The sequence below is a fragment of the Euprymna scolopes genome, chromosome 35 (genome assembly GCF_053919585.1).
Source record: "Euprymna scolopes isolate OS-2025 chromosome 35, ASM5391958v1, whole genome shotgun sequence".
Classification (NCBI taxonomy): domain Eukaryota; kingdom Metazoa; phylum Mollusca; class Cephalopoda; order Sepiida; family Sepiolidae; genus Euprymna; species Euprymna scolopes.
This window is the reverse complement of record NC_136516.1, coordinates 67634411-67778589: the sequence shown is the minus strand read 5'-3', so window position 1 is coordinate 67778589 and position 144179 is coordinate 67634411. Positions and strand designations below refer to the sequence as shown.

The following is a 144179-nucleotide window of genomic DNA, read 5'->3' as shown; positions in this document are numbered from 1 at the left end:
CGGTGTGCTATCCCCCATCGTTTCCTGTTCTAATAATTGTGAGATTCGCCTGTGTGCTGAAACTGACACAGCAGTTGTCACTCTTTCTCGTAGGGTGTCATATGGTTTCTCCGTGGGAGGAGATATAATTAGGTCTCTCACCTCAACGATAACATCCTGAGGTAATATAGTCGCCACATGGCAAAACTTTTCAGTCTGTCCTGATATCGTTTTCTGCCGAAAATATAAATCTAGCTGTGCGAAAAACAAAGCAGGGTCATTCCGTACATCCGTTGGAATCAGACTGAATGTGGGTGACGCCATTTCACATTTATTTATGATTTTTATTATTATTATTATTATTTATTTTTATCTTATTTATTTATTTATAGCGACAGTTAGCTAGATGACACCATATAGTAGTAATAGTAGGGACAGAGCAAGAGGAAGACGAAGTGTGATGTAGTGTTCACATCAGCCAATCATGAGACTGGCGCCGCGTGCAAATTGAAGAAGACGCGGTCGGCCATATTTGTTGTGCGAGAAAAATGTGAATATCCCGATGAAAGGGTAACGATACTTGTATAAAATATATCTCGGCACAAAAACGTAACTAGTCATTATTTTTTATTTTTTTATTTTAAACTTACGTACGTAAATGTTTTGTTTATTTATTTTTAACTACTCTGACGCCGGGATTCATGTTATGGATTATTTTTATTTAAAAATAAACTTTAATTTTACGCATTTTTCTTTTGTTATTAAAACATAAAAAAAAACGTTGCTTTGCGTATTCTATGTTGCTAGTTGGGGTCACCACTGTTGGTACGGGTTTAGGTTCTTCCAAGTCCCAAAACTACCGACCAGCTTTAATAATTACTAAACGTACAACAAGTATAAACGACAAGAATTTATTAACAAACATGAAAACATGACAACACTGCAATTCAGAACATTAAGGTAAAAAGATTACTCACTTCAATAGTGGGGTTTACGGGAGGAGTGAGGACTGTATTCTAGAGTTGTACTCTGCCTGTCCAACATTGTCTTTTAGGAGAAGAACTTTTTGCGTCCGTGCCTCATGTGTATGGACTCTCCTCTTCTTTTCTCAAGGGACCTCACTCCTTACCCTACACCGGTAATCCGGTGCTCTTATTTATTCCCCTACACCAAGTATTATGTTCTAGCGGGGACACCTTTGTAGCAGCGAACAAAATAATGATTTATTTTCTTCTGTGAATCAACACTCCACCCTCTGTTGAGTGATCTAGCCACACAATGACCAATCAGCTGGTGGGGCGCATTGATTCCTCTGTCCTCGAAGGAACTTCTTTAGCCCTTTTTAGGAACTATAGTAAGCGAGCAGAGAGACCTCAACCGGCGAACAATATAGATCTCTCTCTCTCTCTCTCTCTCTGTCTCTCTCTCTCTCTCTCTCTCTGTCTCTCTCTCTCTCTCTCTCTCTCTCTCTCTCTTAGGTCAACGTATCAGACACAACAATTCATCTCCACATTAAAAAACGACCCTGGTGTCTAACTGTCTCGTGGGGAGGCATTGCAAATAGGAACAACTCATCCACTCTCGCCACAGAAGCTGACGATCCGTTGGATGTTTTGGCGTCTTCGTCGAAGAAACGGCTTATTTCTTCCTGGCCAATCAACTTCTTATATTGAATAAAACTTTTTGTTATTTTGTTTTAAATAGTTGTTTGTTATTTGTTTTTTTCTTTTGTGTTCATAAATTTATAATTAGGAAAATAAATTTATAATTAGGAAAAAATAAATTTATAAGTCAGAAGAAATAAATTTATAATTAGGAAAACATAAATTCCTTTTTGTAAACCCTGCTTAAATGAAGACACCTAAAACTTAATCAACATGGTAAAAAACAAGTTTTGGTTAAGACATGTCTGCTCTCCATGCTCTCTTTATTTGTGTAACAGGTTTAAGGGACCGGAATTGATCCGATTAGAATTTGTAGGGTAAAGAAAATAATTCTGCTCCAATATATTGCATCTCTTCAATCTTACGTGAAATCACAGACATAATTTTTCAATTTTGTGAGTGGTTGACGAATATGTCCTGACCAGTGAGTGACCAGTGAGTGGGAGGTGTTGCAGGTTTCTCCATCACTACTACTGAAGTTTCTGTAGTTTTGTCCATATGCCTGCCCTCGGGTATTGAACTTTCCTCAGGAATTTCAGGTAAAACAGAATTCTCAAGATTATCTTCAGTGTTATCTACTTGTATCTCTGTAGCATTACAAGTTGATTTTTTTCTTTTTAGGTAATTGTTATTTGATCAACTTGCATGAAAAGAGCTATGTAAAAGATGCTTAAAACCGTTTGAATTATGCAAATACCATCAGTAGTTCAAAAGTTATGAGAACTGTAAGTGCCAAAATTTAGGTTTTTCCTTGGACATTTTTCTTTAGAAAAAGTGGGCTAAATTACGGACCTCAACATTTCAAGAAATTCGGTAATTTCGCCACCATTTATTTATTTTTCCAGCTATTCTCATGAAACTTGGCAGTCTTATGTAAAATTGTGTGCCCTTTCTGATTATGCAGCCAAATCTGATGTATCTATTTACCATAAGCAATGAATTATAAATTAAGATTGTGCAGTCACACACACACACACACTCGTGCGCAAATAAACGAACCTTCATTCATTTCAATTTTCCCCGCGCATTTTGCAAAAAAATATGTTTTGTCAACAACGGCACAATTTCAAATACGCCAACACACTTTTCTCAAACAACAAAAGTAAAATGAACATATTTTTGGCGTAGTAGTTGAAAGCACCATCATGTGACACAAGTAACTAATGAGAAAATTAAGAAAATAATCTTTTTAACGCTTTTCCAAAACCCAAAATATCAGCAGTAGCAATCATGCTCTGGAGCCGCCCAAAATGTATAAAACAGTCTTCTACTGAGAGATTTCAGCTTTTTCCCTCTCAGCTCATTTCGACGACACAATGAGAATATGCTTCTCGTGTTCACAACATCGTCACTGCCAATACCTCCAACACCACCATACACACGCCATGTGGACACTAAAAAATCACTTATGCACACACACATTCATTCCGCACATCTTCTAAATTAATAACACCAAATCACTCTCTTCTCGAATTATTTTCCTCATGGGACTCTTTAAGTAAGACGAACTTCGCCAGATAAACACAAGCTTTAAAATAATCTTATTATTTTCACATGGGACTTTAACCTTCAAAACTCATTAGTTCCATGAAGGACTTTCACCTAACATTTTAATCATAATGACTTCGAAAGAACTCTCACCAATTGGACCTTTGTGTAATCACCTTATTGTTTTTGTTAAAAAATAAATGCGGTGTATTTAATTCAGAAAGGAGGTGTCGTTTTGTTTTATTCTTTTTTTTTTATTATTTTGTTTGAGGCGACGAAATTTAATTTTACTTAAATTTCGGAACCCCTACAAATTGATGACACCTGACCGTGAAATGAGACACGCACGTCCTTCTGTACCCTACAAATTGGTTACACCCGAGCGTGAGATGAAACACGCACTTCCTTCTACATCACGCTATTTTCCCATTTAAATCGGGACTGCAGACGTCTGTCTACACCGACTCCTTGCTTACGTGAAGACCAGAGACTGGCAATTTAAAGGCGTCAAAATCATTTTCGGGACTAAATCAAGCAAAACGAGAGCATGGATTCGTCGCATTCAGAAACATCTCCAGCCATCCTATCATTAAACATCCCGGTATTCAACCCAGCCAACAAGTCCTGGTTCATCCAAATCCAAGCGTTATTCGACACGAAGCGGATAACGTCGCAAAGGACATGATACACTTACCTGGTCGAGAAATTACCTATCGACATCATCGAGAAGATATTGATTTACTCGAAACTATACCAGAAAAAAACCCTTACGACCAGCTGAAGGAAGCAATTCTTAAGCGTAAGGATTTATCGAGCGAGTCGATGCTACGCAAATTGTTCACTCAAGTCGAACTTGAAGACCGCACTCTATCGCAGTTGTTACATCACATGCGCACTCTTTTGGGAGATTACAAGATGTCAGAGAACATCATGAGGAGTTTGTGGCTGGATAAACTACCAGCATCAAAAGTGCAGATCCTCGCACCAACAGCGGAAGAAACAGAGCCTGACAAACTGGCAGAAATAACGGACGAAATTCACAAGAACCTCCGGACGTGCAGAGTAAACTTGTTACAGCAACAGCATGCGCAACAAAGAGACGAAGCCGAGCTAAGATCCATGGTCGACCAGCTTTCCAAACAAGTACAGGGTTTACTAAAGGCAGATCGCCAACGCTCACAGCACAACAGGTCGCCCTATAGACGAAGAAGTACCAGCCGAAGTCGGAGCATGAAACGCAACAGAGCGGATAGACACTGTTTTTACCACAGAAAATTCGGCAGTAATGCGCGATGCTGTTCCCACCCTTGTTCTGTCAGTAACAGAATGAAGCAGGGAAATGAGGATTCCAGCCAGTAAGGACGACGACTGTCACTGGACCCACTGGTATTTACTACTCTCCTCAAAGAAAAGAAAAAAATTGGGTAGATATGAATTAATTTCAGAAATAAATCGAAGAAAATTTTTCATATAGATTTTGGAATTGTGTAAAAAATGGAAATTCCCATAGTCGCCCAGAACTTATGCATTTTGGAACTAGTCCAATTTTCAATTTTGTAAATCCTCTCTATCTGGCCCAAAATATACCCCTATTTTCTGAGATGCAACTATAAATCATACTCTACATGAATCCTTGATGTAGCTTTCACAGTACCAGGACCCCCCAAGAATCCTGATAAGCAACAACTATATATTTACCAGTTGATGGTAATTTTTGTCATTTCTATTCTGTTGTTTTACTGAAAATTCAATTATGTAAACAAAGAAATATATATATTTTTTTTGTATTTTTTACATTGTTTCCACCTTAACATTTAAAATGATTACTTTTATAGGTTTTCTGGTATGCTGAAAACGAATATCGCATTTAAATTTTCTGCTAATAAGTAGCTTTCCGGATATTAAGCAATGTCATTTTTTATGTTATCGCTGGTCTTGGTATGCGTGAGCGCGCAAATGTAACCCCGGGAAACTATGTGCAAACGCATGTACCAAAATGACCACCAGCAATAACATAAGAAATGACATTGCTTAATATCCGGAAAGCTACTTATTTGCAGAAAATTTAAATGCGATATTCGTTTTCAGAATACCCGAATAACTAAAATAGTATTGTTTGGAAAAAATTTCTATGAAAGATAACATTTTAAAGAAGTTTCCGCACAATTAATTATTATAAAATATTTACATATTATACATGAAAATAATTCTGAATCTATTATCTATATGAAAATGGATGATATATACCGATTTATCTTATCAATTTTTAAATATTCTTCGTCAACTTTTCTGAGTCGTAATTTTGCTTCCTGTGGCCGTAAAAATATAAATCAAAGTCCAGTAGCGATGGACTTCTTTGTTTATATAGCCTGTAAAATTTGAACCATATCCAATCAAATTTGACCCTGCTAATGTGTATCCAAACGTAACATATGAAATGCAAACATTCAAAAAAAACAGTTTCCCTTTTTGCTGTCGTCATTTTTTTTTTTTACCGTTTTTTCATTTTTAACTTGGAGCATAAAAACATTGAAAGCATAAAAGAAAAATAAATTAACATCATTGGAATGTTTATTCTATTCTCTTTCCATCAATGTAATTCTTTTAAAAATTGACCAACAAATAAAAAAGATATGACTTGCTGAAGCACATTAGGTATGTAATATTGCCGATGTCCATGAAAATACAGCATATGCTTGTAATGCTAATCTCAGGTGTCACTTCCTCTGTTGCCATTGATGGGAGTTTCTCAAGATGGTCTGCATATCTCTTCAATAACCCTTCACCAGCCTCCACTTCAAAATTCACTGCTCCCAACTGTCTGGTAATGGTACCTTCAATTCATTATTGACTAGATCCATAATTACGTAAGAGTACATAATCAACCATGTTGAAATCACAAAGTGGTACCATTAATCCCCTCCCCTTTTCATTTTATTTTCATGTCCAGAGCCTTATAAGTGTCTGGGTTTACCAAATGAAAAGCAGTTCTTAACTGCCATTTTAACATCAGCTTGGCTGGGGAAATCCCAGTTGATAAGTTGGAAGTTATCCTATAAGTGAATAAAAATCTTCTCACCTTGGTTTTAACTGTTGCATTGTGGTCTTTTTCCATCTTTTTAAGTGCTTCCTTGAATGTGCACACACTGCATTCTGCCTGTCCATTTGAGGATGGTTAGTAGGAAGAAGCTGTTTTGAATTCTTCACTTGTAAAGAGGGGACCATCATCACTTACCACCAATACCAGCAGCCATATGTTGTAAAGATTCCTCTGATTTTTTCCATTGTGGCCACAGCAGATGATTCCATCATGCATATCTCTGTCCATTTTAAGTGAGCATCCACCAATATCAAAAACATGTGTCCTAAAAATGGACGGGTGAAATCTATGTGGATTCTTTCCCATGGAGAACTTGGATATTCCCCGCAATGAATGAGAGCCTTGCTGGGGTTACTTTGATTAAGCATGCAGTTTCTGCAATACATTTACTCTAAGTTTAGGCGAAATCAAAACCCTGCTTTGCCATAATATAATGATATCTTCATATGTCAACTGCTGAAATAGGGATTCATTATTACACCAACCATTCATGATGTAATCGTGCACCTGACTCAAATAGGGTCCCTTCTTTTTTCTGTTCTTAGTGCTGCCACAGTTACTGGAGCGTCAATCAAGTTCATCATATGCATTCTGTTAGTGTTTGGTGTAGTATCTTGTTCCTGCGTATTGAGCGGAAGACAACTGAGGCAATCTACATTTACTGCTTAATAATCCAATTTATAGGCAGCTAGAAAGACGGCCCAACATTGAACCTGGTTGCAGCAAGTGAAGGAATTGTTTTGCGTTTAGAAAATAACCTTAATCATGGCTTGTGGTTTGTGAACAAAGTAAAGCTGCTTCCATATAAATATTAGTGTAACTTTTTTACCACAAAAACCAGTAAAGGAAGAAAATGAAAAATAAACATATGGGGATGCATATAAAAATGGAAAGAAATGAAGCAGCGATAAAATATAAGAGCACTAGCGAGCAAATGCTAAATAAAAACATAAACAGAGATTTGTAAATGAAAAATAAAGAAATCCAAATTTTATAACAGACCATTTTTATATCTACAATTTTGTAAGCAATTAAAAGTTAGACACTTGTGCATTTGAAGTTTGGAGAAGAATTATTTTGTCTTCATTTTTTAAAAATTCCAAGGGGAGACAATTCAAGCAGTTCTTAAGTTTATAACATAATGGCTATTTTGATTTATTACGAAAATTTATTTTTGTAAACTTTCGTTTTGTTTTTTTCCTAATAACCATTTTCATTCATTTCAGAATTTTCCATTTATTGAAAAAAGTTATACAGTTTTCAAAAAGGTTTTTTTTTTAGTTATACATTTTCATATAAATACAAAAAATTTGGCTGCTGTAATTTATTTTGAAATTGTAGTTATTTTAACTAAAAGCTTTTTATTTTTATTCATTAAATGTTTAGATAATGTTTTGTGTTAATTAAGGGTCTTTGTTTTGCTTTTACCAATAAGTTAAGCTAAACTTTAACAACTCTTTGAATTGCCTCCCCTTGGAATTCTTCTCCAAACCTAAACTGCCAAAAGTTATTTTCAGTCATGAAACTGTTCATTTATGCAAACTTGTGTTTGGGTAACGAAAGCTGAGTAAGTTGTCACAAGTCAAAATGTTCATAGTATCAATAATATACATATGTGAGTATTCGGCATTGTGTATGTAAGTTGGTTTATCTTATTCTAGTTAGTGTTTATGTAGCTGGGAGTAGCAATTAGTTTCTCTTAGCCTGACTGTTACTAGCATGTAGGAATGTGTGTGCAAGATGCAGAAGGCTTGTATGTGAGTCATTGAAGATCCCTTCGCGACTAAGCTCCCTCTGCCAAAGATACTTTGGGATGGGGGATGTCAAGCATATATTCTTGAGCTTTGGGTATGGCCGGTTGGTGAAGCCTTTCTTTAGCTTTTGGTTATTTTTTTCTTCGTTTTATAGTCTTTTTGTTTTTTGTTTTACTTGAGAGGTCACCCCTTATTAAAGCCCAGAGACCATTCAAGGATAAGTGTTAAGTAGATGATGAGACAACACATCTCTAATGTTGATCTCAACCTCCTGCAAGATACTGACATGTTCCTCTGCACTGTTGTCACAGAAGCATAAGTGTAAATTCCATTAAATATCACCAGTGCAGACTATGGCTCCACAAGAAGTGTAGTAGTTTTGCTAAGAGGCTGGTAGTTAGATCTGGATTATGTTTATCACAGATGTTTGAATGTTGCCCACCCAATCGATAATTGAATTGTGGAAATTGTTGATAGTAAGTATTTATCACTTGATGTTGAAATTACATTACCTGAGCGACATGCTGATTGCTGGTGATGGTTGCAGATGTGCTATCACTGCTTGCTATTGTGTTGCATGGGGAGATTCAGAAAGCTGCTGCCAATCTTTACATCTAGGCACTTTTCTTTCAGGTTTTAAGCAAAGTCTTTTCAGCCAGTCTCCACTTATCAGTTACATGGAATGGAAGTGAGACATGAGCCTCAAACGCTTCTGATTTGCAATGGCTTTCGGCATAAACTGTGTCATGACCAGGTGGATATGCAGCATTAAACTAAAAGAAACAATGCATTAAACTGTGTTTCATTAGAAGTTTGGTATTCGTGGGATTTGAATGCCTGATGGGCTCAGCATCTCAGGCAGTTTGGCTATCTATAGCATGCCATCTCCTACATCAACTTAATAACGTGTGGTTACCACAAGCACTAGGATGTGTAATAGACCAACGAATACTTGGCTTGAATATGTAAGAAGTAATTTGACTGTATACAGCACAACTGCTATCAACTCCTTGGAGAGCAAGAATGAGACATTGTCTAGTGTTGCTCACTCTGAAATCATGGACATTTGCAAGACCAAAATGATGATGATGATGAACCTAGAGTTTTGTAAAATGCATTTATCTCATTTATGTAAAATGTATTTATGTAAAATAAATGCAAAATGGGTTTAATTAGCAACATTAAGTAAATAGCAAATATTGATTGAATATTGTATTTAAATGCCAGCCTGTGTGGAAAATATAATTTTTGATTAAAAAGTCTTAAAAAAGCAAGTAATTTGATGTCTTCTGAACATGAGGAATTTTTATAATAATGTACCCTTAAGGCTGACTGATGCATTAAGAAACATGTCCAGAATTGCTCCCCATGAAAACACAAAAATAAAGAAAAATGTGTTGGATGCACATACTCATGGACGAAACAAAGTATCGTACACTAAAAATCACATTAAATTAATCAAGTAGTTTTATTTTTAAATAAGAAACTTAAAATTTGTGTGATCTTGCAATGCTGTTTTGGATATAGTCTAAAGTAACAAGGGAAATAACACTAAGTAATTCAAACTCGCAAGATTTTAGAAAGCCATTCTTAACATGGGGATGTTGGAAAATTTCAAATTTGCTTAAAAATGATTTTCTTTATAAAAATAAAACTACTTGATCAATTTATTTGATTTTTGGTGTATAATATTTTCTTTCCATCATAAGTATGTACACAATACAGATTTTTATTTTTGTTTTTCATGGGGGGGGGGGGCATTTTGGTTGGTTGGTTGGTTGGTTGGTGTTTTATGGTATATCAACCACTGTCGGTGATTTGATGCCAAATCATTTATTGAATAAGAACAGTTTTGTTGTTTTTTTTTAAATTATTTTTTAAAGCAAGTTAGGTTCTTCAAATCATTTGTTGCATCAAATCAAGCTTGTGTGACCATTTATTGAATCAAGTCAGGTTAGGTAAGGACTATATTTTCTTGTACAGGTTTACTTTTTTCAGGAAAGCTAAAATTATATTAAGGTTTATTTTTTCAAGTAGTTCTTGCATGTTGTTGACGTAAAATATGTGACAAATATGTATAAGATTACCACAGTTTAGAAGGAAGTGCTTTACAGTAAAGTGTTCTTGGCATGCCAAGCATTCTGGAGGATCTTCATTTTCTAGAGGGAAGAAATGAATTATATGTGTGTGTATCTTATGCGAATACAGGACAAAACCATTTCCTCCTTGCGTGACTTTCTAAACTCTGGTATTCATTCTTTAAGTATAGGTTTAATTTTAAAGAATTTGTTGTTTTGATAAATGTTCCAATCCTCTTGCCATTTCTTCATAATGAATTAATTAGCGGTTTGTAGTTTATGTATGGAATTTTCATATTAATTATCTTAAGTTTTAGTGAGTTTTAGCAACCATCTCAGCCATTTCATTTCATTGAAATCTGAAATGCCTGGAGATCCATCTGAATTTGATGTCTTTGTTTTGAGAGAGAGTATTTATTCTTTGCTGATGAGTAAATGGTTATTTAAGTTTTGGTTCTTTTAAGATTCAAGTACTGGTAGGGAGTCTGAAAATATAAATTTATCATGGGTTCAGAAATAAGATCTAGAGCTAAGTTTGTGTCTGTAGCTTCAGCACTAAAAATTGAAGTGTAGTTGCTTTGGCACTAAAAATGGAAGCGTAGTCTGGTAGTCGTTCTTGTAAAGTGATATTATTAGATAAATATGTCTTTGGAGCCATCTGTGTAGATGTGCAAATGATTTGGGTATTTTTCCTGGATATTGAAGAGTTTTTCTTGCTAGGTTAATGGATGAGTTTTTTTTTTGGGGGGGGGGGAATTTGTTTAGTTCAAGAATAACTTACTTCAATAGCCAGGTGAAGAGCTTAGTAAAATGGATGTTGGAAATTGGGATACCTGCATCTTCCACTAGTGGTTTTATGACTTTATGTTTGGTGGAAGAGTTTTTGATATTTGAGATTGAAGATGCAGTTATGGACTGGATTTGCAGTTATGGTTGCAATTTAATTTCATTGTAATATTGTAGACTTAATTTTGGGATCTGAGTCTTAGTGGTGATTCATGAGATTCAGCATAGAGACTCTCTACTGGGGACACCAAAAAATTCTAAAATAAGTCTTAGGACTTCATGCGTGATTGCATTTAGTACTTTCATGTAGGATATTTTGGCTGTGCCATATATGTAGCAGCCATAGTCAAGTTTAGATCAAGTTAGAGTTCTATACAATTTTAATAGTGTTTGCTGATCAGCACTCCAATCTTCGTGGCCTACCATACAAAGCAGTTTTAGGGTTTTGTTGGATTTATTTGCTTCCCCACTGAGCAAATTAGGCACAAGGCCGTTTTTTAATGTAGAGAGTGAAGGGGGAATGGGAACCAACTCTCCGGGGAGTAGGGGAGCTGGATAGTGATAATTGGTATGAAGGGTTTCTCCTACATTGACCAATAATTGATTGCCACAAGGGTAATGGTCCTATATGTGGAGTTGCCCCCACATATCGTCTTTGAAATTCATGCCCAGCCCCCAGGGGTCCGGGCGAGACTTGCAGTTTTAGGATTTTGTAACACTACTCTTTCATGTATTGTATATAACCCGTTCACATTGTGACCTCACAGATAGGCTGTGTCAGAGGTTGGACACAATACTTATAGAGTTCGTATGACCGATGCAATTGCTGAGTCCCTAGGACTCAAATACTTCACAAAAAAAATTTGAAAAATCTCCCTTTCAAGTTTGTAAGTTTGGAATAGGTCACAAATAGAAAAAAGACTATTCAATTCAGAATTCACCTCCAGTTGAGTTCAAAGGTTGATCATGCCTCAGTCAAATGTTAGAAGACATCTTCTCAAATCCTCACACATTTTACTCTGATGGAAGATGGATTTCGCTGTAATAAATGTCAATCACATTCCAATCTGGCAAAAGGGGGGAAAAAACAACGATGAGGTTTGAGTTCAATCTATAAGCATATATTCAACAAACAAAATGATAAATGAAACTTTGTACAAGAAAAATAAAACACAAAAACAAAAAACTCGGGCAGAGAAATCTATCCAGCAACACATTTGTTTAACCGCATTTTTTTTTTTTTTTTTTTTTTTTTTTACAAAGGCATCACCACATTATCAAGGCCCAGAGGCCACTCAAGGATAAGGGTTAAAGAGTGTACAGTAGAAATTGGACAATATAGTAATCATTGGTAATGAAAATTTGGTAAATTTGATAACTTATATGGAACGGCTCATCAAGAACTTATTTACTTTAGACTTGAACACAACCATATTGTAGTCAGCCGGAAAGCAGGAAAACGGAAGACAATTCCACAGGCGTGCAGTTCTAAGAAAGAAGCTTTGTTCATGGAATCTACGTTTAGGTTTAGGCACAGATAAAGAGTGGGGGGAATTATTGATAGTGTTTACAGCTAGACGAGTGTTTCTTGTGAAAGTTTGGCGAGGGGGGACCATAGATTTAAGCTCAGTCGAACACTTTCCATGAAAATAACGATACATCAGAGACAAACTCGCAACATCTCTTTTGTGAGATAGAGGTTGCAAGGAGGAGAAAAGGACATCTCCTACGAGGCTACGAAGTCTATTTTGAACTCTATCAAGGCAGGACAAGTCCTTTCTAGCAGCTCCTGCCCAAATGTGGCAACAGTATTCCATCCTTGGACGTACCTGGCTCTTATATAGATAGAGAATAGCATCAGCAGTGAGATATTTACCGGATCGATAGAAAGATCCCACCATTTTCCCAGCGGCCTTGGCAACAGATTTGATGTACGTGTTCCATTTAAGATCAGGAGTAATGGTCAAGCCCAGAAGCTTGTCAAAACTTGAGGCCTCCAGAAGACGAGAGCCATTCATTTCAATTGATGCCAAATGTGGATTAGAATGTTGATGATGTAAGGAGAGAAGCTTGGTTTTAGATGCATTAAAAGTAACCAGCCACTCCTTTCCCCATTGTACTACATGCTCAAGATCAGAGGAGAGAGAATTGGAGAGAACTTGGTCGTTTACTGTCTTAGATGTGCTACCATAAATGGTAGTGTCGTCAGCATAAATGTCTACAAATGATGTAAGGATGTGATTTGGAAGATCATTAATGTAGATCAGGAAAAGAGTTGGGCCTAGGATGGACCCCTGAGGGACACCGGCATTAATACTGTGAGCTTCTGATTTTTGTCCCTCAACTACTACTCTTATGAACCTATCAAAAAGAAATGATTTAATAATTGAGAAGACTTTTCCAGCTATACCATAGCTCGCGATCTTATGAAGTAAACCTTTATGCCATACCCTATCAAAGGCTTTAGATATGTCAAGAGCAATTGCCCTAGAAAGATTGCCACCGTCGAGAGATTTGCTATTTTCCTAGTTCCTTGTTCATGTGTTACTTTGAGTGCTAGTAGTCATCAGCTTAGTTCTATTGAATGAGAGGAATGTGGGACTCCAGCATTAATACTCTGGGCCTCTGATTTCTGCCCATCAACCACTACTCTTATGAGCCTATGAGAGAGAAATGATTTAATAATTGAGAAAACATTTCCAGTTATATCGTAGCTGGAAATCTTGTGAAGTAGGCCTTTATGCCATACCTTATCGAAAGTCTTCCAATTATAGACTCTTATTTCTAAAAAGACAATGGTTTTTATTAAATTGGCTTCTACTCCCTCTGTCATTTGAAGATTACTTCTTTCTCTTTGTCTCTGAACCTCTTCTTTCTCTTTCTCAGTATTTTATATGTTTTCTCAATCATTAAATCATTTCTCTCTCATAGGCTCATAAGAGTAGTGGTTGATGGGCAGAAATCAGAGGCCCAGAGTATTAATGCTGGAGTCCCTCAAGGGTCCATCCTGGGTCCAACTCTCTTCTTCATCTACATCAAAAGAATATAAAATACTGAGAAAGAGAAAGAAGAGGTTCAGAGACAAAGAGAAAGAAGTAATCTTCAAATGACAGAGGGAGTAGAAGCCAATTTAATAAAAACCATTGTCTTTTTAGAAATAAGAGTCTTTTGCTGGTTAGCATCGAGGAATGCACATTGCCGTGGCCTCCCGCCTGGTGGGGCGGGGACCAGAAACCCCCGTAAGAGCTAAGTTGAAAAACTCTTGCTCTTAGCTGGGAAATTAACTAAATAAATTTAAGTTATACAACCTGCATCACGAAGCCGTCAGGAACTCGAAGAACTCAAATTTAAACAAGTGTACCCTGAATATCTTAAAATGATTTATAAATAATTATTTTGTTTGGTTTATAAGAAAATGACCCCAAATTTTTCTTTGTTTCTTGATTGCCGGCCTAAATGAAGATGCAGTTTATTTCAGATATGTCGTGACACCAGACGATGGAAGAGACAGACCAGATCCCGCACGAAATCAAAGCGACGGCTGAAGTGAACCAATGTTGCCACATAGATTTAGGGTCATGCACGTTTCGCATGCCCTGAGTAGCAGAGCGATATTTTCCAGTGACCAGTGAGAGTCTGGTCACCCTGAGGGGTCCACCACTAGACGATTAAAAATGTAGTCCTGCTGGGTTGCATCTATGGTCCTGTGAGCTGGGAGCGACGAACACGACCAAGGGTACATCACAAGTATGCTCCCATGAACCAGGATCTGACAGATGCAGTCCGGAGGAGTAAAGGGTTATAACTGCACTGCATATCGATAATTTTCCAGGCGGTTCGTTCTCACCGTAACATTGACTTGGAGAGAGGGGGGGGGGCACCAAGGTTATTTCAAGGTGCCAGTTGACCTCCCACACAACATCCACCAGAAATGTCATTCTTTTTACAGACAAAACAGTGACACCGCTCTCTCATTTGTGAATGGAATTTTAACTGACCGCACTCTTTTTAAAGAAATAAACAAGATTAAGAGAAAAAAGTTCTAGCATGTTGTCTCTCTTACAACACCAGGTCTTACTTGCCATAAGCCAACCTGTAATGATATATGTGGGATAAAATTTTGTCATAAAGGATTCCCAGAAATTTATATTGGTCAACTCGCGGAATTTCAGTTTCATCTAGTTTCAGTGTTAGATTGTTATGCATTTTCTTTAGTTGGCAAAAATACACATAGTGTTTTGTTTTTAGAAATCTTGAAGCCATTTACAGTAACCCCCATAATTATTTTGTTAATTCCTTGTAGCAGTTGGGGCTCTGATGTATGTATCTGGATGTAGAAGTAATACAGACGTCATCAGCAAATAGTTACTGAATCAGACTGTTGTTAATACTATCGATTTTTATGTTGAAGAGTGTTAGTATGACAGATGTTATGATATTAGTAGAGATAGTATTCTCCTCTGAATGATACCCTTGTTTTTGGATTTCTGACAGAGTTGAACCAATTTGGATTCTGAATTTTCTGTGAGGTAGAATTTGATGAAGCTCAGCAGTCTGCTTTTAACTTCCATGTTGCATAGGTATTTCATGATGTTCTCATAAGCAAAAATCAAAAAAGATGGCTAGAAAATGTTGTTTTTCAATGTTTGCCTTCCTAATGGAGGTTTCCAATTTGACTCTCTGATACATTGTGGATCTTTTATTTCTGAAGCCATATTGGGAGATGGTGAGTTGTTTGATTCTATATAACAGATTAATCTTTTATTTACCATACATTCCATAGTTTTGCATAGGCAACTGGTTAATGCTATTCAACGATAATTGATTATATAGTTTGTTTTTTCCTGTTTTATATATGGAAATGATGGTGGCTAGTTTCCATGATTCTGGGACATTATAATTTTTCCAGATATGATTGAAAATGTTTAATAAGTTGTTTAATGTTTTTTTTGGGAAAATTGTTTAAAAAATTCAGTGAATTTCATCCGGGCCAATTGCAGAGTTGAGTGATTTTTTCATGGCTTCTTTTAATTCTGGAAGTGTAAAGTAGCCATTATAGTTTTCAATGTTGTCCGAGTTAAAGTTTCATTTCTGCTTTTCAGTTTTTGTTTTGAAGTTGTGAAATTCTGTGTTAAGGTCTCAGCCAGTATATCAGCATTTTTATTTTTAGATTTGTGATCTCATTATTGTTTTTTATAAGGTGGTTATTTATAGTAAGTTGTTTTTCTCCAGCAATTTTCCTGAGTTTTGGTGGAGGAGGTGATTTTGTTTACATAGTTTTGCCAATTAGTTTTGTTTTTTTGCCAATTAGATTATTTTCTGGGTCTTTATATGAGTTTAAGTTGCTGGTAGTGGTGTTTTTATCAAATTATCGGAGGAGCAGCATTTTGTAACTTGATTGCTATTTGCATACGTTATTAAACCAGGGTAAGTCATGTTTGAGGGGGAGGTCGTTGGTATCACTTCATTTGCTATTATGATTAAACTTTCTGTAAAGTGCTTTACTATGTTTAAGCTTTTTTTTTTTTTTGACCAGCTTTATATTGCACAATGATTCAAATTGTTGCCAGTTGGCCTTGCTCATTCTCCAGTAGGGTGGTTTGTTATTGTCACTGATGGGTTAAGTGATTTCTGTTATAATGGGGAGGTGATTACTGCCACAAGGATTATCATGGACCTTCTATGTATATTCCATATAGCTTGTGGGGTCAGTTATAGCGATGTCAATAGAAGAATATAAGCTAGAATATGAATTAAAATGTGTTGGGAATTTAAGATACAGAGGTTTTTGTTATTGATATTTTTTCTAGGTCCTTACCTTTTCATTTCAAACATCCCCAAATAATGTTATGGCTGTTAAAGTCACCAAGTAATAGGTAAGGCTTACGGATTTGTTTTTTATTTTATTAATTTTAATATCATTAATGAGTTTATGTGGTGGGAAATATGTTAGCAAATGTTTATTGTTTTATGGAATGTTGCTTTGATAACAATTGTTTGGAGGTCTATGGTTATTTGTTGTTGAGGTATGTCTTTCCTAAGATTGATATACCACCAAAAGATTTATATCCATTGTTATGCGATTGTATGATGCATAATTTTTTATGTTTAATTGGCTGATGTCTTTTAGTAATGTTTCTTGCGGGCATATAAATTTGGGTTTATATTTGTCAATTAGTAATAGTAGTTCTTTGTAATTGACTCTAATTCTTCTGCAGATCCATTGCAGGATTGTCTTATTTGGCGTTTTTTTTGAAGTAGTTTACATTTGTTTTCTCTTGTGTTGTTTACATTGGCCATTCTCTTATACTGAATCTATTTTTGGTGTTAATGATTTTGTAGATTGGTTTTTATTTTCAACAACTTTAAAAATTCCTGAGATGGTAAAATTGGGGAGCTTTAGATTTTGCATTGTGAATGATGTTCTATTTTGTTATTTGGTTTGGGTTATCATTTTTAGGGATACGCTGTTGACTTTATGATCTCTGATTTTTATTTCTTGAGAACCGAAGTTTATTTTTAGGCTGTGGTGTTTGAAATTCTTTTTGGGAAAGAATTTATCTTGGTTCATAAAATGATACTGATCTTGTGAAAATCCGTCGCTGTGAAAATCCGTCGCCTCTGTCGAAAGTTTTAGGCAGACATGCAAACATACATACATATATTTATATATTGGTAGCTCAAATTTTCGACCCAAACTGATTAAAAAACTTGCCCTATCTCTGAATACCCTTTATATAAAATTTCAAATGTTTAGGCCAGAAATTGTCTTAGTAATTTGGTAGAGACCACAGACGTCAATTTATTTTTTAACTTTGACCCCTATTATGACCCCTTAACATTTATTGTTTTGGGCTCAAATCAAGTTATTAAGTTAGATCCATGTCCAAAGAACCTATATCTAAAATTTCAAGTGTTTAGACCCAAAATTGGCAGACGAGTTTGGTAGAGTTCTCAAAGGTCAAATCGTTGAACTTTGACCTCTTAACAGCCAAATTTCTGACTGAAAACAGATTACAAAGATTTCCCCAAATCTCAGTACCCTGTATATCAAATTTCGAGTCTGTAGACTTAAAATTGACAGAGTTATTGCATAAGGAAATGTACACAGACAGACACGTTCACTTTTTATAGATATACTAGCATGGGTGCCCGGCGTTGCCCGGGTGTTTGGAGGTGTATGCTGAGCAAAAAAATAAATAAATAAAGGTCAATTTTTTTAAACTTTGACCCCTATTATGACCCCTTAACATTTATTGTTTGGGGCTCAAATCAAGTTATTAAGTTAGATACATGTCCAAAGAACCTATATCTAAAATGTCAAATGTTTAGACCCAAAATTGGCGGACGAGTTTGGTAGAGTTCTCAAAGGTCAAATCATTGAACTTTGACCCCCTTAACAGCCAAATTTCTAGCGGAAAACCGATCACATAGATTTTCCCAAATCTCAGTACCCTGTACATCAAATTTCGAGTCTGTAGATTGAAAATTAACAGAGTTATTGCGAAGGAAAATGTACACAGGAACACAGACAGACAGACACGTTCACTTTTATAGATAGATAGATAGATAGATTTTTGAAGTGTTAAAAGTTTTTATAGTGTGACCAATTTTTTTGAATTGAGATGTTTGACTTCAATGACATTTTGTTTGTTTTTCAGTTTGTTCTTTATTTCTTCAATTGTACACAGAGATATAATTCTTTGTTCCTCACAACCCCTTGTATTAGAGTAGATTTGGGTTAGGTTTTGACCGAGAGATTGTGGAATATAGTCATTTTCAGAAAGAAATTTGTATATTTTTTCTTCTCCACTTTGACAAGGAGTGTTCCACTTTTTAACTTTTTGACAGAGAACAGTTATATTGTTATCAATTCCATTTCTGTTATGAAAGGAGATAGATTTGTTATTGGCGAGCTGGTTACCTCTACAGTAATGAATCTAGGAAAGGATGAATCCATTTCATTCTTTGAAGTTCAGAGGCTTTAAAATTACATTTGACTTTTTTGTTAGATAAAACCATAAGTATTTTCATCTTATTTCATTTGCCTGTGTTCTCCACCCACCAGGAATCCTATACTTATGGTCCGTCAAGGGGGAAGCTCATTCACCTTGATAAACCAGAAACCACAGAGGTAACTGCTTGGTGAGAGATCCAGAGCACTTGTCATCTCACCTAGAGCATCTCATCACAAAGCATCACAAGTCATCCAACAGGTGACCCGATTGAGAGACTTACTCTCTGCAGGGGAGGCAGTTTGCTTATTCTAGTATCCTACCAACTGGGGGAAAACAAAAAGGTTGGGCAATGAAGAGAGAGAGAGAGAGAGAGAGAGAGAGACATAGATAGGTAAACTTTTGTTTTGCTTTGCAGAACATGATTGAGTTTTGCAAAGAGGAAAGTAAAACAAAAATCAAACAATAATATTAATGTTTGGTGCATTTTTAGTCAGTATATTCAGATCTGGTAGCACTTGAGGAGTTCTGGAATAGCGCCGAGAATCTTTTTAACAAAATACCTTGTTCATCCCAAAATATGGAATATATATAATCTTCTATCTATATATATAAAGGGCAAAATGTGTGTTTATGTTTGTATGTCTCCCAAAAACTTTCGACCGAGGCGACTGATTCTGATGAGATCAATATCATTTTGAAGCTGGCTGTCTTGGATGACAAATATCGAAAAATTGGCCAAAAAAATTAATTCCTTCACCCTAAACTGGGCAGTTTTGTACAAGGAAGGGTAGCTTTTTTCACTGACATTTTAGCAAGTCATCGCCACTGTTGGATTAACTTCACTTAATTTCAACGTTCTTGACTTCCAGTCATGCGATGGAAACATTGATTTTCTCCTTTGCATTACGGGTTCGAGCCTGCCTGCCTACTACCACTTTTTTTTTTTTAAAAACACCTCTGCCTACTGTTGTTTTGATTTCCCCCGCTCTGCGCTACTATCACTCCCCCCCCCCTCCCCGGATTCCCTACTACACCACCTACACACACCCGGGCAATGCCAGGCACCCCGCTATTGTTGTTTTTACTTTGTTTAAAGCAAAATCTTCTGCTACTGAATAAAATGATAAGTATTAATCAATTTTAAATTAGTAGTGAAACTAAAATCTACAAGTAAATATTTAGAGATTCATAAAGAATCGGAATCAGAAATTGTATCAGAATTGTCCCATCATTACTAGCTATATATCAAGCCCAGCACTTATTGAGTAATGTGTTAAGTATTAGGCATCAATTAATAAAGATTCTTCAAATTTAACTTTCTTTGGGGTATTTCAAGGAGTTTTTAGAGGCATAAAATTGGCACAAGCATCTGTTTGAAAATCAAAATACATTTCATTTTCATTGAATTTGAACAAAGTCATTAGACACCAATTAAAGAAGATTCCCTGAATTTTAATTTTTTTCTTAAGATCCCATAAGACTTAAATTTAAAATATTTTCTGAAATTAAAATGATGTAATCGATTTTGATACAATTTGGAATAAGGAAACCACAGAAAAGGTTTTGTATCATTATATCTTCATTTTAATCTACATAAAAGAAGATGAATCATGAAAACTGTTCTGTTCAAGGAATGAATTTTACTCATCCTTTTCTTTTAATTATTTTATGTGTGTGTAAGTTGGGGAAGTTAAGATTAATTTTAAAGAAATCTTAAAAATGTTGCTATAGACAGTATTTCAAAACAACTTATAATGGTATAAAATCATTATATTAAATTTTATTTTTTAAATAGTGAGTTATAACAAGTTGAATTGTAAACACTAAACATTAAAAAGAAATGTTAGAGAATAATCGGGCAGAAGCAGTAAATTATCTGTTTGTTTGTCTGTTTATCAAATTATCTGTTTATTTGTCTGTTTATCAAATTATCTGTTTGTCTGTTTATCAAATTATCTGTGAGTGGACAACAGAGATTTGAATTGTCATGTTTTGACAGGTTGTCAAACGTGTCAACCTGTGACCGGTCAAATTAGGACTGGAAGTAATATGTTACATGTTCTGGTTTGTGCAAGCAATGTTGAGAGTTGGATTGGAGACATGGAGGAAAACAAGTGGGCTTAAACTGGTCTCCTCATGAGTGTTAAAATGTTTTTGATAAGTGTGAAGAGTATGAAAATTTGGATGATCTTATTTATAAACTACGTGTTAGGACAATCAACCAATGAGAAGCCCCCAACCTCATTATAAAAACATTGAATTTTGGATTCAAGTCAGTTCACTATCAGTCTCTGTCTTGACATGGCTGAACCACTGCTGATCTGGACTACATTGATTCTTCGCCAACTGGATCTAACGCTGTCATATTTGTTCAACATAATTGTTCAACACTTAACAAGGAGATACATACATATGGTCCATTATGATAAGAAGGCAACAGACGTTTATTAATGCCATGTACACATTCAATACATGTACGATTCACACTATATACAACACAAGTCAATTTGGTACCGTATATACTCAGTCATATAGACATCCACCCCACGTATATATAACATACATTTAATTTGGTGCTGTTCCGCCACACAAATACATTGCAAACAACGGAAAGCTTTGGACATATTGAATCTTTAACAAGATCAAATTAAACAAATTACAAAATGAAAAAAATTTAAAAAACACTATTTGCATTTTATGTTAACTATGCGGTTATCTCCCTTGTTTTGTAATGCAAACAGGTTTCAGTGCAAATCCGGAGTTTAATCTAATAAAAATTAATGAAAATTTTTTATGATGTATGTACCTGTCATATCAAAATGTCATATTTCCAAAATCGTGTAAATTGATTATGTAACTTTTTTTTTAAAATAAGAAAATCAAATTTTATTAGGAGGCAAGTATGTTCTATCTTGATTGGTCATATTAATAAACAAAAGGGATACAACTCAATTTGAACTACCGAAATTCAAATCAGCCTCATAATGGCTACCATTTACTATTAAAATCAGAAACAATCGTAAAAAAATTATTTTCTTTATATTAAAACTATGTTTCTGAATTTTTGAACTGAGAATTATTTGTATTATTTAGATTCTTCAGTTTTCATCTTGAGTGTTGTTTTCACAATGTTTTGGTTGATGTAACCTCTGACCTTCTTCAGGCATATCATGTCGAACTTGGGAATCTACAAAGAATTTTGAACAGAACCCTTTATTTAATTCATGCAGGTTGTATGCTCTCGTTCTGTCAGTCATGACTGGATAGAAGTCCTAAGTAATTTGCATTTATATTTTTGGTACCAAAAATACAAATGCTCAAGTTTGAAATAGTATTTTGTCGTTTTGTTAGGCAAACGTAAGTTTGAAATAACATTTTTGCCATATATATCATATGTTTAAATAAAATAGTATTTTTGTTAATCTGTCATATATTTGAAAAAGCATTGAAATTCCTTCTTTAAATCATATGGAAATAATGATGTTTACAAATCTGAGAATAGATAAATTTTTATTCCATGTATAAAAACAGACATTGAATTCATGAAATCATGACAAACACAATATATATATATATATATATATATATATATATATATAAACAAAAACAAAACAAAACAAAAACAAGTTTCATGATTAACTTTAACTGAACAATGAGGTCACTGAGCGGAATCCAGATTTTACATTCTTATAAGCTCATAGACAATATATATGTATATTAGCAGTTTCTGTGCAGATTTTCTGTGTATTTTTTTGTAAAAAACAATTGGAGGTACCACCAAATAGAAGACCTCACAGATAGAGGTTTCTTAAATCAGTTTATGTGTGTGTGATAATATATATTATATAACATTGTCAGATTGGTGTTTACTATTATTCAATCCAATGAGGCTCAATAAAATTTTACAGAGCTACATAATAATACTATTAATAAAATAAGGTTTATATATAAAAGAAAAGAAACTGACTCTGCAAATGCACTTTGATTTCATAATCTGAACATACAAATGGTCTGACGAGATCTGGGATTGAAACAGGATGCATTTGTGGAGCCAATCAAATTATTTTTTAACCATATTTTATGAATTATGTGTGTGTGTGTGTGTGTGATGGTATCTAAGTGATGAATGATATGGACTGAAAACCTTGCATTCCACAGAAACACTTTAATTAAACCAACTCTTGACCTGGTGTTTATCCTTCTGAAGAGGAAATAAATAATATATGTGTGTGTGTGTATAATATATATATATATATATATATATATATATATATATATATATATATTATACATACACAGACACACATTTAGGTAGCAAACCTTCTTTTAAACACGTTTCATTGCATAAAACCGACAAAGAACTCTTTAGTCTTTTTTACATTCAAATCATGTGCTCTCATGAGTACTGATATTCTCTTACAGATGGAATAAATGAAATTTCCGATTGATGTTTGGATATTTCCATTTCCTAGTATTTTTGTATATTTTACTAGCATAGCATTCAAATACACCCATAGAATCTTGCAGCTAATTTCATAACAAGATTACAATGACTTAACTGTCATTGTAATCTTGTTATGAAAGTAACATTGCTTCATGTAAATAACCTATCATTCCTTGAAAATGGAAAATGAAATCATGAAAAGTAGAAATAAAAACACTGAATCATCATTTAGAAATTTTCTTTATTCCATCAAAAAAAAAAAAAAAATCAATATTCGCATGAAAAATAGACAAAAGAATTTCTTGTCAGTTTTATACAACAACATAATATACAATTAGAGAGAAGGGAAATATCAGTTTACAAAAAAAAAAAAAAAAAATTGCTCTGGGTGTGGGAAATAAAAAAAAAAAAATGTCTTGTTTGAGTCTTTAAATACTGTCAGAAAATCCACACGTCATCCATGCTGATATCTTGGGTTTTTTGTAATATCTCAGAAATACTTGGATCTTCAACTGAAATAAGAAAAAAAAAAGTTATTCATTTTTACAAAATTTAAATTCCTGTTCTTTTATTTTTTACCTCAAAATATTATTTTTAAATCTCATTGAAATGTTTAGATTTTAGATGTTTAATGCTGAAGCAAGCAAAAAAATATTAAGACAGTGGCAGTCCTAGCACAGAAGCGGCAAAGTTGCAGACCCCCACCCCCAAACAAAAATGCTAAATAACATGACTCTTCTAAATGAATAAATGCAAAAGATTTTTTTTTCATTTATCCAAACTATATTTATATCAAAACATGTTAGGTTTAATTAATTCAATCACACAGGAAAATATTTCCAAATACATAGAAAAACTCAGTTGTGACTATACTTCTTTTGCATATTTATTTATTAAAAAATGTTTATGATTTTCCATAATTTGGTTCTACTATTTTATTACATATACAAAAAAAGGTTTCTTAATATTGTTATCAGTAGTAATATTAATTAAAGTAACTCAATGAAAATTTTTTTTAATAAAAAATGATAACTTCTGTTTCATTATTTTGTTATGTTTGCACACAAAAACTGCATAAAATGCAATGAGTAACAAAGGTTTTCTGTTGATAATTAAATACATTTATTATTTTTTAAAACTAGATTTTTTTGTTGTTGCTGGTAGTGATGATGATGACAACTATTACATTTGTCATGAAAAAGACCCCCCCCCCACTCCTCATCTTCTTAAATTACAAAATGATTTTTATTTTTTTAAAAATTATTTTTCCCTCTTTAATAATGGAGATGAAAAGCACAAAGTACTCATTTCATCATTTATTTCGATATTCTGTTTTTTCATCCATTTTATTATACAACTGGTTTTTAATGAGGAAATTATTTTCATACTTATACAAAAGCAAATTCCTATAACCTTTTTATTGCTATTTTCTCAATTAAAAATTTTGACTATGTTCGTACACAGTAAATTTCCTCAACGTTGGAATATATCAAACTAGCAGGACCCATTAATCGGCATTGCATGGTAGTAGCCCCCGCCCCTCCCCCAGACAAATAGTTTTAAACTTCAAATGGTATTTTGCATTATGACGTATTTGTGTGTAAAAATAAAAAAAGGACGTGTGAATGAAATGAGGTCAAAGTTCTCTTTCTCTCTGTATTAGCAGGATTGCCATTTAGTTATATGAATACTCTCTAACCCTATATCGAACAAAAGGGAATAAAATGGGTGACACCACTATATCACTGTACATAGAAAAAAAACATTTTCACGAGTAAACAAATGAATAATATAAATTAAGAGTTTGAAATAAGAATATTTTTTTTCATTTCAAAATTAAAACTTTTGCACAAATAAACAAAAAAGTAAACAAATGAATAATATAAATTAAGAGTTTGAAATAAGAATATTTTTTTCATTTCAAAATTAAAACTTTTGCACAAATAAACAAAAAAGTAAACAAATGAATAATATAAATTAAGAGTTTGAAATAAGAATATTTTTTTCATTTCAAAATTAAAACTTTTGCACAAATAAACAAAAAAGTAAACAAATGAATAATATAAATTAAGAGTTTGAAATAAGAATATTTTTTTCATTTCAAAATTAAAACTTTTGCACAAATAAACAAAAAAGTAAACAAATGAATAATATAAATTAAGAGTTTGAAATAAGAATATTTTTTTTCATTTCAAAATTAAAACTTTTGCACAAATAAACAAAAAAGTAAACAAATGAATAATATAAATTAAGAGTTTGAAATAAGAATATTTTTTTTCATTTCAAAATTAAAACTTTTGCACAAATAAACAAAAAAGTAAACAAATGAATAATATAAATTAAGAGTTTGAAATAAGAATATTTTTTTTCATTTCAAAATTAAAACTTTTGCACAAATAAACAAAAAAGTAAAGAGCTTTAAAGAAAAAAGTTCTTTTATTTTAAAAATAAAACTTTTACACAAACAGAAAACAGAATGTTGCATTTTTATTTCAGATTTGAATAAAACATGGTAACATCCGGTTCAAAATCCAAGTATCAAATAAATAAATCAGTGCCTTTTCGTTTTCGTTTCCTTAAGAATCATTGTTTCATTTTGTGTGGTCGCCTTTTGGGTGTTGTAACTCGTTACCGGATTTTAGCAAAGCAATATCGAATTTAAGTACAAATACGATTTAACATGTACATTTAACTAAAACTTGTGATGATAGCAAATCCAAGTAAATAAAAAGAAAAAGAAAAAGAAAAAAAAAGAAAAAGAAAAAAAAAGAAAAGGAAAATGAAGAATCCCAAACTTTTATTCAATGTTTTGTTAAAAAAAAATTCAAAAAAAAATAAAACTGGACAGTCCTGTCTCTATCTCTGTATCTGTTTCTATCAATCTCTATGTCTCTATTTTTCTCTCTCTCTTTCTATCTCTCTCTCTGTATGTGTGTTTGATTCCTGAGTTATGTTCGGGCCTTCAAAATAACTGTCTGTGTAGATATTTCTGTGCATGCATTTGTTATATGTTTAACTAAGTGTGCTGGTGTGCTGAAGAAAGGAAAAAAAACAATTTCATGTTGAAGAGAGAAGTTGTTTTTCTAATAGAAAAAGGGAAGGTAATGGTATGTGTATGAGTTCGTAAGGCAGTTACGAAGGCAGACTGGGCGGTATATGTGTAGTGTGAATAATATTTCCCAGTGTTGAGTGGGATCAGTGGGAGTACTTTTTTAATAGAGGGAAAAATACAAACTACTTCCTCTGTAAGTCTTGACGATAGTGTTGATGGCGCTCCTAGGATAGATTATGAGATTTTGTTATAACAAATAAATATGAAACGGCATTCTACAGTTACATAAGATGGTGGATAATAGTTTAGACATATTCAATTTGTATGTGACATCTGTTATTGCAAACCTATGCTAATTTGGTACAGAGGGGAATTTTTGCAATCCAATTATTATATATAGGATAACATCATGGCAATCATCTTTTTGTTTTTCTCCAAATTAACAAAAATGAGAATTATTTGTTTTTCTGTAAAGAAAGCTACAACTTTATCAATTGTTGCCCAGAGAGCAAGTAGTTCTTGTAGATCCATCAATATCTTGCCTTAAGCCAGGGGTTCCCAAAGTACAGCCCACGGGTCAAATTCAGCCTACCAAAGTCCACAGAACTCTTATGGAAAACGTAAAAATATTCAGGAAAAATTTCAAAAATGTGAATGTGTGAAAATAGTGGTTTTTCTTTCTGTTTAATGATTAAAATGATTAAAAGAATGACGTTTTGAAGAACGAGTTTCATTAAAAAGCAAATGAGCAAAACAGTATAGAATACTTCCAAGTCATTTTTTTTTTTTGGGGGGGGGGGGTCACATAGCTCTAAAAAGTCAGCAATATGGCCTCTATGTTAAAAAACTTTGGCGATCCCTGTCTGGGATTCTAAAATAATTTTAAAATATTCATAATAGGCCCATTGGCATCTGTCTGGAGCCAAACCTATACTATGAATTCTATTGTGCACTATTGTACTATCTTTTAACATTCAATTCAGTTTACTATCTCAAACTATTCTCATATCATTTCACTTTCATGCATCATCACATGTGCTTGATAGACTCATCACTTGATCGAAAATGATAACATTCTGCTGTTTAGCAGATGTTCCCTGAACTTATTTCGTTCACACAGGAAATATTTCCAACACTGATCATACAAGGGATCAAGTCATGAGAATGAAAACTGACGAGGCCAAGGGAGATGACGTCACATGTTCTGGGGCTGACACGATTCATGAGAGAAGATAGATCAATCTTGGTGTAACCTTGAATCAGGCATGATATTAGCAATATTAGAAAATGTACTGTTCAGTGCTGGATAAGAATATTATTTAGAAACCCATTCTTAACTTGGGGAGGAAAGGGTGTTTTGTAACTATTCTATACTTTCACCTAACAATTTAATAAGCAAAAGATACTGCAAAACTTGAATATAACTTGAACATACTATAAAAAAATTTGCATGTTATTTTAAGAGCAAAATTAAATCTTGCTAAAATTGAGAAACTAAAAAATTAAATTAACAAACATAATTGACTATCCATTTTTCCCCTCTTCTTTTGACTGGTCAGCTATGAAACAATCACCAGTTGAATAAAATCTATTATTCTAAAACCGTGTTTCTTTAATTAATTGCAAGATAATTAATGTAAGAACTATATAGCCAACCTTTTATTCCAATGAACAAAATGAACCAGAGTCCTCAGAGGAATACAACACATATGCATGGCAATACGAATCAAATAAAAATATATGATTTTTAGGAATTATGCTGCATTAAGAAGGTTAAATGCGAAACCTTAAAATATAAGTTGGATCATTCAGGATATGAATAAAACAATAATCGCAAAGAAGACATTCTCTAAGACTGGGTGGATTTTTATGAACGATTGCAAATAATGAAAATAAGAGGAGGAAATGATTGCAGGGTAGACAACTCTGCATATCAGTATTAACAAGTGAAATAACAAATGCAATACGAAACATTAAAATGGAATTATATTTATTCCAAACATTTGAGACTGGGCACTAAGCTTCTACATTTTTTTCAATGCAATTCTACAAACTAATCAGATTCTTCATAAGTTTAAAGAGGCAATACAGCATATTAACTAATGGTAATATTTTTAAGGTCTGTGTGCATTTAATATTCTTGTCTAAAAGGAATGGTGGAAGAGTGCAGAAAAAGTCAATCACTAAAAAGATGACGCGATACCATACATTCTGAACTTCCAGACCAATCAGTCAGTTAGACAAAGTAATGAAAGAAACAAAAGATCTTGGAGTCAGTTAAGAAAATATTCTGCAGGATACAGAGAAAATGTTTGATGATGAGGCTTAACAAGATTATTTTTTTAAATGCTTGAGAGATGAAAAGAGAGATAAATACCTTTGGATAATTTACTAATATCTGTGAGCGGGCTAACAGGCTGTAGAAGGGATGGTAGTACATCAGTAGTATTACGACGCAGACCCTTAAGAAATGCATGGCTCAGTAAATTTGTGGTGGTTGTTCTGCAATTGATAACATTAAAAATGATTAGATACATTGCAGGTGTATGTGCACAAACATACGTTGTTCAAAAATATTCTGAAAAAAAAAAAAAAAAATGGGAAACATTGTCATATAGTATTACAACATTAAAAGTCTTTAAAGAACTTCAAAGAAAAAAGTACTTTTGTATGCATAAAAATCATTGAATTATATAGACAGCTTCCAAAATTTTGACACCCTTGGCTATGATGTGAAGTGCATTAATGAGGTTCTAAGTCAGTAGTTTCATGAAGTATGGAGTCAGCAATACAACTTGAAAAAGTTTCAAAACTTGGAAAATGAGTGTCATACAGATTCCAACTCGTGATTTAAGTTTGGCTTAAAATTAATGAGGTACACATTTCCCAAAATTTACAAACCTTTCAAATTGTACGGTTTGAGGAAAGCTTAATTTGCAATTCTTCAACATATACTGCAGACTTTTCTTTAAGTTATATCAAACTAAATGGAACGTCCGAATTGGTTTTCCTTTTTAAGGGCAAAATTCCTGTTTCTGAATTTTGTAAATAAATTTTGGCATGTTCTTTCACTTTAGAAATTCTTCTCCATAAGCTGAATGAATATTGCAAGCTGCATAAAGATAGATTTAAAAATCTGTAGATCTTAGGTATGACCTAAACTTCATTATATCACAAATGGATGATATCATCTACAAGACATTCGAAAGAGATCCTTCATGACACGGTATTATTAGAAGTATACTGAAACTCTGATTTCTAGCAGAGTTACTCATAATAGGCAGGTCTGACATCCAGCATTATTATGGCTGCTACTTGGCTAACACAGCACTGGTGAAAATCCAGGAAGAAAGAGTCAACATTAGGATTTGTCATCACCAGGTCGTCTCTGTTTATGTGTGTGGCAAGTAAAGATATTTCAGGCCCCAAACCACAAACCTATGGTCTAAGAATATCGTTTTTGCATATATGCAACTGCCTTTGTTACTATAAACAGCATTTCTTCGCACATCAACTTTAAATTGTTCTTATCTTCCTTTTTTCACTGGTCATTATGTTTATAACTACTAGCTGTATGTTGTCTGAGATGCAGTGAAGTCATTTTAGCTTTTAATTTTTATTTGTTTTTATAGGTTTTTTTCTTACTTTATAGAAACAGAAATAAAATTTTAGGTCTAAGAGAGACAACTCTTTTTATATTTTTCAATTATAAATATTACTGATTTTTTTTAGTCATAACTGAAAAATATTTACATATTTCCATTGATTCAACGTCTCTATCCATTGCCCCTCTGAGGCCCGTGGTGCAGTGGCTAGGGCTCCAGGTGAGCATTATCTGAAGATAGAGGTTTCAATTCTACCCAAAGCTAGCCAGAGGCTTAGTTGGCCAAAATGTGGTGAGACGACAACTATGGAAGGCAGTAATTACTGAGAATGCAGTTGGGAGATTCAGAGTTTCTATCCCGTCGTGGTAACCATCTGACGAAGCCCAGAGAAATAGTTGGCCGAAATATTGTAAAACAACAACTAAAAGATAAGGATAATAGTCCGCAATAAATAAATGAATAAATAATACTCGTCTCAATAAGCGTCATAATTAAATAAATAATACTCATCTCAATAAGCGTCATAATTAATTAAATTATAGTGGAAGTTTATATTTAAAAATGGTGCTAATGTTTAATGGCATTTAAATATTATATTTACAAATAATAATTCAGATTAATGTACTTATTGAAGACATTAATTCTTACAAGTTTTTTTTTCTGCAAATATACTTAACTGATAAAATATTTTCTATTATTTTTAATCAGTAAATTATTTTAAACTAATTTACCATAGCTGGAGTCTTTTTATTAGGTTGGTGCAAAAATAATGTTTTATATTGACGTATATATCTGATACAAAAACGTTATTTTTGCACCAACCTAATACTTTCAAATGTTTTTGTTGTTTGTTTTACTGTTAAAAAACACAGATCAACAAACAAAACAATAAAGAGAGAGAGAGGGAAGGAGGTGCTGATTATGTGATGAATACAAAAATATGGGAGGGGACTGGCCACATACTTATTGTTTAGCATATGAGAAGGGGAGAAGTTTTGTTTTGTTTTACAGCATATTAACTCTTTTTGGGTTATTTAACATTGAACTGAGGGACCAAGTATAGAATAAGGATCCTGAAAGCTGAGAGATTCAAAGGGGACACTTCTCAATCAACACCGGTTGACTGCTAACACATGTATCATTTGTAAACAAACATACACAACCTGAATTGCGTGAAAGTTTTACTTGATTAAATAATTTGAAATAACAAAAACAAGAACCATATATATGTTACTGCACTAATTTTTCATAGTATTTTCAAGTCAAATTCAATTTTTATGATATTTTCGTTTATTAAATTGCGAGGTGAAATTATAGAATAATTACAAAACACTCATGTTAAGAATGACTTCCTAAATAATAACGTTATTATTTCAGTGTGGTAACATCACTTTTTTATTTGAAATTATTTAATCAAGTAAAAATTCCATGCAAAGGTTTATGAGAACCTTCAAATTTGTAAGAATAACTTTTTAAAATTTAGTAATCAAGAAAAAAAATAGAATTTTTACGTGATTAAATAATTCGAAAATAAGAAAAGTGATTTTCGTTTTAATTTAATTATTTTTACTGCGCAATAATTTATATCAGTTGGAAATAGGTTAAACTTTAACAAAAAACAAAAAACATTGTTAATGACCGTTTTGGTAAAAAAAAGTCCATTGATGGCAGCTTACTGCTACGAATTCAGAGTAAGGGCACATGAGCAAGAAAAAAAAAAAAAAAAAAAAACAAGAGTAAAAACAGGGATACAAAAAGTACATAAGAATCAATAAAGAGATAAAAACTACATAAAAAAAATTGTTTTTCTTAAAGAAAAAAGAACAAAATTGAATAATCATAGAGAATGAACTCATTTTAAAACAAGAAATTACTTGATAAATATCATCTCTGCATTCATTATTGAAAAGTTTTGTTGAAGAAGAAAAAAAAAAAAAAAGGAAAACCCCCACCCAGAAAAAACACACCCTAGATAAAATTACATCCCCCTCAACCCCCACTTTTCTTAAAATCTTTCCTAAATATTCAAAATCAACAAATAAAACAAACAATTCAGGTTATGTTACAAATGACACATGTCAACTGGTGTCGATTGAGAAGTGTCCTCTTTGAATCTCCGTTTCCAGAGTCCTTATTCTAGACTTGGTTTGAATCGAGTAATTTTGGAAAAAACTTTGTTTCAAGTTCTTTTTATCAAGCAAACCGAACATCATAAATATTTATTTATGATGTTCGGTTTGCTTGTTTTTTTTTTTGAGAAAGCTTTACAGAACAGGATTGAGTTTTACAAAGGGAAAGGAAAAAAACCAAAAAAACCCCAATGTTTGGTACATTTTAGGTTAGGCAGCCAGTACCTTTAGACAGCCTGATCTGGCAGCATCAGGAAGAAGAGTGTAAATGCTAATTAGGCCTTCATTCCCTTTTTTATTAGTTTTCCTCGTTTCACTATTTTAGAACAAGATTTTTAACAAGATTTTTAAAAAGTTTATTTTATGCTGCTATTGCATTTTTGTACTCAGTAAATCAAAAATTAATAGTAAACTAGCGGGACCTGTAGAAATTCCACAGGGCACTCATTCATATGTAATATATTGATGTTGACATTCTGTAGATGTTCAGTGTAAATGGAGACACTCTGATATTATTGTAGAAACCGCAAAAGTATTTTTTTTTTTTTTTTTTACACAGTGGTCACCACTTATCAAGGCCCAGAAGCCACTCAGGGATAAGGGTTATTGCAAGTACATTACGTTAGTGTGGAGATTTGATGAAGTGTTTACTTAAGGGGGCGGTTCATTAGGAATTTGTTAACGTTGGACTTGACCACATCCAAGTTGTAGTCAGGTGGGAAGCAGGCAGACGGAACAGAGTTCCACAGGCACGCAGTTCTAAGAAAGAAGCTTTGTTCATGGAATCCATGTTTTGATTTAGGCACAGATAAAGAGTGGGGGAAATTTTTCACAGTGGATTTGGCTAGTCGGGTATTTTTCGTGAAAGATTGGCGAGGGGGGGAACCAGAGATTGGAGTTCAGACGAGCACCTGCCATGGAAATAACGATAAAACAAGGATAGGCTCGCAACATCTCTTCTGTGGGAGAGAGGTTGCAAGGTAGAGAAAAGGGCATCCCCCACTGAGCCACGAAGTCTATTTTGTACTCTGTCAAGGCAGGATAGGCTGTTTTTAGCAGCTCCTGCCCAGATATGGCAACAGTATTCCATCCTTGGACGTACTTGGCTTTTATATAGATAGAGAATTGCATCAGTAGTGAGATATCTTCTGGAGCGGTAGAAGGATCCCACCATCTTTCCAGCGACCTTGGCAACAGACTTGATGTACGTGTTCCATTTCAGATCAGGAGTAAAGGTCAAACCCAGAAGCTTGTCAAAACATGGGGCCTCTCCCAGACGAGAGCCATCCATCCCAATTGATGCCAGATGGGGATCAGAGCGTTGATGATGTAAGGAGAGGAGTTTGGTTTTAGATGCATTAAAGGTACCCAGCCACGTCTTCCCCCACTGAACCACGCGCTCGAGATCAGAGGAGAGAGAATCAGAGAGAGCTTTGTCATTTACAGCCTTTGATGTGTTGCCGTAGATGTCAACGAATGATTTAAGTATGTGTTTAGGAAGGTCATTGATGTAGATCAGGAAGAGAGTTGGGCCCAGGATTGACCCTTGAGAGACTCCAGCATTAATACTGCAGGCCTCTGATTTTTGTCCATCGACCACTACTCTTATGAGCCTATCGGAGAGAAATGATTTAATGATTGAGAAAACATTTCCAGTTATACCGTAGCTGGAAATCTTGTGAAGTAGACCCTTATGCCATACCTTGTCAAAGGCTTTTGATATGTCAAGAGCAATTGCCCTAGAAAGGAAGCCTTTGTCAAGAGATTCACTAATCCTGTGAGATATAACCGTCAGCACATCTGCGGTAGATCTTGCAGAGCGGAAACTATACTGTGTGTCACTAAGAAGGTTGTTTCTGCTGAGGTGGTTGACTATTTCTCTATTTAATATGGATTCCAGCAACTTACTCATAACACACAGGAGACTTATTGGTCTGTACTGAGAGGGAGATGACTTATCACCTGAATTCTTAAATACAGGGCAAACTGATGAGGTCTTCCAGGGAGTCGGAAAGCACTTCTCCTTAAGGCAGCGCTTAAACAGTTTTGTAAGTATGGGAGCAAGTTCTGGTTGAAGCTTTTTTTAACACTATAATTGGGATGCCATCAGGGTCAGTTGCTTTACTGGAATCAAGGTTCTTGATTAGCTTGGCGACCTCATGCACGGATATTTGTATGTTCCCTAGCGTGTTCTGTGTTATAGGAGGAAATATGGGGAGTTGATGGCCTTTATCTAAGCTAGTACAAACACCCTGCAAAACCAGGTCGTAAAGTACATTTAAATATGGTATTTTGATTCTTGCAGATTTTTTATATATTATTATAGAGTTAATGTTCTATCAATTTTTATATATTATAAAGTTGCGATTTAAAAAAAAACAAAAAAACTATCCACTTGACTTGGATGCATTAGTTTGAATTGAAACCAAAATAAAAACTTATGAAAAAAATATATGTATATATATATATATATGGGTAACTCTCCAGAGTTGGGAGCCACTGATGCTGTTTCTGATTTTTGACATTTTTTGCATGTTTTATAGCTTTTAACATGGTACATTGATTGGCTATTCAGTTCAAAGTGGTGTTTAAATAAACTGTATAAATATTGGAGTGATGTGTGTTTTAGTGACTTTGATGCGCTTTTGTGCGACTTTTTGGAGAAAATGGCAAGCGAAAAAGTTGACATGAGTGCACATGGATTTTTACCAGTCTACTGAAGTTCAAATAAAGGCAGCCAGTCTAAATATTTCCACACTGCTGCTTCCTAACTAGTTCAAATTATTAATAGCATAATTTTCACACACAAATAAAGTTTCTTTTATTATTAGCCTCAAAAAGATTTACTGTCCGACGTAATGCACAGTGTCCAAAAGTACCTACAAACTTTCTCTACCGGTTTGGGTTGAAGTCGGGCAGGAATACAAAATGACCGTTACTGGGTAAAAGTGTAAGCATATGTGTACACATTGAGTGCCTTTCTTTTACCAAAAACGATCAACTAAAAGCAAATGATGAAATCGCCTTCATGTTTATCTTTCGTATCCACTTTTCAGCGTTACGTAGGACAAAACAATCGTAAATAAATCTTGATCAAAAAGAAAATTTTCAGAACTATTTTCTTATCGGGCACTGACACAAAGCACCAGAAAGGGGTTTCCCCTGCAGTTTTCTCAGTGTCTACACATTTAAGGCTAAAAATTCGTCGAGAAGTTGTGTACTCAAAGTGTCATTGTGTTACGTTGGACTGTGTTTCGTCACCTACGCCATCCAGGGTGAGCTTTTGCTATCAAAACGTTCTTAATATGCATTTGAAAGTATATGTGTATAAAATTAGATAAAAATACTGTGATTTGAAATTGTTTTTGAGCATGGAATGTATGTTTTGTATACAGATAGACGTAAACCTGTTCGACTACCTATGTGAAAGCGTGAAGAAACGTGGGTGGAAAAAAGCTAATTCGTAAAAATTTGCTTTGTTTTAGTCAAATTTTTGTTCAAAGTAAAGTTGTAGAATATTAAAGTAATCTTCAAACTGAGTTTTGCTGTGAAATTTATAGGGGTTGCCGAAAAAAATGGGATTGTTTAAATATTCCTGTCCTATGTAACAGGACACACAGCAAATCAATCCGGTTCCTGACTGTTGGTGTCTTGTTACACAGGACATAAACTGAAACTGTCTTGTTACGTTGGACAAGTAAAAAAAAATTCTTTAATAAGCTTTTCCACTCCTTAATAACTTAGATGTTGCAAATGCCCCTATTAACATTATTCTGTTTTGTGTTAAAATGTTAACTTAACAATCGACCATTTTAGTTTGTTTTATCAACTTTTTGTGTAAAAAATTGCGGTTCTTCTGCACTTTACGATCTGGTCCGCGAAAAAAGACGGACATAAGACCGCCGCGTGCTATTGTTTTGTTTTTTTTTGCTCTTTTCTTTTTCGTGTTTTTTTCTGTTATCTTACCGCACTAAGTGTGTGAGACTTTAAATAATTTTTTAAATTAAATTATTTGAAGGTACAATTAGTTACTTTATAAATGAAATAGGTGGAGTATTTAAATGAAAAAGACGTTATCTCTATTGTTTTTAAATATCATAAAGTTTTCCGACATTAAAAATAAAAATATGAAGAAATGGTTACTATAATTTCTTTACATGTCTTCAGTTTAAAAAAAACAACAAAAGACTAACACAATTCTACTTTAAGCACAATTTATAACAGAAACGTGTTATACAACATGTTTACTATGTTGATTTCGAGCTTCTCTTGGGTTCTGCTGATTGTCATGGCTTCGGTATTACGCTCATTTTCATGTCATAGATCTCACAGCATGTGTTGAGCTGGTCTGTGTGCTCTTGCAGTTTGACTTGGTTGTCAGTCATCATGGCTTGATCGTCAGCAAACAGAAGCTCGCTGAGTGCCTTCAAGTCTCAATTGGCCTCCTTTGTGATCTGATTCGTGTATATGATGAAGAGCAGGGAGAGAGGACACAGCCCTGTCTCACTCCATATGTCACAGGGAACGAGTTTTATTCACGGTGTCTTTTTACTGTGTTTGCCTTTCAGCACATTACCTGCAGAAAATGTCTACTCCGGTGTCTGCCATGTCAGATCTATCTACACCACTACCGCCATCACCACCGCCATCCAGCCACAGCACCAGATTAGCGACAAAGTATGTGAATGTGTGCCAACCAAATCCAGCATCGGGGAAGCCACAACATGATAAAAAGAAAAGGACAAATGCAGAGTCATGTAGAGAATACAAACTCAGAATAAAGGAAGATCTTATGAAAAATAAGAAATATAAAGAGAAGGCAAAGCTCTACAGCCAAGAATATAGGCGAAACCAGTCAGACGAGAAAAGACTGCATTCAAATGAACGTGTAAAAATGCGCATGAGGGAAATGTGGGCAAGAAAGAAAGCAGAACAAGGCCTGGAAAAATCGACAAGGAAATCCAAAGAGGAGCAGCGCAAGAAATGGAGAGAGGACAAACAGCAGCAAAGGGAGAAGCTGAAAGAAAACAAGAAACTTGCATGAGTAAACAGGAAAAGAAGACGAGTCTATCAAGACAAGAAACAAAGCAAGGAAGTCAGCATGCAAGAACTCTCTCAGGTCCCAACCAATATGATGGAAACAATAGCTGATATCCAATCACAGGACAGCAAAGATGAACACTACTTCAGATCGTTCTTTTTTGTCAGATCTGAAGATGCAAGCAAAAACAATTAAAGCCACACGAAAAGTGCATAGTATTAGATGTGAAGGAAATAAGGTGATGACTAGAGAACTGTCTTGTTTTTGTGAGCCTTGTGTCAGTGGCACTGGGTTGTGTTTGAATATTTCCATTGCAGGTCATTGGACAGAGGGAGATCTGCACCCAAACCGCATTCGGCGAAGGTTCAAAACTGAAAAGTAACCTGTAATGAGCAATATAAGTTCATAATAATGCTAAAATAAAAGAAATAACCTCGTTAAGATAACTGTCCTTTGTCTATTTTGCTAATAATTTGGTGGCCATGTTACATGGGTCAGTTGTGTCCTTGGTAAACTTTGACATCATATATAACAAGCACACTCTTATCTTATAAAATTTCCAATACCATACCATGCAATAGATGTCTGTCTATCAGAAAACACCACTAAAAACATTTTATCCACATTTTAATTTTTTGGTATGCATGTCAACCAATGGTCCCTAATTTTGGAGAGTTACCCATATATAACTTGAGTTCCTTCAGCTAAAACCGAAACCAAAACTTATGAAGAATTCTTGGTAAAATTATTGATGACAAGAAATGGAAGTACATAACAATTAAACGACCTGGATGTAAGCGTGACACAGAAAATAACACACACTATCGTATTAATATATAGATAAAAAATGAAAGTGTGTCAATGTAGAAACACACATTGACACACACAATTTTATCAATATAGAGATTATATATAAGCAATTATTGAATAAAAATTACACACTTTGGATTGTAAAGATTAGAAAATAATTATTTGACAAAATTTAAGATTTGTAATTTTATGAAATATTTTTTTACCTGTTTGAATTGTGTAAGAATTGAAATATTTCCAATTTACATGAAATTTATATCCATACTTACAATAAAGCTATTAAGTAAGATTCTGCAAATTTGAATTTCTTTCTTTTTTTAAACCTTTTATGCTTATGCCCCTAAATTTTGGACATTGTTTAATGGATTTAGATCAAAATTGGAATAAGGTTTAGCAACATATGTGAATATACTGATCTTCATGATGAGATATAAAAATGAGCAGTGTAAAACTCTTCAATTCAGTGAATAAATTTTCTTCATCAGTAGCAGAAGGATTGATATTCTACTAGTTTATTATTATAAAGTACAATTTCCCAAAATTAATTCTTTACCTGAGGTGAGTTTCTTTCTCCAGGCACATGTCAACAAAACCATGAAAAGCAAAGGAAAACGTCCGTAAGTAAGCTGGGGAATCTTTAGCTACATTTGTGTTCAGCCGAAAACCTGAAAGAAAAAAAGTTACAAAATTAATCTAATTACAAAAGTATAATAAATGCATGTATTTCAGGGTTTCAGAAGGAGCTCAAGAGGATACTTCAACTTGATAAGGAAAATGCTTTATTTGCAACTAGAACCACTAAGATAGAAAAATCATTAATCTAGACACTAAAAAGAAGAATTTAATTATAAAATTACTTCTGACTTGTTCGCCCAAGTATACAATTCAATGAAACCCAACAAAACAATATAGATGTTGATTTAGGGTTTCCCAGAAATGAAAAGCGTCCATTAGACCAATGTTGACCTTTTTACTACCATCTTGTTTTGCCCTTTCTTTTAGACTTTTTTTTGTCAAATTATTTTTTTATTTAATTAATATATCATTTGGACATAAAATTGTTAATTGAACTAAATTGCTATAAAACTATATATTTTTTAGGAATGGTGTTTTTGTCTCTATAGTTGTATGAAAGAACCAGAAAAACCTTTGCATAAAAAAATTGAGTTTGATATGAAAATATTTTATTGAAAAAATGTTTTTTTCTTAATTGCCATAAGTCTTGGTCTTCTAGTCACCTGGCTATTTTAGACGGCACTAAGTCTTTTCTTCTTCATATTTATGAAACTTCAGATATAAAATTTTTCAAGAAGTTATAATAAAATTAAAACAAAAAACAAACTTTTATGCACCTCAAACAATGCTTATTAACATCAAGTTATAAGCATTATCACTGTGATTAGGCAGAAGATTAAAAAAGAGCATCCTGAGTTGGGAATTTTGCAACAAGATTCACATTAAATTTTAATTTTTTGTAAAATAGGGGAAACGGTGCAGGGAGGAAATTTCAAAGATCCAAGAAAAAGAAGTTATTCTAATAGAAAGTTTTCCAGCATCTGGTGACCTCTACAAGCATTAGATTTTGCTCTTAGTCAGGTTGGTCGGGCTATTTACATTCAAGCACCACAGAGTGCACCAAGTTCTATTGGAGCACATTTTGGGTAAGTACTTGTTAAACAAGCATAGAGATGCAACATTGTGAGATGGCCGCATGATAGACACTGCAGCATCTTAATTTTTAACAAATTGTAAAATTGTCTCCAGTCATCCATGTGAGATATATATATATATACTAAACGACCCGTTGGGTCAGTATGTTATATTAGCTATGGAATTAATGTATGAGCGTGACACTTGTGACATAAAGAAAATAGTTTGTTTTTTTTACATAACAGAAACATTTCTATGAAAGTATATTGAAATGAAAAAAAGAATACAGATAGATTTCTATGAGTCGTTATGTTTATAATTGTTTATTTTTGAAAAAAAACTTACAGCCATTGAATTATAAGTGGTTTGCCATACTTATAAGTAAATGTGCACTGAACAGATAACATAATACTTCAAATTTTGATATATCTTTTAATTTAAACGCAAAAAAACAATTGGGACGCTGAAAACGTACACAGTAAAACAATGTTTTGTTGTCACGTTGATTATTTATTTGTAACATAAATTAAAAAAAAAAACATTTTCGGGGTTATTTATTCATGTTGGTAGTGTAGAAGAAAATGTATGTTTTTAAGAAAGGTGTATTAAAAAATGGAGAATAAATTTAAAAAAAAAAAAAGGGAAGGCGGTGGTTAAATCTCCGTTGTAAAATGCTCTTATGGTTGTCAACGGGTTAAAGTAGATTTATTTGTAAGAAAATTGTGTTAAAATAACTTAAACGTAATATGGAAATGAATGATGTAAAAAAAATGCAGAAAGTATTAACAATTGTTTATTTGAATAATTTAAACACGAAAAAAAAAAACAATTGGGACGCTGAAAACATACACAATAGAACAATACATTTTATTGTCACGTTGATTATTTGTTTATGTATGTATGTATGTATGCGCAACCGGAAGTCGTAAACTGGATGTTGGGTTACAACACTCGTAACAAGGTCATTTAAGTTTTATAATTATATATATATATATATATATATATATATATATATATATATATATACACACACACACTTCTTTGAAAATAATAATAATAAAAAAAATAAACATCTTTCTTACCAGTATTACTGTTAACTCCACTGAGCTCTGATACAGTCCGACTGTCCAACAAAACCGGTTTAGTACCATTTAATTTAGCGAGTAACATCTATAAATACAAATAAATAAGAATTGGAATAAAGAAAAAAAAAAGTGATTATTTCAAAAATAAAAAAATATTCTACATGAATTTAAAGAAAAAAGCAGAAAAAGTTTCTTATAAATTTATATGATTTTAAAAACTCAATACACTTGGATGATAAACTGCATTTTATTAATCTACATAATAATATGTTAAAGTAATTTTATGCTTGGACATACGTTATCACCCATTACCCAGCTTTTAAAAGATGGGATCATCCATGTCTGAAGATGTAATGCAAAAAAAGGACCCTTTTAAAAAGTTTATCTGATGTCACTCTACTGTTACAAAAGTGACTAATTAAAATGCACGTTCTTGACCTTTGGAATAGGATTATAGTATAGTATCTTTTTTGTCCAAAGATAGTATAATTAGGGGGTGGATATTCGTGTCAGAATGAAAATATTTTTAAGCATAGCAGTAACATACAACAGATGAAGGATACAAGTGTGGAGTTATCATAATAGACTTTCTCATTTATGAGGTGCCTTCAATAAGTTTCCAAACTTTTCATACAGGCACTTTTATTGATAGCACATACATAAAACTTTATTCCCTATGAAGTAATCTCCTCCAGCTGCAATGCACTTGCTGTATCATTCCAACAACTTCTGGAAGGCCTCATGGAAGTCCTCTTGTGTGAGCGTGTCAATGACCCTCATCACAGCCTCTTTCATCACCTCAATTGTCTCATAACAACAGCCTCTAAGATTTTCCTTGAGCTTAGGGAATAACAAAAGTCACAGGGAGAAAGGTCAGAAACTGTGAGATCTGAATTGATCAGTTCGATCATCTCCCTGCTGTCATGACAACATCTTCCTTTCTAATCTTGTCTGAGAACCTTTGGGACAAACTTTGCGTAAATCTTCTGCATCTTCAGTTTCTCGCAAATAATTGTGTGTACAGTTCCCACACTGACATTAAACTACACACTCATTGTCCCTATAGACACATAACGATCTTTACCCATGAAATTCTTTATTTGGCCAATTAATTTTGGTGTTCTGACTTCCTTACTCCTCCCACACTTCTCATTATCCCTCACACTCTGCTTTCCTTTAATCTCTTATGCCACTCAAAAACTGATGCTTGACTCATGCAAGATGGTCCAAAAGCAGTTAGGAGCATTCTATATGTTTCTATGGCATTTTTTTCAAGTTTAAAACAGAATTTTATTGCATATCAGTCTTCTAAAGTATTCTCACGTCCAGATTGCATTTTTGAAACTCACCAGGTGTAACAACCAGGCTTTAATAGGGTGTATTCCAATTCCTGCTGTAACTGTTTATTTGAACCTTCAATCATAAAAATTAGTCATCTCATAAGATGTATAACAATAACATACTGAATTTTCTAGAGTCTACTACAATTTTAAATGCTTGTACAAAAGTCTGGAAACTTATTTAAGGCACCTCATATCTCCTTTCTACTCTACCTCTTAATTATCTACATCATTTGTCTCCTCCTACTACTTCTCTTATCACTTAATTTTTTATTTACATTAGTCACTCTTCCTCCCACCATCAAAAATATACACAAATAAAAAATGTCTACAGTGATAAGATAGTATCAGCAAAGTTTTAGTTTTGTACAAAGATAAAGAATCTTGGCCGGAACTTGTTGGCGCTGAGAAGAAACTTATCCAGTTTCCTTTAATGAATGATTACAACAACTTGTTCTTTCATTTTATCTGAGCCATTGTCACAGGGAGGGAGGGAGAGAGAGAGAGAGAGAGAACCCGAATTTGTTTTAACTACTTATTTTAAGATCACATTTTATACATTCTGCTCAACCATTTTCATGTTGATTCAAAAATTTTCCTTAAATTTAATGTCATGACATACAGGATTCCTTCTTCCACTTTCTCAGTTCACACACTTGTCAAACTTATCCCTTCTGACTTTGACAGGCAATTACTTGCTATAGTTGTCCTAGAATGGCTCAAAGTCCCCTCTCCCCAATAAACAAAAATCAATACATAACTAGTAAAGAATTAAATTTTTTTCTTTTCAAAAATAGATGAAAAAAAAAATGTTTTACTTGAGTAACAGGCATATCTGCAAATGGAGCGTAGCCATTGGCCAATTCACAAGCTAAAATTCCAATACTGTATATGTCAGAACGAGTGTCATAACCGGCCATGTTCTGAAAGGTAGAAAACAAAAGACAATATAGAACAAAAATAATTATCTCATATATTGATATCAATTTTTTTTTAGTATTGTGTAAAATCAAAAATATGAAAGAATAACATTTTTTTAATGAATGTAAAATGCAATTTATTTTTCTTAAGAAAATTTTGTTTACCCTAAACAAGGCTGAAATGCAAGGAGCCACTGTTATAAAGACCAGATTTATGGGGGAGCTTAACAAGATGTTTGTTCACATTACATTTAAATCTCTGCTTGTTGTTACGTTCAGGAAGCAGGGCGTTTCAAAAGCAACAGGTCTGAGGAAAGAACCTATTAGAGTAGAAAATCTTCTAGGAATGTCTACAGTGAACAGGTGGGACTTTGCTGCTAGTTGGGTGGATTGAGAGTATTTAAATTGAGCAAGTACAAATGCAGTAACAAACATTTTTGCAAGTGTATCTGATATTTTTGTGAATTTCAAATTATATATGAGATTGATCTCAAACATAACAGAACTGTGTAAGCAGTGGGCAGAAAAAGTGAGAATTGCCTTGAGAAGCAGTTTTTTTTTAGCTTTTAGCATTTGCTATTTTTACATGCTTTTGTTTTAATCTAATTTTAATGGTTTGATCCACATTAATGATCTTCCAAATCACATCCTTACATCATTTGTAGACATTTATGCTGATGACTACCATCTATGGTAGCACATCTAAGTCAGTAAACAAACAAGTTCTCTCCGATTCTCTCTCTGATCTTGAGCACGTGGTACAATAGGGAAAAGAGTGGCTGGTTACTTTTAATGCATCTAAAACCAAGCTTCTCTCTTTACATCATCAACGTTCTGATCCACATCTGGCATCAATTGAAATGAATGGCTCTCGTCTTCAGGAGGCCTCAAGTTTTGACAAGCTTCTGGGCTTGACCATTACTCCTGATCTTAAATGGGACAAGTACATCGAATCTGTTGCCAAGGCTGCTGGAAAAATGGTGGGATCCTTCTATCGATCCAGTAGATATCTCACTGTTGATGCAATTCTCTATCTATATAAGAGCCAGGTATGTCCAAGGATGGAATACTGTTGCCACATCTGGGCAGGAGCTGCTAGAAAGGACTTGTCCTGCCTTGATAGAGTTCAAAATAGACTTCGTAGCCTCGTAGGAAATATCCTTTTCTCTTCCTTGCAACCTCTATCTCACAGAAGAGATGTAGCAAGTTTGTCTCTGATGTATCGTTATTTTCATGGAAAGTGTTCGACTGAGCTTCAGTCTATGGTCCCCCCTCACCAAACTTTCACAAGAAACACTCATCTAGCTGAAAACACTATCAATAATTCCCCCCACTCGTTATCTGTGCCTAAACCTAAACGTAAATTCCATGAACAAAGCTTCTTTCTTAGAACTGCACACCTGTGGAATTGTCTTCCGTTTTCCTGCTTTCCAGCTGACTACAATATGGTTGTCTTCAAATTTAACGTAAACAAGTTCTTGATGAGCTGTCCCACTTGTTAACAAATTTACCGAATTTCCATTACTAATGATTACTATGTTGTTCAATTTGTACTGTACACTCTTTAACCCTTATCCTCGAGTGGCCTCTTGACCTTGCTAAGTGGAGATGCCTATGTAAAAAAAAACAACTTTTTTTTTTAATTGTTTAGCAGTGAGCATTAAGCGGATGAATAAACAAAGCATTACCATATATGTGATAGCTACCCTATTCATGTAACCTTGTTCCATGTGACTTTTTCTAATTACTAGCTCAAGAGGATCATTAAGAGGATCTAATTTGGCCATGTGTGGGTCATTAAGTGGACCATAATGATGGAGCCAAGGGGCATCCTAGAAGAATTCTTAGATGTGTGAAAACATCTTAGAAAGATGGGAACATACATAAGACTCGAGATGAGAAAACCTTGAAGTTTGTGGTTTGAAATTGAATTATTAAGACAAAACTATAGAAAGTAAGAGTATTAACAGTCTCCATTCTTTTCTCCTTCTCTTGAGATGATTAATATATAAATTTATGTCAACCAAATTATTTACTTCAGAGCTAAATAGCTTCCATATTAAAATATTGATATTTCATACTAAATAGCTATTTCCTTTTCTCTAGCATTCGTTCAGGTTGTTAAAAAAGAAAAAAATGTATAATTTGCTTTAATTTCATTGCAAATATAAATTATTCCTGCTTTCTTACGGGGAAGATCTTTTTTCTGCAGTAAATCTCAATCATAGATAAACACCATTTATTTTTATTCCAGCAGAAAATTTTGCTATTATTACAAAATAGTAATACTGACACATACTTTTGTTTAATAATACTAAATAGTTTTTCATTTAGACAGAAGCTGCCATGAAAAGAAATATATCATATCTAAACAATTTTAAATTTTGATATTGAAGTAGGTTGTAAGCATATTCGTAAATGTCGTTTTCATCCATAAGTATAACTCTAATAATAGGGAATAACTGCTAAAAATTGAATTAAAATTTTTTCCAAAATTTTACTCTTTAGTTTTCCCCCACTCCATACTAAAGAAATGATTGTATATAAACGACTTCATTTATTTTTAATAACATATATTTAATGATATGGGAAATTTAAGCAAGATGGCCTCTGAATTAAATTGGTATTATGGTGGTTGATGATTCTAGCTAAGAGTAGGACAGACACCTTTTAGGTAGAATGTCAAAGGATGACGAAAGGCACTCATTTTCCCACACTTTCGAATAGCCCTGTGTTTAATTTGTTTAAATTTTTTATATTCTTTGCAAATAAATAATTCAAAGTATAAGCTGTTCTTCACAGCATCAACACTATTTGGCGCTGGAAATTTTCATGTAAGTATCTTACTTAAAAATAAAATGCTAATATATATTTTTTTAAAATTAAAACTTCTTTAATTGTATTAATAATTATAATAAAAGTTCTATAGATGAAATTATTGCGTATATACAATAGGATTTGTTAACACTAATAATAAATGTGTATTACATAATATTAATTTATTAGAAACTGTTAAAAAAGTACATATGCAGATGAGTCATATTGCGTTTTGTCTGAGTTTCACAATATGTATACATAATGGTATAAAAATATCGAAAAACTTATGTATATATAATGGTATAAGGCAATATTTTTCAAACGGAAAAGATAAAAATATCATGAGAAATATATATTTGTTGAATGATAACATGAAATCTTATAAGTTTAGAATTACCTGTTCCAAAATTTCTGGGCTTAACCAAAGCAAAGTGTTTACAGCTGAGGCAGGATAATCATGGAGTCTCCGTAGTCGCTTGCCCCCTTGTACCATCGATAGGGCATTGTGAAGACCAGAGAGCTTTACTTGTCCAGTTGCTGATATTAACACATGGCTGGCTTTTATTGCCCTGAAACATTAAGTTGTAAAATTATATTTCATTTTTTTATAATCTATTGCAATCTTGTCTAATATATAAAGTTATTTTGCAAGATCTCCAAAGTCAGCCCTAAATAGCATTTCCTTCTCATTAGCCAATCTTCATTTGTTATTCTTTTTTACCATGTTATTGGCAATATAATAATGTATTTAACTGCCATTTATTTTTAAAATTACTTAATTCAGGACAGCTAATATGGAACATTTTTAACTAATCATCTAAAAACAAGGGGAATAACTCATTTTAAATTTGATAATATAATAGGAGACCTTTAATCTTTTTTTGTTATTAAATAAGATATGCACGGACCAAAGAACAAGCAAAATTATATCTTTTGTTTCTTTACCTATGAATAATTCCTCGTGAGTGCAAATATTCAAGTGCTTTGATGACCTCCTTGAGAATATAAGCAATGGCTTGTTCTGGGAGGCCGGCTGTGAAGTAGGCATGAAACAGATCTTTGCATGAACCTGGAAAGAAAAAGATCAACAAGTATGAAAGTAAATTAAGATTTTTTTTTCAATATTAATAAAATTATGGGATTTTATGTGTGGTTGTGTGCATGTGTGTATTTCTTGCATTAACAGTCATCATCACCATCATCATCATCATCAATTTTCTCATCTATTTCCCTTGTTCAAGAATCTGACATTTTTTGAAGATTTCCAATATCAGTCTCCAAGCTTGGCAGTCTTGAGAGATCTTGATTCCGTCTAAAGTCATCCTAGTTTCTTGGGCCATTCAACTTTCTCTCAGCTTTCTACCTCAAGGCCTCTGCGTTTTCTTATCCAAGAGTTGCTTCTCACAATATAGCCAAACCAACATAGCTAACTGACTGCCAGGTGTTCACTAACCTTTGGTATATTTAGCCTTGCTAATAGTCTATCAGAGCTTATATACAGCATCTGGCTCAACTCAATGTGACCATATGATCATTACTACCATTATGACTAAAAGCAACACTCACCTTCATATAGCATCATGTACTTAACATAGCTGTTGTATATGCCCCCCCCCCTCTCTGGTAGTGACAGAGATAGCTTGTGATGTCAAAACTGGCAACAGTTCACAGAACTTATCCCATGCCAATCTTACCCTAGTAGTAGAGCTAAACAACAAAATCACCAGATAACTTGGATAATTATAAATTAAATTATTATTCTTTTTTATTTACTATTAATCAAATACAGGGTGACCCACTTAAAAGTAGCCTGATCAATCTAATCTTTCTCTTAACAACCAACTGACACCACAAGACAAAATGCAATTCTTTTTCCAACAAGATGGCGCTACATGCCACATGTCTCACAGATCATTGACACGAGTTTACGGAAGAGAGAACGATCAGCAAAGGGTTATGGCACCACGTTCCCTGGACTTGTCATGTGATTTTTATCGTTGGGGGACTTTAAAACAAAAAATTTATGCAAATAATCCTCACCATCTAGACCAACTAAATGGAGAACATTACCAACGCTATCAAGAGAATCACCAGAGATCTACAGACAGTATCTACAAATCTTGTTAAACGTGCCCAGAAATGCACAGATGTCAACGGGGAGCATATTTAGCATCTTTTATAACACTACAGGTAATTTAAACAATGAAAGAATGTTCCCCCTCTATATTACATTTTTCTGGGCTACTTTTAAGTGGGCCACCCTGTATTTATAAAAATCAAGAATGCAATCATGTAAAATAAAACAAAATTTAAAAACAATTCTATTTAAAAAATATCTTAATTGTGAAATCGAATCCACCAGACAATATATTGTTATGTGTTAAAAAATTAAAATCAAAAAAGTTACTGCAATACTTTGAAATTTACAAAAGTGGACAAATGTAAAATATAGATTAACATTAAAAGTATGATTTTTGGAAGGTGAATTTTGACAGATCATGAGGTAAGAGTTGATTTGAAACAAACATTTGTCATTTGGAATAAGGAATGCATGAACACGCAGACAATTTGGAACAGTACTATCGGAAAGCAATACCATCAGAGCAAAAGTTATCACCAATTCACAAGAACATCCTGTATACTCATTCTTCAGCTCGGCAAAGCACTAATTATACATGCAGAAGAAGATGCTTTGGGAAATGCTACAAGAATTCCTCAATGGAAGGAAGACAAGTCTTTCTTTTCCAGCTTATGTAATGTGGCACCATCAATGAAGAGAAGCAATGTCATACCTAAATACCTGGAGAAATTCTTTATACACACATTTTCTTTTGCACTTCTAAATCATTTTTTTTTTGCGATTTCTAAATCATCAAAACTGAAACATGTAACACACATTTTTTTAATTTTTTATACACGTGAACATCTTCTCTTGCACATCACACACAAAATAAATCTCATTATATAACCAAATCTCATTATTTCAGAGAGTTTTTGGATCCTCAGAAGAAAGACAACTATCACGCTTTCAAAGATGATTAAATAAATAAATAACAAGGCTTTTTTTGGCAGGGTTATAGTGTGTAACTATGCACTCCCCTTCACTTGACAACAATCATTGACTTCAATGTTGTGTGCCACGGATTTTTTTCTCTTTCATCTTCTCTTCTGGCCATGTTGTTATCTCTCACATTGGCGACTACTGAGGAGATGAGCACAGGCTGACAAGTATAAAAAAATAAAACAATTCAAAACACAAACTCAAGAAAAACAAAAGACTCCAACACATTCTGTATATATCGGTTGGGTTGTGTGTGTAGCATCATTCCTTGAAACAACTCTCTAAGCATTAAGATCAACATCTATGTTTTCTGTTGAGATTGTGTATGTCAGATGACATCAGCTCATTTTTATCTGCTCTGAACTGCAACCTGCATTCGACAGTCTCCAGCTGTAACTGTTGTCAACTATCGTAAACTTAAGACTGTAAACTTTCTCTGCCATAAATTGCCATAAAATTCATTGTCACTCTTAAACTCTAAATATATCTCTATTGTCCAGTCCTTTGTGTCCATCACTGTCACACCTTGACTAACAATCCTATTTCAGCTTCCTTTGTGTATCTTCCTCTCCATTGTCTTTTCTACTCATCTCACTTCCTATAACATTGCTTTTGCTGATCGACTGATTTTTTTGTGTTATAGTTTATCCTAACACCCAGGGGTAGAGGGAACATCACAATAGTAAGCTAACACAAACAATTTTTGTTTTAATAGTAAAGTTCATTTGATGATATGCCTCATCTTGTGTTGGCCCAGCCTCCCCCCCCAAAACGATGTCTATAGTTTGAAAAAAGAGACAACTTACCATAAGCCATGAATGGCATAATGATCCATAATTCCCGATTATACACAAACGTTGTGTAAAACTTTAAGATTCTCTCATGCTGTAATTGATGCACTAAAGCAATTTCTTTCTGGAATCAAAAAAGGAAATCTATGTAAAACAAAGACAAAAATTGTGTGTCTGTCCTTTCCCATTTAATGCAGGCTTAAAGCACATACACTCGTCAAAAAACATTGTACCTTGAGGATTTTTCATAGCAAAAGTGATCATTGGGAATAAAATATTTATAGAGCTTCAATCAAAACACTAGACATTGACTTTAGGACCAATGAAAATGGAGATAATACTGGGTTATAGTCAACTAACATACTTTCTAACTTCTGGCATAGTGCTACTGGAAGTGGTAACAAGGCAAATCAGTTCCTTTGCTTCTCTCACGCCTATATCTTCCCTGTGTATGTACTCTTTTTTTTTTTTTTTAACATTTTTCTGATTGTTCTTTTTTTAATTAATAATCATTGAAAGGTTTTTTGGGTCTTATTTTAATTAAGAATTATTGAAATTATTTTTTTTTTTCAAGAATTATTGAAAAATCTTTTAAAACTATTTTGGGAATATTATGCATTGAATATGTTTTTTTGTTTGAAATTTTGTTATTTTGATTTCAATAATTTTATTTTTATACTTTCATGAACATATATTTATCATAAATTCAAATAAAAAACTTATTTTTAATAAAAAATTTTTTTTATAATTTCATAAATATATTTCATAAAATTTCAACTTAAATACAAACTTTATTTTATAAATTTTGTTATTAAAAGTGCAAATAAAATGTTATTTTTATCTGCATAATTTTGTTAATTTTTATTTTATAATTTTCAATAATGTCCTTTTCTCGTATTTCATTTCAATAAATCGCTTCACAATAGAAATACTGAAGAACAATAAAAGTGAAGGAAATGATTTGCCTTGTCACCGCTTCCAATAGCGCTACACTATAAGTTAGAAGTATGTTAGCTAACTATAACCTAATACTGTCTTTTTAACTACACAAAAAAACAGATAGATTTTTTACTGAGCAAATATTTGATTGCTCTTCTTAAAATTTTAAAATTTACTTCATGGTTCACACTCATAGTGAAAAAAGTTAAAAAAAAAAAATAAAAAATAAAAAAATAACTGCGCATTAAACACTAACCTCCTGGAAATGATGAGTTAACTTGTTATCATCCAATTTGTTTCTTTCAGAGTGTGATGAATTTGTCCCAAATGTAATTTTAAAAACTGCCACTGATGAGTTGTTACATTAACTTGTAACAATCGTGAACTCCTCTCAGCTAGAAATAAGTACACTTGATGATTCATGCATTCTGGTAACACTGACTTTTCTGCCTTAGACATTGCAATAAACATTGTTTCAATGCTTGTTTATTTTTTAAGTAAATAAAAACGTAAGAACCTATCTGAAAATGTTAAAATGTTTTTGACTCATAATGGGGGGGGGTATGACTCCAATGATTTTAACGATCGCGTTTATAACCACAGTTATAATAATCAAACAATCAGAAACTTTAAAAGTTACTATAAAAAATGTCGAATTTTGGATTCACTCAGTTCGCTGTTGCCTCTGTCACGAAACAACTCAAGATTGAGAGTGCATTGATTCATCGCCACCATCTTTGTTACTAGGAATTACATTACACTCAAGATCAGGACTACATTGATTCTTCGCCGATTTGATTTACTGCTGCCATCTTTGTTCAATATAATATCTCAACACTTAACATGGCTTCTCAAAACAAAAATGGTGTTGAGAAGATATTAATGTTAAATTATTAAGTCTGTCTTGAACCATAGTTTTTCTTCAAATTTGAAAAAGATCTTTCTCCACTTAAAGTCCATTACCATAAATGACTGATAGATATATGGAGTGATTCTTACATTTGGAAATATTAAGTTAAACTATAATCATTGTTTTTAACAAAGCATAGAATTATTGTAGGGTAGTGCAGTACATAGACTTCTGTATAAAATAATTCTCTCCCATAATTAGTATAAAATCTTTTGATATGTAACTAAATTCTAAATTCAATCTGCCATTGCCATCCTATGCCTAGTTGGCACATATCACAACAAATTGTTTGTTATGTTCATTGTATTTTCAGATTAATAGTCCTTGGTTTGCAAGGCCACTAAGACCATGTTTGAGACAAAATACCTGGTGTTTCTAAATAGTCACGTACATGATATGAATATAGAAAAAGCCAAAAAAGATAGTAATTAGTGTCCTTTCTTTTGTTCTCAAATAGAAAACAGATCTGGTCTACTTTTATGTTGACTTTCAGATGCAGGTAAATAAATATAGTCTGCTAATGGCATTTCTTTTATCATGATGGCACCATTCAATTATAATACAAAAAATTCCAAGGCATATTTTATAGGGTTTATGAGAGCTGCAATATTTGTTCTGAGTAATGCTTGGAAAGGAACAAATTTTGATTGAGATTGTCGGACTGACTTCCTCATCTTGGTTGTTATTGTCACAACGTTTCGGCCGTTTTGCCCTCCGGCCTTCGTCAGGTGTTTTGTATCGAACTGGGGAACCGTTTGTTAGGAGTCTCGAACCCAACCCTTTATTATTATTACGGGGGTACTGTGTTCGGACTCCAGCTAGGCTTTGGGACATAGTTGCTGATTCTCTGTTTTGAATGTTACTTTTTCACTGCCATCGTTCAGGATTGAACTCGGCACCTTTGGGTAACTGTAAACTTTGATACAACGTCTAGGACCACTCGGCCATATAGGTCACTAGGACAATTCTTAGTTGGTTTTTGTTAATCTTAAACCTATGTTGTCATTCAAGGTTTTCTCTCTCTATCAGAGGTGTCCAAATTGCATTCAGCTCTATGCTTGGTTTGCTCAGTAGGTTGTTATGTCCGAGCATGTGAGCTGTTTCTTTAAGTTTTCTCACTTTCCAGTGGGTCTCTCTGTTTATTATTTTTACTTCATCCCATAGGGGGCGATGATCCCCCCTCTCCATCCAGACATGGTTGGCTATACCCGATTTTTCCGTCTCCCCTTTAGTTACCACTTTTCGGTGTTCTTCCACCCTTACTTTAAGGGGGCGGCATGTTTCACCCTTGTAAACCTTTCTGCAACTACATGGGATGGAATATATGCAGTTTTTGGTCATGTTCTCCTCCATGCTGGGCTTCACTCGTACCAGGTGTCGTCTGAGTGTTGACTCGCTCTTGAATACCGTCCTGATGTTGTAGGGGGCACATATTCTCTGAATCTTTTCGGAGATGCCTCGTATGTATGGTAGGTAGACCGTTGGAGGTTTTTGAGTTTCATTCTCCTCTCTTATACTATTAACACGTCTGGTGGATAGTATGCTATCGGGGTAGTTGTTATGATGGAGGGTATTCTTCAACCTGACCATTTCTTGGTGGTATGTAATGGTGTCGCTACTTATTGTCTCTGCTCGATGTTGTAAGCAGCGTGCGATTCCATGTTTGATACTGTATGGGTGATGGGAGTTGAAGTTTAGGTATTGTCCGGTGAAGGTAGACTTGCGATATACGGATGTCTTAAACCCATGCTCTGTGCGTGATATGAGTATATCAAGGAAGGCCAGTTGGTTATCTTTTTCTTTCTCCATTGTGAACTGTATCGATGGTCTTATTGAGTACACATGGTCTAGGAGAGCCTGGATGTCTTCCTGATGGGGCCAGAGTATGAAGGTGTCATCAACGTATCTTAGCCACATGGTGGGCTTTAAGGGAGCTGAACCTAAGGCCATGTCTTCGAAGTATTCCATGTATATGTTCGCCATCACTGGTGATAATGGCGAGCCCATAGCTAGTCCCTCCTCTTGTCGATATAGGTCAGTACCCATTCTGAAGTAGGTTGTTTCTATGCAGAATGTCAGCATTTCCATTAAGTTTGGCAATGGTACACATGTGCGCTTTTCTATGGAGAGGTCCGCAGCTAGTTTGTCTTGAATTACTGCTAGTGCCTCACTAGTTGGGACTTTAGTGAACAGGCTAACCACATCTAGGCTTACTATTTGGTTTGTACTGATGGGTGCTCCATTGATCAGTTCCGTGAAGTGGGCAGAATTCTTTACATGTGTTGCTGACTTGTCTGCTAATGGGTTTATTATATCCACAAGGTACCTGCTCAGTGGGTGGCATGCTGAGCCTCGGCAGCTCATTATGGGTATGAGTGGAATACCGTCCTTGTGTATCTTAGGGAGACTGTACATATGTGGTAGCTTACTGTAATGCTGGACCAGCTGTCTATATCTCATCGGAGCGATGTGTTCCTTGTTTTTGGTAAGGATTTGTAACAGCTTTCTTTCAGTTTTCAAAGTTGGATCCTTCTTTATTTTACCGTAGTACCATCTGCGATTAGGCCTGCCATTTTTTCAGAGTACTCTGACATGTCCATCACCACAGTAGCATTGCCTTTGTCTGCTGGCAGAATTATTATACTGTTGTCACTCTGTAGGGTTCTTATAGTCAGCCTATCTTCCCGAGAGATGTTTGACTTAGGAAGCTTGGCTTTCTCGAGTACTTGTCTCACTTTCCATCTTATTTCATCACCTTGGGTTGATGGGATTCTCAAGGCTATATCTTCCATGTGTGTTATGATATCTAAGAATGGAACGCGTTTGGTTGTTGTTGCGAAGTTGAGACCTTTATTTAGTACTGCTCCTTCTGAGTGACCCAGTTGGCGGCTGCTGAGGTTGATGACCGCTTTCACAGGTGAGCGGTGTTTTGATGTTACATTCCTCTGGTCTTTGAGCTTTGTGAGCTTCTTAATTTGGCGTCCTTTGACCTTCTCATATTCTTGTCTGTACGATTTACCCAGATCTGATTGGATTCTCACCCTGTCTTCCTATTGAGTCACTTTGACAAGGAACGATGTTAAGGTGTCGGAGATTTCATTCCTTAGTTTTTGTTTATTCCAGCGGGTGTATTGGATCCTTTCTCGAACGAGGGCATGCCCTGCCCTTTCCACGACTCTACGTGCCTTCCTGGAATCCACTATTGTTTGTAATGTCAATCCTGCTGGTATGAGTTTTAAGTCTCTACATCTGTACAAGAAGGTTAGATGGTTAGAGAGTCTTGCCAGTTTCATATGACGCTTTTCTAGATGTCGCCATTTAATCCTAATGTCGGGTCCGTACCGATTGGATAGTAATTGTCTGTATTTTTGAGATGAGGTGTTTTCATTGATTGAGATTGTCGAACTGACTTCCTTATCTTGGTTGTTATTGTCACAACGTTTCTAAGAATTGCCCTAGTGACCTATATGGCCGAGTGGTCCTAGACGTTGTATCAAAGTTTACAGTTACCCAAAGGTGCCGAGTTCAATCCTGAACGAAGGCAGTGAAAAAGTAACATTCAAACAGAGAATCAGCAACTATGTCCCAAAGCCTAGCTGGAGTCCGAACACGGTACCCCTGTAATAATAATAAAGGGTTGGGTTCGAGACTCCTAACAAACGGTTCCCCAGTTCGATACAAAACACCTGACGAAGGCCGGAGGGCAAAACGGCCGAAACGTTGTGACAATAACAACCAAGATGAGGAAGTCAGTCCCACAATCTCAATCAATGAAAACACCTCATCTCAAAAATACAGACAATTACTGGAACAAATTTTGATGAAGAAACTTTTCTAAATGATGAAAACATAATGAAACCAGATTTTTTTTTTTCCTTGAGCATAATGTATAAGGTGTTTATAAACCACAATATTGACTACTATATTAATTCAGCACTGCCACTTCTGCACAAATACAATTAAATATTGAACGTATACAACTGGTATATTAGTCAAGAATAAAAAAAATAGGACAGCAGAGGGATCAGTTTAAGTCAGCTTAATGGCCCAACAACTTATATCAGGAGTTTCCAAAGTTTTTGAACGAGGAGGGTAACATATAACTACGTTTTTAGAGTTAGTTTTTTTTAATGGGGGGGGGGGGGGGGGCTACGCAGGCCAAAATAAAAAAAATGACCTGGACGTGTTTTATACGGTTTTGATTATTAGCTTTTGCTTTTTAGTGAAACTGGTTCTTTAAAACCTATTTTTTTAACCATTTTCTGAACTGAACAAAAAGAAAAACCAACACACTATTTTCACAAATGTCCATTTTTAAAAATCTTTCCTGAATATTTTTACGTTTTTAATAAGAACTCTGTAGGCTAGATTAAAAATTTTATTGGGTTAGATTTGGCCCGTGGCTGTAGTTTGGAGACCCTTGACTTATGCTATAAAAATGTATTAAAACCAGACCTAACATCACATGATTCAAAGAGAAAGAGTGATAGCATGGGGAGTCTGTTTGGAAGTATGCAAGGTGTGGGATATGCAATGACATGGTATGACAAGATATAACAAATTAGTGATTTTGATCTCTTTTTCTATGTTTCTCTCCTCCCCAATGGTCACTAATTTGAAATGAAGACTATGTTGAATAAATGACTTTGTCTTTCATCTGTTTTATGTCAAATTAGTCTTTTTGAAAGTATAAATGATAAGCTTTAATTACAAGATGGCATTCTCTCATTTTGGAAAAATCAAATGAGAAGTGTGTAAAAGAAAAATGACCAGTATCCAAGATATGAATGACGATTGTGAACCTTAATGTTTCTGTAATGATTACGGCAACTAGGTTCTTGTATGTGTATGCCATAAAGTTGAATCATACATGATCTCTATTCAGTCTTGAGAGACAATACAGGCACTCCTGTAAGGGCAGCTGTGCATGCAATTATGAAGCAAGGGTGGCACAATCCCAACCACATCTCTCCTGAACTGACATTGCTTGATTCCAGTGGCAAGGAGAAATGGAAGATGACTGGAAACAATGCGAAATGGTGAGCACGTACAGCACCTTGTATTCCCAAATGGTCAGCCATTTTAGTACTGACCAGGCTCAACATTGCTTAACTTTGATGATTCAATGGGAACTGGTGTGCCAATATGATTATGTTGTATATAAAGAGAGACACGTAACATTATTCACCTGAGATATTTCACTAACCTGTAAGTCTGCAATTTCTGTACTACTGGTCTCTAAATCAATCCTTTTGATGGCAATATTTGCTCCTGATGGCGAATGCCTTCCCAAGTGGACTGAAATGGCATCAGTGAAACCTTTTCCTGAAATAGAGCAGAAATAATTACAAAACCAGAAAAACAAACATAAATTGAAGTAAATGTGATAAACTTAGGAATAATATTATATTTAGATGCATCCTTGATACATTGGGTACCTCCAGTCTTGATCAGGTTTATCGTTCATTTGTAAATCATGATCATTGTTGATTATTTGTATTAAATGCTTTTTACTTATTTAAATCTGATCAACTGTTTAGTGTTTATTTTTAAACTAGTAGGGCTACCCGGTATTGCCAGGGGCTATAAAAAAAAACAAAAAAACAAGAGGTTAAAAAGAGTAACACTTTTAGTTCTTTACCATGTCTCATTTCAAACTATCAGGTCTTAATTACTTTTAGAAATAGAAAATATTAAATAAATTCCTAATTTCTAATGGTATAGCTTAAAATTTAAACCAAAACCGTAAAATCTTCAGTCCAGGGTTCTACCAATTGAGCTATTTAAACTTTCTTATAAATAGAGTTTAAAACATTACCTTAATAAAATAATTATAGTTTTAGCATGACGTCATCGATTTGTGATTTATGCCATGTTTCAAAACATGAATTTAAACAATTAAAAGCAATAAAAAAATAAATGAATACATAAATATTCTCAATAATATTGGAAATTATTTTAATAGTACAGAACAATTTATTTTGCTTTACGTTAAAAAAATAAAATACTAGAATTTGGGTCTGTAGAGCCCATAATTTTAAATCATTAAAGAAATAAACATATAGACGATCAGTTTTGAGTGACGTGTCAGCAGTTTTTTGTCTATTGAAACATGATTGTTGATCTTTTGTGATATATTTTTTTTGTTTTACATATTACAAACTTATGATTCAGATTTAAGATAAATCATATGCATAGCATCATAATCATCGGTTTAATCTCCATTTTAGAAATTGACTCGTAAACGAACCAATCTCTGACAAGGTTTTTATTTATCCCTCCTTCTCTCAAATCCACCTTTATCACTTTCACCTATATTCTCTTGGAGTTTCCTCTGCTATTTCACTGTTCTATATCTACCAATTCAAGTACTCTCATTCATTTTGTAATGTGGCCAAACCAACAAAGTTGCCTGTTCTGCAAACATCTCCCTTTACTGTCTAGAGTTAATCTTACTCTAAGATCATTTTTTAAATAAACATTCAAATAGTCACCACTGCAATTATGCGATGGGATAGGTGGGGTGATGATGACTCAAACTAGGTGTGTTCTCAAACAGTCCTCACAGACATTGTCATGGTCATGACAGATGGGTATACGTAAATGATGCATCAATTTACAAGTCAGCTTTGGTGCCCCATGTTGAAGACAAAGGAGAGTGGCCTTGCAGATCGTGGGAATGAAAACCTAATAACAGCAGGTACAGTGGTTGTAATCATGAGATGGGAAGACTATGAAAGGGATTTGCCCTTTCTTTCACTGCCAACGCTTCTCCTGTCCTCCCACCTGCACATCACTTGCACAGTATACTTGCAATAACACAAACTTGCAGCAATAAATTGGTAAAGTGAAATAAATGTGTCATATAAATTGACTAAAAACTTAGAATATACTCAAATAATGTGATTCTGTAATAAAATGACCCTTTCTAACAAAAGGTTGATATGCCATAAAACAAAACAACCAAATGATCAGTTCATCAAATTTAAGAATGTACATCAACATATACAAAGCATTAATGTATATCACTAACACCTGAAGAAGGCAGGAGGATTCAACAACCGAAACATAAATATAAAATTAAAATTTGAGGAGAACAAAACAATGCACATAATCATAACTAGATAAAAAATTGGAAGAATATATAAAAAATACATTAAAATCAAAATGTGTACAAAGAAAAATGGTCGAATTAATAAAAGGAATAACAAATTTCAATTATGAAGATAGGTTAGAATCGTTAGGTTTAACTACTTTTTTTTTCTACTTTTGCAACAAATTATTTAAGCAAATTAAAAATAAACTAATGTACTAAATTTGTGGAATAAATTGAATAAATTCATAAATAGTGATAAAGAAATAAATTTACAGGCAAATTTTGGGGTAAGAGTCTTTTTACTTAAAGAATAATAGGGAATGATTGAATCAACAGAGTAAGAGAGATTAGAGAAATACATAGTAACTACATAAAATATCCGTGATTCATTCAGTTAATTACAAATTACGAATAATTAAAAATTTCAGAGGGAGTTTTTTTCAGACATAACTCAATCCCAGAATTTTGTATAGCATTTGTGCTATTTATTCATGTGTTATTTATAGAAAATAAAAGCCTTCAGCAAACAGACATTGATTCATTCAGCTTTAGTATATTAACTAGCTGACTCTTTTATACTGTTGATTTCAATAAATAATTGATTAATAGTAAATAAAAAAATAATTCATTATGCAACACACATGAGAATTGGTCACGCAATTTTAATAATATAGAGAGCTTTTCATTGAAAGATGAAGTGCGATTATTGTTTAAAAATAAGAGTTGCGGAAGGGATTAAAATAAATGTGAGTGATCAAAAATACTTACCAATTAAAGAATAAAGTTGATAATGTGAACTAATTGCTTCATATTTCACCATGTCTACATTATTGTCAGGGGACACTTCTGCCCGACAATCATCCGACTAGAATTCAACCAAAAAATACAACTTGAGTTGAGAAAAAAATTAGCATTCAGAAAAAAATATCTAAAAAAGGGAAAAATAGTTAAATAAAAAAAAATAAAAAAAATAAAATTCATAAAAACGGTATAAAAAATAAAAAAATAAATTCAAACCTTTCTGTTTTAGAAAATGTCCTTTTGGATCAATTAATTCTGAAAAGAAATGCTTTAGTTGAACATAATTTACAATTTAATCAATGACTCACAGGAATACTGGGTTCACACCTTTCATATATTCAAACATAATTGAACAAAACAGATACAATAGGGTGAATTAAAAAGGAACACAAACTCAAATGAAGTAAACATCAATTTTGCATTACACATAATACATAAATATATAAACAATATTTATATTAAAAAAATTTCATTAGTTATAGAAAAAAAATGTCTTTTTCATAATAATTTGTGGAACCCTGTTCCAGTAGTAGTAGTAGCAATAGCAGCAAAACAATTTCAATGAATAGGTAATTCTGATTGGTTAATTTTGACAAATATGCAAATTCGATTGGTTACTGAAATCAAACTACATCAGTTAGAAAGAGTTGTCCTGGGAGACGAGCACCAACCGAAAGTTAGTCAGGAGTGAGAAACTCAACTTGTCACATAAAATCATGATTGTGTGTAAGTTGTCGCTAGATTTAATGAGACAATGTCTGCATCTTATGTCATTTGTTAAGATGGCTGAGGCCTAGCGACCAACAATAGATTTAGTTTGCCTACAAGGAATCTGTAATCATGTTGACTGACAAGCGTTTATTGGAAAGCTGATTTTCTAATTGCTGATTGTGCTTGGGTTCTCACTTTTGTAGGCAATCTTTGAAAACAAACCTTTATAATTAGTTGAAATCTGGTTCTGGTAACAAATCGAGATCGAGTATTTTAATAGAATTGACCAATCAGTGTGAAGTATTTTGATCATTAAGCATTGACAGAGTTGCTGCTGATGTGGCTATTACTTCTGATGATGTTGCTATTGCTGCTGATGAAGTTGCTATTATTTCTGTTGGAAGTTGCTATTGTTTCTAATAAAGTTGCTATTGCTGCTGCTGATGTTGCTATTACTTCTAATGATGTTGCTATTGCTGTTGATGTTGTTACTGGTGCTGATGCTGTTGCTATTGCTGCTGCTGATGTTACTATTGCTTCTAATGTTGCTATTGCTGCTGATGATGTTGCTATTGCTGTTGAAATAGGTTTATACACTTTTTCCATTTATGTTAATACATTTCTCAAATAGCATAATGGTAATAATCTTTAACATGTGATCAGCTTTTAAAATTATTTCTTATTTTTTAGATTGTTATGTTCTGCTATTCATTGACATATACTTATTCATATGACAGATACTTTTTAATGAAGGTCTATAATATTATTTATTTATTAACTAGCAGAAGCCGTGTATAAGCATTGCCCAGTGGAAGTATGGCACAAAGCCAAAACAGATTTGGTAAAGACCCCCCCCCCTTCCAAGAAAAATGAACTATGGTAGTTAGTGGAGATCACTGTCAGGCCTGGAAAATAGCAGACACTGCTGGCATCCATGATCAAAATGAAATCTGGCTTCCACCGGCTGTCATTGTTAGCACTGGTGGTTACTGGTGATTAGTGCTGGTTTGGAGCGATTACTTGTGGGTATTGGCGTTTACTGGTGAACACTAGCTACCTTTGCAACTGGCAGTTACTGACGGCCATGATCAGTGTCAACCTCAATTAAACTGCTCAGAACTAAAATTGTCTTCAATCATCAAGCATTGTTTGGCCCTGGTAGCCACTGACTATTATTGAAATGCCTGTGGTGGGTACTGATGGTCACTGGCGGTTAGTGCTTTCTGGAGGTGGTTACTTGCATTTGTTGATGAACACTGGCTGCTTTTACAACAGTCACTGTCGGTTCTTGGCGTTTACTGTCAGCCATGACCAGTATTGACCTCTATTGGACTTCAGCCATGACCAGTATTGACCTCTATTGGACTTCTCCAAAATGAAATTGTTTGTCTTCAATGATGAGCATTGGTGGTCACTGGCATTTTGAGGCAGTTACTTATGTTTACTAATGAGCACTTACTTCCTCTTGTTGTTGGTCATTATCTATCATGACCAGTATTGGACTCCATTGGAATATTCTGAAATGAAATCAATGGTCTTCAATTGTCGTGTACTATCATCCATTGGCAAGCACTGTTGGTCACAGATAATTATGACGGTGATTAGCAATAACTGGTGATCAGCGCTTTTTCAAGTGGTTCCTGTTACTTCTTGACAAGGGCAGACAAATCGCCTGTCTTCAATTGTCAGACACTGTCATCCAGTGGTGGCCATTGCTTTTTTAAGGTGGTTACTGTCACTTCATGGCACTAGTGGGCACCGCTGTTTTGAGGCAGTTTTATGCAGAATACAGACTGTTCTATTTTTTAGCCATGATGTTCAAGTTAAATTTAACTTTATATAGTACTCTTTGTGTATTAAAATGTCAGTTGAATGTACGTAAAAGTTACAAAAAGCTCTCACCTCTCATGTTAAAAATGGGTTTCTAAATAATAACATTATTTTAGCACAGTGTGTATTAAGCATAAGTAGCCATTTGTTAACTGAGAAGCACATGAATACAGGACATATAATGAGAAAAATATGTAATGTGTACCATATATGAAATAATTTTGGTAACCAAAATAGCATATTTATTTTTACAATGTTTGAAAGTTGGAAATGTTGTAAGAATAAAAGTCTTTGACTCCCGTCCCTTCCATAACATAATAACATTAATTGTTGTCACATTTATGTTTTTATATTTTAATAAGATTGCGTAAAATTACGGACCACTGACCATAATGGCGACTATGATGACTTACAATGACAATAAAAAAAAAAAAAAATGAAAAAGAATTTTTTCTTTTTTTTTTGAGAAATGTTAGTTCTGATATCTGACACCATTAGCAAGGCAGAAGATAGATATTAGTGTGCAGTATTTGTTAGAGTCCAAGTTATTGTTAACGTCATGTTTAGTTCTCAACAGGCTTTTTTAACTGTTCGATATTCCCTTAATCCGATAAAAGTATATGAACAGCCAATCAAATTGACCAGAATTTAATAATGAATTGTGAAGGAAGGAGTCCATAGGTATGTAGGGTAGCTGAAAGAACGACTGTTAAATATATGGAATAAGAAAGTAAACACGGACAATGCAGTTGTGAAAAAATGTGGTAAATGTATAAAACTTCCCAGTTTTGTCAAGGCGAGAGAGAGAGAGAGAGAGAAAATAATGAGTAAGTATTCTGCTACCACCTGTAAATATGACTTGTTTAGGAAAGTGACTCCTCGGAACTATTATAAGAGTTTATGATAATGAATAAAATTGACTGATAATATCTGCAAAACCTACATCAGGTATTGGCAGATAGTGTAAGTGTAAAATGTTTTTAACTCCTAATGGGGGTACGGCACCAATGATTTCGACAATCGTTTTTATAACCACTGGTTGTGGTAATCAACCAATGAAAATCTTCCAAAGTTACTATAAAAATTGGATTGAATCAGTTCGCCGTTGGCTATGTCACAAACCGCATTTGATTCTTATCTGCTGTCTTTGTTACTGGAAATTACTTCACACTCAGTATCGAGTCTGCATTCTGTTCAACATAATGTCTCAACACTTAACAGTGAGCATATTAAATTTATGTGTGGTGTCTGTGTTTGTATTGTTATAATGTTTTATTCTAGATGAAAACTCATCTCTATTTTATTAATGATGGAGATTACTTTGAAATAGCTAGAATAGTGTTCCTATGGTCCTCAGAGGTTAAGTAATGAACTGAAAGACTAGCCTTGTGTGTCTACAATGAACGAGTTTGTAAACGAGCATCCTGGCACACAAACTTTGTGAATGTTTCACCATCAATTGATGAATGACTTAAAACATGATTGGCACTATAATTGAATATTGGAAAAAGGATGGAAAAACAAATAAAAAAAAAGAAAAAGAAAGGAAAAAAGAAAAAGAAATAAAATAAAATGTCTAATAAAGGTATGGGAAAGTGGGATGACGGCAACTACAGCAGCACTGTGTATATGACTTACCAGGTTTTGTAAATCTCTATCAAATGGGGCCGAAACGGGTGAGTCACCTACACGTGCTTTGGTGCAAGCACAATGCTGCAAAAAGAAAAAGAAAAAAACAAAAATCCCAAAATTTCATCAGTAAAAAATCCTCCTTCATATCTTTTTTTGCTGAGGATTTTTAAAAAGAAAATATTTTTATAAAAATATTTAACAACTTAATGTGATGTAAAAAAATAGTTATTAACTAGTTGAAAAATATTTAAGTTTTTATTTAAACAAAGTGTGATATTGCAGACAATTGATATCATAAAAATATAGAAAAGTGATGAGCAAAAAGGTATCTTTTTTATTTATTGAAATTCATTTTTCTTCCTTCTCCATCTAAGCTTGTCTCATTTCTCTATCTAGATCCCCTTTTCATCAACACTTCTCTTCATGCAACCTTTCCCATACGACACATACCCTCATGTTACCCGTTCCATTTACAACTACTTGTGCTTCCTTCCTAATTCTACACTATCCTTACCCATCCTCATATTTACAGAGGTTTTTGTTTATTGTTATACTTTATTTTTAACTACTTTTAATTGATCGAGATTTTATTTTTTAAGATGCACCGAAATATTGAAGCCATTTCTCAGGTTTGTTCCAACAAATAGCTATCATCTGTTCAATGTCTTATAAAAATCATGAAGTATTGGAACCAAAACGTCTGATGTTGCAACTGAGATAGGCTGGAAAATGAAAGCACGAGTTAGTGAGCTGTATTTGTTGATTTTTTTTGCTTTTGGCAAATTGAATTGCAATGTTGGATTGACAGCAGATTCTGCAATTCTTGATGGCGTGAAAAAGTCAAAGCAACTTGAAAAGCAAGTATTATGCTATCAGTTCAGCGACCTTTGCCTCTGTTTAATCATCCTGGCTGAAGAACCGGGCCTTGATAAGTGGTGATCATTGTGTAAAAAAAAAAAAAAAAAAAAAAGAACTGATGCAAACTTGGCCACAATTCCAAACTTGTTTGACTACACCTTTAAATGCAGAGTGACAAATCAGAGAACTGAAACTGCAGAAGACGGTGCGCAGGGGAAAATTGGCATCAGTGTAAATGATATCAGAAATTTTTTTTTTTTAATTTTTTTTACAAAGGAGCCACCACTTATCAAGGCCCAGAGGCCACTCGGAGATAAGGGTTAATAAGCGTACAGTGGTCAATGGGACAATGTTGTAATAATTGTTAGTAGTGGAAATTTGGTAAATTGGATTACTTAAGGGGAACGGCTCATCTAGAACTTGTTTATGTTGGACTTGAAGACGACCATATTATAGTCAGCTGGAAAGCAGGCAAAAGGGAGAGAGTTCCACAGGTGTGCAGTTCTAAGAAAGAAACTTTGTTTATGGAATCTACGATTAGGTTTAGGCACAGATAAAGAGTGGGGGAAATTATTGATAGTGTTTTCAGCTAAACAAGTGTTTCTTGTGAAAGTTTGGCGAGAAGGAACTATAGATTGGAGCTCAGATGAGCACTTGCCATGAAAATAACGATAAAGCAGAGACAGGCTCGCAATGTCTCTTTTATGAGATAAAGGTTGTAGAAGAGAAAAGGGATTCCCCCACTAGGCTTTGTTAGAGCATTTTGCAGTATAGACAACACAATAAAAGAGTAGTCAAAAAACAAAATAATTAACAAATAAATGTTGGATATTTTTTGTTTTAACTCATATTAAAACGTTTAGTTACTTTGAAACATAAGTAGTGTTGAATGTTAAGTTAGTATAAGAAACTAATATAAATAAGAAACTGTATAAAGTGTTGAATGTTAGGTTAGTATAAGAAACTAATATAAATAAGAAACTGTATAAAGTGTTGAATGTTAAGTTAGTATAAGAAACTAATATAAATAAGAAACTGTATAAAGTGTTGAATGTTAAGTTAGTATAAGAAACTAATATAAATAAGAAACTGTATAAAGTGTTGAATGTTAAGTTAGTATAAGAAACTAATATAAATAAGAAACTGTATAAAGTGTTGAATGTTAAGTTAGTATAAGAAACTAATATAAATAAGAAACTAAATGTTAAGTTAGTATAAGAAACTAAATGTTGAGTTAGTATAAGAAACTAAATGACTAACATTAGACAGTCATCTGGAGAATCTCGATCGCTAAAAAAAAAAAAATTAAAATACTGATAGAACATTACATTTTCACATAATCGGTGACATTCATTGTGTGGGTTTCTACCAGTATTTTGTTTAATTTTTGAATTTGGAGCAATTATCATGACTCAGATGAGTATCTTATGTCAGTCATATTTTTGTTCTAGCTTAAGACTCAACAAATATTACTGTTGTTTTTACAATATCAATATTTGCCGAAAACAGAGATAAAAAAGGGGTTATGGGTATGATAATATTCAAAGATAATAATATAGATAAAATAAAGTCTACAATTTTTATTTGTTTTTCTCTTCAGGTATTTTCTGTCTGTTGATTTTGATCAATCTGCTTAAGGTTAACAGTACAATTTCACCAATACAAATTTAGTTCTCATTTGTTTTTTTTATTTTCGTTATTAATTTAATTATTTTTTCCCTGTAAACATACGTGGCCTTTCTCTCCAAGGATTTTCTGGCAGTTGACATGTATTCCTCAGACTTCCCTTCGTTTTCCAGAAAATGTCAAGTTTTTTTGTTATCCTTACATTATTAATGTAAGAGAAACTTACAGCTGGAATTCAAGTTTATAGAATTTACAAGACAAAATACTCATTATCTGGCGACTATTAATCTAGTTCTAAAAATTCTTTTTAACTGTATAACTTATATTACATATTTTTAATTTAACTCTATTGTAATTTTACAAGCTAATATTTAAATTATCTCCCTTGGAAACTAATGAACATATTTTAAAAAAGATTTTGGTAATTTGTTTTATTTACTATTAAAATAAAATTATTGATATATCAGAAAAATAGAACAATAAATTTATAAATAATACCAAGCATTAATTTATTATAAACCTTTTAAAAATACTTATGTAAATTCAGCATACAAATAGCTGTGTTTGGGTCTTGCTCTTTACAATATATATATATATATATATATATATATATATATATATATATATATAAATAATTTCAAAAGACTATGTTGTATTAATAATTTAAATAACATTTTTATGGCACTGTAAATGTTATAATTGAAAGAAACATTTGCATTTACTGACATAGATAATTATCAATAAATTTGTGATCCTAAAATCAATGAATGAACTAACAGAAGCAAAATGACTCCTGGGCAACACCAGCCATACAGTTTATTATCATAAAAATGATTAGTGCCAAAGAAGATGCAATACCTAATTTACATGATAAAAAACAGACTTTAATCAATAATTGCCTGATATTATTTCATTTCTAATTCCAGAAACAGAAGCCACAGATTTGTGTTTACATTAATGAAAAAAAAAAAGGCTCCTGAGAGAGAAACAGGTTAGGTGCAACCCCACATCATATGAAATAAGCAAAAATTCAAAAAGATATACATAACCATAATATAGGTATGCCCAATTATTGTCTTTGCCAAAATGTGGGAGATCACAAGAACTTTTTTTAAAATCCAGCTAAAATAAACTACTGGTGAAATTTTAATAACATTTTCACTATGAATGAAAGAATTGCTTTTATTTAAATATTTACTGTAAATTTAAAAGGTAACATGAGTTTTTATTTTGTGCATTGATCCTTGTCTATATTTAAGAAATACATAGTATTGCTGATGTACAAAAATCAATTTTATATCATTGGAAAAAGAATTAAATGAAGGAATATATATAAAAGAAATAAAATAATAAAATCAATAAGAATTTCTTTTTACATTAATCTTCAAACAAAATATTTCCTGTTATGGTTTACATTTTGTTGTGAGCATTTTTTTTTTTTTTGAGGGTGTGGTACAAAAATGATATCAAAATGTTTACGTGATTATATTTCTTATCTTTTAGAGTTGTTTTAAAATTAAAAATTGTAAATTAATACAAAATCAATGTAATGGAAAAGCATAATTGTTCAATTAATGAAAATGTTATATTAAGAAAAGTTAACTAAACATATCAAAATTTACTTTTGATAATTTTATATGAAAAAAAAAAATAGTAAAAATTCAAACTTTCTTTTAATGGAAGCTATGTGCAGATATAATCTGCTAGTTTTGTTTATCTTTTGTCGACATTTTCACTCACTGCTGCTGCTGATTTTTTTCTTTTACACTTTTGGCCCATCATACTTGATGTACCTAATTACAATGCCTCCCCACGGGACAGAGTTAGACACCAGGGTCCTTTTTTAACGTAAAGTAAGCTCAAAATCTAATGATAAAGTAAACACAGCTTAAAAAATATTAAAACAAAATAAAAGTTACTTTGTGTGACAAAAATGTATTTTTTAAATTTTAGTCATTTATTTTGTTTATTTTTTGCACACATGAATTTAATAAAAGTCTAAAAAAAAAAAAAAAAAAAAAATGAAAAAGATATTTTAGGACTTTTAATTTATGTTTTATAAACACATGACAATTGTCCACTTATTTATTTTTGTCCATTTATTGGGCATACCTACACATGAAAGTAAAAAAATAAAAATATGCATCGCCTTTCAACAAAAACAAAAGTGAATCAACCATTTTTTGAAAACAAGTGAAACATCTTAATGAAAGATGGAATACTAAATAAATTTATATTAGACAAAACAAAATTTTGTTACCCAAAAAATTTTTAGAATAAAGATTAAAAAGAAAACCTTGAAAAACATGCTCCAAGGTAATGAAGATTAAAAAGGAAGAAAAAATATGGTTGAATTTATAAAAAATTTCAATGTTGAGTTTTCCATTTAATTTAAACCAGAAAAAACAAAAACCTTTCCAGTTTTTGTTAAATATTTTGAGATGAGTACCATATTTCATATAGGATATCAAAATTGTTACATAATCACCGCGTTTGATTATGTTTTAAAGAGAAAATTTTAAATTTCAATTTTTTAGCTGACAGAAAGTATATCTTTTTTTTTTGTTTTAATTATCGACGAAGCAAAAGAACAGAAAGAGCGGGGTCGAACTTGTAACGAGAGAAAGAGAGCATAGGGAGAAGGAGAGAGTTGAAGAAAAGGCTCAACAGATATCAACACCCCCTCCACCCCTTAAGGAGGAGTTAGCGATTTTACAGTCAGTGTACCGCAAGACTCCTTTTTGGTTCTGGGTGCTTAGTGCCAAAAATGACAAAGACCGAAAATGGGAGGCAGGCAAAATATGGATGAGAAGAGAGGAGAGGAGGGAGAAAGAAAAAAGAAAAGACATCTTTCTTATAGACTTTTCGGCAAACCGCCATGTCTAACAGATGGCAAATAAATCTCATCCGAATAGTGAAAAAAAAAAAAAAAGAGACCGCCTTAATTTCAATAAAAAAAACTAAACAAAACATTGGAGAGAAGAAAAGAGATTAACGAAGTAATCAAAGGAAATACACGACTTGCAAAAATGTCAGTGTTCAAACTGGTCTCTGAAAGCGATTGTATTGTTGAGGAAACCGCTGTAGTCAAACAAGATTTGACTGATGAATTTGAAGAGGGAAATCTGTCAAAGGAGATAATGGCAACAATTTACCCAGATAGTAATTGTCTGTATTTTTGAGATGAGGTGTTTTCATTTATTGAGATTGTCGGACTGACCTAGTGACATATGGCCGAGTGGTCCTAGACGTTGTATCAAAGTTTACAGTTACCCAAAGGTGCTGATTTCAATCCTGAACGAAGGCAGTGAAAAGTAACATTCAAAACAGAGAATCAGCAACTATGTCCCAGAGCCTAGCTGGAGTCCGAACACAGTACCCCCGTAATAATAATAAAGGGTTGGGTTCGAGACTCCTAACAAACGGTTCCCCAGTTCGATACAAAACCCCTAATGAAGGGCGGAGGGCAAAACGGCCGAAACGTTGTGACTATAACAACCAAGATGAGGAAGTCAGTCCGACAATCTCAATAAATGTGCCCAGAGCTGTGAACATGATGGAACCAGATGAACAAATATGCACAGAGCATAACAAAACTGCAGATAAATTGAACACGAAAATACCACGGAATATGAACACTTGAAATCCTAAAAGAAAAGACCAAAATTAACAGAAATGTTGTGTATACAAACGGGTAAAAACCTCCACACAAAGGACAAGGAATTATCTGTAAATTTGACTGCCCCTTAATTTCTCTCTTTCTCTCTCGGCAAATTGATATTTTGTTATTTGTTTGGTTTTGAAGTTTTCATTTATTGATATATTTTCTGTCTGCATTTTCAGACATTATCGTAAGACCCCCCCCTCTCATCTTTATGATTGTTTTTTCTTCATTGTTTAATCTCACTTTCTACCCCTCCTCCCTCTCATAGTCTATTTTTGTAATAAACTTGATTTAAAATTTAAAACCGTGTTTGCCTTCCATTCTCTCTCCCTGTGTTTTGTACCCATTTATTTTCTTTTACTGGCCTGAGAGGAGTTTTCCCATCTCCTCTTGTTCAATGTATCATATGTGTTCAAAACGGAGGACCAAAACTATTTTCCTTTTTGTTACATAATCCTCCTTTGTCATTCCCAATGGAGGGATATTTGGAACAAGATCAATACGTTTTTCTCAGAATTCTGCTGTCTTTGCAAACATACGTTATTTAAGTCGTAATACATTTTTTAGAGAATACAAAAACATTATGTGATGAGAAATAGACTAACTATTATTAACATTTTATAGTTTAATTTCGGTTTGATTTTTAAATTTGGGCGGTCTTTTTTTTTAAAAAAATCAATCCCTTTTAGGAGTTAAGACTAAAACATAATACTTATTGGAAACGATTAATTGTATACAAGTTGCTGTTATATAAAGCTAGAAAGAGATTGAAAATTTCATTAACAAACATTAATGCATGACCAATCACAATAAATCCAATCGGATTTGAAGTCAGTTGACTGCATATGATGAACATTAGATGAGTAATGAACATCCAGATTTAACTTTTTAATGCAAAAACAATTCTAGAAACCATATTCTTGGATTATGTAAGGTATTCTTTCGTATGGGTGACAATAAGAAACTTGCTATTGTTATATTTAATTATATTTTGATATTCATGATATTTTGAAAAACATGTAAACCTCCAAATTAAAAAGAAAACATGTAAACCTCCAAATTAAAAAGAAAACATGTAAACCTCCAAATTAAAAAGAAAACATGTAAACCTCCAAATTAAAAAGAAAACATGTAAACCTCCAAATTAAAAAGAAAACATGTAAACCTCCAAATTAAAAAGAAAACATGTTAACCTCAAAATTAAAAAGAAAACATGTTAACCTCAAAATTAAAAAGAAAACATGTTAACCTCAAAATTAAAAAGAAAACATGTAAACCTCAAAATTAAAAAGAAAACATGTAAACCTCAAAATTAAAAAGAAAACATGAAAACCTCCAAATTAAAAAGAAAACATGAAAACCTCAAAATTAAAAAGAAAACATGTAAACCTCAAAATTAAAAAGAAAACATGTAAACCTCCAAATTAAAAAGAAAACATGTTAACCTCAAAATTAAAAAGAAAACATGTAAACCTCAAAATTAAAAAGAAAACATGTTAACCTCAAAATTAAAAAGAAAACATGTTAACCTCAAAATTAAAAAGAAAACATGTAAACCTCAAAATTAAAAAGAAAACATGTTAACCTCAAAATTAAAAAGAAAACATGTTAACCTCAAAATTAAAAAGAAAACATGTAAACCTCAAAATTAAAAAGAAAACATGTAAACCTCAAAATTAAAAAGAAAACATGTAAACCTCAAAATTAAAAAGAAAACATGAAAACCTCAAAATTAAAAAGAAAACATGTTAACCTCAAAATTAAAAAGAAAACATGTAAACCTCCAAATTAAAAAGAAAACATGAAAACCTCCAAATTAAAAAGAAAACATGTTAACCTCAAAATTAAAAAGAAAACATGTAAACCTCCAAATTAAAAAGAAAACATGTAAACCTCAAAATTAAAAAGAAAACATGTAAACCTCAAAATTAAAAAGAAAACATGTAAACCTCAAAATTAAAAAGAAAACATGAAAACCTCAAAATTAAAAAGAAAACATGAAAACCTCAAAATTAAAAAGAAAACATGTAAACCTCCAAATTAAAAAGAAAACATGTTAACCTCAAAATTAAAAAGAAAACATGTTAACCTCAAAATTAAAAAGAAAACATGTAAACCTCAAAATTAAAAAGAAAACATGAAAACCTCAAAATTAAAAAGAAAACATGTAAACCTCAAAATTAAAAAGAAAACATGTAAACCTCAAAATTAAAAAGAAAACATGTAAACCTCAAAATTAAAAAGAAAACATGTAAACCTCCAAATTAAAAAGAAAACATGTAAACCTCCAAATTAAAAAGAAAACATGTAAACCTCAAAATTAAAAAGAAAACATGAAAACCTCAAAATTAAAAAGAAAACATGTAAACCTCCAAATTAAAAAGAAAACATGTAAACCTCCAAATTAAAAAGAAAACATGTAAACCTCCAAATTAAAAAGAAAACATGTAAACCTCCAAATTAAAAAGAAAACATGTAAACCTCCAAATTAAAAAGAAAACATGTAAACCTCCAAATTAAAAAGAAAACATGTAAACCTCCAAATTAAAAAGAAAACATGTAAACCTCAAAATTAAAAAGAAAACATGTAAACCTCAAAATTAAAAAGAAAACATGTAAACCTCCAAATTAAAAAGAAAACATGTTAACCTCCAAATTAAAAAGAAAACATGTTAACCTCAAAATTAAAAAGAAAACATGTAAACCTCAAAATTAAAAAGAAAACATGTAAACCTCAAAATTAAAAAGAAAACATGTAAACCTCAAAATTAAAAAGAAAACATGTAAACCTCAAAATTAAAAAGAAAACATGTAAACCTCAAAATTAAAAAGAAAACATGTAAACCTCAAAATTAAAAAGAAAACATGTAAACCTTCAAATTAAAAAGAAAAAACGTATACCTCCAAATTAAAAAGAAAAAACGTATACCTCCAAATTAAAAAGAAAAAACGTATACCTCCAAATTAAAAAGAAAAAACGTATACCTCCAAATTAAAAAGAAAAACGTATACCTCCAAATTAAAAAGAAAAAACGTATACCTCCAAATTAAAAAGAAAAAACGTATACCTCCAAATTAAAAAGAAAAAACGTATACCTCCAAATTAAAAAGAAAAAACGTATACCTCCAAATTAAAAAGAAAAAACGTATACCTCTAAATTAAAAAGAAAAAACGTATACCTCCAAATTAAAAAGAAAAAACGTATACCTCCAAATTGAAAAGAAAAAATGTAAACCTTCAAATTAAAAAGGAAAAATGTAAACCTCCAAATTAAAAAGAAAAAATGTATACCTCCAAATTAAAAAGAAAAAACGTATACCTCCAAATTAAAAAGAAAAAACGTATACCTCCAAATTAAAAAGAAAAAACGTATACCTCCAAATTAAAAAGAAAAAACGTATACCTCCAAATTAAAAAGAAAAAACGTATACCTCCAAATTAAAAAGAAAAAAACGCATACCTCCAAATTAAAAAGAAAAAATGTATACATCCAAATTAAAAAGAAAAAATGCATACCTCCAAATTAAAAAGAAAAAACGTATACCTCCAAATTAAAAAGAAAAAACGTAAACCTCCAAATTAAAAAGAAAAAACGTATACCTCCAAATTAAAAAGAAAACATGTAAACCTTCAAATTAAAAAGAAAAAACGTATACCTCCAAATTAAAAAGAAAAAACGTATACCTCCAAATTAAAAAGAAAAAACGTATACCTCCAAATTAAAAAGAAAAAACGTATACCTCCAAATTAAAAAGAAAAAACGTATACCTCCAAATTAAAAAGAAAAAACGTATACCTCCAAATTAAAAAGAAAAATGTAAACCTCAAAATTGAAAAGAAAAAATGGAAACCTCAAAATTGAAAAGAAAAAATGGAAACCTCAAAATTGAAAAGAAAAAATGTAAACCTCAAAATTGAAAAGAAAAAATGTAAACCTCAAAATTGAAAAGAAAAAATGTAAACCTCAAAATTGAAAAGAAAACATGTAAACCTCAAAATTGAAAAGAAAAAATGTAAACCTCAAAATTGAAAAGAAAAAATGTAAACCTCAAAATTAAAAAGAAAAAATGTAAACCTCAAAATTAAAAAGAAAAAATGTAAACCTCAAAATTGAAAAGAAAAAATGTAAACCTCAAAATTGAAAAGAAAAAATGTAAACCTCAAAATTGAAAAGAAAAAACGTATACCTCCAAATTAAAAAGAAAAAATGTAAACCTTCAAATTAAAAAGAAAAAACGTATACCTCCAAATTAAAAAGAAAACATGTAAACTGCCAAATTAAAAAGAAAAAATGTAAACTGCCAAACTAAAAAAAAATGTAAACCTCAAAATTGAAAAGAAAAAATGTAAACCTCAAAATTGAAAAGAAAAAATGTAAACCTCAAAATTGAAAAGAAAAAATGTAAACCTCAAAATTGAAAAGAAAAAATGTAAACCTCAAAATTGAAAAGAAAAAATGTAAACCTCAAAATTGAAAAGAAAAAACGTATACCTCCAAATTAAAAAGAAAAAATGTAAACCTTCAAATTAAAAAGAAAAAACGTATACCTCCAAATTAAAAAGAAAACATGTAAACTGCCAAATTAAAAAGAAAAAATGTAAACTGCCAAATTAAAAAAAAAAAATGTAAACCTCAAAATTGAAAAGAAAAAATGTAAACCTCAAAATTGAAAAGAAAAAATGTAAACCTCAAAATTTAAAAGAAAAAATGTAAACCTCAAAATTGAAAAGAAAAAATGTAAACCTCAAAATTGAAAAGAAAAAATGTAAACCTCAAAATTGAAAAGAAAAAATGTAAACCTCAAAATTGAAAAGAAAAAATGTAAACCTCAAAATTGAAAAGAAAAAATGTAAACCTCAAAATTGAAAAGAAAAAATGTAAACCTCAAAATTGAAAAGAAAAAATGTAAACCTCAAAATTGAAAAGAAAAAATGTAAACCTCAAAATTAAAAAGAAAAAATGTAAACCTCAAAATTGAAAAGAAAAAATGTAAACCTCAAAATTGAAAAGAAAAAATGTAAACCTCAAAATTGAAAAGAAAAAACGTATACCTCCAAATTAAAAAGAAAAAATGTAAACCTTCAAATTAAAAAGAGAAAACGTATACCTCCAAATTAAAAAGAAAACATGTAAACTGCCAAATTAAAAAGAAAAAATGTAAACTGCCAAATTAAAAGAAAAAATGTAAACCTCAAAATTGAAAAGAAAAAATGTAAACCTCAAAATTGAAAAGAAAAAATGTAAACCTCAAAATTGAAAAGAAAAAATGGAAACCTCAAAATTGAAAAGAAAAAATGTAAACCTCAAAATTGAAAAGAAAAAATGTAAACCTCAAAATTGAAAAGAAAAAATGTAAACCTCAAAATTGAAAAGAAAAAATGTAAACCTCAAAATTGAAAAGAAAAAATGTAAACCTCAAAATTGAAAAGAAAAAATGTAAACCTCAAAATTGAAAAGAAAAAATGTAAACCTCAAAATTGAAAAGAAAAAAATGTAAACCTCAAAATTGAAAAGAAAAAATGTAAACCTCAAAATTGAAAAGAAAAAATGTAAACCTCAAAATTGAAAAGAAAAAATGTAAACCTCAAAATTAAAAAAAGAAAAAATTTAAATGGTAAACTTAAAAAGCAACAATTGGAAATCCCAAGTTTTCAAAGAAAACTTATACTCCCAAATTTAAAAGTAATTTAAAACTTCTGAATTAAAAATATAGAAATAATTTAAACCCTAAATGCAAATGTCAAAGAAATACTTTATTAATAGAGACATCCGATGTGCTAAGAGTTCCTCTTTTCAAATTCAATGTAATTCTGACCAATAGTTTCAGAGCTCATAACTTTATTTTAGAAGTTTGAGAAGCTTGAAAATTAACTTCATGTGAAAATAGTATTTATATTTCCGCAGTCTATAACATAGACCAATCTATAATGTTATTATGTTAAATTTAAATTTCAAAAAATTTTTTTTTATAGAAATCAACCAAGATTCTAAGGGTTTATAACTATTGGAGTAGATATACTAAATTTAACAAATAATATGCAAAGTTGTTTCATATAAAATGAACAAAAGTCAAACCATAACCGATACAAATTACTGCCAAATTTGGTAAATCAGTTGAGTACGGTTTTATCATCCTACATTTATGAGAAATTTATTTTGACTACTTCCGGTTTATTGTTTCAATTGTTTTTTATAAAAATCAAAATGAAAGTAAAAAATATGAGAGAAATATGAGGTTTCTTCATTATTGTATCAACATTCGATAATTGAAATATTTGGATATCAAGTGAAACCAACAGTATCTGCTGAATTGTCATGTCACAGTAATGAAAATATCTAAAACTTATGAAAAACGAGAAGATAAAATATTAATTATTAAAGAAAGTAGTTTTCAAAGAACTTCGCATTTTTATCTTACTGTAGAGCGCCTATATTAGCAGGGGAGGTAATTCATTTTTGAACACTGTCAAAAACTTAACCAATTCAAATTATGAGTTATTTCGCATGTGACAAAACTAACATGGTGAAATGATTTTTATAGAAATACGTATTTTAAGTAATATTCCGGAAATATTTAACTAATTGTGACATGACAATTAGGTAATATTGCTTATTGTTGAAATTGACAAAAAACAGTAAATAGTTATTTTTTAAAAATGAAAACTGTCAGATTTCGCTACAATAAGAAAGAAGAACCGAAATATGGCAAATTTCACAGTTTACATTGTTCTTTTGCAGATGTCGCTTTGAAAATCAATAAAACGCACAGAAGTTCTTCAAAGTGTCCATTGTTATTTGTCTAAATCTAAATGTTTCACAAGACATATTTTACATCCAGAATGTCATCCACAATTGTTGAACAACTCTTCGGTCAACCAGTGATAATAATTTTTAAAAACTTTTTTCTTTATTTACTATTGCAGTTGAAAGAAAAATTAAATTTTACTAGTGCAATGAAAAAGGAAAAAAACTAAAATAAATGACCTATAAAATTATGTCTTTTGAAATGAGCAATCAAATATCGGAAGTGATTGGAATAAACTGCTCATTAATTTTGGAAACTAAAACTGTGCACAACTCGCATACATAAATTCTCAACATATGTTGGCAAATGATAAAATCTGCTATCTTGAATTTGGCTTTATTGAGTATACCCCCTCCCAAATAGGCTCAGTGAAAAGTTCATTACAAAATTGTATATATCCTGCAAATTATTTGTAAAATTTTAAAAGGAATTGAAGATAACCTTTTTATAAAATGAAAGGTTAAGATCAAACTTTTATTTGACTTCTAAACTAAAGTAATTTTTGTTTGACCTCTAAACAAAAGCATAGATAATATTTTTTTTTAGATCTATCCAAGTACTTTTAAATGATATACAGATGAAGTGTGTGAGTCCAGACAAAATTAAGATATGGATTTTTAAACTTTTATATTTATCTTTGAAAATTCACATTTTTAATAAAGGCCAGAGTAATATTTGTCTGAAACACTTTAATTTAGAGTATAAAATAGGTGTCATTTCATTTTTCTCATAAAAAAATCTATAAATGTAGAAATTTGAAAAAAAAAAAGAAAATCTATGTCAATCATGGTTTGAACCGGATTCATTTGAGATAGAACAGTATCATCATCCTATTCTATTTAATAGCCATTTTACATATGTTTAATCGCTTTTAAAAATTGACTTCCAAACTAATCTAACTCTGGATATACCTTCATTTATCCTTCTTTCTTTCAGGATACTTTTACTCATGGGGGAATGGTTGTGAAGAAGCATCAAAATATTTCAATACAATTTCTAATGGTTTTCTGTTTAAAAGGAACTAATTGTTTTAAGACCTCAAATGGAATGTACAGTTTGCAACCAATTAAATCTGGAGAATACTCACATTGAAATATAAATATAAATGCAACAATTCTGACTTATAGTTTAATATAGTATAAACATGTACTTAACTGTTTATTACTTTTGTATGTTACCAACAGGTCAGCATTAGTTTTCCATCTCTCAAAAATGTTAATATTACTTCTGCAATACAAATGATGATTATTCAAATTATACATCATGTGCATGGCACAACACAATTTCGAAAAGCATTTCAATACAAGGATTTTTATTTAATTGCTATTTGCCTTCACTAAAAATTACATCCATAAAAAATGTATATAAACCAAATTTCACACATATATGATGGTCAATACCAGATGGGTGGCCATTGCAAGAACATCAAGTGCTGTATGCAGAAGGACAGAGAAAACCTCGCTGTAAAGAATACAGCCCTGAAGATGTCTTCAGCAAGTATCTTGGTATAACCTAATGATCCACACATGTTGAACAATAAAACATTTAAGAATCATTGTGGAAGATCTCACACAATGAAGTCCTGAAGAGAGTTGGTTTTGACAGTTTGCATACATATCTAATTCAGCGAAATTTGTAGTGGGCTAGACATGTGGTGATATGGATGAAAAATGACAGAATCTGTAAACAATTTCTATTTTCTCATTTGGCAAGTGAATACCGGAAACCCAATAAACCTAAACTCAGATAAAGGATACAAAAGAAATTTCAGATTCCAGTGGATGGCACCATCTGGCTGGAAAAAAAAAGACAAACAGAAATGTCTTTGACGATTGATGATTCATCAGTCAGATGTATTAGCAACAAACCTATGGCATAGTGGATAAAATACTTGGTAATATTCAGTTGTTACGTCACACTCTTCTGGAGATTGCATACAGTCTGAGCAATAGTAAAAATACAATTACGAATTACTTAGGATTTCTAGCCAGTCATGGCTGACAGAACGAGAGCATTCTACCCCTGTGAATAAAATAAAGGGTTCCATTAGAAATTCTGTGCAGATTTCCAAATTCGATAGAAAGATTTCTGAGTTTGACAAGACAAACCTGAAGAAGGTTGGAGATGACATCAACCAAACGTGAAAATTACACTAAAGATGAAAACAGTAGTCCAAAAAATCCAAATTATATGAATAACCAATCCTCATCTCAAAAATTCAGAAACGTATGTATGCATTTGTTTCCCCTGTTTTTATCATGGGGATGGTGATTGGAAATAAGCTGTTGTCAGCTGTTTAATTATCTCAATGATAAGTGCATCAAGGATTCTGACAACTAAATCCTGCCTTGTGATAAAAATGTTTCTCATAGACAAAATAAAGAAAAGTTGGTTATCTGCCCCTTAAAATCAGTTTACTTTGAATTGATGGACAAGATCATTTTTATTTTAAACGGGTAGATGAACTCCTCAACCAGGTTTATGGCAATCCATCTAGAAGGAATGTAAAATCTGCAATCAAAATTGTTGGTTATCTTTCTTAGGCATATGATCAGCTTATAATCATGGAGACTCAGAGAGTGGTATTTGTGTTGTACATTTGTTGCTATAATCCAATGATGTACAGATCTCTCCCTGTAATCTGCCATTAAAGCATACTAAAAGTTTTACAGAAATGGAGGAGTGATATAACTTGTTGGAAGCACAGTCACAATTTTGCACATAGGTAGCAGGAATCTATTGTTACATATTCGTTTTAACAGAAAGTATCTTCAGTAGTAAAGCATTGCAGTTATTTTTGGATGGTGCTAGAAACGGTGCAAAAAATATTGTCTGTCACAAACTTGCACTGTATAAATAAGGTGACAACACTCCAACCATGAAAAAAATAATTTATTTTTATACAGTGAAACCTTGAAACTTTTGAATCCTGAAATGTGTTTTACACTTAAATCGCCTAATTCATTTAACACCTTAAATTTTATAAGGGTATAACACAGAATGTACTCATTTTATCTGGAAAGTTGATTTTAAATATCGCATAAAAAGATCCGACAATTCTGTTCTCCGCTCCCCCTCAGCACCCTGTATCTCTTAAAACAACACACTAGTCCAACTGCCGAACAATGCCACATTACTTTTTTTTAAATCTTGTTGAACACAGAGTTGTATCAATCCTTAATAGTTATGCTAGCAATACACATGAAAAAATTGAAATACGTTAAAATATTCCAATATTGGTATCTATGGAAAGAGCTTAATGAGCTAAGAAAGAATCTTTTTAAATTTTTAAAATCGAATTAAAATTAAGGAAGTTATGTTTATGCCTCACATGCTTGGATATTTTTCTCTCTATCGGACCATATACGTTTTGTCACATTTTTTTTTACACTACTTTTTCAGTAAAAATGTTATATCATTGTTAAAACACAAGATTAAGCAATGAAATATGCTACTGCAAATCTCCAGAAATTAATAGTTTCCAAATAATCTGCAGTAAATGCACATAAATATACTACAATTTCTAAAAAATACTATGTATCCATTAAAAGAAAAGTTAGAGAACTCAAAGCTGAATTGTAATACATTTTATGTACAAGAAACTTAAATCGAAATTTAGGACCGTTTAAAAATATATTGCAGTATTTCTTTGGTATTATTGTAGATTAATACCTTCTGTTTATTTTTGTTTGCTTTTGTTTCTTTTAGACGATTATATGTAGCTTACGGAGGAATTTTGTTTGATGGGGAGCTTGTGACTTGGACAGCATTATTGTTAGGGTTAAAGAAGGTTTTAGGAGGAGGAAGCTTGCCACTTGTACCTAGGGTAAGATTAAGGGAGGTGTTTTTTAAGAGTTTGACACCCATATTTACGGTTAGTGGTTTATAATTATTGGCTTTTGAAAATGTTATGCCTCAGATTTTGAACATTAAATTACTTTTAAATATGTAAACTTATATAAATGAGTGTGAAACTTTACAAGAATTACGACAAACAGACAAAAATAAATTTTATTTAAAACAAGTGACGTCACTAACAGAAAACGTGATGTTTGGAAAAGTATTAAGGTATTTTTTGCCCACCTATTTATAAACATTTATAAATAATCAAAAAACACTTTTTGCTAAAGCTGACAAATCGTTCAAAAATTTTGGATGAATTTGATTTTTATTTTCAATTACATTTCTTGTCAGAGTGACACATTATTTCTTTAAACTTTCCAGTTTAAGACGTTTTTTTTTATTTCTCTACGTGGACTTCGGTAGTATTCTGATGCTGCACTTCGCCTGTCCTATGTCAGTAGAGGAGAAATCCTTCATAACTGAGACAATTTTTATTTGTGTTTCTCTCCAGATTACCCCTTTTTGGGAAGCTGGATTTTCCCCACATGAAAAACCGAGATTGTGTCCGCCCTTGTTGGGAGGCAAGTAAGTAGGAACTTCACTAGAAACCAAACACCCCTACAAATATTTAAATATTGATTTTGCACTTTTTTTTTTTATAATTGGATAGAAGATTAGTGTCCATTCGATTATAATCCGCTAAAATTTTTTGAAAAAAAAAAAAAAAAAAAAGAAGAATACTGTAGGTAGGGGTGGTACCACTTGCACATGTGAAGCAAAAAAATAATTTCACATTTTTAGTTGTTCAAAATAAAACGCTGTTTAATTCACCATTAAAAACAAATACAATGGATAAAAGTGCACACAAGTTACATATTTACAAAGCTTATTTTCTTGTCTTTTCAACCATATAAATATTTTTAAAATTTGACCAGAAATAATGCCAGACTGGTTGGGATTGCTTTAATTATATATTCTGATAACCGAATAGCTCTAATTAAGCTAATTATGTTCTGATAACAAAATAGCTCCAACTAAATATGTAAGAACATTTATTTTTATATTCATATTTTTAAAATTTTTAATTCATTCTGGAATAAAAAGATAACAAAAACACCATGTTTCTATTGCTGATAGTATTGCTGCTACTACAGATAATTTTTAGATACTTTTTTAAAATAGAAGGATTTTTTCCAGGTATTATGATTTTAAATTGATCGCTACCACAAGAGAAAATAAGTTACAACTACACTTTTAATGAATAAAAAGAGTAAAAAGATCGGTTTATTTGACAGTGGGTGACCAAAGAAAATCTTTTAAAAAATTTTCAATACTCGTTATGTTAAAGTCTATTTTTTAACATAACAAAAAAAATAAGTAGTCAAAAGAATTTCAGACATCCCAAACTATTAAAAGTGACATTTCTTCTAGTTATTTTCCAAATTTCATGCCAAAATTCTTAAAAGACGAAATCTTACCAAAAATGCTGTTTTATGATGTTAACATTTTTATCACTTTATTTGCTTAAAACTCTTAAAATATATAATGTACATTATTATTTATTAATTCATTTGAAAGTATATTCATTTTCGAACAAAATGGTGGTATTTGGAGGACTTAGAGTGCTTTGGTCTTTAAAATATGATGTATTGGCAGAACCCCCTTCAAATCTGTGATTATCCAAAGTGTTTTATTGTCCATGTGTATTGCTTAAGTTATTTATTGAAGATGGATGCTTTTAGCAGATAAGTTGTGAATTTGTGATATTTATTTTCTTTATTAGATGCAAATGTTGATATTAATTATATTGATTTCAGTTTTTAATTTATATCTTTTTATTTGATTGTGTTTTATTAAATGTATGATACAAGTACCTTATATTTGTTTTTTTTTTGTTTTTTTTTTACCATTAAAAAACACAATTCTACCTAAAGTACAAGTAAGAAGTTATAAATACAATAACAGAAACGCATGTAGTTAGTAGATTTTGTTGTTTTTTAACGCTTTTGGTACATGTGTACTAAAAGCATAAAAAAACCACAAAATGTACTTAGTACCACAAACGCAGAAAAACAGTTTTCTAATTTTAAGAGAATACTTTAGTCAGCTCAGCGCTGGTCAGTGCATTGGCGCATAGTGAGCCGTTTTTCCCGTTAAATGGATTTAAATTTCGGTAAAAGATAACATTTTAAAGAAATTTCCGCACAACCAATAATTATCAAATATTTACATATTATACATGAAAATAATTCTGAAACTATTATCTATATGAAAATGGATGATATATGCTGATTTATCTATCAATTTTGAAATATTCTTTGTCAACTTTGCTCAGTCATAACTTTGCTTCCTGTGGTCGTAAAAATATAAATCAAAGTCCAGTAGAGATGGACTTCTACGTTTATATAGCCTGTAAAATTTCAGCTATACCCAATCAAATTTGACCCTGCTAATGTGTATCCAAACGTAACGTATGAAATGCAAACATCGAAAAAACAGTTTCCCTTTTTGCTGTCGTCATTTTTTTACCATTTTTTCATTTTTAACTTGGAGCATAAAAATATTGAACGTATAAAAGAAAAATAAATTATCATTGGAATGCTTATTTTATTCTCTTTCCATCAATGTAATTTAAAAATTGACCAACAAATAAAAAAGATATGACTTGCTGAAGCATATTAGGTATGTAATATTGCCGATGTCCATGAAAATACAGCATATGCTTGTAATGCTAGTTATATTAATTCCAATACTTCTCATCTTTTTTTAATGAAGAGTAGACAATACATTTTGGATGCGTTATCAGTAGCTCCCGTAACTCTCGCTTCTCCTAATTTGTCCCTCAGTCCTCATTTGGAATGAGTGATTTTTCTGACAAAGGGAGAAGAAAAGCTGTATTCTAAGTTGGCAGTATTTTTGCGTGAGCAGTCGCTGAGATGTCAGGAATTTTCTGTTCCTATGTCTATCCTTGTAGCTATGTCACTAATAAGGTTGCTGAAGGTAAACTATCATGGACTACAAAAAAAAAAAATTATTTTTCTCCCTTACTTTCCCTCTCTGCCTTGCTCTAACCAAGTCTGTCAACCTGTTCCACAAATCCCAAAACTATCATAAAAGGTCGCCAGAAAATATCCACGATTAAATCCAGAATTTCAACTTCCAACGTAGACTCCCACTACCATATCTCGTTCTCCAACATCAGGGGTCTACGCTCCAACCTTCCAGAGGGTGAAACTCAATTACAGGAGACCAAACCAGACCTATTATTCCTAAGCGAAACTGGCATTGGACAGACTAATTCGCTAGAGGAGTTCATAACTAAAAGATATGGAATATGTGCCTACATTAGAGATGGCTTTCCATGTGGTAGGGACATCTCCAGAGAAGATCCTAAATTACTTTATATGCACTTGCTCACACCACTGCATTTATATTTCCCCTCTATCATCCCCACAACAGCGGAGTTAATATCTTTAAAAGCATATCTGAGAAAATTGATAACATCCTGTCTGCTCATCCTTTGGCTAACATTCACATCTGTGGAGACTTCAATGTCCACAATGTGGAATGGCTAGCCTATTCAAAAAAGACAGATGATGAGGGGAGGTTCTGTCACAATTTCTCCATTGTTTATGACCTAACTCTTTTTTTCTTACAACTAAGTTCATCCTCTGTTCTGTCTCAACTGGGATCTTCCAATCACTCAATTGTATCAATTAAGATAAAAACAAAATGTAATTAAGTCCTCAGATGTACCTCTCCATTGTACAGTATATCAATACTTTATGGCTGACTGGGATAGCTTCTGTATATTTATATCAGATCTACCTCTTCGTTCCATGTTTAAAAAGAATGTGTCCTCTATAGTATCAAACCTGATAGAATGGTTAATTGTAGTTATAGACCGCTTCATACCCTTAAAAAATTCTAGCAAAAACCTAACAGCCAGCCATGGTTCTCTCCAGAATGTGCTGCTGCCATTGAGCACAGAAATCACTTTTTCCATTGCTGCCAATGTAATAGATGTACTGATACTAAAGCCGATTTCAGGACTGCCAGCAACCACTGTAAAAGAGTAATAAAGGACGCAAGAGAGTTGTATGCTCAATCCGTTAAGTCCAAAGTAGCTGCACAGTGGCTTGGTTGCCACCAGTTTTGGCAAATAATAAACAGGGCTCTGAACAGAAGCATGTGCTCTATCCCAACCATCATCAATGGAACTGAGGTAACTTCATCAGCATCAGAAAAAGCCAAACTCTTTGCCAAGAACTTTGTAGCTAATTCTACCCTATGTGACCCTGGAAAATCTTATCAGTATACCCTGTATTTAAGAATTCAGGTAATCAGTCATCTCCCTCTAAGTACAGGCCAATAAGTCTCCTGTGCGTCATGAGTAAGTTGCTGGAATCTGTTAAATACAGAAGTAGTCAACTACCTCAACAAAAATAACCTTTTTAGTGACATGTAATATGGTTTCCGTTCTGCTAGATCTACAGCAGATGTACTAACGGTTATATCTCATAGGATTAGCAAATCTCTTGATGGAAGCTTCCTTTCTAGGGCAATTGTTCTTGACATATCAAAGGCTTTTGATAGGGTATGGCATAAAGGTCGAATCCACAAGATCTACGGTATAGCTGGAAATGTCTTCTCAATTATTAAATCATTTTTCTCTGATAGGTGCATAAGAGTAGTAATTGATGGGCAAAAATCAGAAACTCACAGTATTAATGCTGGAGGCCCTCAGGGGTCCATCCTGGGCCCAACTCTCTTCCTGATCTACATCAATGATCTCCGAAATCACATCCTAAGATCATTCGGAGACATTTATGCTGATGACATTACCATCTATGGCAATATTTCAAAGGCCGTAAATGATCACGTTCTCTGATTCTCTCTTTTCTGATCTTGATCACATGATACAATGGGGAAAGGAGTTAACTTTAACGCATCTAAAACCAAGCTTCTATCTTCAAATCATCAACGCTATGATCCCCCGTCTGGCATCAATTGAAATGAATGGCTCTTGTCTTGGGGAGGCTCCATGTTTTGACAACCTTCTAAGTCTGACCTTTACTCCCAATCTGAGATGGAACATGTTCATCAAATCCGTGGCCAAGGCTGCTGGAAAAATGGTGAGATCATTCTACTGTAGATATCTCACTACTAATGCAATTCTCTACCTGTATAAAAGCCAAGTATGTCCAAGGATAGAGTACTGTTGCCACATCAGGGCAGGATAAGCTGCTTCTAGCAGCTTATCCTGCCATGACAGTTCAAAATAGACCTCGTAGTGGGGGATGCCTTTTTCTCTTCCCTGCAACTTTTTTTTCACAGAAGAGACATTGCATGCCTGTCTCTGCTTTATTGTTATTTTCTTAGCTTTATCTGAGCACATCTGAGCTTTAATCGATAGTACCCCCACTCGTCACTTTCATGAAAAACATTTGTCTAACTGAAACCACTATCAACAATTTCTCCCACTCTTTGTCTGTGTTTAAACCTAAATGTAGACCCCATGAACGAAGATTCTTTCTTAGAACTGCATGCCTGTGAAACTCCTCCGTTTTCCTGCTTTCCGGCTGACTACAATATGGTTGTCTTCAAGTCCAACATAAACAAGTTCCAAATTTCCACTAACAACAATTACTACGATATTATTCCATAGACTACTGTACACTCAACCTTTATCCAGGAGTGGCCGCCTGGCCTTGATAAGTGGTGACTCCTTTGTAAAAAAAATATAAATATCTATATCATTTGTTTTTATATTAATGGAAATGTTTGTATCATATATTTTATACATATATATGTGTAAATATTAATATATGTTTATAGCTATATGAATATAAATATTTAAATAAATACATATTTTAACAATGTTCCTACTATTGTTGGATGAAAATAACTTCATATCGCAAAAACTAGGAGTGATTTTTTACGGCAAAAATGTATGCCAAAATATAATGCATATATTGTGACGTAATCCCCAATTGAGGAGCTTTAGAACTACGCTGAGATAGCTTATCATTCCCGGGTGACGCCAGATAACCCAAGGACTTAAGATAGAGAAAATAAATATATATATTTTATTTCATGTCAAAATTGATATTGTTTGAAACCAGAAATATATTTTTGCAGCTAAAAGTTGATGAAAGGAACTTGAAACATAACATTGTCTGACCTTGGTGAACTCAAGGTCGGATGTCAGAACTGACATCTGGCCTTGGCAGTCGTGAGAATCAGAATTCAAATTTCAGGTATGGGAATTGTACCCACGCAAAAACCTAAAGCTTTCGTGGCGAAATCTTATTGGCTGGGAGAGCTTCCACCCCATCCACATACCTTACTATATATACGACTGTCATGCTAAAATTAGTCAGTTAGAGATGAGAGATTGCTTGTTGATTTCGAGAAGAACAGACCGTATAGAGACGTGACCCCTCCACCCTCCTCATCTGTCTGTCGCTGTCTGTGAAGAGATTTGAAACTCTGAAAGTGCTTACTGAGAAATGAATCATATTTGTAAAAATATTTGTACAGAACTTTGCGAAATTAAGCTTCAGTAGACTAGATACAAGTGTTTGTTGTCTTTCTGCCTGCGTGAGTTTGTTATTCGTTTTCAGCATACCAGATTTCAGAGAAGACTAGACGACACGCCCGAGATTTCCAGATGAATAAGGGTCCTAACCACCTTCTTGAGGAGGGGGTTAGTTTGGTTGCCATAGTCGCAATGTCCAGTTCTCCTGGCTTGTCTTTACACCAGGTCGTAAACGTTCCTAGGTTCCCTGGACATAAAACAGTCGATGCTATCGGCAAGTGAACATCTCTATAACTGAATCAAAAACTCCCTTGATTCTCTCTAATACAATTTGGTTGTTACCTATATGACCAGCTGTAGCCTTTGTCCTCTAAACTTTGACCTTTATCACATCATACGTTGATGCTTGAGATTTGTTATTGTTTAAACATTCCTTTTGTTCCAAATATTTTATATTTGTTTCAAGCTTTGCTGTGCAAACTGCATATTTATCTAGCTAACATACTCGTTAGCTATCATAGGGTTCCAATCAGTCACACAATTCTTTGTCTTTCAGAAGCATCAAATACATCCTAAGATGATGTATTGTTGCTACATCTTGGAAGGTGCTGCTCAGATCACATTTTTCTACCTCAACGGCATACAAAAGTGACTTTGAAATCTAATGTGAGATGTCCTCTTCCCTACAGCCGTTTTCTCACAAAAGAGAGACTGCTAGTCTTTCTCTGCTCTATCGTTATTTCTCTAGCTACAATCACTGTAAATAATTTTCCTTTCTCCATCTGTGTACTCAAAACTAAATAGAAGTTCCATGAACAAAGTTTCTTTCCAAGAACTATCAGTGTGCGAAACAATACTATATAGGCTACTTCCCAGTTTACGATAGTATAATGATTTTCAAGTTCAATGTTAACAAATTTTGGTTGAACTGTCCTCTTAAATAATCTAATTTGAACCAGTTTCAACCATTGTTACCAATCCTTACATTATTTTACTATCCTGCTGATAAACTCCTTAACATTTATTCGCTAGTGTCAAGCAGTGACTTGTCAGTACATAAAACAAAAACAAAAAAACTGGTTATTCTCTGTTTGCGTGCAACCATGGGACAATGGAAAACTCAGATGCCAATAAATAATTGATAAAATGTGTTAACATGTTACTGTAGTTGACTAACATTACAGATATGTGTGTGTATTTAAATAGGATGTTGATTAAAGTGTGCAGGTTTTCAGCTTAATCTCAGGCAAAGGCAGTGGAACAATATGATAAGTTAATGTGATGGACCTACCTACAGTGAAAAATGAGTTTGTCTAACGGCTACAAAAAGATGATCCCAGAGTTGTTCAGCGAGTAACTGCTGAGGTTTCTCTCGTAGTATGTTGGATCATATCGGCGGAGTTGTTTGGGACCATGTCGGTAGAATTGTTTGTAGTGAGTCGCATGAACGGAAGCATTTGATTTATGTTTGTTGTTCAGTTAAATAGATAGTTGTCGCAGTCGTACTACCATGTGTCATAGGATGGGTCCATCTCTCTTCCCTTGTGAAGTTACAATTAATTGAAAGAATGTCACAAGAAATAGAATGTCAACAGTGCACCTCCAGGGTGCCAATAACTGATAAAAAAATTTCAGTTTCAGAATTATTTTAATGAGAATTAATAATCGTGTGCAACACTCAAACAAGTACAGGATATCTGCGGCCATTTTTATATGTACAATGACATGGAAAATCCATTTCTCAGCTTCTTTTTGTTGAATTAGGTTTTTTTTTTTGCAAACTATTGACTTTCGAGAATTTTAGGGAGAATCTTAGTGATGCGAGAAATGAACATGGCAAGAGATTCCATCAGGATATTTCAGTGATGGAGATGTTTTAAAGGAAAATGGAAACCTAGCATGTTGGTAGACTACTACTAGAATACACAAAGGAAGGATGACACTTACTACAAGAGGGTTAAGAGGACAAATGTTATTTAAACTGACAATTGTGTTTTTCATGCGTAAACAATTATAATAAAATATGAAAACAGTAACTAATCTAAAGAAATAAAGGTTAGATTAAGTATCGGGTTATTTTTCAAATCCCAAAACAGGTCATGTGGCATGTACTTTTATTTAACCTGAAATTTGTTGCACAACATAATTTGTTGCACAATATAATTTGTTGCACGATGTAATTTGTTGCACAATATAATTTGTTGCACGATGTAATTTGTTGCACAATATAATTTGTTGCACAATATAATTTGTTGCACAATTTGTTGCACAATATAATTTGTTGCACAACATAATTTGTTGCACAATATAATTTGTTGCACGATGTAATTTGTTGCACAACATAATTTGTTGCATAACATAATTTGTTGCATAATATAATTTGTTGCACAACATAATTTGTTGCACAACATAATTTGTTGCACAATATAATTTGTTGCACAACATAATTTGTTGCACCATATAATTTGTTGCACCATATAATTTGTTGCACCATATAATTTGTTGCACAATATAATTAGTTGCACAATATAATTTGTTGCATAATATAATTTGTTGCACAATATAATTTGTTGCACAATATAATTTGTTGCACAATATAATTTGTTGCACAATATAATTTGTTGCACAACATAATTTGTTGCACAACATAATTTGTTGCACAACATAATATGTTGCACAATATAATTTGTTGAACAACATAATTTGTTGCACAATATAATTTGTTGCACAATATAATTTGTTGCACAATATAATTAGTTGCACAATATAATTTGTTGCACAATGAAATTTGTTGCACGATGTAATTTGTTGCACAATATAATTTGTTGCACAATATAATTAGTTGCACAATGAAATTTGTTGCACAACATAATTTGTTGCATAATATAATTTGTTGAACAATATAATTTGTTGCACAATATAATTTGTTGCACGATGTAATTTGTTGCACAATATAATTTGTTGCATAATATAATTTGTTGCACAATATAATTAGTTGCATGATGTAATTTGTTGCACGATGTAATTTGTTGCACGATGTAATTTGTTGCACGATGTAATTTGTTGAACAATATAATTTGTTGCACAATATAATTAGTTGCACAATATAATTTGTTGCACAATATAATTTGTTGAACAATATAATTTGTTGCATAATATAATTTGTTGCACAATATAATTAGTTGCACAATGAAATTTGTTGCATAATGTAATTTCTTGCACGATGTAATTTGTTGAACAATATAATTTGTTGCACAATATAATTTGTTGCACAATGAAATTTGTTGCACAATATAATTTGTTGAATAATATAATTTGTTACACTATATAATTTGTTGCATAATGTAATTTGTTGCACAATATAATTTGTTGCATAATATAATTTGTTGCATAATATAATTTGTTGCATAATATAATTTGTTGCACAATATAATTTGTTGCACAATATAATTTGTTGCACAATATAATTTGTTGCACAATATAATTTGTTGCACAATATAATTTGTTGCACGATGTAATTTGTTGCACAATATAATTTGTTGCACAATATAATTTGTTGCATAATATAAATTGTTGCATAATATAATTTGTCGCACAATATAATTTGTTGCATAATATAATTTGTTCCACAATATAATTAGTTGCATAATGTAGTTTGTTGCACGATGTAATTTGTTGCACAATATAATTTGTTGCACAATATAATTTGTTGCATAATATAATTTGTTGCACCATACAATTTGTTGCATAATATAATTTGTTGCACAATATAATTTGTTGCATAACATAATTTGTTGCATAATATAATTTGTTGCATAATATAATTTGTTGCATAATGTAATTTGTTGAACATTATAATTTGTTGCATAATATAATTTGTTACACTATATAATTTATTGCATAATGTAATTTGTTGCATAATATAATTTGTTGCATAATATAATTTGTTGCATAATATAATTTGTTGCATAATATAATTTGTTGCATAATATAATTTGTTGCATAATATAATTTGTTGCACAATATAATTTGTTGCATAATATAATTTGTTGCACAATATAATTTGTTGCACAATATAATATGTTGCATAATATACTATGTTGCATAATATAATTTGTTGCACCATATAATTTGTTGCAGAATATAATTTGTTGCACAATATAATATGTTGCACAATATAATATGTTGCATAATATAATTTGTTGCACCATATAATTTGTTGCACCATATAATTTGTTGCACCATATAATTTGTTGCACCATATAATTTGTTGCAGAATATAATTTGTTGCAGAATATAATTTGTTGCAGAATATAATTTGTTGCACAATATAATTTGTTGCACAATATAATTTGTTCCATAATGTAATTTGTTGAACATTATAATTTGTTGCACAATATAATTTGTTGCATAATGTAATTTGTTGCATAATGTAATTTGTTGCACAATATAATTTGTTGCATAATATAATTTGTTGCACAATATAATTTGTTGCATAATATAATTTGTTGCACAATATAATTTGTTGCATAATATAATTTGTTGCATAATTTGTTGCACAATATAATTTGTTGCACAATATAATTTGTTGCACAATATAATTTGTTGCACAATATAATTTGTTGCACAATATAATTTGTTGCACAATATAATTTGTTGCACAACATAATTTGTTCCACAACATAATTTGTTCCACAATATAATTTGTTCCACAATATAATTTGTTCCACAATATAATTTGTTGCTCAATATAATTTGTTGCACAATATAATTTGTTGCACAATATAATTTGTTGAACAATATAATTTGTTGCACAATATAATTTGTTGCACAATATAATTTGTTGCACAATATAATTTGTTGCACAATATAATTTGTTGCATAATGTAATTTGTTTCATAATGTAATTTGTTGCACAATATAATTTGTTGCAACATATAATTTGTTGCACCATATAATTTGATGCACAATATAATTTGTTGCATAATGTAATTTGATGCACAATGTAATTTGATGCACAATATAATTTGTTGCACAATATAATTTGCTGCATAATGTAATTTGTTTCATAATGTAATTTGTTGCACAATATAATTTGATGCACAATATAATTTGTTGCAACATATAATTTGTTGCACAATATAATTTGTTGCACAATGTAATTTGTTGCATAATGTAATTTGTTGCACAATGTAATTTGATGCACAATGTAATTTGTCTTATTAGAACCACTGTTCTCCTCTTGCATGTTATTCTCACAACGTTTTTATCACCTCATTAACCTCCTGCTTTTCGCCGAAATATTTGAGTCCATAATTAATCAAGCTTTAGTCCATCACCTTACAGCTGCTAAACTTCTGACCAACCAACAATATGGATTTAGGTAAACCTGTTCTACAGCAGATATCTTAACTGTAATCTCTGAACATATATACCACACTGGACAAAGCAGGGGAGGGTAGAGTGGTAGCCTTAAATATATCTAAAGCTTTTGAGAGGGTATGGCATGAAAATCAGATCATATGGTATCACTGGATGAATACTTAACATAGTTAAATCCTTCTTAAATAAGAGAAGGATCCAGGTTGTCCTCGACAATCGTACATCTAAACAATATGATATAGATGTGGGTGTACTTAAAGGGTCTATTCTTCGACTTTTATTATTCCTGATATTCATAAATGACCTCCTTGATAAAATTGTCTCTGATTTGGGTATATTTGCTGATGATACTATGCTCTATAACAGGCACGAGGAGAAATTAAATGAACACATATCTAAGGAAATGGCAAAAACACTAGAGGAAGACCTCCAATCTGTGGTGGAATTGGGACAAGAATGGATGGTCACATTCGATTCTGCCAAGACTAAGCTTGTTTCCTTCAATAATTACAAGAAATCTTCGCAACCACCAATAGCTATGACTAAAGATACATTACCTGAAAGTACTTCTTTCAAACTCCTCGGCTTAACGTTCACAGGAAACATGAGTTGGAGCAAATACATTGAGAGCTTTACCACGGCCGCTGCGAGGAAGGTGGGCTCTCTCTACCATGCCAGAAAGGTACTTATGCTGGAAAGTATCCTATACCTCTACAAGGCCATCATTTGTCCATGTATGGAGTATTGTTGTCACATTTGGGCTGTTGCATACTAGTCTCTTGCTCCTGGATAGGGTTCAAAAGAGAGTCGCCAACCTGATAGATCCTGAACTGTCATCCAAGCTTCAACCACTGTCCTATCGACAAAATGTTGCATCCTTCTGCCTGTTTTACAAATATTTTAATGGTGGAGGCTCTGATGAACTACAAGCCCTTGTACCCACTCGACGTAAATACCCCCAACAAACCTAACAAGCAGCCAAGTCCCACCCCTACACAGTAGAAATCCCTAGATGTAAGAAGGCTTTCTACTATTAGTTTCTTCACCAGAACTGCCAGACTCTGGAATTCCCTTCCGGTTTTCTGCTTCCCCAACTGTACTGACATGCAGAAGTTCAAGTGTAATGTGAACAGACATCTTGCTGCTCAACTCCCTACATAGTATCCCTGCAACTACTGCCCCCAATAATAGCCCCCTACATCAAAGCGGCACTGTGCCTTGTTTGGGATGAAAATGGAATAAAAAACAAAAACAGCAAAAACATAACCTCTAACATTCTTCAGATACTTTCTGTCAATCTTGAGAAGCCCTATGGAATTTAGAACTAAATCTTATTTAATCCACAAGGTAGTTTTGTTCTCATTCCATTAGCCATCCATAAAATAGATAAAAGTCTTAATTGTTATATTTTTAATATCATCTATAGTTAGAAATGAACCCTCAACTCCCAGAAAACTTTCACTTAACATTTTTTTCATTGCACCACAAAACCATGTGGATAGATTTCCAAGTCTGGCATAAAAATTTCAGTTTGACAACATACACTTGAAGGAACCTGAATAATCTCAAATTTTTCATGCAAGGAAAAAAAAGGCATAATGAAATCAACCTATCTCTATAATTATAGGATAGTTATTCACGTTTGTGTTTGTATATATGTTACCCCTTTTCACCTCCGTTTTAAAAGTAAACTGATTGTCAAAGTAATTGAAAATTAATTGGTGTTGCTAAAGTAAAAATATTCCCACTTATTTTAAAATGAATTGTTCCAAAATAGAATTTTATCATCTCATTAACTTGTTTTAACCACCTACTCATAGAATTCTTTTTTAATATATACACCTAATTGTTACAATTTTAATTTAATAAATTTATAAAGAGACATTTGCTTTATTTAAAGAATATTTAGTTAATAATTATTTTACAGCAAGAATATTTTGACGGAATATTTATCTTTTAAAGATTTACATTATTACAACTTTAAATGAATAAATAGGTATATCCGTTTTATTTATTTAAAGAATATTTAATTGATGATCACAATTATTTTTAGGGAAGTTGAGTTTTTTTTTTATTTTATGGCATATCAACCCTTTTTAAATTATTTAATGCCAAATTCAGTAATTTTGAAAAATAATTTTTATGTTTCAAATACTTTATACTTTCAAATATTTATTCACAGTGTTTAGTTTGGTTGTTTTGTAGAGAACATTGTTTTTTGTTTTTAACTTTTCAGAACCTGATTGAATTTTGCAAAAACAATAACATCAATATAAGATTTTAGTCAGGAAGCCAATATCTTCAAACAGTTTGATTTGGTAGCACCAGCTATTTTATGGAAGAAAACAGGAACAATTATTTCTTAATATTATTAAACCTTACGTGTATATTATTTCAAGAGAAATATTATCAACAGTAAATTATACAAATAGATGAAGAAAGCAACCATGAAATTTCATTGCATGATTAGAAAAATTGGCCTTTAATATAGTGCATCATGACAATATGGACCATAGTGTTTAAAGGCTTGTTCATGATGCAACTCACCATCAGAACATTTTCACATTTCAGATGTCTAAAATTTTTTTAATTTATTGAATTTTTATTATATTAAATTGACATGACATTTTTAATAAAATAATTTTATTATGGAATTTAAAAATCCATTAAGATATCAGATAACATGATGCAAGATTTTTTTTTTCAAATAAATTTTTTTTTTTAATTAAAATTTTTGGCTCCATGAGCCTTCTTCAGAGTGACACAAACAATTTTTTTTCTGCTGTAGTAAAATTTATCTCAAAACTTTTATTAATTTTAAAATATAAAAAATATCATAGGAGATTCTATTCATACTTTTTTTTAATGGTAAACTAAATTTCAACATACTTTTGTTTTAAACATTTTTTTAGAAATAAAAATAAAAAGTACTTATAAAAGATTAAATTTATCAATATATTTGTTAATAAAAATAATTGAAAGTTATATCTGTGGAAGATGTTCTGGTACTGCTCATCCAATTAAAGGAAGGTTGTGTACAGAGTTCTCTGTGAATGGCCTGTAGAAATCTGAAGTTATTGACTCATTTTGCTATCTTGACGCTATATCTGTGCTGGTAGACGATATAAATTTTGATCCTGCATATACAGATTGTATTAAGTTTTGTGAGCTTCTTCCCATCTATATCTATCATTCATTTTAACTTGTTACTCAGGAATTTTACAACAGCTGCATCTGTAGTGCTATGTTACATGCGAGTGAATGCTAGTCTGTCACTAGCATGGCCTTTCTGAAAATGCAAATGAATGACATGATTATATTTGTGTAAAGTTGTGGTGTGTGCCCAGATTCCAGAGTTAGTTTTGACTTTCAGATATCTATGATGCAAGTGCCCCAACTGGCGTCAGCTTTGCTTGGCAATTGCTTATGGTGGTACAGACATATTGAATGAAGCTCTGATTGAATAAACAGATGTACATGTAAGACAATTTTCATGTAGCTGGACAGCAGATTGTCTTGCTGGTGATCATGAGGGTTAGGTGGAATCGAGAGTACTGGCACTTGGTCAAAGAATCCAGATGCTTTAGCAGAATGATAAAACAATATGTATTTTTCAAAGATGGCTGAAAAACAAACCTCTCACTAATAATTGAGAAGACAACTCCCCAGCGAAATACCAACAAGTTATTGCGAAATAGATATCTGTTTATACTGAGAAGGGATTTTAAACAAGCTTTGTTTTCTATTCATTGATGTAGTTTTGATAACATGTAGTAAAAGATTGTCATGTTTGTCTGGTGGATGGCAGACCTCTGGCATAGTTTGATAATAAAATTTATTTAGAAAGGAAAAGAAAGTGAAAGGCAAAAAGGGGTTTAAGAAAGAGAAAGAAAGATAAAGGAAAAAGAGAATTAAAGAGAGATATGGATTAAGAGAAAGACCATAGAAGAGAAGGGGGTAATCTCCAAATAATTAAATGGGAGATACTAATTTCCAAACGACAGAGGAGGAAATGCCAATTACAAAAAGATGATGGTCAGAATTAGTTTCATTTTTTTTACTAAAGAGTCACTACTTATCAAGGCCCGGAGGCCACTTGAGGATAAGGGTTAATGAGCCAATGGGAAAATGCTGTAGTAATCATTAGTAATGAAAATTTGGTAAATTGAATTACTTAAGGGGATGGCTCATCAAGAACTTGTTCACGGATTGTAGGCAAAAGGAAGAGAGTTCTAAGAAAGAATCTTTGTTCATGGAATCTACGTTTAGGTTTAGGCACAAATAAAGAGCGAGGTAAATTATTGATAGTGGTTTCAGCTAGATGAGTGTTTTTTATGAAAGTCAGGCCAGGGGAGACTTAGATGAGCACATGTCATGAAAATAATGATAAAGCAGACATACTTGCAACGTCTCTTGTGGGAAAGAGGTTGCAGGGAAGAGAAAAAGGCATCCCCCACTAGGCTACAAAGTTTATTTTAAACTCTGTCAAGGCAAAGTAAGCTGTTTCTAGCAGCTCCTTCCCAGATGTGGCAACAGTACTCCATCCTTGGATGTACTTGGCTCTTATACAGGTAGAGAATTGCATCAGCAGTGAGATAACTACTGAAGCAGCAGAATGATTCCACCGTTTTTCTAGCAGCCTTGCCAATGGATTTGATGTATGTGTTCCATTTCAGATCAGGAGTAAAGGTGAAACCTAGAAGCCTGTCAAAACATGGAGCCTCCCCAAGACGAGAGCCATTCATTTCAATTAATGCCAGACGGGGATTAGAGCATCTATGTAAAGATAGAAGCTTGGTTTTAGATGCATTAAAATTAACCAGCCACCTCTTTCCCAATTGCACCATGTGATCAAGATCAGAAAAAAGAGAATCAGAGAGAACTTGATCATTTACGACCTTTGAAGTGTTACCATAGATGGTAGTGTCGTCAACATAAATGTCAACGAATGATCTTAGGATGTGATTTCGGAGATCAGGAAGAAAATTGGGCCCCATGATGGATCCTTGTTCCATAAAAACCAGTTCCATAAAAATCATTGTGCTTGGCAGATAAACGAAAGACTTGGCCGCTGGTTGTTTACACACCAGCTTTTGAGCTTTAGCCCAAAAGCTGGAAACTTCCCAAAAAGAACTAATTGGGAAAGCTTTTCATCCTCCTGTCAAGAAATCATTTGAAAGAATCCAAGTTGAAAAAAAATCCTGCATCTTGAAACAGTTAAGAACCTAAATAGCTTAACTTTCTATGCACGGTTTTATCTGGAACTGTTTTACACAATAATTATTCTTGTTCATAAAAGATGGTTTCCAGGTTATCTTTGTTGGTTGCCTATTGAATTGAAATACAGTTGATTTTTATATATACCCTGATGATTGGATGGTGGCGAAGATACAAATCAACCTGTTACAAGAAAAGAACTGAACACAACATCAAAACAACACACAGACAACCAAAATGAAAAGTGTTGCTACCCAGACTTAGGGTTGTGTGCATTTTATGCACTAAGCATCAGAGCGGTAGTTCCAGTAACAAGTGTCTGGTTACATTTTGAAGGGTTCATCACTAGATGAAGATAAGAGGGTTTGGAGATGGCCTGCTCACACTAATTAGTCCCGTATAGCCGGATTGCACCCCCCCCATGTGGTTACATACATCTCAATCGAAGGTAAGTGAGGAAAGATCAGACTAATAAAGACTTAGAATAACCTCAAATATAATGAATGGCAAATTACAAATGGGATTAATGATAGAAACTAATGGAAAAGAGTTTCATGGAACAATTCCTTCATATCGCCATGGAAACATGCAACTCATATGTGATGTAGAAGAGATATGTTAGACAAAGAAGAAAAATAATATTAAATTGATTTTATGCAGCATAATGTTATTTAATTAAAAAGATATTTTTTTAAATCGAAAGAAGCTATTCAAATTATCATGCAGTTTTGGGTCACAATTAGACCACAAGTTGGCCTTTTATATAGTGCACCATGACAATGTTTATTAATTGGAGAAATAAAGTATTTAAAACCTGCCAACCATTGAGTATATAAAGAATTAAGTTTAAAAGTTACTTACTGATTCAAAACTTCAGATTCCAGAAACAAAAACAAGAAAAAAAAATACAACAGAATAGTTTCATAAATCATTTTTTTTCATCTAAAGTAAAAACAAAAAATACATAAAAGGAATGAACAAGAATTAGAATCAAGTGTAGATTTAGCATCCCAATTATGCTGGCAGTTGAAAGGAACAGATTTAGCTCCATGCATCCACAAACATAAACAAAGCACATATTAATCGACTTTGTCCCTTAAAAATATATACTTATAACCTTTTTTTAACAAGAAAAATTTTTTGGGGGAAGGGTGCAAAACTAATCTGAATAATAAATGGCTCACAGTAAATTGGAGGGTCAAGTTCACAAAGTTTGACAGATGGTGATTTGTAGATATATTGCTGCAAATGTGAGAAAATTTGTGGTATTGGCAACTCCAAAAATGCATTTATTGCATAGGCAGTATTACTGATAGAAAGAAGCAAGTGCACGCACAAGAGAATAGCAAAGCCCTGACACCAGAGACTAATGTATGCTGAGTGAGTTGGAATATTCGATAAAAAAATAAAAAATAAGCAGTTTTGGAGAAAAGTGGAAGTATTATTTCCATTTTGTGCTTCCATACCTCAATTGAGCGATGCAAGTGACCTCTAACAATGTGCTTGAAAGTTAAACTACCGTGATTATGCTCAATTACCAAATTTCATCTGATGTCTAAATTTGTTTAATAAATGCATTAAAATTCATACTTTGTCCATGGACCATGTTTTCGTTGTCGTTATTAAACCGATAACAACGGTTATTATCAGACATAAAAACTACAGCTTTTCATCTTTGCCAGTTGACAATAAGAAGCAATTTACAACATTTCTGTTTATAAAGCATCCTCATATTTGGTTTAACATTTAAAATAAAGGTTTTATATGCTGGCATTTGTTGAGCAGGAAAATATTTCCTGGTGCATAGCAGGTGCTTGGTTGACACAATGAAACTTAGAAACCATGATAGCAGACTTGACTTTTTGGATGTTTGGGCATCTTAATAGACATCTTCACTACTTCAAAAAACAAAAAAACTGAAAGGGTTTTACTTTATTTAGTGGATGTTGCATATGTTTCCGATGATCTAAGCTTAAATTGGACAAGATGTATGAATATGAATTTTCTCTCTCCTTTATTTTTGGGTTCTTAAAAAAACTGTTACTATCAAGGTGTACTTTTCTACTAGTAGCCTCCACGTCAGTCATAGTATTAGCAATATCTATGGACCATATTTTAGATCATTGCGAATTTCAAGGTAGTTCTACTAAAATAGTTACATTTTAAAAACGAAAGCACTTTAATTCTTCAAAATATTACCATTTTGTTTTTCATATGCGAAGGCATGTAGCACTGATCTCATCCCTGCTATACTATTAAAAGTGCTCTGTGGATGTGACCCCATTTCTCTCCAAACTCTTCAACAAGTGCTTTACCAAACCTTGCTTTCCTCACTGCTGGAAAATTGAATCTGTTGTACTAGTTTTCAAGAATTCTGGTGAAAGAACTGATCCACTCAATTATTGCCCCATTAGCCTCCTCCTTTTGATTTTTGAGTCCTTAATCAATCAAACCCTTGTCCACCACCTCATAGATATTAGACTTCTTTCAGACAGAGAGTATGGATTTAGACAAGCTCATTCTACTGCAGATATCCTAACATTAATCTCTAAATGTATATACTACATACTAGAGAACGCTAGAGCAGTAGCCCTAGATATATCTAAGGCCTTTGACAAGTTCTGCAACTTTAAAATTAAACGTAGTCAATCAAAAAGATGACTTGCAGAAAATCACATTGTTTTTAAACCTTAAAAAGCAACAAAGGTTGTTTTTAATGTGGGAGAAAACCAAAAAGAGGGCACTCTGGCAATATCCAAATAGTAATTGTGTCAGTATGAAGGGTTTCCCCTACACTGACCAAGGACCAATTACAGAACAGATATTACTTGGTCAGAAGGCCAGGCGCCTGCATTCAATTAATTTTGCTTTATTTATACGAAAAAGACAAACAAACACTCAAAACGACAGCAGGGAGAGAATTTTTTAAAACTCCATTTTAACGATTTGTGCATGTGTGAACACTATGCACATATGTTAAATAGAAAACTTTGAAATGTCATGCCATGATGGTCGCTGCTGCCAATTGGGTCAGAGATTTGGCTCATAACTATTAGTTTTGAGGTCTATACTCATTTTATGGCAGACATTTTTTTTTCTTTTGCATTTAAACAGGGTTTTAAGATTTTTAAAAATATTTCTTGTTTTGTACTTTGTATTATTTACTTAGCATTTTTTTTATCGGCGGTTAATTAAACTGAAACAAAAAACATTTTTCTTATTTCGAATTTTTTTTATTGGTTGAAAACTGAGGGTTATGCAAATCACAAATATTGTTTACAATCGTAACTGCTTGATACTTTTTCTGAATTCGTAGCAGTGGACCAACATTAGTGGAGTTTTTTTCCTTCAAACTGATAGAAATTATTGCACAGTAAAAATAATTAAATTAAAAAAAAAATCATTTACATTTCTGAATTTTTGAGATGAGGATTGGTTATTCGTATTATTTGGATTCATCAGACTACTGTTCTCATCTTGAGTTTGATTTTCACGTTTCGGTCGATGTAACCTCTGACCTTCTTCAGATATATCTTGTCGAACTCGGGAATGTTTCTGTTGATCTTAGGAATTTGGACAGAATTTCTAATTATTTAGAACCTCTATCCAGTCATGGTTGACGGAACAAGAGCACACTACCCTCGTGAAGTAAATAAAGGGTCCCATTTGAAATTCTGTTCAAATTCCCGAGTTCGACAAGATACACTGAAGAAGGTTGGAGGTTACATTGACCGAAATGTTGTGAAAATCACACTCAAGATGAGAACAAATAATACAAAAAATAATTTAGCAAGTGTAGTCATCTGGCAATTACAATTTATGCATGCGTGAAGCATACTTTCATTTTAAAAGTATAAATTTGCAACAAGTCATTGCGATGTTGGCCTAATGGATAGCGTAATTGATTACGGAGGTCACTTTTTCAGGTTCGCGCCCAGCACAGGTCATTTTTTTTCTTTTAATAACACAATACATTCATTTTGGTTAAAAAAAATTATTTCTATTTTGTTAGTTTAATAATTGACTTCATTTCAGTTTACTTTATTTAAAAATTTTTCTATCCTATCTTTCAATGATACATAAAAAAAAATTCTGAAGTTTAAGGACTATGCTGAGATAACCACCCAACAGTTGTTGCAATGGACCATAAAGAGAAATTTTTCTAGACTGAGGCAGCATTTAAAGAATTTGCTTCAAGTGTTACAGTCATCAAAAAGCGCTCTTTGTATCCAGTCTGTCAAAGAATCTGGCGAGGAGATGGTCAGGTACTTCTTTTTTAGGACAATTACATTTATGTGTTTTAACTGTTTTTTTTTAAGCAGGATTACTATATCTTTTAAATGACCCCCTCCACATACTCGAATAAGGGTGGGGGTATTGATGTTACCTATGAGGGAATTGACATATAGTAATTAAAAATTTTCCAATATCCTTACTATAGCAGGCGTGTCGAAATGGAACTTCACTTCTACTATTTATTATTTGTGAACCTAGGCAATACCAGGTATCCGTGTCTACAATACCAAAAGATCTTTTAATATGTTCATTTTTAAACAGTCCTAGCTTCTTGTACATAAAATGCATTGCAATTCAACTTTGTTCTCTAACATCTTGTTTGTTTAATGGATATATGGTATGTTTATGGTTAATTCTGATTCCTAGCACAGAAGTACATTTATATGGCAAATTTCACTGCTTCATCTTGGGTTTTAACAAAGATATAGCATTTTTACCGAAAAAAAATTGAGTAAAAATGTGACAAAATGTTTTAAAGTGAGAAAAATATTCAAACAAGGATAAAAATAGTCATAACTTATTTTTGGTCAGATTTAAAAAATTTAAAAAGATTCTTTCTTAGACCAAGGTTTTTTTTTTTTTTATGTATATTACTATTGAGATATTTTAAGCATTTTCAATTTTTTTCATATGTATTGCTAATAGTATCCCATCTTCCTGAACTTGCTAACAGACTTTCCAAGAGTTATTTGTAACAACTGCTTCTCTCTTCCAACATCTCAACCTGAAGTTTCTACCTCCTATTTTGTTGCAGCAACAACTTTGATAACTCGCACATGCAGCTTGTAATTGAGAGAATTAACTTAGGTTTTTATTATGAACTCTCATTTATCCCTTCAATGTAACCATACTAATGAAGTCTCCTTTTCTGTACACATGTTCCTATTCTGTCCATATTTAATCTTCTTCTCCAGTCATCAGGTCTAAACTGGTTAGTAATTGCAGAAGTTTCCTAAACTTACTCTATTCAGTTCTATTTCTTACCAAATATACTTTCTACTAAGCTTTGTAAGTTATAGATTAACATTCTTCTAGAGGAAACCCTGACAGGTACTACAACACCAAGTCAGAGTGAACTTGGAAGTAATGGAAACTAAGGGGTGATCCCATTGGATCATCAAAATTGGATATCAAGTGATTTAACATGATACAAATACAAAATAAATAAAGACTTAATGAAACAGCATTATGTTTGTTCCTTAATTCCAGGTTAATTCTTATATATAAAATCGGATTTCGTCCCATTTCAATGACTGGCATAACTCCATAAACAAAAGTTGTGTATAGAATATGCTTTATATGTTCTTCACTCAAATTATTGATGTTTGCAGAAATTATAAATTTGTTGTGTTCTCATTCAGTAAGTTTTATATTTCATTCAGTCAATTATTTTCCCTTTGATTACTGATTTCAGTGTGAGAATAGGAGTGATTAAATCCCCACAATAATAAGTCGTCTTTCTTTGAACCAGAATACCATAACAGAAATACTGTATAAATTAGATTAGGATCAGTTTTCCATTTTACACCGGGTGCTACATAGAGTCATATTAATTACTATGTCAACTAGCGATTGAGTGACTAATAAAACAGCAAACAACAAAACTTTTTTGATTACAAAATGTTTAAAAAAAAAAAAACATGACAGTATTCATACAATATACATAGCAAAATAGAGCTTGCTTTTTTTTTTTAAACAAAATATTACTAAAAGGATGCAGAAGATCTCATTTTCATTGATCAGTTTCTAGTTTATCAATAAAAGAGAATGTTAGAATTAATGTGCAAGGAACTTACCAGAAAAGACATCTACAGCTTGCCAGCAAGCACAGTCAAACAAAATCTTGGGGGAAAAAACTGTTTAATAGAAACATAAAAAATAAAAATAATAAATAAATCCATAAAAGGTATGGTGATCAAATTTATCATCATGTAAATAATAAGTTCAACAAAAAGAATATCGAGCAAATTCAGTGATTGAGTTTGAAATGGGGAAATAAAGTCCAAATAAAAAGAACTGAATATAAATAATGCGCACCTGTGTAATGCTCGATTTACAAAACGGGGAAGAGAATAGGAGAGTATGACAATATCATGCTGTTTGCTTTTTTCTTTTTGTTTTTCTTTTGTATGTCATAAAACAGGCAACAAGAAAGGGAGAGGAGGCTATACAGCATTGGTTAATTAGATGTTTGTTTCTTTCTTTTTCTTTTTCACTCATTGAGGCTTAACTTAACAGAACAGTAGTAGAGGGAGAGAAGGTGAACATGTGATGTTCAGAGAAAGAAAAAGAAATTGGAAAAGAGCAAACAATAACATTTAAGGTAACACATTTTGAAGAGTCCAGCTTCAGTTTTTTTTTTTTAGAGCAATGTCGAAGAAGAGTGCAGAGAACAGAGAAAAAGATGAAAGATACAGATAAAAAAATATGAGTATGAAAGATATAGTATCCTATGAGATGTAAACATATAAGTGAACAGTTGACAAATTAAAAAAAAGTTTTTCTTTTTACTGTTAATTCACCCCAAACAAAGCACAGTGCCACTAAATCGTAAAGAGCTACTATTTGGAACCAGATTTGCAAGGATACTATGTAGGAAGTTGAACACATATCTAGTCACATCACACTTGAACTTCTGCATGTCAGTACAGTCAGGGAAGCAAGAGCCCAGGAGGGAATTCTAAAGTCTAGCACTTTGAGGAAAGACGCTATTTGAGTAGAAAGCTTTACAGCATTTAAGGATTTCTACAGTGTAGGAGTGGGATTTTGCTGCTCATTGGGTTTGTTGGATGTATTTATGTTGAGAGGGTACTAGTACTTTGAGTTTGTCAAAGCACTTTATTAAAATACTTGTAAAACAGGCACAGGGATGTAATTTTTGTGATGGGACTTTGGTTAGGAGTTTAGCAGACAAATTGATGACTTTTTTTAACAATCTTGGAGCGAGATACTAGTGGCAGATGCACCAGCCCAGACATGACAACAATACTTCATGCATGGGCGAATAGTGGTTTTGAAGAGAAACAGGATACTCTCAGTTGGGAGTAACCTTCTAGCATGGTAGAGAGAGAACACCTTCCTCACAACAATCTTAGCAATTACCTAAATGTATTTGTTCCAATTCATGTTGTCTATGAATGTTAAGCCAAGGAGTTAGAGGGAAGTACTTTCCAAGTACTTAAATGTAAATATGCGTTAAATATTATGGATGATGTTCAAGTTCTATGAAAAGAAAACATTTTATTCTGATTTTCATTGTATTCTATTCATGTAACATTTTCGCATTAAATTGCTTATTATACTATATCCATGTTTGTATTGCTTTCATCAATTATTTTGTGTGTTTCCTGCAGACATTGGTACAGGACTCAAGAAACATATTCAAAGCCAAAACGAAATTTGGCCAAAATATAAATGTTAATTTATGTTCAGTCTTATCAACCGTCACAAAAATCTTTTTCGTTTGTATTATTCAAACTATTTTCATCTTCGTTTTCTTTTCACATCATTTTCACTGATGTAATTTCAAACCTTATTAAGGTGTATCTTTTCGGACTTGGGAATCTACAGAGAATTTCAAACTGAATCCTTTATTTAATCCACAGGATAGATTTTTCTTGTTCTGTCAGTCATGATCATATAAAAGTATTAAGTAATTTTTATTTTATTTTTAATTAGTATTGCCTGTAGTGAGGCTTGAACCATCAACCTCCAGAAGGGTGTCACTTAGAACCGATTGTTACTCAATGCCTTTATCTGCAGCACCACAAATGCATGCGGATAGTTCCAGTATAAATTTTGGGAGCTTTAACCTAAATCTTGCTTTTAGACAAAAAGTTTGAAAAGCTGCGCCTATAAAAGCTCGGAGGTTACATCATCTAAAATGTTTTGTGTAGAACTGACTGATGTTGTTATTATTACATTTTCGTTTACTGATGAATGTAAACAGTTATACACCAGGTTCTTTTCATCTGTTAATAAGCGTACTTGGATGTCGATGTTTATAAAAAATCGGTTCATTTAAAAAGATAGTGAAAAATATCAGAAAGACAAATTGCGGCAACTGAATCAAATAAATTCTAAAAGGAAAATGATTGTAATTGTTTTTTTGATTTCTTCACTTTGAGATTTGCTCTCTTCATCAAGTCAGTTTTCATCAAAACATATGAACTCCAAATATTTTCAACCAATGAAAACTGCTCCAAATCCCCAAAAGCTAACACATATGTGAATATAGTATGCTGATGTGAAGTTAAAAACTCTTATAAAACAAGCAGCCAAAATCTAGAGACACAGGAATTTCTCAAGCTGGCCACAAGATTAAAGGACTCACATATTAGCCTTATTCACTCAAGTTGCGCACATCTATACATGCACTAACTAGAACAAGATAAACCAACACACACACATACACAACACCACGCTGCCAAATACTCACATACGTATAATATTCACACTATGAACATATTGAGCTACATCTTTCTAAGTTTTGTGACTATTTACAAAACCTTCTCCACCAAACGTGTGTTTACATTATAAACATTTACTAATATGAAAACAACTTGGATATTCTTATCTCTTGCATAAAAATGTTTTGTTATTCCTCAAATTTTTATTAACAAAACTGCTTATGTTTTAGGCAACAGTTGTTACCTAGTGACTCTTCTATTCTCTTAATATTTCATGCATTCTTATTTTATCACGCATGCGTATTCTGTAGATTTCATTTTCTTCCTTTGCTAAAACATAACTTTTACACCACAAGTATTAAGTAATTCGTAATATTATTATCCTTTATATCATTCCTACTGAGAATTAGCTTCAACTTATATGTGAGAAAAAGAAGTTAAACAACTCCCTTGACTTGAGCAGGTTAGAGGTCAGAGGAGAGTCGGAGTCTCTTTCAACTTGGCAAGTGATTTGCATATGTGGCAGTTGTTATTTAAAAGTACTGCTTTCATTCAGTGGGCACCTCTGAGTGGCAGCCTTTGAGTTGGTTCGTTTGGGGAGTCTTGTCCGCCTGAAAATACCTTGGTGTACTTCTGTTACCTACACACCGAGCTATTTGGGGAGGGGTAAGGTGCTCCTTCTGTGACTTATTTCTTGGACTCTGATGACAGTTATTTCTAAAGAACCTCAATTTGTTACTTTCACTAGAGTTCAGACGCACAAGTTTATGATTTATAGTCTTGTGTTACTTGACTCCTGACAGAGCTTGGGGTTGCAATTTAGGAATATTTCGAAACCTTTACACCAGACTCAACTCAGATTTATCTACTACTTTGGTGTTGGAGGAATTTTTGACATATGACAACAGCTGAATAAAATCCAGGTTCTTGAAATGCAAAACAATTTACAAAACAAAATGTGAAATGCAACACTTTACAGAAACCAAAAACAATGCAACAATGTAAATACATGTAAAAAAAAAAAAAAAAAAAAAACAATGCAACAATGTAAATACATGTAAAAAAACAAAACAAAAAAACAATGTAAATACATGTAAAAAAAAAACAAAAAAAGCAATGCAAATAAACCAGTGTTTTTTTTTCATTTCACAAACCTGGTTTTCATTTTGTGTGAATGCCTGTTGTAGTTTACCAAACCAATATTCTAAGCATGGCCAAAATGGAAGGAGGGAGCAAGTATTTTTTGATGAAGGCTTTCTTTAAAAATCTCCGAAAAATCAAGTAATTATCCAATCAATACAAAAGTTTCACTAATTATTAAGTGGAGAATGAACTTTCTAACTGTGTACGTTTTTTTATAATCGATATTTATATATATATTTTTTGGCCTACAACCCCCCCCCCCTTACAAATATGCTTAAAATAATCAGCCGAAGCCGAAAATATATTGCATGGTTGGGAGGGGGAGGATTGTAGATAAAACAAGAAAAAAAAAACAACTGTACACATATAAGATTTTAAATTCCAAAATTTGAATGTGTTTAATTTTTCATCTTTTGTGTTTTGAAATTCATTGAATATGTTAATAATAATTATCTTTCAGATTAGAAAAAAAAAAAATATATTTTTTCATTATTTTTACGAAAAACACTACTTTTAAATCTTTCAAAAATAAATTAATAATTTTCTTAAAGTGAGCCCAATATTGCTAATATACCATTAAATAGGAAATGCTTTGAACAATTGATACTAAAAAAAAAAAAAAAAAAAAAAAAAAAAAAATCGGTAACTACACATTTTGCCAAAAACACAATTTCTTGTTATGTGATATTACCTGACCTATGGTAGACCATAAGGCCTACAAAAAGTGGTTATCTCTCCCTTTTCCTTTTTGCTGTGACTTGAGTTTGACAATTTAAAGTGTGGGGAACTTACATCTACCACACTCTCATCCAGAAACACTTGGTCCTGATGGCAAGACAGGTTCAAGACGATCAAGCGTGATACTAGATATAGGAGTAGTCTCCAACACATATGGTTCCTAGAATTTCCAAAATGGTTACCCATCTGGTACTGACCAGCTTCATTGTTGCTTAACTTCGGGGGTTATGTAGGCAACATATATATATATATATATATATATATATATATATATCGCTTATGAAAAAAGAATTAATCCCTTATAAAGTTGATTCTTCACTTAATTGTCAAAACAAACGTTAAAAATACTTGGAAATTTACAGGACTAAATAAGTTTATTTAGTCGTATAAAGACTACCATAGTTTCTTCCAAACTATTAAATTTTGGATTTTTTAATTTTGCCAAGCAAAATCTATAGAGGGAGATAAAAGATGGAATTATTTTTCGAAATTCAAGTACTTTTGTTATAATATTTTTACATATTCTCTATAGCAAATCATCCTAAATCCTATTAAGATACACAAAAAAAAATCTATTGTTCAAAAACTTTTTGAAATAAATATTCAAATGTCGAGACAAAAATGGCGGTGAATGGTGTTTTTTTTTTTTTTTTAGAAAAGAAAATTTAAAATTCTATTAAAAATAGTAGAAAATGTTTTATATTATTCTGCTTTTCATATGATAAAATTCAGGCTCTTATCTTTCTGGAAAAAGTTGCTCAAGAATAATATATTTTAATAGATTTTAATTAGTTAAAAAAGAATAATAAAAAAAAATCAACCTGTTTTTTTTTCCATTTTTTGGCCATGCCCCAAAATGTTCTTATTTACAATGCCTTCCCACAGAACAGAGTTAGACACCAGGGTCGTTTTTTAATGTGGAGAAAAGGAACAAAAATAAAAATTGTCTCATTCGTGAAGGATTTCTCCTCCACTGACAGAGAACAAGAAATTAAAGTGCAACATCTGAAGAACAGATACTACACTTTGATCTTGTCCTGAAGGCCAAATAGGTTGCCCCAAAATATTGTTAATGTGATAAGAATATTTTGGAATATATCTATGGAATTCTATGACCGAAGTTTCTTTCCTAGAGCTGGTCGTCTGTGGAACAATATCGTGAGGCTGCTTCTCAACTGACTATAACATGGCCAGCTGTGTCAGAATTCTTTGGTAATTTTTGACACACTTAACACAAAACTGAAAATAAAATATAAAAAACTAGTAATTTCACTTTTTAAAGTGGGTTATTTAATTTCTTTATGGAATATACTTCCAAAATAAACTATTAAAGTTTTTTAAAAAATAATAGAAATATTTAAAAAAAAAAAAAAAAAAATGTTTACAAAGTGCATGTGCGCGCTCATGCAGCCATATTTTCTACATAATGAAATGAATTGAATTTTACAAGTTAAATTTTTTTCAATTTTTTCAATTTAAAAATCTATCAAAATTTTTCTATTGGTTCAATGTTTATGGTATTTGCAGGTTTAATGTAACATTTTATGCTCTTTCCAATAAACAGGGTATAATATTCTAGACGAGCGTTTTTTTCTAACCCCCTCCCCCAGTTTGAAATGAAAATTTTCTCACCTAAGGTTTATATATCACAAATTGAAGATAAAAGATCAATAAATAAAATAATCTAATTTAAAACAAACAAAAAAGAATAGTTTTGTGTAAATTTACCTGTAAAGTCAAAAGTTTAAAACTTTTAAAAAAAAAAACACACGTTGATTTTTTTTTTTTTAAGTGGAACCTCATAATTTGAAAATATTGTCCAGTAAATATTGGAGATTACAATAATTTTTTCTATTTCATTTAATGATATTTTTTTTAAGTTATTTAAAAAAAAATTCATTGCATAAAGAAGAAATAAAACATTTTAAATCAAAAACTCATGTACTTCTTTAAGAGAATAAAAAATAAATGAAAAATTTGTCGGGGGGGGGGGGTTATAAAAGTAAACTTACTTATGAGTGAAATGTGATCATTTTTCAAGTACGGTGACCCATATTGACTAACTTTGTTATTGACAGCAAACGTCAGAAATACAAACGGGAGATAAGGCACACGTCAGAAATAATTGATTAGGCCTCCGTATTTGTCACCTGGAAGAAAGGGAGACAAATCCGCTCTGTGAACATTTGAGATTAGAATTTAAAATCGCGGTCTTTTCGAATACTTGCTTAAAAAATTATTTTATTTAAAAAGTACATGGAATATAAAATATAAATATGGGCAAATTCTTATAAATGAAGAATGGAAGTACCACTGATTAGTTTTTTTTATAGGTAAGTGATTTTTTGGATTTTATATATATTTATTATATTTGGAGTAAGTTAAAATTCATTGAATTTCTTGAAATCTTTTTTAAAGAAAACCGATTTAAAAAAAAAAAATATATTGCATATTTTTCTATTAAACCTTTTATTATTTCAAAATTTGGTCTTTGCTCTTTTTATGCTCCCTGCTATAATATGGCCATTTTCAAGTTGAACATGAAGAACTTTCTGTTGAGCCATATTCTCTTAAATCAACACTTCTCAAATTCCACCATCACCGATACCTGGCACTCATTAATTCTTATCCTTCAGTGACTTTTGGGCCTTGATAAGCGATGATCCCCTCCTTATATGTAAATAACTAACAGTAGTTTGTGTGTTCATCATAGAAATATCAACTTCTTTTCGCATTTGTATTAGAAATTATCATAAAATATATTTTTTTAATTAAAAATAAGCAAGTTTATTTTTTTTTATTTTTATTTTTTTTTTAATCTCAAGAATCCTTTGTTCATTTTCAGAATTGTTTCACATTTTGGTGCTTGTACTGCGCTTTCTAGATATTTTTTTCATGTTAAATTCAAGCTTCCTGACATCTTATTTATTAAACTGTTAGGTGGAAGCACAGAATTGTTACAAAACATCCGCCCAATGTTAAGAATAGCTTTGAAAAAAAAATAACATTATTTCATCACGGGTGCATAAGTGCACAAGTACCCACATTTTCTTCGTAAAATCGCTCGAAACAAACAAACAAACAATATATATATATATATATATATATATATATATATATATATATATATATATAATTATGATTTTTGTTTTAGAATTTGTATTATTCGAACTACTATTCTCATCTTAGTTGTATATTCACAACATTTCGGCTGATGTAATCTCCGACCTTCTTCAGAATGAAAACAATCTACTCTTATGGATTAAATAAAAAGTTCGGCTGGAAATTCCGCGCAGGTTCCAGAGTTCGACTAGAAGGTTCCCAAGTTCAAAAGAAGTACCCGAAGAAAGTCGGAGATTACACACCAGAGACGTTGCAACTATAATAAGATGAGCAAATCAGCCCGAACACCAAGAAATATATTTTTATTGAAAAAATTCTGTCTCACGAAATATCAAAAGAAAAACTGTAAATATTTAAAAACTCGAATCGCTGAAAATAGAATGTAAACAACTAATTTGCATAACTTTTTTTACTGAATAATTAGAATCTTAAAAACTAGAATTAATTTAAATATGAATTTAGTCTTGCATTTATATTTATGCATTATTTTAATGGAACTATTAATTTTTTGGCAGAGTTTCATGTCATTTTGCGATAATGAGTTAAGACGAGATTTTGTTGTTTATTGCATATCAACAACACTCGACATATTTTTACTTACCAACTACAAATCAAATTAATCATGCAACAAGCATGACACAAATTTAGCATGCAATATTCAACAGTTTAGATATAAATAACTACCATTTTGCAACCATCGCCAAAAACATGACAAATATTATCTAAATTAATTCACCTTTTTTCTCTCTCGTTTCTGGGTCGGACGTTTACTTCCTCTTGTGAAGTACAAGCATGCGCTTTTTAACACTTCCGGTTTAATATCACACATGCGCATTTTAATACCACTTCCGATTTTTGAAATCACTCTTGTTGTGAATCTATTATTATTTATATCTGTTGACATTAGTTACAAGAAACGATATTAGGCGTGAAATAGATGAATTTTGGTCATTTTTTGTTTTCATTTTAGCTCAGTCTCCCGAGCAGAATGGAAATTAGCACGATTATTCTAAAACGGTGTTTCAAAACTGAAACGTTTTAAACTTTAAAACCATCCTTCCGGTAAGTGCTTAATCGCCAATTTTAATTAATTGTTTTCATTTTAGAAGAGTTCCGTATGTGACAAGGGACAAGAGTTCCGTATGTGCATAGAGTGATCCGCGCTATTTTTTAAATCGTATTTCCAAGTTTAATTAAAGTTGTATGATATGTTTTTTTATTCAATTGTAAAGTTGAAGTAGAGTATAGGTACAAAACACCCTCCCCTCCCCATGTTAAGAATGGCTTTTTAAATAATAACGTTATTTACCTCCGGATCACTCTGCACTAGTATCCCAAGCTCTCCTCCATCCCAATTGTGGCAGATTTGCCGTTTAGTTGTACAAAAAGTTTTGAACCATGTAATCACTAAAAGGGAATTGTTCGTTCGACACCGGTATATATCGCTTAATCATTAAAATTTTACGTAAACAAACGTCTATTTACATTAAGCCTTAATGTAAATAGACGTTTGTTTACGTAAAATTTAATGCAAATAATTTAATAAATAAGGTAAATATTACGGTAAATGTTTATTTTAACTGTACAATGCCGACCATTCTAGTTTGTGGTTTTGGGGTTATCGAGGCCGCTGAAAACAAATCTGGCATTTAAACCCGTCGCAAATTTACCGTTTGCATGGTATTAACACCTGGGACCTGAGATTATTTTGCGCTATTTCACCGCTTTCGTTAACGCTTTTCTTACATGGTGCGTTCGCGCGTGCATGCGCGTAATAAAGTGACTTGTCAGATCGCGGAGGGATATTTACCAAACAAAAAAGCGACCGTAATAGAGGTCAGTGTACCCAATGATACAGGGCTTAACAGAGCTGAGAGGGAAAAGATAACAAAGTATCAAGGAGGTATGATATGAAACGAAATTGGAAATTAAAAGATGTTTCAATTATACCAGTCATCATAGGAGCAACTGGGCTTATGAAAAAGAACTTTAAAAAGTACATAGCAAGCATACCCGGTGAACCAAGTGCAAGTGAAATACAAACGATTGCACTGAAAGGGACGGCTAGAATCCTGAAAAGATCTCTTGGTTGGACTCACTAAAATAGGGGTAAATGTCAGACATCTGGTTGGATGTCCCATCCCCTAGAAGAAAAAGTTTAAGAAAAATGGAAAAAAAAAAGAGAATATCTGTGTGTGATGTTGCCAAGCTAATCAAAAACCTTTATTCCAGTAAAGCAACTGGCCCTGACGGCATTCCAATTATAGTGACGAAAAAGCTTCAACCAAAACCAACTCCCATACTTGCAAAGGTGTTTAAGCTTTTTCTTAAGGAGAATTGCTTCCCAAAACTCTGGAAAACTTCATCAGTATGGCTTATATTTAAGAATTTAGGTGATCGGTCATCTCCCTCTCAGTATAGACCAATAAGTCTCCTGTGCGCCATGAGTAAGTTGCTGGAATCTGTGTTAAATAGAGAAGTAGTCAATCATCTCAGCAAAAATAACCTTCTTCGTGACATGCAATATGGTTTCTGTTCTGCTAGATCTGCAGCCTAGGATTAGTGAATCTCTTGACGGAGACTTCCTTTCTAGGGTAATTGCCCTATCAAAGGCCTTTGATAGGGCATGGCATAAAAGTCTACTTTACAAAATCTCTAGCTATGGTGTAGCTGGAAATGTCTTTTCAATTGTTAAATTTTTTTGCTCTGATAGGTTCATAAGAGTAGTGGATGATAGGCAAAAATCAGAAGCTCATAGTATTAATGCTGGAGTCCCTCAAGGGTCCATCCTAGGTCCAACTCTCATCCTGATCTACATCAATGATCTTCCAAATCACATCCTTAGATCATTTGTAGACATTTATGCTGATGATACGCACATCAAAGGCCGTAAATGACCAAGTTCTCTCTGATTCTCTCTCCTCTGATCTTGAGCATGTGGTACAATGGAAAAAAAGTGGCTGGTTACTTTTAATGCATCTAAAACCAAGCTTTTATCTTTATATCATCAATGCTCTGATCCCCATCTGGCATCAATTGAAATGAATGGCTCTCCTTTTGAGAAGGCTCCATGTTTTGACAATCTTCTGGGCTTGACCTTTACTCCTGATCTGAAATGGAACACGTACATGTTGTAAAGGTCGCTGAAAAAATGGTGTGATCCTTCTATCGATGAAGTAGATATTTACTTGTTGATGCAATTCTCTACCTATATAAGAGCCAGATACATCCAAAGATGGAGTACTGTTGCTATATCTAGGCAGGAGCTGCTAGAAAGACCTTATCCTGCTTTGACAGAGTCTAAAATAGACTTTGTAGCCTAGTGAGGGATGCCCTTTTTTCTTTTCTGCAGCCTCTTTCTCACAGAAGAGATGTTGTGAGCCTGTCTCTGCTTTATTGCTATTTACATGGCAAGTGCTTGTCTGAACTCCAATTTATGGTCCCCCCCTCGCCAAACTTTCACGAAAAAACACCCGTTTAGCTTAAACCACTATCAATAATTTCCTCCATTCTTTATCTGTGCCTAAATCTAAATGTAAATTCCATGAACAAAGCTTCTCTCTTAGAACTGCACACCTGTGGAACTTTCTTCCGTTTCTCTGCTTTCCAACTGACTACAATATGGTTGTCTTCAAGTTCAATGTAAACAAGTTCTTGATGAGCTGTCTACTTAAGTAATCCAATTTAACAAATTTTCACTACTAACGATTACTATGATATTGTCCCATTTTGTACACTCATTAACCTTTCTCCTCGTGTGGCCTCTGGGCCTTGATAAGTGGTAACTCCGTTGTAAAAAAAAAGAAATATTATTTCATGATATTCTTAAGGTTAACTATCACACACACACAAAACTAGGTTGGATCCATACAACCCCCCCCCACCCCCGCCACATATTTTTTCTTTTTGTCTTTTTTTCAATGGATAATTTGCCATATTATTAAAAAACAAATTTCAGTATTTGTAAAGAGTGCTCAATTTCCCTCATGTTGGAACCACTCGACAAGACCCCCCCCCTCTCTTATATAAAAGAATTTTCATTTATTAATATAAGGGCAATGATATTATCTAATGTATTCCCTATCATTTTCTCTGGTTGCCATGTTTGTTTTCACACTCAGGAAAAAGGTGCTTGTTAAGATGGTCGACTGATCGATTTTTTGTATATGTAGTTTTAAGCAAAAACAGCAGTACTTAATTGTCATGTCAAAAATCTATATCCCTATAAATTCGTTTTTCTTTTGGGTGTATTGATATTCATATTAAAAAACCCCTTTTCTACTTATTTAAAAAGAAAATACAATTTTCTTATATATGGGTTGTGGAATTGCATCCATCTGCAAAAGATCTAGCTAATTTGCATATTTTTTTAAACATTCATTTTAATTAATTTCCTATTAGTTTTTTTTCGGTTTTCTTATGGGGTGATCATCTTTATTTAACTATTACGTGTAATTATATTCATGCAGATATTCTACATGATTTATACTTGCGTAATATTTGCATAAAACGTTTACAGGAAACACAAAATTGTTTCCATATATATTTATATATACGTATATATTTTTGTTGCACAGATTTTGCCTACCAAACTCCTCCTAGAGTTTTTGGTCTACGGACATAAAATTTCATATATAAGATGTTTGAATCCATGCAAAACTTTATATTTGGGTTTTAGCCTGGAAAAATCCGTGCAAAAGTGTGAAAATTAAGAAAAAATGAAATTTGCCAGGTGAAGGTCGAATGCCGCCATTACGAATGCATAATGTAGTTAATATTGGTTCATGTTTTAATTTTTAGCCTTGCAGTAAACATGTTTTCATAGCCCAGTCATTTATGGCAGAGGCAAAATAAATCGTGAGCTGAACGTTTTTGTTTCGATTCTCAATGGTGGCGCATGAGTTTTTTTTTTTTTTTAATCATTATTATATATTGCATCCAATCTATCTATCTATCTATCTACATCTATAAAAGTGTAAATGTCTGTCTGTCTTTTCTCTATGGTAATTAAGGAAGACTATTATACAAAAATACATTACTTTACATATTCACACTTTTTAATATATACATATGCACATAACCTTATGGACAGTATATAGGGCCCGAGCAAAGCCGGGCGAAACTGCTAGTAGTAATATATTAGTAAAAAAAAAAAGTCTATCGCTATGGTCTAAAACAAAATATCAGCCATTAAAGGGGCAAAACAGGAGATAAGTATGTTCCCTGTATTCACAATCTTCAAGGGAAAATGCGATTCCCTCCAACCATTTTCCATAAAAATTACTTTTAACTAGTGATGGGACGATTCCAATATTTTTCCCTAATTCCGATACAATTACTAATTCCGATACAATTACTAATTTCGTGCTAAATTCCTGATTCTTTATAAATCTCAAATTATTTAACTACAAGATTGTTATTTTCCCCGATTTTCATAAACACATGTTAAATATGCAGATGTTTTCCTAAATGTCAAAATACACTTGTGGACGATGATCTATCGATTTTAGCTTTACTGGTATTTTAAAATCAATAAATATTTATTATTTTATCATTATTACCAGCAATGCAAGATTTTATTTCAACAACAAAAAAAAAAAAGACAATTAAAAGAATCGTTTTAGCATCGGAAAATGGGCATCAATTTTTCTGATTCCAATACAGATTCCGATACTCCCAAATCTTCTGATTTTTCCGATTCCTGATTCCGATTAATCATCCCAATACTACTTTTAACTATAAATAATTTCTACTGAATAAATTTTTGTAATTTTTGGATATATTACTATTTTTGATATAACAAATAAGTACTTTTGTTTTTGCTAAAAACCACATATTTTAAAAAATCGATCTGTCAAATCTATCTTAACAAGCACCAAAAAAAATAAATAGTAAACAAATAATTATTACCAAACACAAGGAAATTAACATTTCTACCTACTTGCACATGAAAAAATGTGCAGCAAGTCTGGAATTTAACCTAATTATAAAATAAAAATGCAGAAAGTCCTTGTGTACATTCTTGTGATGGCTACGATATACTATTAATCGGTAAAAATCGTAAAACAATGATTTTTTTATATATAAAAAAACCTACTTGATCAATTTATGTGATTGTTGGAATATGATATTATTTTCGTTCTGTGACAGGTACATACATCATAAAGATTGTTGTATTTTTTGTTTTTAATCAGGTTGAATTCTGGATGAAAGCTAACATGTTTTTAAGTTTTTGAAACCGTTTTTTATTTACATTTAATTTTTCATTTTGTCCTGTAATCAGATCATATTTTAATACGATCTGATTACAGGACAAAATGAAAATTTGCTGCCTCAAGTTACCAGATCTCCCAAAGTTTTAACTTTTTTTCATAATTTTCTCCTTTCAATTAGGCAGATAATAAATTTGATTGCAATTTGAACAGTTATTTGCTGCATGTTTGTTTTTCACCTCAAATGACGAAAAACTTATCAAACTTTGATTATTTCTAGAAAGTCGGCAGCGACCACTGCGAAAAGTTTTAACATCATACTTGGACGAAATCTTATATTGGAATAAAAACGTTTTCAAACAAAGAGAATTATTCAGGTAGGTAAAAAAATAACTTTTTCTTCCTAGAGTAACGGTTACTTGTTCAATATATATATTTTTTTACCCTTTTTTTGTTTTTTTGGACATGTTAATTATATTATGTACAATCATCGTATATTTAAGACATTCCAATAAATTAAAACTTTTCCAGAATTTGAACTGAGCTGTTCTTTTTATTTTTTGTAACTCTAACCTAAGTTTAAGGTTTAGTTCAGTGGAACTTTTGCATAGTTCATAAAACTCAAACTTCAGGACTACCAGGTCTGCAGGAAGTCCTCCTTGGACGTCACAACTATTTATTAACCTGCAAATGGAGGTATTTACCCCCTCTCCCCCCTGCACCAATTGTCCTGTCGGTAGGACCATAAATTTCCTTACTGCAATCCATGTAGAAGGTACCCTCAATCTCCGAAAACAGAATTCCTGGTGGCTGAGCCCATTTGGCCCTTATTTCAGATAGACAGGAGATCAGAGGCCTTATCTGATCAATCAGCTAATCATATCATGCTCTACTTCACAGACGACCAGAGGATCATGGATCCTGATGGATTTTCATCCAAGACTTATTAGACGAGTAGTTCTTATACTACTACATTGCCAGCACTATGGTGAGGAAGAGTTGAACTTTGGGAGTGTTTTGTTATTCACTGTAGCTGGTTTTATATTCATATTAGCATGGCAAAATCGATAGTTAATTGCTGTTTGCAAAGGTTTGCACTGACATACTGAACAAAAGATGATATTATTATTCAATGGAAACTAGCTGAAATCAAGGCTGTGCAATTTATGATCTTGATTATGATTATGATTTGTTATGATATGATTTTCTGCAGCATAGACGTATAATGCTTTGTGGACGTGCCACTGGTGATCTGGTTGTTAAATGTGATTCTCCAGAATCTTTTAGAACTATTTTAATTGCAAGAATTAGGAATGGATGAAGTAAGTTCAGTGAATTTCTGTTATTACTAACCAGCAGGGTATTACCACTCTGCTGAACCTCATCAACAAATCCACCAGAACTCACACCAGTAAACTAAGAAATTACCTTGAAACTGGAATTAACTAGATTTATCTGCTCTTGTATAATAATAATAATAATAATCTATATATATAAAAGACTAAACGGCTGCACGCGTTTTTGTATGCCTAGCAAAGGCTTTTTTTGCTGGTGTTTTCGGGGGGGGGGTACTATTCTTTAGAACTTTTTATATACTCCCTAGATAATAATATCTACGATTTCTGAAGGGACATTGTATCTAGATTTATTTACATCGACTTTTATAAAATCCACGCTATTCCATCCTCTCGCGTGTTTGTTCATGCTTTTTGTATAAAAGCAAAACTGAATCAAAAGCGAAGGTATCTTCCTGCCCTTTCATGCCGGGATGTCCAGAAAGCAATCGGCTTTGATCAAGGGAGGGGAGGACCCTCATATCAGACAATTGCTATTCAATTGGACACTTCCTTTTTATGGGGAGTTGGTTTTCCCCAACATTGTGGGGAAATGAAACGGCGAAAAGCTTAACTGGCCTCCAACCAACATTCGTTTCTGCAAGTCAACTTTTTGATTGACATTGATAAATTTCAACGCTTTTCACTTCCTATGTCTCCCTAGCATAGCGGTAAAATGTCACGTTTTCTTTCACTTTCTTTTCTGCCTTCGGGTTCATTTTTTTCTTTTACACGTGCAAACACCCAGGCAATGCTGGATACTCCCGCTAGTAATAAATAAATTGAAATAAAGGATCCCCTCCCCCACATGCACTTTTTTTTTTTTTTTTTTTTTTTTTTGAGAATTTTTCCACACCTACAACCACTGAGCATCACTTTGGTGTTGGTCCTATTGACTCTCAGACCTTTACTTTTCATAATCTCTCAAGTCTTTAACACGTACACTTTCATTGTTTCACTGATCAGTATCACAAATATCAGCATAAAACATCTCTTCTGAACAACCCATATGAAAGACAACGCTTCTTAAACACAAATAAAAAGCAATGGATACTGTACAAATCCTTGATGATTAACTCTCTCTTTAACATAAAATATGTGCTGTTAATTCTAACATTGAGCAGTTCTGTACATTATTAAACAATCACTTGTTTGTCCTAAGTTATGCAACACCAACAAGACAACATCTCTTGGCATTTTATCAAAAAATTTTTTCTTAATCTACATCCAGGTTGTTCTTCTTACTAAGATTTTATTTTGCGTTTGTCATTGCATCAGTAATACTGTGCCCAGGCATAAAACCAAACTGAGTTCATCTATTTGCTGCTCAGTCATTCTTTTCACCTACTGTAATTATCTCTATCTAGAAGTATCAATAAAAATTAAGTGATTCATTTTATTTTTGTTTTTAATTTATTTTTGTTAAATCTTAATTCATAACACCGTGATCTAATGTGTGTAATTGTGTTCCATAGTTTATTTCAATGTAAGACCTCTTTATGTAAATGTTTCAAATCTTAAGCATTGATTATTTGATACAGCTACTATTTTATAGAGGTTTTACCTCAAAATATAATACAGAACACAATTACACATGTTTACATACCGGTAGAAATTGAGACTGAATCAAGTAAGATTTTTGCTGTCATCCTCAACACTGATTGAAAGTTTTCTAAAGTTTCAGTTTATTTTCATGTCATATATAAGGTTGACATCATTAGGAATGCTGACTTCCATTATTCTATATCAGCTGTGTTTTCTAAGTATGTATCTGTAGGGATTGCATAGTCATAGTGGATAGTGTATCGATTATTTCCTACAGTTCTTTCTGGTGTGTGTTCCGAGAACTTGCTGCTACACTGAATGTTTTCACTTTTTTTTTTTCAATGACCTCCTACATTCTCTTCCCAGAACAGTCCAACCTATAACATGATCATCCCTTAACTTGATTACTTTACCTTCGTATTCATTTAACCGTCTGCCTTTCATCACCCATCCACTTTCTTCCTCTGTAAATAAAATTTCATGTACAAAAATTTTTTTTAATTTCTGAAGTAATTCCTCCTTACAAGATTATGATTGGCTGGTTAAACCATAAACACTGACTGGTAGAGCCACTTGGAGATGTCAAAAGGTATGCAAACCTCATGCTAGGAACAGTAGCTTCAACTACTTTACTCATGCAGTACAGTGACTTACCAGATTATTACTCAAAATTATGGCAAAAACTTACTCAGCTACTGCAATGATATATATCCCTTTCACAGAATATATTAATGGTGACAGAACAACCTCACAAGCAAAAAAAAAAGAATCTAACAAAGAACATTAGAAAGATGTTATTTACAGAAAGTAAGAAATTTCTTTTCTTTCTCTCCATATTTTAAACTTAATAAAAAACATTTTTATTCAATTCTTCCATAAAATAAGAATTTCTCCCTTCCTCTTGTTAATACCAGGGTGTCGGAGTCGGATTTCTAAGAGTACTAGAAGTCGGAGTCTGCGTCAGGATTTTTTATCTGACTCCGACTCCTTAATTCCAATAAATTAATTTTTTTACATGGTTTTCTTGTCTGGTTTTACCAGTTGCACAATTTAGCAGTTTTTATATCGTTTTGCTTTTATTTTTGGAGATATATCATATTTTGTACTGTATTGCAATGCTTCCACTTCATCAAGATATTTCGGTCCATCGGATCACTGCAAATCCTGTTTTGGTAAGCTGTTTTCATTTTGGTTGTGACGTCACACAGGATCAATGAAAATTTTGTCTTTGAGTGAGACTACTGTGGATTACATCGGATAACAATCAGATTGTAATCCGAAAGTTATCCAGTTGCTGAATCAAATGGAATTTGGCAATTGGATTAGTCCGGGATTGATCCGGAATTACATCCTTATCTGAAAAAAAAAAACGGGCATAAATCAATAAGAAGCAACCCATGCTACAATAGCCCTTTATAACTTTTTTTTTTTTTTTACATAGACGTCACTACTTATCAAGGCCCGGAGGCCACTCTAGGATAAGGGTTACAGACTGCACAGTAGTCAATGGGACAATATCGTAGTAATCGTTAGTAGTGTAAATTGGATTACTTAAGGGGACGGCTCATCAAGAATTTGTTTATGTTGAACTTGAAGATGACCAAATTGCAGTCAGCTGGAAAGGAGGCAAACGGAAGAGAGTTCCACTGGCGCACAGTTTTAAGAAAGAATCTTTATTCATGAAATCTACGTTTAGGTATAGATAAAGAGTGGGGGAAATTATTGATTGTGGATTCAGCTAGACAAGTGTTTTTTTGTAAAAGTTTGGCGAGAGGAGACCATAAGTTGGAACTCAGATGAACACCTGCCATGAAAATAACGATAGAGAAGAGACAAGCTCATAACGTCTCTTCTGTAGGAAAGAGGTTACAGGGAAAAAAAAAGGGCATCCCCTCCTAGTCTACGAAGTCTATTTTGAACTTTGTTGAGGCAAGATAAGGTCTTTCTAGCAACTCCTTTTCAGATATGTCAACAGTACTCAATTCTTGGATGTACTTGGCTCTTATATAGGTAGAGAATTGCATCAGATATATCTACTGGAGTGGTAGAAGGATCCCACCATTTTTCCAGCGACCTTGGCAACTGATTTGATGTACGTGTTCCATCTCAGATTAGGAATAAAGGTCAAGCCCAGAAGCTTGTCAAAAGATAGAGCCTCCCCAAGATGAGAGCCATTCATTTAAATTGATGCCAGATGGGGATCAGAGCATTTATGATGGAAAGATAAAAGCTTGGCTTTAGATGCACTAAAACTAACCAGTCACCTCTTTCCCCGTTGCACCACATGCTGAAGATCAGAGGAAAGAGAATCAGAGAGAACTTGGTCTTAAATGTCTACGAATGATCTTAGGGTGTGATTTGAAAGCATTGATGTAGATCAGGAAGAAAGTTGGACGCCGGCATTAATACTATGAGCTTCTGATTTCTCCCCATCAACTACTACTCTTATGAACCTATCAGACAGAAATAATTTAATAATTGAGAAAACATTTCCAGCTATACTGTAACTGGAGATCTGGTGAAGTAGGAATTGGAGTCGGACTTTTACCATCTGACTCCACAACCCTGGTTAATATATAGAAAATTTATTGTCTCTGCAAATTGGAATAATTTTTTTCTCCCTGTGGATACATTAGTAAAATGGAACAGATTTCGGAATTAACAAAAGTACTACAAGACACTTGACAACAGCAATTCTAACAACAACAATTGAAACCACAAAAACAACACCTACAACAGTAGAGGTTCGAAAAGTTATTTAAACAATAAGCAAAAGAAAATAAATTACTTTTGGAAGATGTATTATCTAGAACCATAAAATCACCAGGTGCCAGGATATTTTCAGCTGAAGAAATTTCAAATTTATTACCAGAATTTAAATATGACTCAGATATTACTTCAATGTTTCCAGCTTATTTGCATAGATTTGAAGCCATATTATGAAAATATGTGAAGAATGGTCTGATGTAGAAAAAAATCACGCTATTGTTACAAAAATTGGGAACAGAAAAAAATACTAACTGCGCAAATTAAATTCTTCCAAAAAATGAAAGGTAATGGCGGAATGCCAGTATCTAATAAATATTAAAAAATATAATTGGATTGAAGAGAAAATCATATCATGAATACAGACAATAAGACAAAAGTTGAATCCAAATAAAGAAAAAAATATTATATGCAATGCGATTCATGTAGTAGGAGTGTTTCTTTAAGGATAAAATATGCTTTAATTGTGGATGTGTAAGTCATAAAAATTCCATTATCTGACAAAACCGAGATAAGTAAAAACAAAATTGCAATCGTAAGTAAACATAGTTTTGTCTAAAAATGAAATGCAGGAGGGTCAAAAAAAAAAGTACCTAAATATAAAAATAAATGGGCAAACTGTAAAATTATTACTTGATTAAGGAGGGATTATCTCGGTAATTAACGAAGAAACTTGGAAAAAAATAGGTTTTCCATAATTAATGAACACAGAAAAAATTGCCAGAAAGATATCGGGTACAAAATTAAAGTTTAAAGGGGGACTAAAATATAACATTTCGTTCATGGTAAAAACTCAGTCTATGTATCTGTTTGGTCTAGACTGGATTGTATTGTTTAATTTATGAGAATTCCCAATCAATTCTTTCAGTATTGTATATATATATACACGTTTGTAAAGACCCAATTCTGTTGTGTGTGTGGGTGTTTATAAAATATTCTTTGAATAAATGTGCGTATACAGAGTGTATACATGGCCTAACTGAATGTTTGTTGGTTCTATCTCGACCATATGTTGTCTTATCTACATATATCTGTAACAGTCTATTTTACGGCCCGTGATCAGTCTAAGTGTTGATGCGTGCATGTGTGTTAGACATGTATTTACGACATACCTTTTAACTGCGCCATTGACCCTCTACCTTTTGGCCTACCTGGGATGTCATCTGTCCTTGGATGGAGCTTCAACCTGTTGGACAAAGACATTTCAAGTGATCCAAGGCGATGATTGGTTTTCTATAAAGATTTTATTTTACTTTCCAGGTGTTATTACGCAGAAGAATGGAAAGTGAGTATCTCTGGCCTATTGGTTTCTCCTAGTTTCCACTTTGAGACACATCACCTCCCTCTCAGTATGCAGGGTAAGATCCATCTAACTCATCCGCTCTGTTTGACAGCTGTTCAGACCTTCCGGTGCAAACTTGACCAGTTCACAGTTTGACAAGGTCTGACATGTTTTGATAACCTTATCAAAACATAGGTTCACATCTTTTGTTTACTTTGTCAGTTATATATAGATAGATATAGATAGATAGATAAACAGCTAAACAGATAAATACACAGATAATTAGATAAACTGATGGATAGACAAATGACATAATTTCTCTTCTGCTTAGTCAATTATATAATATCAGTAACAAAGTTTACATAGAGAAAAATAAAATGAAGCAAACGTAAAGATTTATGAATTTAAAATGTGATTCCTTTGTTTTTCAGAAGGACTTGGTCTGTGCACAAAAACAGAAGTTGACTTTGACGTCACATTTATTGCCAGCAGAGTTAATGTTTGCAAGAAAAATTTCCTCTTCCAGTGAGGAAACTATCAATAAAAAAAAACAGATGGCTAAAGTCAGGTGACTGAGTTTTTTCAAAAACTTTAGGACTGAAAGAATGTTTTGGGAATGAAGAAATAGTAGCCAAGAGAATTGGACATGTCATATATGACATAATAAAAGGAAACAAATTTCCGTGCAAAAAACATTGGAATCAATTGAGAACCAGGCACACTACAGAGGCCATGGAGATACTGAAATGATTCCAATGAAAGTATTATATGATTTGTTTGAAATTCTTGTTCCTATAAGTCAGCATTCTTTAATGGAGGTATCCTCAAACTCCAGGCCAGAAGTACCAGTGTGTCAAACGTTACCATGATAAGGAAGATTTAGTAAGAAAAAACTCAAAAGATTATATCCAAATTCTTAATATTTTCTCTTTTAAGAAAATATTAAATTTAAATTTCATGGAAAAATTAGTTCAAAGGGAAGTGATGTAATAAATATGAGTACATCTGGGTTTTTCCTCTTTACAAGATAAGGATTGGCTGGTTAAGCCATAAATACCATTCAACAAAGTCAACTCCATTTTCATACTTTTGTTATAACAGTTGATGTTTTTTCTTTTAATTTTTATTCTATTGAACTATTGAATGGTCGTTTTCTTCTTCTTGAAAGGTTGGCCATCTTAATTTTGTGTTGCACATGGACAATTAGGCTGTGAGCTGTAAATGCACATTATATGGTTTTCATCATGTTTTGATATTTAAGCTACTACAAGTGCCCCAAACTCTTACATGTTCAGCATCTCAAGTGGTTTCACCAAATATAGCATGTCACCTCTTACATGTCTCAATATTCTCAGCACTAAAGAGCATGAGAGACTAAAGAAGACCTAGTCTGAGTGCATAAGAAATGGTAACTTCATGTAGCATGATTGATATCAACCCTTTGGATCAGATTGCTTCACGAGCAGGCATGGGACATAGTCCTGGGCATTTGAAGCACCAAAACCAGATGATAAAATTAATAAAAATATTAGTTAAACAAATGTTTTGATTTGAGTCTTTTATATTTTCTGGTTGTTCACTTTTTATTTGAATTTGTTCTCTACATTCTTTTGTATAACACATGTTCATATGTGTTTGGGAAAGACTATTGAATTTTTTATTATCTTGCAGCATTGGTATCAAGCACATAGACGTCAAAGCCGTTGTTGATGGAAAAGAAAACTATTTGTTTACTGACAAAAATTCTACGCAATCATGGCATTTCACATTGCTCAGCAGAAACATTTCGTCTGGCCAAACATAATCAGACTGAAGCTATTGTCCCAATGTGGAATGTGCTGAAAGATATAATTGGAACCATTTCGCAGCAACATTGCAAAGAAAAACCTTTTTATCAGTTGGAAGAACATAATATTGAATGCGCCAGCCACCTGCATCACCAGTTTACACCCCAACAACAACTTGTGTCTTATGTTCAACAGGAATTCTACAAGCTGGGTTACATGAGTTTGGATTTTTACCAGCTTTCCTCTAATCATGATGCATCATCTGGCAGCAGAGATTTGCTCTTGGCCTTTGGTTGGCTCTTATGTCGTATAGATTTTTTTGGTACGCTCTTGAAGAGAATGTCTTTCCCAGAAAACCTGGCACTAGAACTCACCGACACAAATGTTCTGATTAGTAATGGAGGGATGCAAAAATGTCCTCCTACGTGGAATATAGTTGACTGTGTTAAGCATCTGACTTTGGTTCATGGTAAGTTGATGTTGACTTGTCGGCATCTGCATGCATTACAAAAAGAACAAAATAGATTGATGCACAAGTTGCATTTATCTACGCAGGGAATATCATTGCAACCTGGCTTAAATCATCTGACTCGAACAGAGGCCAAACATTTGCGTTCACAAACTGAAGAAAAACTTACATCTCAGTTCGAAAATTTAAATTCTAAAATTGAAGACATTTTAAACTGGAAAAAATCCGAGAATGTATTTTGGAAATGGATGGAGAGTGTTATAGCATTGAAAACATTGGATTCAGAGAAAGTTATTTCTCAAAGTAATTCTGATGAAAATAATTTAAAAAGCCTTGGGCTCTGTATTCCTATGAGTGACAAGCTATGTCTCCAAGAGGCTAAGAAAAAGCTAAATGAAACCCTCATCCAGTATGACCAGTATGTCAATCACCTTGATGAGCTTTGGCACAAAAAACAACCGACTTTTCCAACCCAAGTGCACAGGCAAATTACAAAAGATATCGATGAAAAATTGAAAGACTTGGATGCCAAAAATAATGAAAGTTATTCACAAAAAAAATTAGCTATTGTACATCAAACAACAAATCAGTATAAGTATTGCTTTGATGATCCAAAGTCACAGATAAGCCATATGACAGCCACACAAAAAAATCATAGCACAATTATTAAAAAGAAAGATTCTATAGAAGAAAATATCGCTTATGTAAATGAGAAAAATGGCAGAACTAAGAAAAAATTAAAATTAGAACTTGACTCAATTTCTTCAGAATTTCAAAATTTGATATGCATTCCTGTTTATAATTAAACAGTTAATCCGTAACATTTGTCTGAAATAAATTGTTGTTACTCTGGACATCAAAATGGCTTAATATATTTTGTGATACTTAAAAAAATTATTAAATCTACAAAAATTAATTTGTATTTAGATTATTAAGGCTACTATTCTTGTTTTCAGTGTTATTTTCTAGTGTATGCTGGCCAAACCTCACCCTCCAAACACTACAAAGTTTATTCACACAAAATAATTGTTTTTTACTGACAAATTGTTAAGACAGTAGGATATAAAATGTTTTAAAGAATGTGATGTTCAAAGTGTCAAAATGTAAAATTTTCCTAAACAACAAAAGGAAAGCAACAAAGGACAACACATAATCTTTTTACACATATGCATACACTTGTGTTATCGCTAGTGGGCAAGCAAGAAACAAATTAAATAATAAATCTTTTTGTACATACATGCATGGTCTAGTCTTCATTCTTTAATTGTCGCATTTACATGGGATTCATTCCCTGCATCGTTGTCTAGTGGCTGTTAATTGGCTGTTTAAGTTATGTGAATAAAACTCATACATATAATGATGGGTCTATTTCCGTTTGCTGCCAAGTAGTCTTGACATGTACTTAATCTAACATTCCTGAAATTCATACTAATTAACATGATCTCTATTTATTGGCATAGGGTCTCAATATATAATGCAAGGAGCATTCTAGGAGAAAGTGTTTTAGCATGTAAGAAGAAGTTGGGTATTTATGTTCATTTTGGCTGTTGCCAAGAAAGTTGTTTGTATGTTGAAGGCAATTACATACACGTTTGTTACAGCAAGCACGTGATGCATGTGTAAGTGAATAGGCATGAAGAGTGTGTGTGTGCATTAGTGTGCCTTTGTTTTGTTTGTGAGAAAATGCATGTTGGTGTGCAAGAGTGTTTAGTTAATAATAATCTATATATATAAAAATGTAAATGTTGGTTCGTTCTAAAATAATAAAACCCTATTTCTACATTACCAATTTATTTGAAATTTTCAGACAACCCATTTTTAGAGTCGAGGTATGTTTTTATGTTATTAAAATAAATTTACCTCGCGATTTATAAAAATATATTAAATAAAATAAAAATATTTTTCTTAAATGCGAACCTGTGGTCAAATTTTATTTCCGGTAGAATGCACGTGGAAATAATTTCATTACGATTTTGCATGACAACAGTTTCACTGCTACATCGCTAAAGTATAATAGGCATCTCTTATTTTTACATTTTTTATTTCATTTGTTTATCCAAAATTTACATTTTCATTTGTTTATTTCATCCATCAAAAAATAAGTTTTATTTGTTTGTTTCTGTTTTATGGCATCTCGCATTCCAAAAGTCCATTTTTTTTTCGATCGAATTCATTTGCTTTCTTCGTCACGTGTTCTTTCCGTTTATTTTCTATTTATTTTTTTTAATTTTTAATTCCTTGGTAAGTTTCTTTTTTTTCCAATTTGCTGTTTTTTTTTTCTTCCATTTTTTTTAAATTTAAATTTCAAGTGTTTAGATTAAATCCAAAAAAAGTAGTATCCATTTGCTTCGATTGCTTCGACCGATTTCATTTGCTGTACTTTTTTTTATTTAACCACTTTCCGGCAATTTGTGCTAATTCATTTCTTTTTATTTATGTTATTACAATAAATTAACCTCGCGATTTATAAAAATATATTAAATAAAATAAAAATATTTTTCTTAAATGCGAACCTGTGGTCAAATTTTATTTCCGGTAGAATGCACGTGGAAATGATTTCATTACAATTTTGCATGACAACAGTTTCACTGCTACATTGCTAAAGTATAATAGGCATCTCTTATTTTTACATTTTTTATTTCATTTGTTTATCCAAAATTTACATTTTCATTTGTTTATTTCATCCATCAAAAAATAAGTTTTATTTGTTTGTTTCTGTTTTATGGCATCTCGCATTCCAAAAGTCCATTCCTTGGTAAGTTTCTTTTTTTTCCAATTTGCTGTTTTTTTTTTCTTCCATTTTTTTTTAAATTTAAATTTCAAGTGTTTAGATTAAATCCAAAAAAAATAGTATCCATTTGCTTCGATTGCTTCGACCGATTTCATTTGCTGTATTTTTTTTTTTATATATAACTTCATATTTAACCACTTTCCGGCAATTTGTGCTAATTCATTTTTTTCTTATTTAATTTAAAAGTGTTTTGGTTACCGCCTTTTTGCCCCCCCCCGCCATTTATATTCCCCCCCCCCCCTGCCATTTTTAGTCTTTCCCACGTGTTACAAGTGATTCTTGGTAAGTTTCTTTCGATAAATCTGTCTCAATAACTTCATATTTGAACTTATCTCGATTTACAGGATTTAACATTTTTTCAGATTCTTCAATTAAAAATAAACAACAAAACACTTTTTTTAAATAAATATATTTCTCACAAAATCTATTTGGCTGCAAATAAAAAACTTAGCCTTATTTGACCATACATTTGTTGACCGGCCAATACATTGCGAAATAAATCAAACAAATATCTTTTTCAGATTTCTCTTTTTTTTCCGATTCCTAAATTAACAATAAGCAAAAAAAAAATTTAGGAAAAAATTATTTCCAAATCTATTTGGATACAAGAAGTACAGAAGTACATATAAAATAATTGGCCTTATTTGATGTTACAGCTCAATTAAAAATAAGCACAAAAAGGAAAATTAAAAAAATATATTTTTACACATTGTGCTTATTTGAACATAAGTTCTCAATAGGCTAATTATTTGAGAAAACAATCGAGCAAATATTTTTACATACTTCTCTTTTTTCAGATTCCTCTAACGAAACTAAGCAAAAAATTACAAAAAATCATTTCTACAAATCTATTTTAATGCAAAGATAACTACAGGACTACAAACAAAGAAAAAGAAATTGCTCTTAATTGACCGTACAGCTCAATTAACAATAAGCAAAAGATATAAGAAAATAAAAAACAAATTAAAAAATATATTGCTTCAAATGTATTTTGAAGCTATATAAGGAATTTCAGATTCCTGAATTGAAAATAAACAAAAAAAAAAAAAATTACAAAAAGTCATTATTTCTACAACATGACTACAAACAAAGAAAAAGAAATTGCTCTTAATTGACCGTACAGCTCAATTAACAATAAGCAAAAGATATAAGAAAAAAAAAAAAAATATTGCTTCAAATCTATTTTGAAGCTATATAAGGAATTTCAGATTCCTGAATTGAAAATAAGCAAAAAAAAAAAAAAATTACAAAAAAATCATTATTTCTACAAATCTACTTTGACACAAGGAAAACTACATGACTACAAAGAAAAAAAATTGCTCTTAATTGACCATACAGCTCAATCACCAATAACTAACAAAAAAAAAAGAAAAATATAACATATTAAAAAAAAAAATTGCTCCAAATCTATTTGGAAGCAAAGAAAGGATTTTCAGATTCCTCAATTGAAAATAAGCAAAAAACACAGAAAATATTTCTACAAATCTATTTGTAAGCAAGGAAAATTGCTGAACCGTCTGCAAAAAAAAAGGTCTTAATTGACCATACATATCTCGACAGATAAATATTAACAATAAGCAAAAGATATAAGAAAAGAAAAAACAAATTAAAAAAAATATTGCTTCAAATGTATTTTGAAGCTATATAAGGAATTTCAGATTCCTGAATTGAAAATAAGCAAAAAAAAAAAAAAAAATTACAAAAAGTCATTATTTCTACAAATCTACTTTGACACAAGGAAAACTACATGACTACACAGAAAAAAATTGCACTTAATTGGCCATACAGCTCAATCACCAACAAGTAACAAAAAAAAAAAACTATAAATTAAAAAAAAAATTGCTCCAACTCTATTTTGAACCAAAAAAAAGATTTTCATATTCCTCAATTGAAAATATCAAAAAACAAAGAAAATATTTCTACAAATCTATTTGTAAGCAAGGAAAATTGCTGAACCATATGCAAAAAAAAGTTCTTAATTGACCATACATATCTCGACAGATAAATAAATTGAGAAATCAATCAAGCCAATATCTTTTTTTTAGACTTCTCTTTTTTTCAGATTCTTCACTTAAAAATAAACAACAAAACACTTTCTTTAAAAAAATATATTTCTCCAAATCTATTTGGCTCCATGTGCCTACCCATAAAAGGAAACAAGTTAGACACCCCATCGCCATCACCCCTTCCCACCGAGTGATTCGTCAAAGACACGTGCCAAGATCACGAGGAGAAATTATCCATACACCACACTGTGACCCCAAACGAAGCAGCGTGTGGGAAAACGAAGAAGAGAAAAAGAAGAAAAAAACATTTTTGGCGTGGCGGGGGACACGAAAAAAGGCGGTTTAGAAAGAAGAAATGGCGCTGGTCACATCGTCGAATGATGTTGATAATAAAAATGCGACTTACGCGTCGAAATGGGACGGCCTCACATAACATCAGAATATTGAATTTGTTGGATGCCCAATCATCGGTTGAATGCACATCTTTGCAGTTAAGTACTATTCAATATCCCCCCTCCCATACACAAATGTTGACTTGTTGAACAAAACTGTTTTATTTTTATTTTGAAAGATTTCTACTGCCTCAAATAACCTAACCGTTTCCATACAAAAAAAAAAGGAAAAGATGAAAAGGAAAGAAAAGAGGCCATGCTCATTTGAACAGTTTTCTTAAGTGTTGCCTTCTTGACCGGTTGGACACTGTCTCATTATTATTTTTCTTTTAATATTTTGTCTGGATTTTTTAATTTTTAATGCACAATAAATGACATGCGTATTATATATATACATCCGTGTTGTTCCGTTATTCATTGCCTGGTAGTTCGTCAACCGTGAATCTTATATAGAAACATTCCACGATGAAAGTACTGTCCAGAACCTGGGTAAGTGCTACTGGGTTGTAACAATCAATTATTTATATTATTTTACGATACGTTTCGGGGACAAATTCCCCTTTTGGGATTTTCCAACCAGGACATATCATCACAATAATAAATGCAATTTGACATTGGGACAGAAAAATAGATATTTCAGGTTTAACATGGAATTAAAATGACCAAAATGATTTGTGTTTCAAAGCATCATGATGCAGCTAGGGGTATTAGATGCCCTGGCCAAAATAAAATACAGGGTGTAGCAAGAAAGGCTTCTTGCACCATATTAATTTAAATGCAAATCATATATATATATATATATATAAATATATATATATATATAAGTAGTAGTGTTTGTGTGTGTCTGTGTATACAACTCTCCTAGAGCCCACATCTCTGGACCGATCATAACCAAACCTGGCATGATGATGGTCCTCCACCTAGGGATGGTGCACACCATTTTCTAAGGTAAAGATCAAAGTTATAACCTATGTATATATACTCTCCTACAACCCACACCACTGGAGTGATCATGACCAAATTTGATATGATGATGCTCTCCGACCTAGAGATGGTGCATGCCATTTTCCATGGTTAAGGTCGGGAATTTGCTAGTATTAAATAAAACACAGAAGTAAAAAAAAAAAAATTGTGTCCTTTAAAAGAGGGAAGTTACCTCCCTTGCTCTTTATTGATCCTAAAGTCAGGGTTGAGTAATTAGAAAATCGATCAGTGCTGTGATGAGGAACATTCTAATCCCACTTTTTCTTTGTTGCTATAAACAATCCCCAGTATATGGTGATTTATAGGGATGCATTGGAATGAGAAAGAGTATGAAAAGTAGTGGGATGGATAATCTTTGACTTTCTGATCAATGATAAATAATTCTCTGTTTTAAACTTTATACAAAAAACAAAATTCATATGCACCACCCCAGGCATTACTTCATCATTTGGGAGGAGTCATGTTTAAATGCTAGTCATCTGAGGCACCCCTGTTGGGAAATGGTGACAAGATTCATTCTCAGAAATTTTTATATTCAACTAGAGTGCCCCCCTCATGACACCTTTCCCTTCTACTGAGTGTCCTTGTAAGGAAGGAGGCGCCATTTGTGGTGTCCAATAAAAATGTTTTGCTTTTTGGCAATTAAGTATAAGCAAGCAATATGTTAATCTTTAATTTGATTGATTATTTTACCATCAATTTTTTATGAATTGCCTTCAAATCAAAGACAGAACTACTTGGTCATCATTTACAAACTCTGGTTATGCCGGACGCATTGTTCTGCTAAGAAAAACAGTACTGGACGTTTTTATATACAGTAAATGTGCTTTGTTTAATGGTTGCATTGAGAGTTACATAAGCCCTCTTCTAACAAATTTTCACAGATCACTACCTTTAACTCCTGTGTTTGTCATCTTGCAGTGTTTGTGCCTTCAAATAGTTGTTAGACTGATCACCATAAACCCTAATGAAATTAAAAAAAAAAGAAGATAAAAGAAAAAGAACAGACAAAAGAAGAGTTTGATTTAACAACCTGTCCATGAGTAAGGTAAGGTAGAGCTTAATGTGAGATTGGCAGGTTTTGACCAACACAAATGCACCCTGGACTGGTATTGGGTAATCATAGAAATTACCTAATAAAGTCTGTCGACATTGCCTGAAGGACTCCTTCCAAGGGAATCAAAGATAAACCTAAACCTTAATGGATAGCTGGGGTGGGTGGGTATGTGGATGTGCATCCTTTCATTGCTTATGAAAGGAAGGAGGCACTGCCTTGGAGGATGGTCTACCAGGATTGAACAGAACCAGACTCCACTCTGATATAAACATGAGGCTTCCAAAGCTTAGTAACTGTAGTTTGAGAGGAAGTGATTTGCATATTAATGGTTCACACCAAAATGAGGTAACGAAAACTCTCAGGGGTCAAGTTTGGGAAAACCAGACTAAATGGATTGAAATTTACAAAGTTGTTCAAATGTTGACAAGAATCCAATTTTTTATTTACATGCTCTTTTAGCTTGAAAAATAAGACAAAATTTGAAAGCGTTGAGAAAGTGGTTAAACGAGTCACGTCGAAATTTGAAGGCGTCGAAAAAGAGAAAGATTAAACAAATCACGTTGAAAATTGAAAGCGTTGAGAAAGAGAAAATTAAATGAGTCACATCGAAATTTGAAAGCATCAAGAAAGGAAAAATTAAGCAAGCTGCATCGAAATTTTAAGGCGTCGAAAAAGAGAAAGATTAAACAAGTTGCGTTGAAAATTGAAAGTGTTGGGAAAAGGGAGAATTACAAGTTGCATCAAAATATGAAAGCGTTGTTAAAATGATACGCGTCGAATTTTAAAATTTGGAAGTGTTGAGAAATGAAAAGATTAAAACGATAGGTGTAAAACTTTGAAATATGAAAGCGTTGAGAAAAGGAAAAACTTAAGCGGGTTTTGGCCAGAGAAGTTAAGATACAACGATGATGATATGGAGAGTAGACAATGCATTGTGGATGCATTATCAGCAGCTCCTATAACTCTTGCTTCAATTTATTTGTCTCTCAGTCCTCATTTAGAATAAGTGATTTTTCTGACAAAGAGAGAAGAAAAAAAGGTGTATCCTAGGTCGGCAGTATTTTTGCATGAAAAGTCACCTTAGATGTTGGAAATTTTCTGTTTCTATGTCTATCCTTGTAGCCATGTCATTAATAAGGGTGCTGGAAGTAAACGTTTTAACTGGGCTGACGTTATCCACCTAATAGTCAGGGACCCAAACCTTGGATTAACCACTAAGGGGCCTCTCCTATTAGCAGGTACAAAGTACTGGGGTTGCTGTATTGCCATTTGGTGAATGGATTCTGGACCATGCAGTAGTTTCTGGTAGAGCTTCTCGATGCCATATTAGTAAATAATTGTTACAGCTTTACCTTATCATGTGCTACAAAAAATACTTCTTTGTTTAAAAAGAATGTGTCCTCTACAGTATCAGACCTGATAGAATGGTTAATTGTAGTTATAGACCGCTTCATACCCTTCAAAAAATTCTAGCAAAAATTCAACAGCCAGCCACGGTTCTCTCCAGAATGTGTTACTGCCATTGCACACAGAAATCACCTTTTCCTTTGCTTCCAACATAATAGATGTACTGAGACTAAAGCCACTTTCAGAACTGCCAGCAACCACTGTAAAAAAGTAATGAACATGAAAGAGTTGTATGCTCAGTCTGTCAAGTCCAAAGTAGCTGAGCAGCAGCTTGGTTTCCACCAGTTTTTGCAAATAGCAAACCGGGTCCTGAACAGAAGTGTGTGCTCTATCCCGACCATCATCAATGGAACTGACATAATCTTGTCAGCATTAAAAAAAGCCAAACTCTTTGCCAAGAACTTTGCAGCTAATTCTATCCTATGTGGAGAAGCCCCCCCCCCCGTATTTCCTCCTGTATCAGAAAACACACTGTGTGACATACAAATATCTGTGTGTGATGTTGCCAAGCTAATCAAAGACCTGGATTCCAGTAAAGCAACTGGCCCTGACGGCATTCCTATTATAGTGCTGAAAAACCTTCTTAATGACCTGCAATATGGTTTCTGTTCTGCTAGATCTACACCAGATTTGCTAACGTTTATATCTCATAGGATTAGCGAATCTCTCGATGGAGGCTTCCTTTCTAGGGCAATTGCTCTTGACATATCGAAGGCCTTTGATAGTGTATGGCATAAAGGTCTACTTCACAAGATCTCAAGCTATGGTATAGCTGGAAATGTTTTGCAATTATTAAATCATTTCTCTCTGGTAGGTTCATAAGAGTAGTGGTTGATGAGCAGAAATCAGGAGTTGTATTAATCTTGGGCCTGACTCTCTTCCTGATCTACATCAATGATCTTCCAAATCACATCCTAAGATCATTCATAGACATTTATGCTTGTGACACTACCATCTATAGAAACACATCAAAGGCCATAAATGACCAAGTTCTCTCTGATTCTCTCTCTTCTGATCTTGAGCAAGTGGTACCATGGGGAAAGAGGTGACTGTTTACTTTTAATCCATTTAAAACCAAGTTTCTACTTTACATCATCAATGCTCTGATTCCCATCTGGCATCAATGGCTCTTGTCTTGGGAAGGCTACATGGTTTGACAAGCTTCTGGGCTTGATCTATACTTCTGATTTGAAATGGAACACGTACATCAAATCCATTGTCAAGGTTGCTGGAAAAATGGTGGGATCCTTCTACTGCTGTAGTAGATATCTCACTGCTAATGCAATTCTCTAGCTATATGAGTGAGGTAAATCCAAGGATAGAGTACTGTTGCCACATCTGGGTAAGAGCTGCTAGAAGCCACTTATCCTTCCCTCACAAAGTTCAAAATAGACTTAGTAGCTTAGTGGGGGATGCCTTTTTCTCTTCTCTGCAACCTCTTTCTCATAGAAGAGACGTTACGAGCCTGTCTTTACTTTATCATTATTTTCATGGCAAGTGCTTATCTGACCTCCAATGTATGCCCCCCCCCCCGCCTTGCCAAACTTTCATAAAAGGCTGAAACCACTATCAATAATTTCCCACACTCTTTATCTGTGCCTAAACCTAAATGTAGATTTCATGAACAAAGCTCCTTTCTTAGAACGGCACGCTTGTGGAACTCTCTTCCTTTTGCCTACTTTCCACCTGACTACAATTTAGTCGTCTTCAACGTAAACAAATTCTTAATGAGTCATCACTTTAAGTAATCCAATTTTCCATAAAACTGCTAGACTTTGGAACTCCCTTCCGGGATTCTGCTTTCCTAACTGTACTGACATGCAGAAGTTCAAATGTAATGTGAACAGACATCTTGCTACTCATCTCCCTTCATAATACGTTTGTAACTTATGTCCCCGATATTAGCCCCCCCCCCCCACTTAAAAATGGCACTGTGTTTTGTTTGGGGTGAAAATTGAATAAAAAAAAAGAATTTACACTACGAAAGATTACTACGATATTGTCCACTCATTAACCCTTATCCTCGAGTGGCCTCTAGGCCTTTATAAGAGGTGGCTCATATATATATATATATATATATATATATATATATATATATATAAATAAAAAGAAACTTAGATGATTTGCATGAGGCAGAAGTAGAAGCAAATTGTATCTGGGGAAGATGGAATGAGTCTATAGAACTGTGGCTTGTGAGTTGGTATTTACCAATTCGTAGTGGGAATCAGTCGATATTAGAGATTATGATTGCAGGTGCAGGGGTGTCGAAAGTGGTAGAGTATAGTATCACTGGGACCATTAAAGATAAATTTAACGAGATTTCTGACTTACAGAAAAGTCTTACCGAGTCACATCCACATCCAAATAAATGTAAAAGGTGTGAACAACTTCGAAAAAATAACGACATCCAACAAAGAACTCGAGATTGCTGTACTGCGATGAAATACCATTTATTATCATGTTTAAGAAAAAGTAATTCAAATCATTTCAACGTTAAGGTTTTGCAACAAGTGTTCATTACTTGTCAATGGGTGTCTCGTAGAATACATGATTATGAATTTACATATTGAGAAATAACATGAGTGGTATTTTTTAGAGGCAAAAGTAAGTGTGCATGTGTTCAATATGCAAACAGCAGTTCGAAATAACCTGTTGAAAAGAATTAATCCTCGTTGAATATGGTGCTTTCCATGGTGTATGACGCACGTAGTCATGTTAATGGTTTAATGTCACATAACGACGGAGTAGGGCAGCGTGTTGCTTACTTGTGAAACTGCATCCTGAAGTGATTTGATTTATGTGTGCAAAAGCATATAAAGGTGGGTTCTAGAATGTTCTGGACTATTTGTTGTATCGCTATGTCTGAAGCGTAATGTAGTCCTTTATCGCATGTGGTTGCTATAAGAATGTCTCTGCTGAAGATTTGTTCCAGCCATATATAGGTGTTGCTACAAGTCGGACCTTGTTTTTTTTTGTCTTTTTTCTATTAATTGGTATTCCTAGTGGGATATGTTGCAATTTTTTAAAAATTGTCATCGTAGAATGAACATATTAAAATATGTGCATATTTATTTAAACACTTAAGCGGTAGTTATTTTATGAAAACATAAAGTGTTTAATAGCGTTTAAATGTAACATGTTTTACATATTTTAATGCACATCAAGCAGAAGTTTGACGATTTTTTGTTAACATGATTATTTGTTTGAATGTGAAATGCGCATTCGAAAGTCAACGTGAAAATTCGTCATGCTATGAATAATTTAAAATGAAATGCGGTTGTATTTGCTGGGAAAAAAGTTGTCACTGTTGAACGAAGAAGTTAAAGTTCGATTTGGTTGGGTTTTCTAAAAAAGAAATGTTGTCACTTTTAAAAGAACTTAAAATACGATTCGGTCGACTAATATGTAAAAAGCTGTCATTTTTAAATGAAGAATTTAAAATGAAATGCGGTTGTATTAGCTGAAAAGAAAAAGTGTTGTCACTTTTAAACAAAGAAGTTAAAATTCGATTTGGTTGAATTTTCTAGAAAAAGTTATCGCTTTAAAAGTGAAGAATTTAAAATGCGATTTAGTTGTTTTTTGGCTGAAAAATTCCTCGCTTTTAAATGAAGAACTGGAAATGTGATTTGGTTGTTTTATATGAAAAAAAATCGTCACTTTTAAATGAGGGCTAGCTGTATGCTTGGCCATGTAGTGAGGGCTAGCTGTTGTCATGGTATGAGCTATTTCCCTTAAATGCTCCCTCTCTAATAAACAGATAAATATATAGGTACTTCTGTTCCCCCACCTCTTTCATAAATAAAAGTTACACACATGACTGTATTTCGAACAAATTATCCCGACTTATGTTTCTATTACTACTGTATATCTGTTATCATCCAAAATTCAGCAGCATTCGTAGGATGTTCCCAGAAAAGATAGATTACCTAGGTCAGCTAATCCCGGGTTCGACAAAAAAGGAGCACACCATACTAATTGCATACAACGGCACAAGTATAATACAGCATGGTTCAATTTGCATACAATGTGCACACAAAGATAAATGGAACACACTTAAATTCTTGGTAGTTACAACAGAGGATCCTACAATAATAGGACTACCCTCACTCAGAAACTTGGAGCTATAAGCCTCCATCGTTGAATTAAAAAATTCTTACCCAAATCAGTTTGACCGCATAGGACATTTCAAAAGTAATTATCACATAGTCCTAAAGCACGATCATCACTCAGTGAATCATGTATCCAGAAAATGTTCAATCCATCTGAGAGATGGAATCGAAGAGGAATTAAAGTCTATGGAATCACAAAGCATTATTCAAAAGGTTAGTGAACCAACTGAATGGGTTAGCAGTATAGTGTACATCCAAAAGAAGAATGGAAAACTTTGCCTGTGTCTCGACCCAAAGGATCTTAACCGATCGATCATTATAAGACTCCTACAATGGAGGAGTAGCACACAAAATGTCAGGGGTTCAACACTTTTCCAAGTTAAAAATGGATATTGGTCGATACCACTTGATGCAGAATTGCAATTATTAATGCCTTCCATTCACCGTTTGGGAGATTCTGTTTTCAAAGAAAGCCGTTTGGTCTGATGATGTCTCAGGACATATTTATGCAGAGAATGTACATGATACTGGAAAAATGCTCCAGTACAATTGGACTAATTGATGATGTCATTGCCTATGGGAAGACGAAGTAGGAGCATGTTTGCAACATGCACAAGTTAATGAAAATAGCACAAACCGAAGGGTTATGCTTCAGCAGTGAAAAATGTGCAATTTATCAAAAGCAAATCAATTTTTTGGTGCTATTTATAACAAGGATGGTATAAAACCAGATCCAAGCAAGGTAGAAGCAATAAAGCAACTACCCAGCCCCAGCAACATCACAGAGTTGCAAAAGGTATTAGGAATTATTACCTACTTAGCGCCCTTTGTTCTGCATCTCTCTGATTTGATTGCACCTAAAGAATCTGATTACCATCACCAGGAAGCACTGCAAAAAATCAAGGAAATGTCCCTCTCACACTTTGATCAATCTAAAGACACACAAACCTATAAGTGGATGCATCAAACAAAGGTTTAGGTGCAGTACTCCCGCAAGAAGGAAAACCAATTGCATTTGCCTCGAAAGCATGAATGGAAACAAAGCAAAGATATGCAAACATAGAGTGAGAGCTTCTTGGTGTTGTTTTGGGCTGTGAGCGATTCAACACTTACTTGTATGGATGTGAATTCCAAGTAGAAAGCGATCATAAGCCATTAGAAATGATCAACTTTAAGAATTTAATCACAGCTCCACCTTGTCTGCAATGTATGCTGCTAGCTGATGGATTCTCCTGGTTAACAAACAAAAAAAAAAAATGGAGATCAATCTCAATATAAGAGTGGATTTCATCACGGCTACTGAGAGAGTAGACCAGTGAACATGACAGCATGACGTCATTACCAGATAAACATGTAGGTAAAGAAAGTTTCCAGTGTTCAACCACATGGCCATAAAAAATATTTTTCGTTGCCTTAGATTGTGCATGTTTTTTATTCTCCTAAAGATAAAAAACAATTCTTCACTTGGATAATTATATAATTGCAATCATTATAATAATTACACATTGGGATGATTTTAATCTAACAAAATATAACAGTAAATGGATTGTTTTTGAATTTTTATATCTATCGAAGGAAATCAAATATTACATTTTATTTATTTTTTTAACTGCAAAATAAACAATTTTTATATGAGAATATTTTTCAATTAAAGTCCGTTCTTTTAATAACAAATAAAAATTTTCATTAAGTATTTCCAAATATCTTAAAATTAGAAGCATTTTTCATGACAGTTTTTTTTGTTTGTTTGTTTTTTAACTCAAACGATTGATGAATTCAATATTTTGGCACCGGGTGTAATTTATTTCTTTGAAATATATTTAAAACTTAAAAGTTTTTGTTTGTTTGTTTGTTTTATAGTATTTTATTTGTAAACAATTTACATAACTGAAATGGGAAATGAAATAGGAAATTCTATATTTTCTTCCGAGACATATGAACAGAAATTCATCTTAAAAATTAATTAACTAATCAGTTTTAATTAAAGTTTGGATATGAACAGAGTACATTAAGTTTTAGTTAACATATTTTCTTGTGCTTATCTCATAAATAAATATTGTTTGGTATTTGGGCCATGTGCTTACCTGTGCTGAAATAATAACGTTATTTAGAAAGTTATTCTTAATAAAAGGAGACTTTCAAATATTCTGCACTTTCACCTAACAATTTAACGTAAAAAAAATACCATAAAATTTAACTTGAAATCCTATCTAAAATATAGCATCGTGCATACACTGCACAAGCACATTATTATTATTATTATTATATATATATTAATACGATAGTGTGTGTGTTCTTTTGTGTATCACGCTTACATCCGGGGTTGTTTAACTGTTATGAAATTCCATTTATTATCTTTATATTAATATCGTAATTCGATTCGACCGTTATCATGCTGTGCATCCCTAAAACAGTAAAGTGGAATATTCCAAATAAACCTTGTCCCCCTTAAAAAGAAAAAAAAAATGTTGCTGTTGAGGCAAAGCTAATAAAAATGATTTGTTCTTCTTGACCTTTTGGCCAAGATCAAAGTGTAGTATCTGTTCTTCAGATGCTACATTTCAATTTCTTCTTCTCTCTCATTGAAGGAGAAATCCTTTACAACTAAGACAATTTTTGTTCCTTTTCTCCATGTTAAAAAACAACCCTGGTGTCTAAATCTGTCCTGTGGGGAGGCATTGTAAATAGGTACTATATTTAATGTAACAAAGTTTTAATATTACAAAAGTAACTGGGAAAAGTAATTTCTGATTTAATTATAAAATGCCCTGGAAATGTCCCTTCTGATTAATTATAAAATGCACTGAAAATGTCTCTTCTGATTAATTATAAGATACTCTGGAAAATGTCCCTTCTGATTATTTTTTTTGTTTACTTGCCTCCTCACAAGGTCAGAGTTGGACATGAGATCGGTTAAAAATTTTGGGGACACCAGCTCCCCAAAAGGGGCACTCTGGTCAGTAACAAAGATAAAAATTGTATCAGTAATGAAGGATTTCTCCTCCATTAACCAAGACCAAAAAAGGGGGGGTTAAAGTCACTGGAATGATGAGATTGATACTACACTCAGAAGTTCATGTTAAAGCAATGGTTGCCTAATAACGTGTTAATGTTTTTATGTATTAATTTCGAAAAGCTGCTGAAACAGTTTATGATTTAAACATTACTTTATTTTAAGTATATTTTAAACAGTGGGGTGGGGATATGAAGTCAGTCTCTGAAATGACTTAAACCGTTTACGATTTAAACATTACTTTATTTACTTTATATTTTTAACAGTGGGGTGGGGGGTATGAAGTTGGTCCCGGAAATGGTTGCAACCCTTTACGTTTTAGACATCACTTTATTTAATGTATGTTTTTAACAGTAGGATGGGAGATAAGAAGTCAGTCTCGAAAATAGCTGAAACCATTGACGTTTTAGACATTACTTTATTTAATGTATATTTTGAACAGTAGGGTGGGGGATATGAAGTCAGTCCCGGAAAGGGCTGAACCAGTTTACTATTTAGACATTATATTGTTTCAATTATATTTTTAGCAGTGGGTTGGGGGATATAAAGTCAGTCCCGGAAATAGCTGAAACAGTTTACGATTTAAACATTACTTTATTTCATGTATATTTTAAACAGTGTGGTGGCTGACATCAAGTCAATCCCGGAATTGACTGAGATAAGTGCAAATATTTACTAGCAAAAAGCGTCGCCCAGTATTGAATGAGATAGGTGAAAAACATATAGCAGCAGAATACCTAGCGTTGCCCAGGATCGAATGAGATAGGTGAAAGATATATACTAGCAGAATACGCGGCATCACCTGGGATTGGATGATAGGTGGAACATATATACTATGAGAATACCCGGATTTGATTGATGTGTTTGTAATGAAATAATCAGCCCAGGCAATATATCAAAGTTATTATTTAAGTAAGGGGGAGCGACATAGTGAGTTAAAGTTATGAAAATTATTGTAGAAATTAGTAACATATCCAAGAATTATGAAAAATGATGAAATGTGAGTTACTTGATTGGTGTGTTTGTAATTAAATAATAAGCCCAGACAATATATCAAAGTTCTTATATTAGTAGGAAGAGGACATAATGTGGGTTTTTAATTATAAAAAATGATTGTCGAAATTAGTAACATATCCAAGAATTATGGAAAATGATGAAATGTGAGTTAATTGATTGGTGTGTTTGTAATGAAATAATCAGCGTAGACAATATATCAAATGTATTATTTTAGTAAGAAGGAGGCTATAAGGTGTGTTAAACTTATGAAAAATTATTGTCAAAATTGGTAACATATCCAAGAATTATGAAAAATGATTAAATGTTAGTTAATTGATTGGTGTGTTTGTAATGAAATAATCAGGCCAGGAAATATATCAAAGTTATAATTTTAGTAAGAGTGGGCGATAAGGTGTGTTTAAATTATTAAAAATGATTGTCAAAATTAGTAACATTTCCAAGAATTACGAAAAATGATGAAATGTGAGTTGATTGGTGTGTTTTTTTTTATGAAATAATCAGCCTAGACAATATATCAAAGTTATTTTTTAGTAAGAGAGGACGATGAGGATGGTTTAAATTATCAAAAATTATTGTTGAAATTAATAACATATTCAAGAATTACGAAAAGTGATGAAATGTTAGTAAATTAATTGGTGTGTTTGTAATGAAATAATCAGCCCAGACAATATATCAAAGTTATTATTTTAGTAAGTGAAGTTGATAGGGATGGTTTTAATGACAAAAGCTTATGGTTGAAATAAGTAACATATCCAAGAATTATGAAAAATTCTGAAAAGTGAGTTTATTGATTGGTGTGTTTATAATAAAATAATCAGCCCAGACAATATAACAAAGTTATTATGTTAGTAAGAGAGGGCGATGAGGATGGTTTAAATTATGAAAAATGA

The 144179-nt window shown here is 32.6% G+C and overlaps 3 protein-coding genes and 1 pseudogene across 24 annotated transcripts; 3 read left to right on the top strand and 1 right to left on the bottom strand.

Moving 5' to 3' along the window:
- Positions 1–3812: 3812 nt before the first annotated feature.
- LOC145259655 (uncharacterized) lies at positions 3813–4490 on the top strand. Its single transcript, XM_080117312.1, has one exon. It carries the CDS (start codon positions 3813–3815, stop codon positions 4488–4490), a length of 678 nt encoding a protein of 225 aa, XP_079973438.1.
- Positions 4491–23472: 18982 nt separating this feature from the next.
- On the bottom strand, positions 23473–111989 carry LOC145259895 (STE20-related kinase adapter protein alpha-like). Of its 20 annotated transcripts, none has more exons than XM_080117808.1 (16): positions 111855–111989; positions 110008–110145; positions 103502–103561; positions 77582–77653; positions 63478–63552; positions 59515–59553; positions 59266–59362; positions 56608–56726; positions 49568–49676; positions 46646–46769; positions 46098–46269; positions 42782–42886; positions 40621–40708; positions 38442–38553; positions 28681–28805; positions 23473–23763 (listed from the first exon to the last, which is right to left on the bottom strand). In XM_080117808.1, exons 7-16 carry the CDS (start codon positions 59315–59317, stop codon positions 23690–23692), a joined length of 1080 nt encoding a protein of 359 aa, XP_079973934.1. In that variant the 5' UTR covers positions 59318–59362; positions 59515–59553; positions 63478–63552; positions 77582–77653; positions 103502–103561; positions 110008–110145; positions 111855–111989; the 3' UTR covers positions 23473–23689. The 20 variants fall into 20 exon arrangements, with proteins under 20 accessions (XP_079973934.1, XP_079973935.1, XP_079973930.1 ...); XM_080117809.1 differs by having other exon boundaries at positions 111720–111876; XM_080117804.1 differs by lacking the exon at positions 59515–59553.
- A 50-nt stretch (positions 111990–112039) lies between these two features.
- On the top strand, positions 112040–127749 carry LOC145259894 (tubulin epsilon and delta complex protein 1-like). 3 transcript variants are annotated; one of them, XM_080117792.1, is made up of 4 exons: positions 112040–112180; positions 117611–117707; positions 124236–124260; positions 125929–127375. In XM_080117792.1, the coding sequence occupies exon 4, from the start codon at positions 125967–125969 to the stop codon at positions 127317–127319; it is 1353 nt and encodes a 450-aa protein (XP_079973918.1). In that variant the 5' UTR covers positions 112040–112180; positions 117611–117707; positions 124236–124260; positions 125929–125966; the 3' UTR covers positions 127320–127375. The 3 variants fall into 3 exon arrangements, with proteins under 3 accessions (XP_079973918.1, XP_079973919.1, XP_079973917.1); XM_080117793.1 differs by having other exon boundaries at positions 124236–124333; XM_080117791.1 differs by lacking the exon at positions 124236–124260 and having other exon boundaries at positions 125929–127749.
- A 14010-nt stretch (positions 127750–141759) lies between these two features.
- LOC145260129 (U2 spliceosomal RNA) lies at positions 141760–141877 on the top strand (annotated as a pseudogene).
- Positions 141878–144179: the final 2302 nt, after the last annotated feature.

Coding starts and splice junctions, on each gene's coding strand:
- LOC145259895 (XM_080117795.1), bottom strand. Junction 46,770..49,567: donor TATGCCATTCATGGCTTATG/GTAAGTTGTCTC, acceptor TTTTCTTTCCAG/GTTCATGCAAAGATCTGTTT. Junction 28,806..38,441: donor GAGAAAGAAACTCACCTCAG/GTAAAGAATTAA, acceptor TATCAATTGCAG/AACAACCACCACAAATTTAC.
- LOC145259894 (XM_080117791.1), top strand. CDS start 125,967: ATGGAAAAGAAAACTATTTGTTTACTGACAAAAATTCTACGCAATCAT.
- LOC145259655 (XM_080117312.1), top strand. CDS start 3,813: ATGATACACTTACCTGGTCGAGAAATTACCTATCGACATCATCGAGAA.